This window comes from Rhynchophorus ferrugineus, unplaced genomic scaffold (genome assembly GCF_030347505.1).
Source record: "Rhynchophorus ferrugineus isolate W39M unplaced genomic scaffold, kcgeb_rfMv2 rfM8, whole genome shotgun sequence".
In the NCBI taxonomy this organism is placed as follows: Eukaryota; Metazoa; Arthropoda; class Insecta; order Coleoptera; family Curculionidae; genus Rhynchophorus; species Rhynchophorus ferrugineus.
The window spans coordinates 22,758,294-22,902,472 of NW_027472587.1; positions in this window are offsets into that span (position 1 = coordinate 22,758,294).

Genomic DNA, 144,179 nt, shown 5'->3' on the forward strand with positions numbered 1-144,179 from the left:
TGGCTCTGCTTCTAACTTGGGCCAGAATTGTAAAATGGTCTTATGAATTAGCGATTTCGCTCCAATTCACATTCCAAGTAATATTCGGCATGCTAATTACGTTGCCGATTGCCGAATTGCATTATCTCTTATAGTTTCCGAGATATAGACTATCGACATCTTACAATATTGTCTCCGCTTCTAATTTGGGCCAGAATTGTAAAATGGTCTTATGAATTAGCGATTTCGCTCCAATTCACATTCCAAGTAATATTCGGCATGCTAATTACGTTGCCGATTGCCAAATTGCATTATCTCTTATAGCTTCCGAGATATGGACTATCGACATCTTACAATATTGGCTCTGCTTCTAACTTGGGCCAGAATTGTAAAATGGTCTTATGAATTAGCGATTTCGCTCCAATTCACATTCCGAGCAATATTCGCCATGCTAATTACGTTGCCGATTGCCAAATTGCATTATCTCTTATAGTTTCCGAGATATGGACTATCGACATCTGACAATATTGGCTCTGCTTCTAACTTGGGCCAGAATTGTAAAATGGTCTTATGAATTAGCGATTTCGCTCCAATTCACATTCCAAGCAATATTCGGCATGCTAATTACGTTGCCGATTGCCAAATTGCATTATCTCTTATAGTTTCCGAGATATGGACTATCGACATCTGACAATATTGGCTCTGCTTCTAACTTGGGCCAGAATTGTAAAATGGTCTTATGAATTAGCGATTTCGCTCCAATTCACATTCCAAGCAATATTCGGCATGCTAATTACGTTGCCGATTGCCAAATTGCATTATCTCTTATAGTTTCCGAGATATGGACTATCGACATCTGACAATATTGGCTCTGCTTCTAACTTGGGCCAGAATTGTAAAATGGTCTTATGAATTAGCGATTTCGCTCCAATTCACATTCCAAGTAATATTCGGCATGCTAATCACGTTGCCGATTGCCAAATTGCATTATCTCTTATTTTTTCCGAGACATGGGCAATCGAAATTTTACACCTTAGGGTCTGTTTCTAACTGGGGTCGAAATTGTAAAATGGTCTTATGAATTAGCGATTTCGCTAAAATTCACATTCCAAGTAATATTCGGCATGCTAATCACGTTGCCGATTGCCAAATTGCATTATCTCTTATTTTTTCCGAGATATGGGCAATCGAAATTTTACACCTTAGAGTCTGTTTCTAACTGGGGTCGAAATTGTAAAATGGTCTTATGAATTAGCGATTTCGCTCCAATTCACATTCCAAGTAATATTCGGCATGCTAATTACGTTGCCGATTGCCAAATTGCATTATCTCTTATAGTTTCCGAGATATGGACTATCGACATCTTACAATATTGGCTCTGCTTCTAACTTGGGCCAGAATTGTAAAATGGTCTTATGAATTAGCGATTTCGCTCCAATTCACATTCCAAGTAATATTCGGCATGCTAATTACGTTGCCGATTGCCAAATTGCGTTATCTCTTATAGTTTCCGAGATATGGACTATCGACATCTTACATTATTGGCTCTGCTTCTAACTTGTGCCAGAATTGTAAAATGGTCTTATGAATTAGCGATTTCGCTCCAATTCACATTCCAAGTAATATTCGGCATGCTAATCACGTTGCCGATTGCCAAATTGCATTATCTCTTATTTTTTCCGAGATATGGGCAATCGAAATTTTACACCTTAGAGTCTGTTTCTAACTGGGGTCGAAATTGTAAAATGGTCTTATGAATTAGCGATTTCGCTCCAATTCACATTCCAAGTAATATTCGGCATGCTAATTACGTTGCCGATTGCCAAATTGCATTATCTCTTATAGTTTCCGAGATATGGACTATCGACATCTTACAATATTGGCTCTGCTTCTAACTTGGGCCAGAATTGTAAAATGGTCTTATGAATTAGCGATTTCGCTCCAATTCTCATTCCAAGTAATATTCGGCATGCTAATTACGTTGCCGATTGCCAAATTGCATTATCTCTTATAGTTTCCGAGATATGGACTATCGACATCTTACAATATTGGCTCTGCTTCTAACTTGGGCCAGAATTGTAAAATGGTCTTATGAATTAGCGATTTCGCTCCAATTCTCATTCCAAGTAATATTCGGCATGCTAATTACGTTGCCGGTTGCCAAATTGCATTATCTCTTATAGTTTCCGAGAGATGGGCAATCGAAATTTTACACCTTAGAGTCTGTTTCTAACTGGGGTCAAAATTGTAAAATGGTCCTATGAATTAGCGATTTCGCTCCAATTTACATTCCAAGTAATATTCGGCATGCTAATTACGTTGCCGATTGCCAAATTGCATTATCTCTTATAGTTTCCGAGATATGGACTATCGACATCTTACAATATTGTCTCCGCTTCTAATTTGGGCCAGAATTGTAAAATGGTCTTATGAATTATCGATTTCGCTCCAATTCACATTCCAAGTAATATTCGGCATGCTAATTACGTTGCCGATTGCCAAATCACATTATCTCTTATAGCTTCCGAGATATGGACTATCGACATCTTACAATATTGGCTCTGCTTCTAACTTGGGCCAGAATTGTAAAATGGTCTTATGAATTAGCGATTTCGCTCCAATTCACATTCCAAGCAATATTCGGCATGCTAATTACGTTGCCGATTGCCAAATTGCATTATCTCTTATAGTTTCCGAGATATGGACTATCGACATCTGACAATATTGGCTCTGCTTCTAACTTGGGCCAGAATTGTAAAATGGTCTTATGAATTAGCGATTTCGCTCCAATTCACATTCCAAGTAATATTCGGCATGCTAATTACGTTGCCGATTGCCGAATTGCATTATCTCTTATAGTTTCCGAGATATGGACTATCGACATCTTACAATATTGTCTCCGCTTCTAATTTGGGCCAGAATTGTAAAATGGTCTTATGAATTAGCGATTTCGCTCCAATTCACATTCCAAGTAATATTCGGCATGCTTATTACGTTGCCGATTGCCAAATTGCATTATCTCTTATAGCTTCCGAGATATGGACTATCGACATCTTACAATATTGGCTCTGCTTCTAACTTGGGCCAGAATTGTAAAATGGTCTTATGAATTAGCGATTTCGCTCCAATTCACATTCCAAGCAATATTCGGCATGCTAATTACGTTGCCGATTGCCAAATTGCATTATCTCTTATAGTTTCCGAGATATGGACTATCGACATCTGACAATATTGGCTCTGCTTCTAACTTGGGCCAGAATTGTAAAATGGTCTTATGAATGAGCGATTTCGCTCCAATTCACATTCCAAGCAATATTCGGCATGCTAATTACGTTGCCGATTGCCAAATTGCATTATCTCTTATTTTTTCCGAGATATGGGCAATCGAAATTTTACACCTTAGAGTCTGTTTCTAACTGGGGTCGAAATTGTAAAATGGTCTTATGAATTAGCGATTTCGCTCCAATTCACATTCCAAGTAATATTCGGCATGCTAATTACGTTGCCGATTGCCAAATTGCAATATCTCTTATAGTTTCCGAGATATGGACTATCGACATCTTACAATATTGGCTCTGCTTCTAATTTGGGCCAGAATTGTAAAATGGTCTTAGGAATTAGCGATTTCGCTCCAATTCACATTCCAAGTAATATTCGGCATGCTAATTACGTTGCCGATTGCCAAATTGCGTTATCTCTTATAGTTTCCGAGATATGGACTATCGACATCTTACATTATTGGCTCTGCTTCTAACTTGTGCCAGAATTGTAAAATGGTCTTATGAATTAGCGATTTCGCTCCAATTCACATTCCAAGTAATATTCGGCATGCTAATCACGTTGCCGATTGCCAAATTGCATTATCTCTTATTTTTTCCGAGATATGGGCAATCGAAATTTTACACCTTAGAGTCTGTTTCTAACTGGGGTCGAAATTGTAAAATGGTCTTATGAATTAGCGATTTCGCTTCAATTCACATTCCAAGTAATATTCGGCATGCTAATTACGTTGCCGATTGCCAAATTGCATTATCTCTTATAGTTTCCGAGATATGGACTATCGACATCTTACAATATTGGCTCTGCTTCTAACTTGGGCCAGAATTGTAAAATGGTCTTATGAATTAGCGATTTCGCTCCAATTCTCATTCCAAGTAATATTCGGCATGCTAATTACGTTGCCGATTGCCAAATTGCATTATCTCTTATAGTTTCCGAGATATGGACTATCGACATCTTACAATATTGGCTCTGCTTCTAACTTGGGCCAGAATTGTAAAATGGTCTTATGAATTAGCGATTTCGCTCCAATTCTCATTCCAAGTAATATTCGGCATGCTAATTACGTTGCCGGTTGCCAAATTGCATTATCTCTTATAGTTTCCGAGAGATGGGCAATCGAAATTTTACACCTTAGAGTCTGTTTCTAACTGGGGTCAAAATTGTAAAATGGTCTTATGAATTAGCGATTTCGCTCCAATTCACATTCCAAGTAATATTCGGCATGCTAATTACGTTGCCGATTGCCAAATTGCATTATCTCTTATAGTTTCCGAGATATGGACTATCGACATCTTACAATATTGTCTCCGCTTCTAATTTGGGCCAGAATTGTAAAATGGTCTTATGAATTATCGATTTCGCTCCAATTCACATTCCAAGTAATATTCGGCATGCTAATTACGTTGCGATTGCCAAATTACATTATCTCTTATAGCTTCCGAGATATGGACTATCGACATCTTACAATATTGGCTCTGCTTCTAACTTGGGCCAGAATTGTAAAATGGTCTTATGAATTAGCGATTTCGCTCCAATTCACATTCCAAGCAATATTCGGCATGCTAATTACGTTGCCGATTGCCAAATTGCATTATCTCTTATAGTTTCCGAGATATGGACTATCGACATCTGACAATATTGGCTCTGCTTCTAACTTGGGCCAGAATTGTAAAATGGTCTTATGAATTAGCGATTTCGCTCCAATTCACATTCCAAGTAATATTCGGCATGCTAATTACGTTGCCGATTGCCGAATTGCATTATCTCTTATAGTTTCCGAGATATGGACTATCGACATCTTACAATATTGTCTCCGCTTCTAATTTGGGCCAGAATTGTAAAATGGTCTTATGAATTAGCGATTTCGCTCCAATTCACATTCCAAGTAATATTCGGCATGCTTATTACGTTGCCGATTGCCAAATTGCATTATCTCTTATAGCTTCCGAGATATGGACTATCGACATCTTACAATATTGGCTCTGATTCTAACTTGGGCCAGAATTGTAAAATGGTCTTATGAATTAGCGATTTCGCTCCAATTCACATTCCAAGCAATATTCGGCATGCTAATTACGTTGCCGATTGCCAAATTGCATTATCTCTTATAGTTTCCGAGATATGGACTATCGACATATGACAATATTGGCTCTGCTTCTAACTTGGGCCAGAATTGTAAAATGGTCTTATGAATGAGCGATTTCGCTCCAATTCACATTCCAAGCAATATTCGGCATGCTAATTACGTTGCCGATTGCCAAATTGCATTATCTCTTATTTTTTCCGAGATATGGGCAATCGAAATTTTACACCTTAGAGTCTGTTTCTAACTGGGGTCGAAATTGTAAAATGGTCTTATGAATTAGCGATTTCGCTCCAATTCACATTCCAAGTAATATTCGGCATGCTAATTACGTTGCCGATTGCCAAATTGCATTATCTCTTATAGTTTCCGAGATATGGACTATCGACATCTTACAATATTGGCTCTGCTTCTAATTTGGGCCAGAATTGTAAAATGGTCTTAGGAATTAGCGATTTCGCTCCAATTCACATTCCAAGTAATATTCGGCATGCTAATCACGTTGCCGGTTGCCAAATTGCATTATCTCTTATAGTTTCCGAGAGATGGGCAATCGAAATTTTACACCTTAGAGTCTGTTTCTAACTGGGGTCAAAATTGTAAAATGGTCTTATGAATTAGCGATTTCGCTCCATTTCACATTCCAAGTAATATTCGGCATGCTAATTACGTTGCCGATTGCCAAATTGCATTATCTCTTATAGTTTCCGAGATATGGACTATCGACATCTTACAATATTGGCTCTGCTTCTAACTTGTGCCAGAATTGTAAAATGGTCTTATGAATTAGCGATTTCGCTCCAATTCACATTCCAAGTAATATTCGGCATGCTAATCACGTTGCCGGTTGCCAAATTGCATTATCTCTTATAGTTTCCGAGAGATGGGCAATCGAAATTTTACACCTTAGAGTCTGTTTCTAACTGGGGTCAAAATTGTAAAATGGTCTTATGAATTAGCGATTTCGCTCCATTTCACATTCCAAGTAATATTCGGCATGCTAATTACGTTGCCGATTGCCAAATTGCATTATCTCTTATAGTTTCCGAGATATGGACTATCGACATCTTACAATATTGTCTCCGCTTCTAATTTGGGCCAGAATTGTAAAATGGTCTTATGAATTAGCGATTTCGCTCCAATTCACATTCCAAGTAATATTCGGCATGCTAATTACGTTGCCGATTGCCAAATTGCATTATCTCTTATAGCTTCCGAGATATGGACTATCGACATCTTACAATATTGGCTCTGCTTCTAACTTGGGCCAGAATTGTAAAATGGTCTTATGAATTAGCGATTTCGCTCCAATTCACATTCCAAGCAATATTCGGCATGCTAATTACGTTGCCGATTGCCAAATTGCATTATCTCTTATAGTTTCCGAGATATGGACTATCGACATCTGACAATATTGGCTCTGCTTCTAACTTGGGCCAGAATTGTAAAATGGTCTTATGAATTAGCGATTTCGCTCCAATTCACATTCCAAGTAATATTCGGCATGCTAATTACGTTGCCGATTGCCGAATTGCATTATCTCTTATAGTTTCCGAGATATGGACTATCGACATCTTACAATATTGTCTCCGCTTCTAATTTGGGCCAGAATTGTAAAATGGTCTTATGAATTAGCGATTTCGCTCCAATTCACATTCCAAGCAATATTCGGCATGCTAATTACGTTGCCGATTGCCAAATTGCATTATCTCTTATAGTTTCCGAGATATGGACTATCGACATCTGACAATATTGGCTCTGCTTCTAACTTGGGCCAGAATTGTAAAATGGTCTTATGAATTAGCGATTTCGCTCCAATTCACATTCCAAGTAATATTCGGCATGCTAATTACGTTGCCGATTGCCGAATTGCATTATCTCTTATAGTTTCCGAGATATAGACTATCGACATCTTACAATATTGTCTCCGCTTCTAATTTGGGCCAGAATTGTAAAATGGTCTTATGAATTAGCGATTTCGCTCCAATTCACATTCCAAGTAATATTCGGCATGCTAATTACGTTGCCGATTGCCAAATTGCATTATCTCTTATAGCTTCCGAGATATGGACTATCAACATCTTACAATATTGGCTCTGCTTCTAACTTGGGCCAGAATTGTAAAATGGTCTTATGAATTAGCGATTTCGCTCCAATTCACATTTCGAGCAATATTCGCCATGCTAATTACGTTGCCGATTGCCAAATTGCATTATCTCTTATAGTTTCCGAGATATGGACTATCGACATCTGACAATATTGGCTCTGCTTCTAACTTGGGCCAGAATTGTAAAATGGTCTTATGAATTAGCGATTTCGCTCCAATTCACATTCCAAGCAATATTCGGCATGCTAATTACGTTGCCGATTGCCAAATTGCATTATCTCTTATAGTTTCCGAGATATGGACTATCGACATCTGACAATATTGGCTCTGCTTCTAACTTGGGCCAGAATTGTAAAATGGTCTTATGAATTAGCGATTTCGCTCCAATTCACATTCCAAGCAATATTCGGCATGCTAATTACGTTGCCGATTGCCAAATTGCATTATCTCTTATAGTTTCCGAGATATGGACTATCGACATCTGACAATATTGGCTCTGCTTCTAACTTGGGCCAGAATTGTAAAATGGTCTTATGAATTAGCGATTTCGCTCCAATTCACATTCCAAGTAATATTCGGCATGCTAATCACGTTGCCGATTGCCAAATTGCATTATCTCTTATTTTTTCCGAGACATGGGCAATCGAAATTTTACACCTTAGGGTCTGTTTCTAACTGGGGTCGAAATTGTAAAATGGTCTTATGAATTAGCGATTTCGCTAAAATTCACATTCCAAGTAATATTCGGCATGCTAATCACGTTGCCGATTGCCAAATTGCATTATCTCTTATTTTTTCCGAGATATGGGCAATCGAAATTTTACACCTTAGAGTCTGTTTCTAACTGGGGTCGAAATTGTAAAATGGTCTTATGAATTAGCGATTTCGCTCCAATTCACATTCCAAGTAATATTCGGCATGCTAATTACGTTGCCGATTGCCAAATTGCATTATCTCTTATAGTTTCCGAGATATGGACTATCGACATCTTACAATATTGGCTCTGCTTCTAACTTGGGCCAGAATTGTAAAATGGTCTTATGAATTAGCGATTTCGCTCCAATTCACATTCCAAGTAATATTCGGCATGCTAATTACGTTGCCGATTGCCAAATTGCGTTATCTCTTATAGTTTCCGAGATATGGACTATCGACATCTTACATTATTGGCTCTGCTTCTAACTTGTGCCAGAATTGTAAAATGGTCTTATGAATTAGCGATTTCGCTCCAATTCACATTCCAAGTAATATTCGGCATGCTAATCACGTTGCCGATTGCCAAATTGCATTATCTCTTATTTTTTCCGAGATATGGGCAATCGAAATTTTACACCTTAGAGTCTGTTTCTAACTGGGGTCGAAATTGTAAAATGGTCTTATGAATTAGCGATTTCGCTCCAATTCACATTCCAAGTAATATTCGGCATGCTAATTACGTTGCCGATTGCCAAATTGCATTATCTCTTATAGTTTCCGAGATATGGACTATCGACATCTTACAATATTGGCTCTGCTTCTAACTTGGGCCAGAATTGTAAAATGGTCTTATGAATTAGCGATTTCGCTCCAATTCTCATTCCAAGTAATATTCGGCATGCTAATTACGTTGCCGATTGCCAAATTGCATTATCTCTTATAGTTTCCGAGATATGGACTATCGACATCTTACAATATTGGCTCTGCTTCTAACTTGGGCCAGAATTGTAAAATGGTCTTATGAATTAGCGATTTCGCTCCAATTCTCATTCCAAGTAATATTCGGCATGCTAATTACGTTGCCGGTTGCCAAATTGCATTATCTCTTATAGTTTCCGAGAGATGGGCAATCGAAATTTTACACCTTAGAGTCTGTTTCTAACTGGGGTCAAAATTGTAAAATGGTCCTATGAATTAGCGATTTCGCTCCAATTTACATTCCAAGTAATATTCGGCATGCTAATTACGTTGCCGATTGCCAAATTGCATTATCTCTTATAGTTTCCGAGATATGGACTATCGACATCTTACAATATTGTCTCCGCTTCTAATTTGGGCCAGAATTGTAAAATGGTCTTATGAATTATCGATTTCGCTCCAATTCACATTCCAAGTAATATTCGGCATGCTAATTACGTTGCCGATTGCCAAATCACATTATCTCTTATAGCTTCCGAGATATGGACTATCGACATCTTACAATATTGGCTCTGCTTCTAACTTGGGCCAGAATTGTAAAATGGTCTTATGAATTAGCGATTTCGCTCCAATTCACATTCCAAGCAATATTCGGCATGCTAATTACGTTGCCGATTGCCAAATTGCATTATCTCTTATAGTTTCCGAGATATGGACTATCGACATCTGACAATATTGGCTCTGCTTCTAACTTGGGCCAGAATTGTAAAATGGTCTTATGAATTAGCGATTTCGCTCCAATTCACATTCCAAGTAATATTCGGCATGCTAATTACGTTGCCGATTGCCGAATTGCATTATCTCTTATAGTTTCCGAGATATGGACTATCGACATCTTACAATATTGTCTCCGCTTCTAATTTGGGCCAGAATTGTAAAATGGTCTTATGAATTAGCGATTTCGCTCCAATTCACATTCCAAGTAATATTCGGCATGCTTATTACGTTGCCGATTGCCAAATTGCATTATCTCTTATAGCTTCCGAGATATGGACTATCGACATCTTACAATATTGGCTCTGCTTCTAACTTGGGCCAGAATTGTAAAATGGTCTTATGAATTAGCGATTTCGCTCCAATTCACATTCCAAGCAATATTCGGCATGCTAATTACGTTGCCGATTGCCAAATTGCATTATCTCTTATAGTTTCCGAGATATGGACTATCGACATCTTACAATATTGGCTCTGCTTCTAACTTGGGCCAGAATTGTAAAATGGTCTTATGAATGAGCGATTTCGCTCCAATTCACATTCCAAGCAATATTCGGCATGCTAATTACGTTGCCGATTGCCAAATTGCATTATCTCTTATTTTTTCCGAGATATGGGCAATCGAAATTTTACACCTTAGAGTCTGTTTCTAACTGGGGTCGAAATTGTAAAATGGTCTTATGAATTAGCGATTTCGCTCCAATTCACATTCCAAGTAATATTCGGCATGCTAATTACGTTGCCGATTGCCAAATTGCATTATCTCTTATAGTTTCCGAGATATGGACTATCGACATCTTACAATATTGGCTCTGCTTCTAATTTGGGCCAGAATTGTAAAATGGTCTTAGGAATTAGCGATTTCGCTCCAATTCACATTCCAAGTAATATTCGGCATGCTAATTACGTTGCCGATTGCCAAATTGCATTATCTCTTATAGTTTCCGAGATATGGACTATCGACATCTTACATTATTGGCTCTGCTTCTAACTTGTGCCAGAATTGTAAAATGGTCTTATGAATTAGCGATTTCGCTCCAATTCACATTCCAAGTAATATTCGGCATGCTAATCACGTTGCCGATTGCCAAATTGCATTATCTCTTATTTTTTCCGAGATATGGGCAATCGAAATTTTACACCTTAGAGTCTGTTTCTAACTGGGGTCGAAATTGTAAAATGGTCTTATGAATTAGCGATTTCGCTTCAATTCACATTCCAAGTAATATTCGGCATGCTAATTACATTGCCGGTTGCCAAATTGCATTATCTCTTATAGTTTCCGAGATATGGACTATCGACATCTTACAATATTGGCTCTGCTTCTAACTTGGGCCAGAATTGTAAAATGGTCTTATGAATTAGCGATTTCGCTCCAATTCTCATTCCAAGTAATATTCGGCATGCTAATTACGTTGCCGATTGCCAAATTGCATTATCTCTTATAGTTTCCGAGATATGGACTATCGACATCTTACAATATTGGCTCTGCTTCTAACTTGGGCCAGAATTGTAAAATGGTCTTATGAATTAGCGATTTCGCTCCAATTCTCATTCCAAGTAATATTCGGCATGCTAATTACGTTGCCGGTTGCCAAATTGCATTATCTCTTATAGTTTCCGAGAGATGGGCAATCGAAATTTTACACCTTAGAGTCTGTTTCTAACTGGGGTCAAAATTGTAAAATGGTCTTATGAATTAGCGATTTCGCTCCAATTCACATTCCAAGTAATATTCGGCATGCTAATTACGTTGCCGATTGCCAAATTGCATTATCTCTTATAGTTTCCGAGATATGGACTATCGACATCTTACAATATTGTCTCCGCTTCTAATTTGGGCCAGAATTGTAAAATGGTCTTATGAATTAGCGATTTCGCTCCAATTCACATTCCAAGTAATATTCGGCATGCTAATTACGTTGCCGATTGCCAAATTGCATTATCTCTTATAGCTTCCGAGATATGGACTATCGACATCTTACAATATTGGCTCTGCTTCTAACTTGGGCCAGAATTGTAAAATGGTCTTATGAATTAGCGATTTCGCTCCAATTCACATTCCAAGCAATATTCGGCATGCTAATTACGTTGCCGATTGCCAAATTGCATTATCTCTTATAGTTTCCGAGATATGGACTATCGACATCTGACAATATTGGCTCTGCTTCTAACTTGGGCCAGAATTGTAAAATGGTCTTATGAATTAGCGATTTCGCTCCAATTCACATTCCAAGTAATATTCGGCATGCTAATTACGTTGCCGATTGCCGAATTGCATTATCTCTTATTGTTTCCGAGATATGGACTATCGACATCTTACAATATTGTCTCCGCTTCTAATTTGGGCCAGAATTGTAAAATGGTCTTATGAATTAGCGATTTCGCTCCAATTCACATTCCAAGTAATATTCGGCATGCTTATTACGTTGCCGATTGCCAAATTGCATTATCTCTTATAGCTTCCGAGATATGGACTATCGACATCTTACAATATTGGCTCTGCTTCTAATTTGGGCCAGAATTGTAAAATGGTCTTATGAATTAGCGATTTCGCTCCAATTCACATTCCAAGCAATATTCGGCATGCTAATTACGTTGCCGATTGCCAAATTGCATTATCTCTTATAGTTTCCGAGATATGGACTATCGACATCTGACAATATTGGCTCTGCTTCTAACTTGGGCCAGAATTGTAAAATGGTCTTATGAATGAGCGATTTCGCTCCAATTCACATTCCAAGCAATATTCGGCATGCTAATTACGTTGCCGATTGCCAAATTGCATTATCTCTTATAGTTTCCGAGATACGGACTATCGACATCTGACAATATTGGCTCTGCTTCTAACTTGGGCCAGAATTGTAAAATGGTCTTATGAATTAGCGATTTCGCTCCAATTCACATTCCAAGTAATATTCGGCATGCTAATCACGTTGCCGATTGCCAAATTGCATTATCTCTTATTTTTTCCGAGATATGGGCAATCGAAATTTTACACCTTAAAGTCTGTTTCTAACTGGGGTCGAAATTGTAAAATGGTCTTATGAATTAGCGATTTCGCTCCAATTCACATTCCATGTAATATTTGGCATGCTAATCACGTTGCCGATTGCCAAATTGCATTATCTCTTATTTTTTTCCGAGATATGGACAATCGAAATTTTACACCTTAGAGTCTGTTTCTAACTGGGGTCGAAATTGTAAAATGGTCTTATGAATTAGCGATTTCGCTCCAATTCACATTCCAAGTAATATTCGGCATGCTAATTACGTTGCCGATTGCCAAATTGCATTATCTCTTATAGTTTCCGAGATATGGACTATCGACATCTTACAATATTGGCTCTGCTTCTAACTTGGGCCAGAATTGTAAAATGGTCTTATGAATTAGCGATTTCGCTCCAATTCTCATTCCAAGTAATATTCGGCATGCTAATCACGTTGCCGATTGCCAAATTGCATTATCTCTTATTTTTTCCGAGATATGGGCAATCGAAATTTTACACCTTAGAGTCTGTTTCTAACTGGGGTCGAAATTGTAAAATGGTCTTATGAATTAGCGATTTCGCTCCAATTCACATTCCAAGTAATATTCGGCATGCTAATTACGTTGCCGATTGCCAAATTGCATTATCTCTTATAGTTTCCGAGATATGGACTATCGACATCTTACAATATTGTCTCCGCTTCTAATTTGGGCCAGAATTGTAAAATGGTCTTATGAATTAGCGATTTCGCTCCAATTCACATTCCAAGTAATATTCGGCATGCTGATTACGTTGCCGATTGCCAAATTGCATTATCTCTTATAGCTTCCGAGATATGGACTATCGACATCTTACAATATTGGCTCTGCTTCTAACTTGGGCCAGAATTGTAAAATGGTCTTATGAATTAGCGATTTCGCTCCAATTCACATTCCAAGCAATATTCGGCATGCTAATTACGTTGCCGATTGCCAAATTGCATTATCTCTTATAGTTTCCGAGATATGGACTACCGACATCTGACAATATTGGCTCTGCTTCTTACTTGGGCCAGAATTGTAAAATGGTCTTATGAATTAGCGATTTCGCTCCAATTCACATTCCAAGTAATATTCGGCATGCTAATTACGTTGCCGATTGCCGAATTGCATTATCTCTTATAGTTTCCGAGATATGGACTATCGACATCTTACAATATTGTCTCCGCTTCTAATTTGGGCCAGAATTGTAAAATGGTCTTATGAATTAGCGATTTCGCTCCAATTCACATTCCAAGTAATATTCGGCATGCTTATTACGTTGCCGATTGCCAAATTGCATTATCTCTTATAGCTTCCGAGATATGGACTATCGACATCTTACAATATTGGCTCTGCTTCTAATTTGGGCCAGAATTGTAAAATGGTCTTATGAATTAGCGATTTCGCTCCAATTCACATTCCAAGCAATATTCGGCATGCTAATTACGTTGCCGATTGCCAAATTGCATTATCTCTTATAGTTTCCGAGATATGGACTATCGACATCTGACAATATTGGCTCTGCTTCTAACTTGGGCCAGAATTGTAAAATGGTCTTATGAATGAGCGATTTCGCTCCAATTCACATTCCAAGCAATATTCGGCATGCTAATTACGTTGCCGATTGCCAAATTGCATTATCTCTTATAGTTTCCGAGATATGGACTATCGACATCTGACAATATTGGCTCTGCTTCTAACTTGGGCCAGAATTGTAAAATGGTCTTATGAATTAGCGATTTCGCTCCAATTCACATTCCAAGTAATATTCGGCATGCTAATCACGTTGCCTTTTGCCAAATTGCATTATCTCTTATTTTTTCCGAGATATGGGCAATCGAAATTTTACACCTTAAAGTCTGTTTCTAACTGGGGTCGAAATTGTAAAATGGTCTTATGAATTAGCGATTTCGCTCCAATTCACATTCCATGTAATATTCGGCATGCTAATCACGTTGCCGATTGCCAAATTGCATTATCTCTTATTTTTTTCCGAGATATGGGCAATCGAAATTTTACACCTTAGAGTCTGTTTCTAACTGGGGTCGAAATTGTAAAATGGTCTTATGAATTAGCGATTTCGCTCCAATTCACATTCCAAGTAATATTCGGCATGCTAATTACGTTGCCGATTGCAAAATTGCATTATCTCTTATAGTTTCCGAGATATGGACTATCGACATCTTACAATATTGGCTCTGCTTCTAACTTGGGCCAGAATTGTAAAATGGTCTTATGAATTAGCGATTTCGCTCCAATTCTCATTCCAAGTAATATTCGGCATGCTAATCACGTTGCCGATTGCCAAATTGCATTATCTCTTATTTTTTCCGAGATATGGGCAATCGAAATTTTACACCTTAGAGTCTGTTTCTAACTGGGGTCGAAATTGTAAAATGGTCTTATGAATTAGCGATTTCGCTCCAATTCACATTCCAAGTAATATTCGGCATGCTAATTACGTTGCCGATTGCCAAATTGCATTATCTCTTATAGTTTCCGAGATATGGACTATCGACATCTTACAATATTGGCTCTGCTTCTAACTTGGGCCAGAATTGTAAAATGGTCTTATGAATTAGCGATTTCGCTTCAATTCACATTCCAAGTAATATTCGGCATGCTAATTACGTTGCCGATTGCCAAAATGCATTATCTCTTATAGTTTCTGAGATATGGACTATCGACATTTTACAATATTGGCTCTGCTTTTAGCTTGGGCCAGAATTGTAAAATGGTCTTATGAATTAGCGATTTCGTTAAAATTCACATTCCAAGCAATATTCGGCATGCTAATTACATTGCCGGTTGCTAAATAGCATTATCTCTTATAGTTTCCGAGATATGGGCAATCGAAATTTTACACCTTAGAGTCTGTTTCTAACTGGGGTCAAAATTGTAAGATGGTCTTATGAATTAGCGATTTCGCTCCAATTCACATTCCAAGTAATATTCGGCATGTTAATCACGTTGCCGATTGCCAAATTGCATTATCTCTTATAGTTTCCGAGAGATGGGCAATCGAAATTTTACACCTTAGAGTCTGTTTCTAACTGGGGTCAAAATTGTAAAATGGTCTTATGAATTAGCGATTTCGCTCCAATTTACATTCCAAGTAATATTCGGCATGCTAATTACGTTGCCGATTGCCAAATTGCATTATCTCTTATAGCTTCCGAGATATGGACTATCGACATCTTACAATATTGGCTCTGCTTCTAACTTGGGCCAGAATTGTAAAATGGTCTTATGAATTAGCGATTTCGCTCCAATTCACATTCCAAGCAATATTCGGCATGCTAATTACGTTGCCGATTGCCAAATTGCATTATCTCTTATAGTTTCCGAGATATGGACTATCGACATCTGACAATATTGGCTCTGCTTCTAACTTGGGCCAGAATTGTAAAATGGTCTTATGAATTAGCGATTTCGCTCCAATTCACATTCCAAGCAATATTCGGCATGCTAATTACGTTGCCGATTGCCAAATTGCATTATCTCTTATAGTTTCCGAGATATGGACTATCGACATCTGACATTATTGGCTCTGCTTCTAACTTGTGCCAGAATTGTAAAATGGTCTTATGAATTAGCGATTTCGCTCCAATTCACATTCCAAGTAATATTCGGCATGCTAATCACGTTGCCGATTGCCAAATTGCATTATCTCTTATAGTTTCCGAGATATGGGCAATCGAAATTTTACACCTTAGAGTCTGTTTCTAACTAGGGTCAAAATTGTAAAATGGTCTTATGAATTAGCGATTTCGCTCCAATTCACATTCCAAGTAATATTCGGCATGCTAATTACGTTGCCGATTGCCAAATTGCGTTATCTCTTATAGTTTCCGAGATATGGACTATTGACATCTTACATTATTGGCTCTGCTTCTAACTTGTGCCAGAATTGTAAAATGGTCTTATGAATTAGCGATTTCGCTCCAATTCACATTCCAAGTAATATTCGGCATGCTAATCACGTTGCCGATTGCCAAATTGCATTATCTCTTATTTTTTCCGAGATATGGGCAATCGAAATTTTACACCTTAGAGTCTGTTTCTAACTGGGGTCGAAATTGTAAAATGGTCTTATGAATTAGCGATTTCGCTCCAATTCACATTCCAAGTAATATTCGGCATGCTAATCACGTTGCCGATTGCCAAATTGCATTATCTCTTATAGTTTCCGAGATATGGGCAATCGAAATTTTACACCTTAGAGTCTGTTTCTAACTAGGGTCAAAATTGTAAAATGGTCTTATGAATTAGCGATTTCCCTCCAATTCACATTCCAAGTAATATTCGGCATGCTAATTACGTTGCCGATTGCCAAATTGCATTATCTCTTATAGTTTCCGAGATATGGACTATCGACATCTTACAATATTGGCTCTGCTTCTAACTTGGGCCAGAATTGTAAAATGGTCTTATGAATTAGCGATTTCGCTCCAATTCTCATTCCAAGTAATATTCGGCATGCTAATTACGTTGCCGGTTGCCAAATTGCATTATCTCTTATAGTTTCCGAGAGATGGGCAATCGAAATTTTACACCTTAGTCTGTTTCTAACTGGGGTCAAAATTGTAAAATGGTCTTATGAATTAGCGATTTCGCTCCAATTCACATTCCAAGTAATATTCGGCATGCTAATTACGTTGCCGATTGCCAAATTGCATTATCTCTTATAGTTTCCGAGATATGGACTATCGACATCTGACAATATTGGCTCTGCTTCTAACTTGGGCCAGAATTGTAAAATGGTCTTATGAATTAGCGATTTCGCTCCAATTCACATTCCAAGTAATATTCGGCATGCTAATTACGTTGCCGATTGCCGAATTGCATTATCTCTTATAGTTTCCGAGATATGGACTATCGACATCTTACAATATTGTCTCCGCTTCTAATTTGGGCCAGAATTGTAAAATGGTCTTATGAATTAGCGATTTCGCTCCAATTCACATTCCAAGTAATATTCGGCATGCTAATTACGTTGCCGATTGCCAAATTGCATTATCTCTTATAGCTTCCGAGATATGGACTATCGACATCTTACAATATTGGCTCTGCTTCTAACTTGGGCCAGAATTGTAAAATGGTCTTATGAATTAGCGATTTCGCTCCAATTCACATTCCAAGCAATATTCGGCATGCTAATTACGTTGCCGATTGCCAAATTGCATTATCTCTTATAGTTTCCGAGATATGGACTATCGACATCTGACAATATTGGCTCTGCTTCTAACTTGGGCCAGAATTGTAAAATGGTCTTATGAATTAGCGATTTCGCTCCAATTCACATTCCAAGTAATATTCGGCATGCTAATTACGTTGCCGATTGCCGAATTGCATTATCTCTTATAGTTTCCGAGATATGGACTATCGACATCTTACAATATTGTCTCCGCTTCTAATTTGGGCCAGAATTGTAAAATGGTCTTATGAATTAGCGATTTCGCTCCAATTCACATTCCAAGTAATATTCGGCATGCTAATTACGTTGCCGATTGCCAAATTGCATTATCTCTTATAGCTTCCGAGATATGGACTATCGACATCTTACAATATTGGCTCTGCTTCTAACTTGGGCCAGAATTGTAAAATGGTCTTATGAATTAGCGATTTCGCTCCAATTCACATTCCAAGCAATATTCGGCATGCTAATTACGTTGCCGATTGCCAAATTGCATTATCTCTTATAGTTTCCGAGATATGGACTATCGACATCTGACAATATTGGCTCTGCTTCTAACTTGGGCCAGATTTGTAAAATGGTCTTATGAATTAGCGATTTCGCTCCAATTCACATTCCAAGCAATATTCGGCATGCTAATTACGTTGCCGATTGCCAAATTGCATTATCTCTTATAGTTTCCGAGATATGGACTATCGACATCTGACAATATTGGCTCTGCTTCTAACTTGGGCCAGAATTGTATAATGGTCTTATGAATTAGCGATTTCGTTCCAATTCACATTCCAAGCTATATTCGCCATGCTAATTACGTTGCCGATTGCCAAATTGCATTATCTCTTATAGTTTCCGAGATATGGGCAATCGAAATTTTACACCTTAGAGTCTGTTTCTAACTGGGGTCAAAATTGTAAAATGGTCTTATGAATTAGCGATTTCGCTCCAATTCACATTCCAAGTAATATTCGGCATGCTAATTACGTTGCCGATTGCCAAATTGCGTTATCTCTTATAGTTTCCGAGATATGGACTATCGACATCTTACATTATTGGCTCTGCTTCTAACTTGTGCCAGAATTGTAAAATGGTCTTATGAATTAGCGATTTCGCTCCAATTCACATTCCAAGTAATATTCGGCATGCTAATCACGTTGCCGATTGCCAAATTGCATTATCTCTTATTTTTTCCGAGATATGGGCAATCGAAATTTTACACCTTAGAGTCTGTTTCTAACTGGGGTCGAAATTGTAAAATGGTCTTATGAATTAGCGATTTCGCTCCAATTCACATTCCAAGTAATATTCGGCATGCTAATTACGTTGCCGATTGCCAAATTGCATTATCTCTTATAGTTTCCGAGATATGGACTATCGACATCTGACAATATTGGCTCTGCTTCTAACTTGGGCCAGAATTGTAAAATGGTCTTATGAATTAGCGATTTCGCTCCAATTCTCATTCCAAGTAATATTCGGCATGCTAATTACGTTGCCGATTGCCAACTTGCATTATCTCTTATAGTTTCCGAGATATGGACTATCGACATCTGACAATATTGGCTCTGCTTCTAACTTGGGCCAGAATTGTAAAATGGTCTTATGAATTAGCGATTTCGTTCCAATTCACATTCCAACATTCCAAGCTATATTCGCCATGCTAATTACGTTGCCGGTTGCCAAATTGCATTATCTCTTATAGTTTCCGAGATATGGGCAATCGAAATTTTACACCTTAGAGTCTGTTTCTAACTGGGGTCAAAATTGTAAAATGGTCTTATGAATTAGCGATTTCGCTCCAATTCACATTCCAAGTAATATTCGGCATGCTAATCACGTTGCCGATTGCCAAATTGCATTATCTCTTATTGTTTCCGAGATATGGGCAATCGAAATTTTACACCTTAGAGTCTGTTTCTAACTGGGGTCGAAATTGTAAAATGGTCTTATGAATTAGCGATTTCGCTCCAATTCACATTCCAAGTAATATTCGGCATGCTAATTACGTTGCCGATTGCCAAATTGCATTATCTCTTATAGTTTCCGAGATATGGACTATCGACATCTTACAATATTGGCTCTGCTTCTAACTTGGGCCAGAACTGTAAAATGGTCTTATGAATTAGCGATTTCGCTCCAATTCTCATTCCAAGTAATATTCGGCATGCTAATTACGTTGCCGATTGCCAAATTGCGTTATCTCTTATAGTTTCCGAGATATGGACTATCGACATCTTACAATATTGGCTCTGCTTCTAACTTGGGCCAGAATTGTAAAATGGTCTTATGAATTAGCGATTTCGCTCCAATTCACATTCTAAGCAATATTCGGCATGCTAATTACGTTGCCGATTGCCAAATTGCATTATCTCTTATAGTTTCCGACATATGGACAATCGACATCTGACAATATTGGCTCTGCTTCTAACTTGGGCCAGAATAGTAAAATGGTCTTATGAATTAGCGATTTCGCTCCAATTCACATTCCAAGCAATATTCGGCATGATAATTACGTTGCCGATTGCCAAAATGCATTATCTCTTATAGTTTCCGAGATATGGACTATCGACATCTGACAATATTGGCTCTGCTTCTAACTTGGGCCAGAATTGTAAAATGGTGTTATGAATTAGCGATTTCGATCCAATTCACATTCCAAGTAATATTCGGCATGCTAATTACGTTGCCGATTGCCAAATTGCATTATCTCTTATAGTTTCCGAGATATGGGCAATCGAAATTTTACACCTTAGAGTCTGTTTCTAACTGGGGTCAAAATTGTAAAATGGTCTTATGAATTAGCGATTTCGCTCCAATTCACATTCCAAGTAATATTCGGCATGCTAATTACGTTGCCGATTGCCAAATTGCGTTATCTCTTATAGTTTCCGAGATATGGACTATCGACATCTTACATTATTGGCTTTGCTTCTAACTTGTGCCAGAATTGTAAAATGGTCTTATGAATTAGCGATTTCGCTCCAATTCACATTCCAAGTAATATTCGGCATGCTAATCACGTTGCTGATTGCCAAATTGCATTATCTCTTATTGTTTCCGAGATATGGGCAATCGAAATTTTACACCTTAGAGTCTGTTTCTAACTGGGGTCGATATTGTAAAATGGTCTTATGAATTAGCGATTTCGCTCCAATTCACATTCCAAGTAATATTCGGCATGCTAATTACGTTGCCGATTGGCAAATTGCATTATCTCTTATAGTTTCCGAGATATGGACTATCGACATCTTACAATATTGGCTCTGCTTCTAACTTGGGCCAGAATTGTAAAATGGTCTTATGAATTAGCGATGTCGCTCCAATTCTCATTCCAAGTAATATTCGACATGCTAATTACGTTGCCGATTGCCAAATTGCGTTATCTCTTATAGTTTCCGAGATATGGACTATCGACATCTTACAATATTGGCTCTGCTTCCAACTTGGGCCAGAATTGTAAAATGGTCTTATGAATTAGCGATTTCGCTCCAATTCACATTCCAAGTAATATTCGGCATGCTAATCACGTTGCCGATTGCCAAATTACATTATCTCTTATAGTTTCCGAGATATGGGCAATCGAAATTTTACACCTTAGAGTCTGTTTCTAACTGGGGTCAAAATTGTAAAATGGTCTTATGAATTAGTGATTTCGCTCCAATTCACATTCCAAGTAATATTCGGCATGCTAATTACGTTGCCGATTGCCAAATTGCATTATCTCTTATGGTTTCTGAGATATGGACTATCGACATCTTACAATATTGGCTCTGCTTCTAACTTGGGCCAGAATTGTAAAATGGTCTTATGAATTAGCGATTTCGCTCCAATTCACATTCCAAGTAATATTCGGCATGCTAATCACGTTGCCGATTGCCAAATTCCATTATCTCTTATAGTTTCCGAGATATGGACTATCGACATCTGTCAATATTGGCTCTTCTAACTTGGGCCAGAATTGTAAAATGGTCTTATGAATTATCGATTTCGTTCCAATTCACATTCCAAGTAATATTCGGCATGCTAATTACGTTGCCGATTGCCAAATTGCATTAACTCTTATAGTTTCCGAGATATGGACTATCGACATCTTACAATATTGGCTCTGCTTCTAACTTGGGCCAGAATTGTAAAATGGTCTTATGAATTAGCGATTTCGCTCCAATTCACATTCCAAGTAATATTCGGCATGCTAATTACGTTCCCGATTGCCAAATTGCATTATCTCTTACAGTTTCCGAGATATGGGCAATAGAAATTTTACACCTTAGAGTCTGTTTCTAACTGGGGTCAAAATTGTAAAATGGTCTTATGAATTAGCGATTTCGTTACAATTCACATTACAAGTAATATTCGGCATGCTAATTACGTTGCCGATTGCCAAATTGCATTATCTCTTATAGTTTCCGAGATATGGGCAATCGAAATTTTACACCTTAGAGTATGTTTCTAACTGGGGTCAAAATTGTAAAATGGTCTTATGAATTAGCGATTTCGTTACAATTCACATTCCAAGTAATATTCGGCATGCTAATTATGTTGCCGATTGCCAAATTGCATTATCTCTTATAGTTTCCGAGATATGGACTATCGACATCTTACAATATTGGCTCTGCTTCTAACTTGGGCCAGAAATGTAAAATGGTCTTATGAATTAGCAATTTCGATCCAATTCACATTCCAAGTAATATTCGTAATGCTAATTACGTTCCCGATTGCGAAATTGCATTATCTCTTACAGTTTCCGAAATATGGGCAATCGAAATTTTACACCTTAGAGTCTGTTTCTAACTGGGGTCAAAATTGTAAAATGGTCTTATGAATTAGCGATTTCGTTACAATTCACATTCCAAGTAATATTCGGCATGCTAATTACGTTGCCGATTGCCAAATTACATTATCTCTTATAGTTTCCGAGATATGGACTATCGACATCTGACAATATTGGCTCTGCTTCTAACTTGGGCCAGAATTGTAAAATGGTCTTATGAATTAGCGATTTCGCTCCAATTCACATTCCAAGTAATATTCGGCATGCTAATTACGTTCCCGATTGCCAAATTGCATTATCTCTTACACTTTCCGAGATATGGGCAATCGAAATTTTACACCTTAGAGTCTGTTTCTAACTGGGGTCAAAATTGTAAAATGGTCTTATGAATTAGCGATTTCGTTACAATTCACATTCCAAGTAATATTCGGCATGCTAATTACGTTGCCGATTGCCAAATTACATTATCTCTTATAGTTTCAGAGATATGGACTATCGACATCTGACAATATTGGCTCTGCTTCTAACTTGGGCCAGAATTGTAAAATGGTCTTATGAATTAGTGATTTCGCTCCAATTCACATTCCAAGTAATATTCGGCATACTAATCACGTTGCCGATTGCCAAATTGCATTATCTCTTATAGTTTCCGAGATATGGGCAATCGAAATTTTACACCTTAGGGTCTGTTTCTAACTGGGGTCAAAATTGTAAAATGGTCTTATGAATTAGCGATTTCGCTCCAATTCACATTCCAAGTAATATTCGGCATGCTAATTACGTTGCCGATTGCCAAATTGCGTTATCTCTTATAGTTTCCGAGATATGGACTATCGACATCTTACATTATTGGCTCTGCTTCTAACTTGTGCCAGAATTGTAAAATGGTCTTATGAATTAGCGATTTCGCTCCAATTCACATTCCAAGTAATATTCGGCATGCTAATTACGTTGCCGATTGCCAAATTGCATTATCTCTTATAGTTTCCGAGATATGGACTATCGACATCTTACAATATTGGCTCTGCTTCTAACTTGGGCCAGAATTGTAAAATGGTCTTATGAATTAGCGATTTCGCTCCAATTCTCATTCCAAGTAATATTAGGCATGCTAATCACGTTGCCGATTGCCAAATTGCATTATCTCTTATTTTTTCCGAGATATGGGCAATCGAAATTTTACACCTTAGAGTCTGTTTCTAACTGGGGTCGAAAGTGTAAAATGGTCTTATGAATTAGCGATTTCGCTCCAATTCACATTCCAAGTAATATTCGGTGTGCTAATTACGTTGCCAATTGCCAAATTGCATTATCTCTTATAGTTTCCGAGATATGGACTATCGACATCTGACAATATTGGCTCTGCTTCTAACTTGGGCCAAAATTTTAAAACGGTCTTATGAATTAGCGATTTCGTTCCAATTCACATTCCAAGTAATATTCGGCATGCTAATTACGTTGCCGATTGGCAAATTGTAGTATCTATTATAGTTTCCAAGATATGGACCATCGACATCTTACAATATTGGCTCTGCTTCTACTTGATCCAGAATTTTAAAATGGTCTTAAGAATTAGCGATTTCGTTCCAAATCACATTCCAAGTAATATTGGGTATGCTAATTACGTTGCCGGTTGCCAAATTGCATTATCTCTTATAGTTTCCGAGATATGGAGTATCGACATCTTACAATATTTGCTCTGCTTCTACTTGTGCCAAAATTGTAAAATGGCCTTATGAATTAGCGATTTCGTTCCAATTCACATTCCAAGTAATATTCGGCATGCTAATTATGCCGCCTATTGCCAAATTGCATTATCTCTTATAGTTTCCGAGATATGGACTATCGACATCTTACAATATTGGCTCTGCTTCTACTTGGGCCGAAATTGTAAAATGGTCTTATGAATTAGCGATTTCGTTCCAATTCACATTCCAAGTAATATTCGGCATGCTAATTACGTTGCCGATTGCCAAATTGCATTATCTATTGTAGTTTCCGAGATATGGACTATCGACATCTTACAATATTGGCTCTGCTTCTACTTGTGCCAAAATTGTAAAATGGCCTTATGAATTAGCGATTTCGTTCCAATTCACATTCCAAGTAATATTCGGCATGCTAATTACATTGCCGGTTGCCAAATTGCATTATCTCTTATAGTTTCCGAGATATGGACTATCGACATCTTACAATATTGGCTCTGCTTCTACTTGGGCCAATATTGTAAAATGATCTTATGAATTAGCGGTTTCGTTCCGATTCACATTCCCAGTAATTGTCGACATGCTAATTACGTTGCCAATTGCCAAATTGCCTTATCTCTTATAGTTTCCGAGATATGGACTATCGACATCTTACAATGTTGGCTCTGCTTCTAACTTGGGTCAAAATTGTAAACTGGGTTTATGAATTAGCGATTTCGTTCCAATTCACTTTCCAAGTAATATTCGGCATGCTAATTACGTTGCCGATTGCCAAATTGCATTATCTCTTGTAGTTTCCGAGATATGGACTATCGACTTCTTACAATATTGGCTCTGCTTCTACTTGGGCCAAAATTGTAAAATGGTCTTATGAATTAGCGATTTCGTTCCAATTCACTTTCCAAGTATTATTCGGTATGTTAATTACGTTGCCAATTGCCAAATTGCATTATCTCTTTTAGTTTCCGAGATATGGACTATCGACATCTTACAATATTGGCTCTGCTTCGAACTTGTAAAATGGTAAAATGGTCTTATGAATTAGCGATTTCGTTCCGATTCACATTCCAAGTAATTGTCCAGATGCTAATTACTTTGCCAATTGCAAATTGCATTATCTCTTATTGTTTCCGAGATATCGACTATCGACATCTTACAATATTGGCTCTGCTTCTAACTTGGGTCAAAATTGTAAAATGGTCTTATGAATTAGCGATTTCGTTCCAATTCACTTTCCAAGTAATATTCGGCATGCTAATTACGTTGCCGATTGCCAAATTGCATTATCTCTTGTAGTTTCCGAGATATGGACTATCGACTTCTTACAATATTGGCTCTGCTTCTACTTGGGCCAAAATTGTAAAATGGTCTTATGAATTAGCGATTTCGTTCCAATTCACTTTCCAAGTATTATTCGGTATGTTAATTACGTTGCCAATTGCCAAATTGCATTATCTCTTTTAGTTTCCGAGATATGGACTATCGACATCTTACAATATTGGCTTTGCTTCGAACTTCTGCCAAAATTGTAAAATGGTCTTATGAATTAGCGATTTCGTTCCGATTCACATTCCAACTAATTGTCGACATGCTAATTATTTTGCCAATGGCAAATTGCATTATCTCTTATTGTTTCCGAGATATGGACTATCTACATCTTACAATATTAGCTCTGCTTCTACTTGGGCCAAAATTGTAAAATGGTCTTATGAATTAGCGAGTTCGTACCAATTCACTTTCCAACTAATGGTCGGCATGCTAATTACATTGCCGATTTCCAAATTGCATTATCCCTTATAGTTTCCGAGATATGGACTATCGACATCTTACAATATTGGCTCTGCTTCCAACTTCTGCCAAAATTGTAAAATGGCCTTATGCATTAGCGATTTCGTTCGGAATCACATTCCAAGTAATTGTCGACATAATAATTACATTGCCGATTGCCAAATTGCATTATCTCTTATAGTTTCTCTTATACTATCTCTTATAGTAGAGATATGGACTATCGACATCTTAGAATATTGGCTCTGCTTCTAACTTGGGCCCAAATTGTAAAATGGTCTTATGAATTAGCGATTTCGTTCCAATTCACATTCCAAGTAATATTCGGTATGCTAATTAAGTTGCCAAATGCCAAATTGCATTATCTCTTATAGTTCCCGAGATATAGACTATCGACATCTTACAATATTGGCTCTGCTTCTAACTTGGATCAAAATTGTAAAATGGTCTAATGAATTTGCTATTTCGTTCCAATTCACTTTCCAAGTAATATTCGGCATGCTAATTACATTGCCGATTGTCAAATTGCATTATCTCTTATAGTTTCCGAGATATGGACTATCGAGAAAATGGTCTTACGAATTAGCGTTTTCGTTCCAATTCACATTCCAAGCAATATTCGGCATGCTAATTACATTGCCGATTGCCAAATTGCATTATCTTTTATAGTTTCCGAGATATGGGCAATCGAAATTTTACACCTTAGTCTGTAACTTGGGCCAAAATTGTAAATGGTAAATGGTCTTATGAAGTAGCGGTTTCGTTCTAAATCACATTCCAAGTAATACTCGGCATGCTAATTACGTCGCCCATTGCCAAATTGCGCTATCCCTTATATTTTCCGAGATATAGGCTATCGAAATTTCAAACTTTTGTCTGTGTTTTTAACTTAGGCCAAAATTGTAAAATGGTCATATGAATTATGGATTTTGAAACAATTCTCATTTCAAAAATTACACGGCATGCTAATTACGTTCTTGATTGCCAAATTGCATTATCCCTTATAGTTTCCGATATATGGTTTAATGAAATTTTACACTTTAGGCTCTGTTTATAACATAAGCCAAAATTGTAAAATGGTCTTATGAACTAGGGATTTCGTTCCAAATCACATTCCAAGTAATATTCGGCATGCTAATTACGTTGCCGATTGTCAAATTGCATTATCTCTTATAGTTTCCGAGATATGGTCTATCGACATCTTACAATATTGGCTCTGCTTCTACTTGGTCCAAAATTGTAAAATGGTTTTTTGAATTAGAGATTTCGTTCCAATTCACTTTCCAAGTGCTATTCGGCATGCTAATTACGTTGCCGATTGCCAAATTGCATTATCCCTTATAGTTTCCGAGATATGGACTATCGACTTCTTAAAATATTGGCTCTGCATCTAATAAGGCCAAAATTGTAAAATGGTCTTATGAATTAGCGAATTCGTTCCTATTCACATTCCAAGTAATATTCGGTCTGCTAATTACGTTGCCGATTGCCAAATTGCATTATCCCTTATATTTTCCGATATATGGTTTAATGAAACTTTACACTTTAGGCTCTGTTTATAACATAAGCCAAAATTGTAAAATGGTCTTATGAACTAGGGATTTCGTTCCAAATCACATTCCAAGTAATATTCGGCATGCTAATTACGTTGCCGATTGCCAAATTGCATTATCTCTTATAGTTTCCGAGATATGCACTATCGACATCTTACAATATTGACTCTGCTTCTACTTGGGCCAAAATTGTAAAATGGTCTTATCAATTAGCGATTTCGTTCCAATTCACATTCCAAGTAATATTCGGCGTGCTAATTACGTTGCCGATTGCCAAATTGCGTTATCCCTTATATTTTCCGATATATGGTTTAATGAAACTTTACACTTTAGGCTCTGTTTATAGCATAAGCCAAAATTGTAAAATGGTCTTATGAATTAGCGATTTCGTTCCAATTCACATTCCAAGTAATATTCGGCATGCTAATTACGTTGCCGATTGCCAAATTGCATTATTTATTGTAGTTTCCGAGATATGGACTATCGACATCTTACAATATTGGCTCTGCTTCTACTTGGGCCAAAATTGTAAAATGGTCTTATGAATTAGCGATTTCGTTCCAATTCACATTCCAAGTAATATTCGGCATGCTAATTACGTTGCCGATTGCCAAATTGCATTATTTATTGTAGTTTCCGAGATATGGACTATCGACATCTTACAATATTGGCTCTGCTTCTACTTGGTCCAAAATTGTAAAATGGTCTTTTGAATTAGAGATTTCGTTCCAATTCACTTTCCAAGTGGTATTCGGTATGCTAATTACGTTGCCGATTGCCAAATTGCATTATCCCTTATAGTTTCCGAGATATGGACTATCGACATCTTACAATATTGGCTCTGCTTCTACATGGACCAAAATTGTAAAATAGCCTTACGAATTAGCGATTTCGTTCCATTCACATCCCAAGAAATATTCGGCATTCTAATTACGTTGCTGATTGCCAAATTGCATTATCTATTATAGTTTCCGAGATATGGACTATCGACTTCTTACAATATTGGCTCTGCATCTACTAGGGCCGAAATTGAAAAATGATCTTATGAATTAGCGATTTCGTTCCAATTCACCTTCCAAGTAATATTTGGCGTGCTAATTACGTTGCCGATTGCCAAATTGCATTATCTCTTATAGTTTCCGAGATATGGACTATCGACATCTTACAATATTGGCTCTGCTTCTACTTGTGCCAAAATTGTTAAATGGCCTTATGAATTAGCGATTTCGTGCCAATTCACATTCCAAGTAATATTCGGCATGCTAATTACGTTGCCGATTGCCAAATTGCATTATTTATTGTAGTTTCCGAGATATGGACTATCGACATCTTACAATATTGGCTCTGCTTCTACTTGGGCCAAAATTGTAAAATGGTCTTATCAATTAGCGATTTAGTTCCAATTCACATTCCAAGTAATATTCGGCATGCTAATTACGTTGCCGATTGCCAAATTGCATTATTTATTGTAGTTTCCGAGATATGGACTATCGACATCTTACAATATTGGCTCTGCTTCTACTTGGGCCAAAATTGTAAAATGGTCTTATCAATTAGCGATTTAGTTCCAATTCACATTCCAAGTAATAGTCGGCATGCTAATTACGCCGCCGATTGCTAAATTGCAGTATCTATTATATTTTCCGAGATATGGACTATCGACATCTTACAATATTGGCTCTGCTTCTACTTGGGCCAATATTGTAAAATAGCCTTACGAATTAGCGATTTCGTTCCATTCACATCCCAAGAAATATTCGGCATTCTAATTACGTTGCCGATTGCCAAATTGCATTATCTATTATAGTTTCCGAGATATGGACTATCGACTTCTTACAATATTGGCTCTGCATCTACTAGGGCCGAAATTGAAAAATGATCTTATGAATTAGCGATTTCGTTCCAATTCACCTTCCAAGTAATATTTGGCGTGCTAATTACGTTGCCGATTGCCAAATTGCATTATCTATTATAGTTTCCGAGATATGGACTATCGACATCTTACAATATTGGCTCTGCTTCTACTTGGTCCAAAATTGTAAAATGGTCTTTTGAATTAGAGATTTCGTTCCAATTCACTTTCCAAGTAGTATTCGGTATGCTAATTACGTTGCCGATTGCCAAATTGCATTATCCCTTATAGTTTCCGAGATATGGACTATCGACATCTTACAATATTGGCTCTGCTTCTACATGGACCAAAATTGTAAAATGGCCTTATGAATTAGCGATTTCGTTCCAATTCACATTCCAAGTAATATTCGGCATGCTAATTACGTTGCCGATTGCCAAATTGCATTATCCATTATAGTTTCCGAGATATGGACTATCGACATCTTACAATATTAGCTCTGCTTCTACTTGGGCCAATATTGTAAAATGGTCTTATGAATTAGCGATTTCGCTCCAATTCACATTCCAAGTCATATTCGGCATGCTAATTACGTTGCCGATTGCTAAATTGCATTATCTATTATAGTTTCCGATATGTGGACTATCGACATCTTACAATATTGGCTCTGCTTCTACTTGGGCCAAAATTGTAAAATGGTCTTATGAATTAGCGATTTCATTCCAATTCACATTCCAAGTAATATTCGACATCTTACAATATTGGCTCTGCTTCTACTTGGGCCAAAATTGTAAAATGGTCTTATGAATTAGCGATTTCGTTCCAATTCACATTCCAAGTAATATTCGGCATGCTAATTACGTTGCCGATTGCCAAATTGCATTATCTATTGTAGTTTCCGAGATATGGACTATCGACATCTTACAATATTGGCTCTGCTTCTACTTGGGCCGAAATTGTAAAATGGTCTTATCAATTAGCGATTTAGTTCCAATTCACATTCCAAGTAATATTCGGCATGCTAATTACGTTGCCGATTGCCAAATTGCATTATTTATTGTAGTTTCCGAGATATGGACTATCGACATCTTACAATATTGGCTCTGCTTCTACTTGGGCCAAAATTGTAAAATGGTCTTATCAATTAGCGATTTAGTTCCAATTCACATTCCAAGTAATAGTCGGCATGCTAATTACGCCGCCGATTGCCAAATTGCAGTATCTATTATATTTTCCGAGATATGGACTATCGACATCTTACAATATTGGCTCTGCTTCTACTTGGGCCAATATTGTAAAATAGCCTTACGAATTAGCGATTTCGTTCCATTCACATCCCAAGAAATATTTGGCGTGCTAATTACGTTGCCGATTTCCAAATTGCATTATCTCTTATAGTTTCCGAGATATGGACTATCGACATCTTACAATATTGGCTCTGCTTCTAACTTGGGCCAGAATTGTAAAACGGTCTTATGAATTAGCGATTTCGCTCCAATTCACATTCCAAGTAATATTCGGCATGCTAATTACGTTCCCGATTGCCAAATTGCATTATCTCTTATGGTTTTCGAGATATGGACTATCGACATCTTACAATATTGGCTCTGCTTCTACTTGGGCCAAAATAGTAAAATGGTCTTATGAATTAGCGATTTCGTTCCAATTCACTTTCCAAGTGATATTCGGCATGCTAATTACGTTGCCGATTGCCAAATTGCATTCTTTCTTATAGTTTCCGAGATATGGACTATCGACATCTTACAATATTAGCTCTGATTCTACTTGGGCCAATATTCTAAAATGGTCTTATGAATTAGCGATTTCGTTCCAATTCACATTCCAAGTAATATTCGGCATGTTAATTACGTTGCCTATTGCCAAATTGCGTTATCTCTTATAGTTTCCGAGATATGGACTATCGACATCTTACAATATTGGCTCTGCTTCTAACTTGGGCCAGAATTGTAAAATGGTCTTATGAATTAGCGATTTCGCTCCAATTCACATTCCAAGTAATATTCGGCATGCTAATCACGTTGCCGATTGCCAAATTGCATTATCTCTTATAGTTTCCGAGATATGGGCAATCGAAATTTTACACCTTAGGGTCTGTTTCTAACTGGGGTCAAAATTGTAAAATGGTCTTATGAATTAGCGATTTCGCTCCAATTCACATTCCAAGTAATATTCGGCATGCTAATTACGTTGCCGATTGCCAAATTGCGTTATCTCTTATAGTTTCCGAGATATGGACTATCGACATCTTACATTATTGGCTCTGCTTCTAACTTGTGCCAGAATTGTAAAATGGTCTTATGAATTAGCGATTTCGCTCCAATTCACATTCCAAGTAATATTCGGCATGCTAATTACGTTGCCGATTGCCAAATTGCATTATCTCTTATAGTTTCCGAGATATGGACTATCGACATCTTACAATATTGGCTCTGCTTCTAACTTGGGCCAGAATTGTAAAATGGTCTTATGAATTAGCGATTTCGCTCCAATTCTCATTCCAAGTAATATTCGGCATGCTAATCACGTTGCCGATTGCCAAATTGCATTATCTCTTATTTTTTCCGAGATATGGGCAATCGAAATTTTACACCTTAGAGTCTGTTTCTAACTGGGGTCGAAAGTGTAAAATGGTCTTATGAATTAGCGATTTCGCTCCAATTCACATTCCAAGTAATATTCGGTGTGCTAATTACGTTGCCGATTGCCAAATTGCATTATCTCTTATAGTTTCCGAGATATGGACTATCGACATCTGACAATATTGGCTCTGCTTCTAACTTGGGCCAAAATTTTAAAACGGTCTTATGAATTAGCGATTTCGTTCCAATTCACATTCCAAGTAATATTCGGCATGTTAATTACGTTGCCGATTGGCAAATTGTAGTATCTATTATAGTTTCCGAGATATGGACCATCGACATCTTACAATATTGGCTCTGCTTCTACTTGATCCAGAATTTTAAAATGGTCTTAAGAATTAGCGATTTCGATATAAATCACATTCCAAGTAATATTGGGTATGCTAATTACGTTGCCGGTTGCCAAATTGCATTATCTCTTATAGTTTCCGAGATATGGAGTATCGACATCTTACAATATTTGCTCTGCTTCTACTTGTGCCAAAATTTTAAAATGGCCTTATGAATTAGCGATTTCGTTCCAATTCACTTTCCAAGTAATATTCGGCATGCTAATTACGCCGCCTATTGCCAAATTGCATTATCTCTTATAGTTTCCGAGATATGGACTATCGACATCTTACAATATTGGCTCTGCTTCTACTTGGGCCAAAATTGTAAAATGGCCTTATGAATTAGCGATTTCATTCCAATTCACATTCCAAGTAATATTCGGCATGCTAATTACGTTGCCGATTGCCAAATTGCATTATCTCTTATAGTTTCCGAGATATGGACTATCAACATCTTACAATATTGGCTCTGCTTCTACTTGGGCCAAAATTGTAAAATGGCCTTATGAATTAGCGATTTCATTCCAATTCACATTCCAAGTAATATTCGGCATGCTAATCACGTTGCCGATTGCCAAATTGCATTATCTCTTATTTTTTCCGAGATATGGGCAATCGAAATTTTACACCTTAGAGTCTGTTTCTAACTGGGGTCGAAAGTGTAAAATGGTCTTATGAATTAGCGATTTCGCTCCAATTCACATTCCAAGTAATATTCGGTGTGCTAATTACGTTGCCGATTGCCAAATTGCATTATCTCTTATAGTTTCCGAGATATGGACTATCGACATCTGACAATATTGGCTCTGCTTCTAACTTGGGCCAAAATTTTAAAACGGTCTTATGAATTAGCGATTTCGTTCCAATTCACATTCCAAGTAATATTCGGCATGCTAATTACGTTGCCGATTGGCAAATTGTAGTATCTATTATAGTTTCCGAGATATGGACCATCGACATCTTACAATATTGGCTCTGCTTCTACTTGATCCAGAATTTTAAAATGGTCTTAAGAATTAGCGATTTCGTTCCAAATCACATTCCAAGTAATATTGGGTATGCTAATTACGTTGCCGGTTGCCAAATTGCATTATCTCTTATAGTTTCCGAGATATGGAGTATCGACATCTTACAATATTTGCTCTGCTTCTACTTGTGCCAAAATTGTAAAATGGCCTTATGAATTAGCGATTTCGTTCCAATTCACATTCCAAGTAATATTCGGCATGCTAATTACGTTGCCGATTGCCAAATTGCATTATCTCTTATAGTTTCCGAGATATGGACTATCGACATCTTACAATATTGGCTCTGCTTCTACTTGGGCCAATATTGTAAAATGATCTTATGAATTAGCGGTTTCGTTCCGATTCACATTCCCAGTAATTGTCGACATGCTAATTACGTTGCCAATTGCCAAATTGCATTATCTCTTATAGTTTCCGAGATATGGACTATCGACATCTTACAATGTTGGCTCTGCTTCTAACTTGGGTCAAAATTGTAAACTGGGTTTATGAATTAGCGATTTCGTTCCAATTCACTTTCCAAGTAATATTCGGCATGCTAATTACGTTGCCGATTGCCAAATTGCATTATCTCTTGTAGTTTCCGAGATATGGACTATCGACTTCTTACAATATTGGCTCTGCTTCTACTTGGGCCAATATTGTAAAATGGTCTTATGAATTAGCGATTTCGTTCCAATTCACTTTCCAAGTATTATTCGGTATGTTAATTACGTTGCCAATTGCCAAATTGCATTATCTCTTTTAGTTTCCGAGATATGGACTATCGACATCTTACAATATTGGCTCTGCTTCGAACTTGTAAAATGGTAAAATGGTCTTATGAATTAGCGATTTCGTTCCGATTCACATTCCAAGTAATTGTCCAGATGCTAATTACTTTGCCAATTGCAAATTGCATTATCTCTTATTGTTTCCGAGATATCGACTATCGACATCTTACAATATTGGCTCTGCTTCTAACTTGGGTCAAAATTGTAAAATGGTCTTATGAATTAGCGATTTCGTTCCAATTCACTTTCCAAGTAATATTCGGCATGCTAATTACGTTGCCGATTGCCAAATTGCATTATCTCTTGTAGTTTCCGAGATATGGACTATCGACTTCTTACAATATTGGCTCTGCTTCTACTTGGGCCAAAATTGTAAAATGGTCTTATGAATTAGCGATTTCGTTCCAATTCACTTTCCAAGTATTATTCGGTATGTTAATTACGTTGCCAATTGCCAAATTGCATTATCTCTTTTAGTTTCCGAGATATGGACTATCGACATCTTACAATATTGGCTCTGCTTCCAACTTGGGCCAGAATTGTAAAATGGTCTTATGAATTAGCGATTTCGCTCCAATTCACATTCCAAGTAATATTCGGCATGCTAATCACGTTGCCGATTGCCAAATTACATTATCTCTTATAGTTTCCGAGATATGGGCAATCGAAATTTTACACCTTAGAGTCTGTTTCTAACTGGGGTCAAAATTGTAAAATGGTCTTATGAATTAGTGATTTCGCTCCAATTCACATTCCAAGTAATATTCGGCATGCTAATTACGTTGCCGATTGCCAAATTGCATTATCTCTTATGGTTTCTGAGATATGGACTATCGACATCTTACAATATTGGCTCTGCTTCTAACTTGGGCCAGAATTGTAAAATGGTCTTATGAATTAGCGATTTCGCTCCAATTCACATTCCAAGTAATATTCGGCATGCTAATCACGTTGCCGATTGCCAAATTCCATTATCTCTTATAGTTTCCGAGATATGGACTATCGACATCTGTCAATATTGGCTCTTCTAACTTGGGCCGGAATTGTAAAATGGTCTTATGAATTAGCGATTTCGTTCCAATTAACATTCCAAGTAATATTCGGCATGCTAATTACGTTGCCGATTGCCAAATTGCATTAACTCTTATAGTTTCCGAGATATGGACTATCGACCTCTGACAATATTGGCTCTGCTTCTAACTTGGGCCAGAATTGTAAAATGGTCTTATGAATTATCGATTTCGTTCCAATTCACATTCCAAGTAATATTCGGCATGCTAATTACGTTGCCGATTGCCAAATTGCATTAACTCTTATAGTTTCCGAGATATGGACTATCGACATCTTACAATATTGGCTCTGCTTCTAACTTGGGCCAGAATTGTAAAATGGTCTTATGAATTAGCGATTTCGCTCCAATTCACATTCCAAGTAATATTCGGCATGCTAATTACGTTCCCGATTGCCAAATTGCATTATCTCTTACAGTTTCCGAGATATGGGCAATCGAAATTTTACACCTTAGAGTCTGTTTCTAACTGGGGTCAAAATTGTAAAATGGTCTTATGAATTAGCGATTTCGTTACAATTCACATTACAAGTAATATTCGGCATGCTAATTACGTTGCCGATTGCCAAATTGCATTATCTCTTATAGTTTCCGAGATATGGGCAATCGAAATTTTACACCTTAGAGTCTGTTTCTAACTGGGGTCAAAATTGTAAAATGGTCTTATGAATTAGCGATTTCGTTACAATTCACATTCCAAGTAATATTCGGCATGCTAATTATGTTGCCGATTGCCAAATTGCATTATCTCTTATAGTTTCCGAGATATGGACTATCGACATCTTACAATATTGGCTCTGCTTCTAACTTGGGCCAGAAATGTAAAATGGTCTTATGAATTAGCAATTTCGATCCAATTCACATTCCAAGTAATATTCGTAATGCTAATTAGGTTCCCGATTGCGAAATTGCATTATCTCTTACAGTTTCCGAAATATGGGCAATCGAAATTTTACACCTTAGAGTCTGTTTCTAACTGGGGTCAAAATTGTAAAATGGTCTTATGAATTAGCGATTTCGTTACAATTCACATTCCAAGTAATATTCGGCATGCTAATTACGTTGCCGATTGCCAAATTACATTATCTCTTATAGTTTCCGAGATATGGACTATCGACATCTGACAATATTGGCTCTGCTTCTAACTTGGGCCAGAATTGTAAAATGGTCTTATGAATTAGCGATTTCGCTCCAATTCACATTCCAAGTAATATTCGGCATGCTAATTACGTTCCCGATTGCCAAATTGCATTATCTCTTACACTTTCCGAGATATGGGCAATCGAAATTTTACACCTTAGAGTCTGTTTCTAACTGGGGTCAAAATTGTAAAATGGTCTTATGAATTAGCGATTTCGTTACAATTCACATTCCAAGTAATATTCGGCATGCTAATTACGTTGCCGATTGCTAAATTACATTATCTCTTATAGTTTCAGAGATATGGACTATCGACATCTGACAATATTGGCTCTGCTTCTAACTTGGGCCAGAATTGTAAAATGGTCTTATGAATTAGCGATTTCGCTCCAATTCACATTCCAAGTAATATTCGGCATGCTAATTACGTTCCCGATTGCCAAATTGCATATTATCTCTTATAGTTTCCGAGAATTGGACTATCGACATCTGACAATATTGGCTCTGCTTCTAACTTGGGCCAGAATTGTAAAATGGTCTTATGAATTAGCGATTTCGTTCCAATTCCATTCCAAGTAATATTCGGCATGTTAATTACGTTGCCTATTGCCAAATTGCGTTATCTCTTATAGTTTCCGAGATATGGACTATCGACATCTTACAATATTGGCTCTGCTTCTAACTTGGGCCAGAATTGTAAAATGGTCTTATGAATTAGCGATTTCGCTCCAATTCACATTCCAAGTAATATTCGGCATGCTAATCACGTTGCCGATTGCCAAATTGCATTATCTCTTATAGTTTCCGAGATATGGGCAATCGAAATTTTACACCTTAGGGTCTGTTTCTAACTGGGGTCAAAATTGTAAAATGGTCTTATGAATTAGCGATTTCGCTCCAATTCACATTCCAAGTAATATTCGGCATGCTAATTACGTTGCCGATTGCCAAATTGCGTTATCTCTTATAGTTTCCGAGATATGGACTATCGACATCTTACATTATTGGCTCTGCTTCTAACTTGTGCCAGAATTGTAAAATGGTCTTATGAATTAGCGATTTCGCTCCAATTCACATTCCAAGTAATATTCGGCATGCTAATTACGTTGCCGATTGCCAAATTGCATTATCTCTTATAGTTTCCGAGATATGGACTATCGACATCTTACAATATTGGCTCTGCTTCTAACTTGGGCCAGAATTGTAAAATGGTCTTATGAATTAGCGATTTCGCTCCAATTCTCATTCCAAGTAATATTAGGCATGCTAATCACGTTGCCGATTGCCAAATTGCATTATCTCTTATTTTTTCCGAGATATGGGCAATCGAAATTTTACACCTTAGAGTCTGTTTCTAACTGGGGTCGAAAGTGTAAAATGGTCTTATGAATTAGCGATTTCGCTCCAATTCACATTCCAAGTAATATTCGGTGTGCTAATTACGTTGCCAATTGCCAAATTGCATTATCTCTTATAGTTTCCGAGATATGGACTATCGACATCTGACAATATTGGCTCTGCTTCTAACTTGGGCCAAAATTTTAAAACGGTCTTATGAATTAGCGATTTCGTTCCAATTCACATTCCAAGTAATATTCGGCATGCTAATTACGTTGCCGATTGGCAAATTGTAGTATCTATTATAGTTTCCAAGATATGGACCATCGACATCTTACAATATTGGCTCTGCTTCTACTTGATCCAGAATTTTAAAATGGTCTTAAGAATTAGCGATTTCGTTCCAAATCACATTCCAAGTAATATTGGGTATGCTAATTACGTTGCCGGTTGCCAAATTGCATTATCTCTTATAGTTTCCGAGATATGGAGTATCGACATCTTACAATATTTGCTCTGCTTCTACTTGTGCCAAAATTGTAAAATGGCCTTATGAATTAGCGATTTCGTTCCAATTCACATTCCAAGTAATATTGGGCATGCTAATTATGCCGCCTATTGCCAAATTGCATTATCTCTTATAGTTTCCGAGATATGGACTATCGACATCTTACAATATTGGCTCTGCTTCTACTTGGGCCGAAATTGTAAAATGGTCTTATGAATTAGCGATTTCGTTCCAATTCACATTCCAAGTAATATTCGGCATGCTAATTACGTTGCCGATTGTCAAATTGCATTATCTATTGTAGTTTCCGAGATATGGACTATCGACATCTTACAATATTTGCTCTGCTTCTACTTTTGCTAAAATTGTAAAATGGAATTATGAATTAGCGATTTCGTTCCAATTCACATTCCAAGTAATATTCGGCATGCTAATTACGTTGCCGATTGCCAAATTGCATTATCTCTTATAGTTTCCGAGATATGGACTATCGACATCTTACAATATTGGCTCTGCTTCTACTTGGGCCAATATTGTAAAATGATCTTATGAATTAGCGGTTTCGTTCCGATTCACATTCCCAGTAATTGTCGACATGCTAATTACGTTGCCAATTGCCAAATTGCCTTATCTCTTATAGTTTCCGAGATATGGACTATCGACATCTTACAATGTTGGCTCTGCTTCTAACTTGGGTCAAAATTGTAAACTGGGTTTATGAATTAGCGATTTCGTTCCAATTCACTTTCCAAGTAATATTCGGCATGCTAATTACGTTGCCGATTGCCAAATTGCATTATCTCTTGTAGTTTCCGAGATATGGACTATCGACTTCTTACAATATTGGCTCTGCTTCTACTTGGGCCAAAATTGTAAAATGGTCTTATGAATTAGCGATTTCGTTCCAATTCACTTTCCAAGTATTATTCGGTATGTTAATTACGTTGCCAATTGCCAAATTGCATTATCTCTTTTAGTTTCCGAGATATGGACTATCGACATCTTACAATATTGGCTCTGCTTCGAACTTGTAAAATGGTAAAATGGTCTTATGAATTAGCGATTTCGTTCCGATTCACATTCCAAGTAATTGTCCAGATGCTAATTACTTTGCCAATTGCAAATTGCATTATCTCTTATTGTTTCCGAGATATCGACTATCGACATCTTACAATATTGGCTCTGCTTCTAACTTGGGTCAAAATTGTAAAATGGTCTTATGAATTAGCGATTTCGTTCCAATTCACTTTCCAAGTAATATTCGGCATGCTAATTACGTTGCCGATTGCCAAATTGCATTATCTCTTGTAGTTTCCGAGATATGGACTATCGACTTCTTACAATATTGGCTCTGCTTCTACTTGGGCCAAAATTGTAAAATGGTCTTATGAATTAGCGATTTCGTTCCAATTCACTCTCCAAGTATTATTCGGTATGTTAATTACGTTGCCAATTGCCAAATTGCATTATCTCTTTTAGTTTCCGAGATATGGACTATCGACATCTTACAATATTGGCTTTGCTTCGAACTTCTGCCAAAATTGTAAAATGGTCTTATGAATTAGCGATTTCGTTCCGATTCACATTCCAACTAATTGTCGACATGCTAATTATTTTGCCAATGGCAAATTGCATTATCTCTTATTGTTTCCGAGATATGGACTATCTACATCTTACAATATTAGCTCTGCTTCTACTTGGGCCAAAATTGTAAAATGGTCTTATGAATTAGCGAGTTCGTACCAATTCACTTTCCAACTAATGGTCGGCATGCTAATTACATTGCCGATTTCCAAATTGCATTATCCCTTATAGTTTCCGAGATATGGACTATCGACATCTTACAATATTGGCTCTGCTTCCAACTTCTGCCAAAATTGTAAAATGGCCTTATGCATTAGCGATTTCGTTCGGAATCACATTCCAAGTAATTGTCGACATAATAATTACATTGCCGATTGCCAAATTGCATTATCTCTTATAGTTTCTCTTATACTATCTCTTATAGTAGAGATATGGACTATCGACATCTTAGAATATTGGCTCTGCTTCTAACTTGGGCCAAAATTGTAAAATGGTCTTATGAATTAGCGATTTCGTTCCAATTCACATTCCAAGTAATATTCGGTATGCTAATTAAGTTGCCAAATGCCAAATTGCATTATCTCTTATAGTTTCCGAGATATAGACTATCGACATCTTACAATATTGGCTCTGCTTCTAACTTGGATCAAAATTGTAAAATGGTCTAATGAATTTGCTATTTCGTTCCAATTCACTTTCCAAGTAATATTCGGCATGCTAATTACATTGCCGATTGTCAAATTGCATTATCTCTTATAGTTTCCGAGATATGGACTATCGAGAAAATGGTCTTACGAATTAGCGTTTTCGTTCCAATTCACATTCCAAGCAATATTCGGCATGCTAATTACATTGCCGATTGCCAAATTGCATTATCTTTTATAGTTTCCGAGATATGGGCAATCGAAATTTTACACCTTAGTCTGTAACTTGGGCCAAAATTGTAAATGGTAAATGGTCTTATGAAGTAGCGGTTTCGTTCTAAATCACATTCCAAGTAATACTCGGCATGCTAATTACGTCGCCCATTGCCAAATTGCGCTATCCCTTATATTTTCCGAGATATAGGCTATCGAGTAAAATGGTCATATGAATTATGGATTTTGAAACAATTCTCATTTCAAAAATTACACGGCATGCTAATTACGTTCTTGATTGCCAAATTGCATTATCCCTTATAGTTGCCGATATATGGTTTAATGAAATTTTACACTTTAGGCTCTGTTTATAACATAAGCCAAAATTGTAAAATGGTCTTATGAACTAGGGATTTCGTTCCAAATCACATTCCAAGTAATATTCGGCATGCTAATTACGTTGCCGATTGTCAAATTGCATTATCTCTTATAGTTTCCGAGATATGGTCTATCGACATCTTACAATATTGGCTCTGCTTCTACTTGGTCCAAAATTGTAAAATGGTTTTTTGAATTAGAGATTTCGTTCCAATTCACTTTCCAAGTGCTATTCGGCATGCTAATTACGTTGCCGATTGCCAAATTGCATTATCCCTTATAGTTTCCGAGATATGGACTATCGACTTCTTAAAATATTGGCTCTGCATCTAATAAGGCCAAAATTGTAAAATGGTCTTATGAATTAGCGAATTCGTTCCTATTCACATTCCAAGTAATATTCGGTCTGCTAACTACGTTGCCGATTGCCAAATTGCATTATCCCTTATATTTTCCGATATATGGTTTAATGAAACTTTACACTTTAGGCTCTGTTTATAACATAAGCCAAAATTGTAAAATGGTCTTATGAACTAGGGATTTCGTTCCAAATCACATTCCAAGTAATATTCGGCATGCTAATTACGTTGCCGATTGCCAAATTGCATTATCTCTTATAGTTTCCGAGATATGCACTATCGACATCTTACAATATTGACTCTGCTTCTACTTGGGCCAAAATTGTAAAATGGTCTTATCAATTAGCGATTTCGTTCCAATTCACATTCCAAGTAATATTCGGCGTGCTAATTACGTTGCCGATTGCCAAATTGCGTTATCCCTTATATTTTCCGATATATGGTTTAATGAAACTTTACACTTTAGGCTCTGTTTATAGCATAAGCCAAAATTGTAAAATGGTCTTATGAATTAGCGATTTCGTTCCAATTCACATTCCAAGTAATATTCGGCATGCTAATTACGTTGCCGATTGCCAAATTGCATTATCTCTTATAGTTTCCGAGATATGGACTATCGACATCTTACAATATTGGCTCTGCTTCTACTTGGTCCAAAATTGTAAAATGGTCTTTTGAATTAGAGATTTCGTTCCAATTCACTTTCCAAGTGGTATTCGGTATGCTAATTACGTTGCCGATTGCCAAATTGCATTATCCCTTATAGTTTCCGAGATATGGACTATCGACATCTTACAATATTGGCTCTGCTTCTACATGGACCAAAATTGTAAAATAGCCTTACGAATTAGCGATTTCGTTCCATTCACATCCCAAGAAATATTCGGCATTCTAATTACGTTGCTGATTGCCAAATTGCATTATCTATTATAGTTTCCGAGATATGGACTATCGACTTCTTACAATATTGGCTCTGCATCTACTAGGGCCGAAATTGAAAAATGATCTTATGAATTAGCGATTTCGTTCCAATTCACCTTCCAAGTAATATTTGGCGTGCTAATTACGTTGCCGATTGCCAAATTGCATTATCTCTTATAGTTTCCGAGATATGGACTATCGACATCTTACAATATTGGCTCTGCTTCTACTTGTGCCAAAATTGTTAAATGGCCTTATGAATTAGCGATTTCGTGCCAATTCACATTCCAAGTAATATTCGGCATGCTAATTACGTTGCCGATTGCCAAATTGCATTATTTATTGTAGTTTCCGAGATATGGACTATCGACATCTTACAATATTGGCTCTGCTTCTACTTGGGCCAAAATTGTAAAATGGTCTTATCAATTAGCGATTTAGTTCCAATTCACATTCCAAGTAATATTCGGCATGCTAATTACGTTGCCGATTGCCAAATTGCATTATTTATTGTAGTTTCCGAGATATGGACTATCGACATCTTACAATATTGGCTCTGCTTCTACTTGGGCCAAAATTGTAAAATGGTCTTATCAATTAGCGATTTAGTTCCAATTCACATTCCAAGTAATAGTCGGCATGCTAATTACGCCGCCGATTGCTAAATTGCAGTATCTATTATATTTTCCGAGATATGGACTATCGACATCTTACAATATTGGCTCTGCTTCTACTTGGGCCAATATTGTAAAATAGCCTTACGAATTAGCGATTTCGTTCCATTCACATCCCAAGAAATATTCGGCATTCTAATTACGTTGCCGATTGCCAAATTGCATTATCTATTATAGTTTCCGAGATATGGACTATCGACTTCTTACAATATTGGCTCTGCATCTACTAGGGCCGAAATTGAAAAATGATCTTATGAATTAGCGATTTCGTTCCAATTCACCTTCCAAGTAATATTTGGCGTGCTAATTACGTTGCCGATTGCCAAATTGCATTATCTATTATAGTTTCCGAGATATGGACTATCGACATCTTACAATATTGGCTCTGCTTCTACTTGGTCCAAAATTGTAAAATGGTCTTTTGAATTAGAGATTTCGTTCCAATTCACTTTCCAAGTAGTATTCGGTATGCTAATTACGTTGCCGATTGCCAAATTGCATTATCCCTTATAGTTTCCGAGATATGGACTATCGACATCTTACAATATTGGCTCTGCTTCTACATGGACCAAAATTGTAAAATGGCCTTATGAATTAGCGATTTCGTTCCAATTCACATTCCAAGTAATATTCGGCATGCTAATTACGTTGCCGATTGCCAAATTGCATTATCCATTATAGTTTCCGAGATATGGACTATCGACATCTTACAATATTAGCTCTGCTTCTACTTGGGCCAATATTGTAAAATGGTCTTATGAATTAGCGATTTCGCTCCAATTCACATTCCAAGTCATATTCGGCATGCTAATTACGTTGCCGATTGCTAAATTGCATTATCTATTATAGTTTCCGATATGTGGACTATCGACATCTTACAATATTGGCTCTGCTTCTACTTGGGCCAAAATTGTAAAATGGTCTTATGAATTAGCGATTTCATTCCAATTCACATTCCAAGTAATATTCGACATCTTACAATATTGGCTCTGCTTCTACTTGGGCCAAAATTGTAAAATGGTCTTATGAATTAGCGATTTCGTTCCAATTCACATTCCAAGTAATATTCGGCATGCTAATTACGTTGCCGATTGCCAAATTGCATTATCTATTGTAGTTTCCGAGATATGGACTATCGACATCTTACAATATTGGCTCTGCTTCTACTTGGGCCGAAATTGTAAAATGGTCTTATCAATTAGCGATTTAGTTCCAATTCACATTCCAAGTAATATTCGGCATGCTAATTACGTTGCCGATTGCCAAATTGCATTATTTATTGTAGTTTCCGAGATATGGACTATCGACATCTTACAATATTGGCTCTGCTTCTACTTGGGCCAAAATTGTAAAATGGTCTTATCAATTAGCGATTTAGTTCCAATTCACATTCCAAGTAATAGTCGGCATGCTAATTACGCCGCCGATTGCCAAATTGCAGTATCTATTATATTTTCCGAGATATGGACTATCGACATCTTACAATATTGGCTCTGCTTCTACTTGGGCCAATATTGTAAAATAGCCTTACGAATTAGCGATTTCGTTCCATTCACATCCCAAGAAATATTTGGCGTGCTAATTACGTTGCCGATTTCCAAATTGCATTATCTCTTATAGTTTCCGAGATATGGACTATCGACATCTTACAATATTGGCTCTGCTTCTACTTGTGCCAAAATTGTTAAATGGCCTTATGAATTAGCGATTTCGTGCCAATTCACATTCCAAGTAATATTCGGCATGCTAATTACGCTGCCGAATGCCAAATTGCATTATCTCTTATGGTTTTCGAGATATGGACTATCGACATCTTACAATATTGGCTCTGCTTCTACTTGGGCCAAAATAGTAAAATGGTCTTATGAATTAGCGATTTCGTTCCAATTCACTTTCCAAGTGATATTCGGCATGCTAATTACGTTGCCGATTGCCAAATTGCATTCTTTATTATAGTTTCCGAGATATGGACTATCGACATCTTACAATATTAGCTCTGATTCTACTTGGGCCAATATTCTAAAATGGTCTTATGAATTAGCGATTTCGTTCCAATTCACATTCCAAGTAATATTCGGCATGTTAATTACGTTGCCTATTGCCAAATTGCGTTATCTCTTATAGTTTCCGAGATATGGACTATCGACATCTTACAATATTGGCTCTGCTTCTAACTTGGGCCAGAATTGTAAAATGGTCTTATGAATTAGCGATTTCGCTCCAATTCACATTCCAAGTGATATTCGGCATGCTAATTACGTTGCCGATTGCCAAATTGCATTCTTTATTATAGTTTCCGAGATATGGACTATCGACATCTTACAATATTAGCTCTGATTCTACTTGGGCCAATATTCTAAAATGGTCTTATGAATTAGCGATTTCGTTCCAATTCACATTCCAAGTAATATTCGGCATGTTAATTACGTTGCCTATTGCCAAATTGCGTTATCTCTTATAGTTTCCGAGATATGGACTATCGACATCTTACAATATTGGCTCTGCTTCTACTTGGTCCAAAATTGTAAAATGGTCTTTTGAATTAGAGATTTCGTTCCAATTCACTTTCCAAGTGGTATTCGGTATGCTAATTACGTTGCCGATTGCCAAATTGCATTATCCCTTATAGTTTCCGAGATATGGACTATCGACATCTTACAATATTGGCTCTGCTTCTACATGGACCAAAATTGGGCCAATATTGGCTCTGCATCTACTAGGGCCGAAATTGAAAAATGATCTTATGAATTAGCGATTTCGTTCCAATTCACCTTCCAAGTAATATTTGGCGTGCTAATTACGTTGCCGATTGCCAAATTGCATTATCTCTTATAGTTTCCGAGATATGGACTATCGACATCTTACAATATTGGCTCTGCTTCTAACTTGGGCCAGAATTGTAAAATGGTCTTATGAATTAGCGATTTAGTTCCAATTCACATTCCAAGTAATATTCGGCATGCTAATTACGTTGCCGATTGCCAAATTGCATTATTTATTGTAGTTTCCGAGATATGGACTATCGACATCTTACAATATTGGCTCTGCTTCTACTTGGGCCAAAATTGTAAAATGGTCTTATCAATTAGCGATTTAGTTCCAATTCACATTCCAAGTAATAGTCGGCATGCTAATTACGCCGCCGATTGCTAAATTGCAGTATCTATTATATTTTCCGAGATATGGACTATCGACATCTTACAATATTGGCTCTGCTTCTACTTGGGCCAATATTGTAAAATAGCCTTACGAATTAGCGATTTCGTTCCATTCACATCCCAAGAAATATTCGGCATTCTAATTACGTTGCCGATTGCCAAATTGCATTATCTATTATAGTTTCCGAGATATGGACTATCGACTTCTTACAATATTGGCTCTGCATCTACTAGGGCCGAAATTGAAAAATGATCTTATGAATTAGCGATTTCGTTCCAATTCACCTTCCAAGTAATATTTGGCGTGCTAATTACGTTGCCGATTGCCAAATTGCATTATCTATTATAGTTTCCGAGATATGGACTATCGACATCTTACAATATTGGCTCTGCTTCTACTTGGTCCAAAATTGTAAAATGGTCTTTTGAATTAGAGATTTCGTTCCAATTCACTTTCCAAGTAGTATTCGGTATGCTAATTACGTTGCCGATTGCCAAATTGCATTATCCCTTATAGTTTCCGAGATATGGACTATCGACATCTTACAATATTGGCTCTGCTTCTACATGGACCAAAATTGTAAAATGGCCTTATGAATTAGCGATTTCGTTCCAATTTACATTCCAAGTAATATTCGGCATGCTAATTACGTTGCCGATTGCCAAATTGCATTATCCATTATAGTTTCCGAGATATGGACTATCGACATCTTACAATATTAGCTCTGCTTCTACTTGGGCCAATATTGTAAAATGGTCTTATGAATTAGCGATTTCGCTCCAATTCACATTCCAAGTCATATTCGGCATGCTAATTACGTTGCCGATTGCTAAATTGCATTATCTATTATAGTTTCCGATATGTGGACTATCGACATCTTACAATATTGGCTCTGCTTCTACTTGGGCCAAAATTGTAAAATGGTCTTATGAATTAGCGATTTCATTCCAATTCACATTCCAAGTAATATTCGACATCTTACAATATTGGCTCTGCTTCTACTGGGGCCAAAATTGTAAAATGGTCTTATGAATTAGCGATTTCGTTCCAATTCACATTCCAAGTAATATTCGGCATGCTAATTACGTTGCCGATTGCCAAATTGCATTATCTATTGTAGTTTCCGAGATATGGACTATCGACATCTTACAATATTGGCTCTGCTTCTACTTGGGCCGAAATTGTAAAATGGTCTTATCAATTAGCGATTTAGTTCCAATTCACATTCCAAGTAATATTCGGCATGCTAATTACGTTGCCGATTGCCAAATTGCATTATTTATTGTAGTTTCCGAGATATGGACTATCGACATCTTACAATATTGGCTCTGCTTCTACTTGGGCCAAAATTGTAAAATGGTCTTATCAATTAGCGATTTAGTTCCAATTCACATTCCAAGTAATAGTCGGCATGCTAATTACGCCACCGATTGCCAAATTGCAGTATCTATTATATTTTCCGAGATATGGACTATCGACATCTTACAATATTGGCTCTGCTTCTACTTGGGCCAATATTGTAAAATAGCCTTACGAATTAGCGATTTCGTTCCATTCACATCCCAAGAAATATTTGGCGTGCTAATTACGTTGCCGATTTCCAAATTGCATTATCTCTTATAGTTTCCGAGATATGGACTATCGACATCTTACAATATTGGCTCTGCTTCTACTTGTGTCAAAATTGTTAAATGGCCTTATGAATTAGCGATTTCGTGCCAATTCACATTCCAAGTAATATTCGGCATGCTAATTACGCTGCCGAATGCCAAATTGCATTATCTCTTATGGTTTTCGAGATATGGACTATCGACATCTTACAATATTGGCTCTGCTTCTACTTGGGCCAAAATAGTAAAATGGTCTTATGAATTAGCGATTTCGTTCCAATTCACTTTCCAAGTGATATTCGGCATGCTAATTACGTTGCCGATTGCCAAATTGCATTCTTTATTATAGTTTCCGAGATATGGACTATCGACATCTTACAATATTAGCTCTGATTCTACTTGGGCCAATATTCTAAAATGGTCTTATGAATTAGCGATTTCGTTCCAATTCACATTCCAAGTAATATTCGGCATGTTAATTACGTTGCCTATTGCCAAATTGCGTTATCTCTTATAGTTTCCGAGATATGGACTATCGACATCTTACAATATTGGCTCTGCTTCTAACTTGGGCCAGAATTGTAAAATGGTCTTATGAATTAGCGATTTCGCTCCAATTCACATTCCAAGTAATATTCGGCATGCCAATCACGTTGCCGATTGCCAAATTGCATTATCTCTTATAGTTTCCGAGATATGGGCAATCGAAATTTTACACCTTAGGGTCTGTTTCTAACTGGGGTCAAAATTGTAAAATGGTCTTATGAATTAGCGATTTCGCTCCAATTCACATTCCAAGTAATATTCGGCATGCTAATTACGTTGCCGATTGCCAAATTGCGTTATCTCTTATAGTTTCCGAGATATGGACTATCGACATCTTACATTATTGGCTCTGCTTCTAACTTGTGCCAGAATTGTAAAATGGTCTTATGAATTAGCGATTTCGCTCCAATTCACATTCCAAGTAATATTCGGCATGCTAATTACGTTGCCGATTGCCAAATTGCATTATCTCTTATAGTTTCCGAGATATGGACTATCGACATCTTACAATATTGGCTCTGCTTCTAACTTGGGCCAGAATTGTAAAATGGTCTTATGAATTAGCGATTTCGCTCCAATTCTCATTCCAAGTAATATTCGGCATGCTAATCACGTTGCCGATTGCCAAATTGCATTATCTCTTATTTTTTCCGAGATATGGGCAATCGAAATTTTACACCTTAGAGTCTGTTTCTAACTGGGGTCGAAAGTGTAAAATGGTCTTATGAATTAGCGATTTCGCTCCAATTCACATTCCAAGTAATATTCGGTGTGCTAATTACGTTGCCGATTGCCAAATTGCATTATCTCTTATAGTTTCCGAGATATGGACTATCGACATCTGACAATATTGGCTCTGCTTCTAACTTGGGCCAAAATTTTAAAACGGTCTTATGAATTAGCGATTTCGTTCCAATTCACATTCCAAGTAATATTCGGCATGTTAATTACGTTGCCGATTGGCAAATTTTAGTATCTATTATAGTTTCCGAGATATGGACCATCGACATCTTACAATATTGGCTCTGCTTCTACTTGATCCAGAATTTTAAAATGGTCTTAAGAATTAGCGATTTCGTTCCAAATCACATTCCAAGTAATATTGGGTATGCTAATTACGTTGCCGGTTGCCAAATTGCATTATCTCTTATAGTTTCCGAGATATGGAGTATCGACATCTTACAATATTTGCTCTGCTTCTACTTGTGCCAAAATTGTAAAATGGCCTTATGAATTAGCGATTTCGTTCCAATTCACATTCCAAGTAATATTCGGCATGCTAATTACGCCGCCTATTGCCAAATTGCATTATCTCTTATAGTTTCCGAGATATGGACTATCGACATCTTACAATATTGGCTCTGCTTCTACTTGGGCCAAAATTGTAAAATGGCCTTATGAATTAGCGATTTCATTCCAATTCACATTCCAAGTAATATTCGGCATGCTAATTACGTTGCCGATTGCCAAATTGCATTATCTCTTATAGTTTCCGAGATATGGACTATCGACATCTTACAATATTGGCTCTGCTTCTACTTGGGCCAAAATTGTAAAATGGCCTTATGAATTAGCGATTTCATTCCAATTCACATTCCAAGTAATATTCGGCATGCTAATCACGTTGCCGATTGCCAAATTGCATTATCTCTTATTTTTTCCGAGATATGGGCAATCGAAATTTTACACCTTAGAGTCTGTTTCTAACTGGGGTCGAAAGTGTAAAATGGTCTTATGAATTAGCGATTTCGCTCCAATTCACATTCCAAGTAATATTCGGTGTGCTAATTACGTTGCCGATTGCCAAATTGCATTATCTCTTATAGTTTCCGAGATATGGACTATCGACATCTGACAATATTGGCTCTGCTTCTAACTTGGGCCAAAATTTTAAAACGGTCTTATGAATTAGCGATTTCGTTCCAATTCACATTCCAAGTAATATTCGGCATGCTAATTACGTTGCCGATTGGCAAATTGTAGTATCTATTATAGTTTCCGAGATATGGACCATCGACATCTTACAATATTGGCTCTGCTTCTACTTGATCCAGAATTTTAAAATGGTCTTAAGAATTAGCGATTTCGTTCCAAATCACATTCCAAGTAATATTGGGTATGCTAATTACGTTGCCGGTTGCCAAATTGCATTATCTCTTATAGTTTCCGAGATATGGAGTATCGACATCTTACAATATTTGCTCTGCTTCTACTTGTGCCAAAATTGTAAAATGGCCTTATGAATTAGCGATTTCGTTCCAATTCACATTCCAAGTAATATTCGGCATGCTAATTACGTTGCCGATTGCCAAATTGCATTATCTCTTATAGTTTCCGAGATATGGACTATCGACATCTTACAATATTGGCTCTGCTTCTACTTGGGCCAATATTGTAAAATGATCTTATGAATTAGCGGTTTCGTTCCGATTCACATTCCCAGTAATTGTCGACATGCTAATTACGTTGCCAATTGCCAAATTGCATTATCTCTTATAGTTTCCGAGATATGGACTATCGACATCTTACAATGTTGGCTCTGCTTCTAACTTGGGTCAAAATTGTAAACTGGGTTTATGAATTAGCGATTTCGTTCCAATTCACTTTCCAAGTAATATTCGGCATGCTAATTACGTTGCCGATTGCCAAATTGCATTATCTCTTGTAGTTTCCGAGATATAGACTATCGACTTCTTACAATATTGGCTCTGCTTCTACTTGGGCCAATATTGTAAAATGGTCTTATGAATTAGCGATTTCGTTCCAATTCACTTTCCAAGTATTATTCGGTATGTTAATTACGTTGCCAATTGCCAAATTGCATTATCTCTTTTAGTTTCCGAGATATGGACTATCGACATCTTACAATATTGGCTCTGCTTCGAACTTGTAAAATGGTAAAATGGTCTTATGAATTAGCGATTTCGTTCCGATTCACATTCCAAGTAATTGTCCAGATGCTAATTACTTTGCCAATTGCAAATTGCATTATCTCTTATTGTTTCCGAGATATCGACTATCGACATCTTACAATATTGGCTCTGCTTCTAACTTGGGTCAAAATTGTAAAATGGTCTTATGAATTAGCGATTTCGTTCCAATTCACTTTCCAAGTAATATTCGGCATGCTAATTACGTTGCCGATTGCCAAATTGCATTATCTCTTGTAGTTTCCGAGATATGGACTATCGACTTCTTACAATATTGGCTCTGCTTCTACTTGGGCCAAAATTGTAAAATGGTCTTATGAATTAGCGATTTCGTTCCAATTCACTTTCCAAGTATTATTCGGTATGTTAATTACGTTGCCAATTGCCAAATTGCATTATCTCTTTTAGTTTCCGAGATATGGACTATCGACATCTTACAATATTGGCTTTGCTTCGAACTTCTGCCAAAATTGTAAAATGGTCTTATGAATTAGCGATTTCGTTCCGATTCACATTCCAACTAATTGTCGACATGCTAATTATTTTGCCAATGGCAAATTGCATTATCTCTTATTGTTTCCGAGATATCGACTATCGACATCTTACAATATTAGCTCTGCTTCTACTTGGGCCAAAATTGTAAAATGGTCTTATGAATTAGCGAGTTCGTACCAATTCACTTTCCAAGTAATGGTCGGCATGCTAATTACATTGCCGATTTCCAAATTGCATTATCCCTTATAGTTTCCGAGATATGGACTATCGACATCTTACAATATTGGCTCTGCTTCCAACTTCTGCCAAAATTGTAAAATGGCCTTATGCATTAGCGATTTCGTTCGGAATCACATTCCAAGTAATTGTCGACATAATAATTACATTGCCGATTGCCAAATTGCATTATCTCTTATAGTTTCTCTTATACTATCTCTTATAGTAGAGATATGGACTATCGACATCTTAGAATATTGGCTCTGCTTCTAACTTGGGCCAAAATTGTAAAATGGTCTTATGAATTAGCGATTTCGTTCCAATTCACATTCCAAGTAATATTCGGTATGCTAATTAAGTTGCCAAATGCCAAATTGCATTATCTCTTATAGTTCCCGAGATATAGACTATCGACATCTTACAATATTGGCTCTGCTTCTAACTTGGATCAAAATTGTAAAATGGTCTAATGAATTTGCGATTTCGTTCCAATTCACTTTCCAAGTAATATTCGGCATGCTAATTACATTGCCGATTGTCAAATTGCATTATCTCTTATAGTTTCCGAGATATGGACTATCGACATCTTACAATATTGGCTCTGCTTCTACTTGGGCCAAAATTGAAAATGGTCTTACGAATTAGCGTTTTCGTTCCAATTCACATTCCAAGCAATATTCGGCATGCTAATTACATTGCCGATTGCCAAAATGCATTATCTTTTATAGTTTCCGAGATATGGGCAATCGAAATTTTACACCTTAGTCTGTAACTTGGGCCAAAATTGTAAATGGTAAATGGTCTTATGAAGTAGCGGTTTCGTTCTAAATCACATTCCAAGTAATACTCGGCATGCTAATTACGTCGTCCATTGCCAAATTGCGCTATCCCTTATATTTTCCGAGATATAGGCTATCGAAATTTCAAACTTTTGTCTGTGTTTTTAACTTAGGCCAAAATTGTAAAATGGTCATATGAATTATGGATTTTGAAACAATTCTCATTTCAAAAATTACACGGCATGCTAATTACGTTCTTGATTGCCAAATTGCATTATCCCTTATAGTTTCCGATATATGGTTTAATGAAATTTTACACTTTAGGCTCTGTTTATAACATAAGCCAAAATTGTAAAATGGTCTTATGAACTAGGGATTTCGTTCCAAATCACATTCCAAGTAATATTCGGCATGCTAATTACGTTGCCGATTGTCAAATTGCATTATCTCTTATAGTTTCCGAGATATGGTCTATCGACATCTTACAATATTGGCTCTGCTTCTACTTGGTCCAAAATTGTAAAATGGTTTTTTGAATTAGAGATTTCGTTCCAATTCACTTTCCAAGTGCTATTCGGCATGCTAATTACGTTGCCGATTGCCAAATTGCATTATCCCTTATAGTTTCCGAGATATGGACTATCGACTTCTTAAAATATTGGCTCTGCATCTAATAAGGCCAAAATTGTAAAATGGTCTTATGAATTAGCGAATTCGTTCCTATTCACATTCCAAGTAATATTCGGTGTGCTAACTACGTTGCCGATTGCCAAATTGCATTATCCCTTATATTTTCCGATATATGGTTTAATGAAACTTTACACTTTAGGCTCTGTTTATAACATATGCCAAAATTGTAAAATGGTCTTATGAACTAGGGATTTCGTTCCAAATCACATTCCAAGTAATATTCGGCATGCTAATTACGTTGCCGATTGCCAAATTGCATTATCTCTTATAGTTTCCGAGATATGCACTATCGACATCTTACAATATTGACTCTGCTTCTACTTGGGCCAAAATTGTAAAATGGTCTTATGAATTAGCGATTTCGTTCCAATTCACATTCCAAGTAATATTCGGCGTGCTAATTACGTTGCCGATTGCCAAATTGCGTTATCCCTTATATTTTCCGATATATGGTTTAATGAAACTTTACACTTTAGGCTCTGTTTATAACATAAGCCAAAATTGTAAAATGGTCTTATGAATTAGCGATTTCGTTCCAATTCACATTCCAAGTAATATTCGGCATGCTAATTACGTTGCCGATTGCCAAATTGCATTATCTCTTATAGTTTCCGAGATATGGACTATCGACATCTTACAATATTGGCTCTGCTTCTACTTGGTCCAAAATTGTAAAATGGTCTTTTGAATTAGAGATTTCGTTCCAATTCACTATCCAAGTGGTATTCGGTATGCTAATTACGTTGCCGATTGCCAAATTGCATTATCCCTTATAGTTTCCGAGATATGGACTATCGACATCTTACAATATTGGCTCTGTTTCTACATGGACCAAAATTGTAAAATGGCCTTATGAATTAGCGATTTCGTTCCAATTCACATTCCAAGTAATATTCGGCATGCTAATTACGTTGCCGATTGCCAAATTGCATTATCCATTATAGTTTCCGAGATATGGACTATCGACATCTTACAATATTAGCTCTGCTTCTACTTGGGCCAATATTGTAAAATGGTCTTATGAATTAGCGATTTCGCTCCAATTCACATTCCAAGTCATATTCGGCATGCTAATTACGTTGCCGATTGCTAAATTGCATTATCTATTATAGTTTCCGATATGTGGACTATCGACATCTTACAATATTGGCTCTGCTTCTACTTGGGCCAAAATTGTAAAATGGTCTTATGATTTAGCGATTTCATTCCAATTCACATTCCAAGTGGTATTCGGTATGCTAATTACGTTGCCGATTGCCAAATTGCATTATCCCTTATAGTTTCCGAATATTCGACATCTTACAATATTGGCTCTGCTTCTACTGGGGCCAAAATTGTAAAATGGTCTTATGAATTAGCGATTTCGTTCCAATTCACATTCCAAGTAATATTCGGCATGCTAATTACGTTGCCGATTGCCAAATTGCATTATCTATTGTAGTTTCCGAGATATGGACTATCGACATCTTACAATATTGGCTCTGCTTCTACTTGGGCCAAAATTGTAAAATGGTCTTATCAATTAGCGATTTAGTTCCAATTCATATTCCAAGTAATATTCGGCATGCTAATTACGTTGCCGATTGCCAAATTGCATTATTTATTGTAGTTTCCGAGATATGGACTATCGACATCTTACAATATTGGCTCTGCTTCTACTTGGGCCAAAATTGTAAAATGGTCTTATCAATTAGCGATTTAGTTCCAATTCACATTCCAAGTAATAGTCGGCATGCTAATTACGCCGCCGATTGCCAAATTGCAGTATCTATTATATTTTCCGAGATATGGACTATCGACATCTTACAATATTGGCTCTGCTTCTACTTGGGCCAATATTGTAAAATAGCCTTACGAATTAGCGATTTCGTTCCATTCACATCCCAAGAAATATTCGGCATTCTAATTACGTTGCCGATTGCCAAATTGCATTATCTATTATAGTTTCCGAGATATGGACTATCGACTTCTTACAATATTGGCTCTGCATCTACTAGGGCCGAAATTGAAAAATGATCTTATGAATTAGCGATTTCGTTCCAATTCACCTTCCAAGTAATATTTGGCGTGCTAATTACGTTGCCGATTGCCAAATTGCATTATCTCTTATAGTTTCCGAGATATGGTCTATCGACATCTTACAATATTGGCTCTGCTTCTACTTGTGCCAAAATTGTTAAATGGCCTTATGAATTAGCGATTTCGTGCCAATTCACATTCCAAGTAATATTCGGCATGCTAATTACGTTGCCGATTGCCAAATTGCATTATTTATTGTAGTTTCCGAGATATGGACTATCGACATCTTACAATATTGGCTCTGCTTCTACTTGGGCCAAAATTGTAAAATGGTCTTATCAATTAGCGATTTAGTTCCAATTCACATTCCAAGTAATATTCGGCATGCTAATTACGTTGCCGATTGCCAAATTGCATTATTTATTGTAGTTTCCGAGATATGGACTATCGACATCTTACAATATTGGCTCTGCTTCTACTTGGGCCAAAATTGTAAAATGGTCTTATCAATTAGCGATTTAGTTCCAATTCACATTCCAAGTAATAGTCGGCATGCTAATTACGCCGCCGATTGCCAAATTGCAGTATCTATTATATTTTCCGAGATATGGACTATCGACATTTTACAATATTGGCTCTGCTTCTACTTGGGCCAATATTGTAAAATAGCCTTACGAATTAGCGATTTCGTTCCATTCACATCCCAAGAAATATTCGGCATTCTAATTACGTTGCCGATTGCCAAATTGCATTATCTATTATAGTTTCCGAGATATGGACTATCGACTTCTTACAATATTGGCTCTGCATCTACTAGGGCCGAAATTGAAAAATGATCTTATGAATTAGCGATTTCGTTCCAATTCACCTTCCAAGTAATATTTGGCGTGCTAATTACGTTGCCGATTGCCAAATTGCATTATCTATTATAGTTTCCGAGATATGGACTATCGACATCTTACAATATTGGCTCTGCTTCTACTTGGTCCAAAATTGTAAAATGGTCTTTTGAATTAGAGATTTCGTTCCAATTCACTTTCCAAGTGGTATTCGGTATGCTAATTACGTTGCCGATTGCCAAATTGCATTATCCCTTATAGTTTCCGAGATATGGACTATCGACATCTTACAATATTGGCTCTGCTTCTACATGGACCAAAATTGTAAAATGGCCTTATGAATTAGCGATTTCGTTCCAATTCACATTCCAAGTAATATTCGGCATGCTAATTACGTTGCCGATTGCCAAATTGCATTATCCATTATAGTTTCCGAGATATGGACTATCGACATCTTACAATATTAGCTCTGCTTCTACTTGGGCCAATATTGTAAAATGGTCTTATGAATTAGCGATTTCGCTCCAATTCACATTCCAAGTCATATTCGGCATGCTAATTACGTTGCCGATTGCTAAATTGCATTATCTATTATAGTTTCCGATATGTGGACTATCGACATCTTACAATATTGGCTCTGCTTCTACTTGGGCCAAAATTGTAAAATGGACTTGGGCCAAAATTGTAAAATGGTCTTATGAATTAGCGATTTCGTTCCAATTCACATTTCAAGTAATATTCGGCATGCTAATTACGTTGCCGATTGCCAAATTGCATTATCTATTGTAGTTTCCGAGATATGGACTATCGACATCTTACAATATTGGCTCTGCTTCTACTTGGGCCAAAATTGTAAAATGGTCTTATCAATTAGCGATTTAGTTCCAATTCACATTCCAAGTAATATTCGGCATGCTAATTACGTTGCCGATTGCCAAATTGCATTATTTATTGTAGTTTCCGAGATATGGACTATCGACATCATACAATATTGGCTCTGCTTCTACTTGGGCCAAAATTGTAAAATGGTCTTATCAATTAGCGATTTAGTTCCAATTCACATTCCAAGTAATAGTCGGCATGCTAATTACGCCGCCGATTGCCAAATTGCAGTATCTATTATATTTTCCGAGATATGGACTATCGACATCTTACAATATTGGCTCTGCTTCTACTTGGGCCAATATTGTAAAATAGCCTTACGAATTAGCGATTTCGTTCCATTCACATCCCAAGAAATATTTGGCGTGCTAATTACGTTGCCGATCGCCAAATTGCATTATCTCTTATAGTTTCCGAGATATGGACTATCGACATCTTACAATATTTGCTCTGCTTCTACTTGTGCCAAAATTTTTAAATGGCCTTATGAATTAGCGATTTCGTGCCAATTCACATTACAAGTAATATTCGGCATGCTAATTACGCTGCCGAATGCCAAATTGCATTATCTCTTATGGTTTTCGAGATATGGACTATCGACATCTTACAATATTGGCTCTGCTTCTACTTGGGCCAAAATAGTAAAATGGTCTTATGAATTAGCGATTTCGTTCCAATTCACTTTCCAAGTGATATTCGGCCTGCTAATTACGTTGCCGATTGCCAAATTGCATTCTTTATTATAGTTTCCGAGATATGGACTATCGACATCTTACAATATTAGCTCTGCTTCTACTTGGGCCAATATTCTAAAATGGTCTTATGAATTAGCGATTTCGTTCCAATTCACATTCCAAGTAATATTCGGCGTGCTAATTACGTTGCCGATTGCCAAATTGCATTATCCCTTATATTTTCCGATATATGGTTTAATGAAACTTTACACTTTAGGCTCTGTTTATAACATAAGCCAAAATTGTAAAATGGTCTTATGAACTAGGGATTTCGTTCCAAATCACATTCCAAGTAATATTCGGCATGCTAATTACGTTGCCGATTGCCAAATTGCATTATCTCTTATAGTTTCCGAGATATGGACTATCGACATCTTACAATATTGGCTCTGCTTCTACTTGGTCCAAAATTGTAAAATGGTCTTTTGAATTAGAGATTTCGTTCCAATTCACTTTCCAAGTGGTATTCGGTATGCTAATTACGTTGCCGATTGCCAAATTGCATTATCCCTTATAGTTTCCGAGATATGGACTATCGACATCTTACAATATTGGCTCTGCTTCTACATGGACCAAAATTGTAAAATGGCCTTATGAATTAGCGATTTCGTTCCAATTCACATTCCAAGTAATATTCGGCATGCTAATTACGTTGCCGATTGCCAAATTGCATTATCCATTATAGTTTCCAAGATATGGACTATCGACATCTTACAATATTAGCTCTGCTTCTACTTTGGCCAATATTGTAAAATGGTCTTATGAATTAGCGATTTCGCTCCAATTCACATTCCAAGTCATATTCGGCATGCTAATTACGTTGCCGATTGCTAAATTGCATTATCTATTATAGTTTCCGATATGTGGACTATCGACATCTTACAATATTGGCTCTGCTTCTACTTGGGCCAAAATTGTAAAATGGTCTTATGAATTAGCGATTTCGTTCCAATTCACATTCCAAGTAATATTCGGCATGCTAATTACGTTGCCGATTGCCAAATTGCATTATCTATTGTAGTTTCCGAGATATGGACTATCGACATCTTACAATATTGGCTCTGCTTCTACTTGGGCCAAAATTGTAAAATGGCCTCATCAGTTAGCGATTTAGTTCCAATTCACATTCCAAGTAATATTCGGCATGCTAATTACGTTGCCGATTGCCAAATTGCATTATTTATTGTAGTTTCCGAGATATGGACTATCGACATCTTACAATATTGGCTCTGCTTCTACTTGGGCCAAAATTGTAAAATGGTCTTATCAATTAGCGATTTAGTTCCAATTCACATTCCAAGTAATAGTCGGCATGCTAATTACGCCGCCGATTGCCAAATTGCAGTATCTATTATATTTTCCGAGATATGGACTATCGACATCTTACAATATTGGCTCGGCTTCTACTTGGGCCAATATTGTAAAATAGCCTTACGAATTAGCGATTTCGTTCCATTCACATCATTAGAAATATTCGGCATGCTAATTACGTTGCCGATTGCCAAATTGCATTATCTATTATAGTTTCCGAGATATGGACTATCGACATCTTACAATATTGGCTCTGCTTCTACTTGGGCCAAAATTGTAAAATGGTCTTTTGAATTAGAGATTTCGTTCCAATTCACTTTCCAAGTGGTATTCGGTATGCTAATTACGTTGCCGATTGCCAAATTGCATTATCCCTTATAGTTTCCGAGATATGGACTATCGACATCTTACAATATTGGCTCTGCTTCTACATGGACCAAAATTGTAAAATGGCCTTATGAATTAGCGATTTCGTTCCAATTCACATTCCAAGTAATATTCGGCATGCTAATTACGTTGCCGATTGCCAAATTGCATTATCCATTATAGTTTCCGAGATATGGACTATCGACATCTTACAATATTAGCTCTGCTTCTACTTGGGCCAATATTCTAAAATGGTCTTATGAATTAGCGATTTCGTTCCAATTCACATTCCAAGTAATATTCGGCGTGCTAATTACGTTGCCGATTGCCAAATTGCATTATCCCTTATATTTTCCGATATATGGTTTAATGAAACTTTACACTTTAGGCTCTGTTTATAACATAAGCCAAAATTGTAAAATGGTCTTATGAACTAGGGATTTCGTTCCAAATCACATTCCAAGTAATATTCGGCATGCTAATTACGTTGCCGATTGCCAAATTGCATTATCTCTTATAGTTTCCGAGATATGGACTATCGACATCTTACAATATTGGCTCTGCTTCTACTTGGTCCAAAATTGTAAAATGGTCTTTTGAATTAGAGATTTCGTTCCAATTCACTTTCCAAGTGGTATTCGGTATGCTAATTACGTTGCCGATTGCCAAATTGCATTATCCCTTATATTTTCCGAGATATGGACTATCGACATCTTACAATATTGGCTCTGCTTCTACTTGGGCCAATATTGTAAAATAGCCTTACGAATTAGCGATTTCGTTCCATTCACATCCCTAGAAATATTCGGCATGCTAATTACGTTGCCGATTGCCAAATTGCATTATCTATTATAGTTTCCGAGATATGGACTATCGACATCTTACAATATTGGCTCTGCTTCTACTTGGGCCAAAATTGTAAAATGGTCTTATGAATTAGCGATTTCGTTCCAATTCACATTCCAAGTAATATTCGGCATGCTAATTACGTTGCCGATTGCCAAATTGCATTATCTATTGTAGTTTCCGAGATATGGACTATCGACATCTTACAATATTGGCTCTGCTTCTACTTGGGCCAAAATTGTAAAATGGTCTTATCAATTAGCGATTTAGTTCCAATTCACATTCCAAGTAATATTCGGCATGCTATTTACGTTGCCGATTGCCAAATTGCATTATTTATTGTAGTTTTCGAGATATGGACTATCGACATCTTACAATATTGGCTCTGCTTCTACTTGGGCCAAAATTGTAAAATGGTCTTATCAATTAGCGATTTAGTTCCAATTCACATTCCAAGTAATAGTCGGCATGCTAATTACGCCGCCGATTGCCAAATTGCAGTATCTATTATATTTTCCGAGATATGGACTATCGACATCTTACAATATTGGCTCTGCTTCTACTTGGGCCAATATTGTAAAATAGCCTTACGAATTAGCGATTTCGTTCCATTCACATCCCTAGAAATATTCGGCATTCTAATTACGTTGCCGATTGCCAAATTGCATTATCTATTATAGTTTCCGAGATATGGACTATCGACTTCTTACAATATTGGCTCTGCATCTACTAGGGCCGAAATTGAAAAATGATCTTATGAATTAGCGATTTCGTTCCAATTCACATTCCAAGTAATATTCGGCGTGCTAATTACGTTGCCGATTGCCAAATTGCATTATCCCTTATATTTTCCGATATATGGTTTAATGAAACTTTACACTTTAGGCTCTGTTTATAACATAAGCCAAAATTGTAAAATGGTCTTATGAACTAGGGATTTCGTTCCAAATCACATTCCAAGTAATATTCGGCATGCTAATTACGTTGCCGATTGCCAAATTGCATTATCTCTTATAGTTTCCGAGATATGGACTATCGACATCTTACAATATTGGCTCTGCTTCTACTTGGTCCAAAATTGTAAAATGGTCTTTTGAATTAGAGATTTCGTTCCAATTCACTTTCCAAGTGGTATTCGGTATGCTAATTACGTTGCCGATTGCCAAATTGCATTATCCCTTATAGTTTCCGAGATATGGACTATCGACATCTTACAATATTGGCTCTGCTTCTACATGGACCAAAATTGTAAAATGGCCTTATGAATTAGCGATTTCGTTCCAATTCACATTCCAAGTAATATTCGGCATGCTAATTACGTTGCCGATTGCCAAATTGCATTATCCATTATAGTTTCCGAGATATGGACTATCGACATCTTACAATATTAGCTCTGCTTCTACTTGGGCCAATATTCTAAAATGGTCTTATGAATTAGCGATTTCGTTCCAATTCACATTCCAAGTAATATTCGGCGTGCTAATTACGTTGCCGATTGCCAAATTGCATTATCCCTTATATTTTCCGATATATGGTTTAATGAAACTTTACACTTTAGGCTCTGTTTATAACATAAGCCAAAATTGTAAAATGGTCTTATGAACTAGGGATTTCGTTCCAAATCACATTCCAAGTAATATTCGGCATGCTAATTACGTTGCCGATTGCCAAATTGCATTATCTCTTATAGTTTCCGAGATATGGACTATCGACATCTTACAATATTGGCTCTGCTTCTACTTGGTCCAAAATTGTAAAATGGCCTTATGAATTAGCGATTTCGTTCCAATTCACATTCCAAGTAATATTCGGCATGCTAATTACGTTGCCGATTGCCAAATTGCATTATCCATTATAGTTTCCGAGATATGGACTATCGACATCTTACAATATTAGCTCTGCTTCTACTTTGGCCAATATTGTAAAATGGTCTTATGAATTAGCGATTTCGCTCCAATTCACATTCCAAGCCATATTCGGCATGCTAATTACGTTGCCGATTGCTAAATTGCATTATCTATTATAGTTTCCGATATGTGGACTATCGACATCTTACAATATTGGCTCTGCTTCTACTTGGGCCAAAATTGTAAAATGGTCTTATGAATTAGCGATTTCGTTCCAATTCACATTCCAAGTAATATTCGGCATGCTAATTACGTTGCCGATTGCCAAATTGCATTATCTATTGTAGTTTCCGAGATATGGACTATCGACATCTTACAATATTGGCTCTGCTTCTACTTGGGCCAAAATTGTAAAATGGTCTTATCAATTAGCGATTTAGTTCCAATTCACATTCCATGTAATATTCGGCATGCTAATTACGTTGCCGATTGCCAAATTGCATTATTTATTGTAGTTTCCGAGATATGGACTATCGACATCTTACAATATTGGCTCTGCTTCTACTTGGGCCAAAATTGTAAAATGGTCTTGTGAATTAGCGATTTAGTTCCAATTCACATTCCAAGTAATAGTCTTCATGCTAATTACGCCGCCGATTGCCAAATTGCAGTATCTATTATATTTTCCGAGATATGGACTATCGACATCTTACAATATTGGCTCTGCTTCTACTTGGGCCAATATTGTAAAATAGCCTTACGAATTAGCGATTTCGTTCCATTCACATCCCTAGAAATATTCGGCATGCTAATTACGTTGCCGATTGCCAAATTGCATTATCTATTATAGTTTCCGAGATATGGACTATCGACATCTTACAATATTGGCTCTGCTTCTACTTGGGCCAAAATTGTAAAATGGTCTTATGAATTAGCGATTTCGTTCCAATTCACATTCCAAGTAATATTCGGCATGCTAATTACGTTGCCGATTGCCAAATTGCATTATCTATTGTAGTTTTCGAGATATGGACTATCGACATCTTACAATATTGGCTCTGCTTCTACTTGGGCCAAAATTGTAAAATGGTCTTATCAATTAGCGATTTAGTTCCAATTCACATTCCAGGTAATATTCGGCATGCTATTTACGTTGCCGATTGCCAAATTGCATTATTTATTGTAGTTTTCGAGATATGGACTATCGACATCTTACAATATTGGCTCTGCTTCTACTTGGGCCAAAATTGTAAAATGGTCTTATCAATTAGCGATTTAGTTCCAATTCACATTCCAAGTAATAGTCGGCATGCTAATTACGCCGCCGATTGCCAAATTGCAGTATCTATTATATTTTCCGAGATATGGACTATCGACATCTTACAATATTGGCTCTGCTTCTACTTGGGCCAATATTGTAAAATAGCCTTACGAATTAGCGATTTCGTTCCATTCACATCCCTAGAAATATTCGGCATTCTAATTACGTTGCCGATTGCCAAATTGCATTATCTATTATAGTTTCCGAGATATGGACTATCGACTTCTTACAATATTGGCTCTGCATCTACTAGTGCCGAAATTGAAAAATGTTTTTATGAATTAGCGATTTCGTTCCAATTCACCTTCCAAGTAATATTTGGCGTGCTAATTACGTTGCCGATTGCCAAATTGCATTATCTCTTATAGTTTCCGAGATATGGACTATCGACATCTTACAATATTGGCTCTGCTTCTACTTGTGCCAAAATTGTTAAATGGCCTTATGAATTAGCGATTTCGTGCCAATTCACATTCCAAGTAATATTCGGCATGCTAATTACGCTGCCGAATGCCAAATTGCATTATCTCTTATGGTTTTCGAGATATGGACTATCGACTACTTGCAATATTGGCTCTGCTTCTACTTGGGCCAAAATAGTAAAATGGTCTTATGAATTAGCGATTTCGTTCCAATTCACATTCCAAGTAATATTCGGCATGCTAATTACGCCGCCGATTGCCAAATTGCAGTATCTATTATATTTTCCGAGATATGGACTATCGACATCTTACAATATTGGCTCTGCTTCTACTTGTGCCAAAATTGTAAAATGGTCTTATCAATTAGCGATTTAGTTCCAATTCACATTCCAAGTAATATTCGGCTTGCTAATTACGCCGCCGATTGCCAAATTGCAGTATCTATTATATTTTCCGAGATATGGACTATCGACATCTTACAATATTGGCTCTGCTTCTACTTGGGCCAAAATTGTAAAATTGTCTTATGAATTAGCGATTTCGTTCCATTCACATTCCTAGTAATATTCGGCATGCTAATTACGTTGCCGATTGATAAATTGCATTATCTCTTATAGTTTCCGAGATATGGACTATCGACATCTTACAATATTGGCTCTGCTTCTAGTTGGGCCAATATTGTAAAATAGCCTTACGAATTAGCGATTTCGTTCCAATTCACCTTCCAAGTAATATTTGACGTGCTAATTACGTTGCCGATTGCCAAATTGCATTATCTCTTATAGTTTCCGAGATATGGACTATCGACATCTTACAATATTTGCTCTGCTTCTACTTGGGCCAAAATTGTAAAATGGTCTTATGAATTAGCGATTTCGTTCCAATTCACATTCCAAGTAATATTCGGCATGCTAATTACGTTGCCGATTGCCAAATTGCATTATCTCTTATAGTTTCCGAGATATGGTCTATCGACATCTTACAATATTGGCTCTGCTTCTACTTGATCCAGAATTTTAAAATGGTCTTAAGAATTAGCGATTTAGTTCCAATTCACATTCCAAGTAATATTCGGCATGCTAATTACGTTGCCGATTGCCAAATTGCATTATTTATTGTAGTTTCCGAGATATGAACTATCGACATCCTACAATATTGGCTCTGCTTCTACTTGGGCCAAAATAGTAAAATGGTCTTATGAATTAGCGATTTCGTTCCAATTCACTTTCCAAGTGATATTCGGCATGCTAATTACGTTGCCGATTGCCAAATTGCATTCTTTATTATAGTTTCCGAGATATGGACTATCGACATCTTACAATATTAGCTCTGCTTCTACTTGGGCAAATATTCTAAAATGGTCTTATGAATTAGCGATTTCGTTCCAATTCACATTCCAAGTAATATTCGGCATGCTAATTACGTTGCCGATTGCCAAATTGCATTATCTATTATAGTTTCCGAGATGTGGACTATCGACATCTTACAATATTGGCTCTGCTTCTACTTTTGCCAAAATTGTAAAATGGTCTTATGAATTAGCGATTTCGTTCCAATTCACATTCCAAGTAATATTCGGCATGCTAATTACGCTGCTGATTGCCAAATTGCATTATCTCTTATAGTTTCCGAGATATGGACTATCGACTTCTTACAATATTTTCTCTGCATCTACTAGGGCCAATATTGTAAAATAGCCTTATGAATTAGCGATTTCGTTCCATTCACATTTCAAGTAATATTCGGCATTCGGCTTCTACTTGATCCAGAATTTTAAAATGGTCTTATGAATTAGCGATTTCGTTCCAAATCACATTCCAAGTAATATTGGGTATGCTAATTACGTTGCCGGTTGTCAAATTGCATTATCTCTTATAGTTTCCGAGATATGGACTATCGACATCTTACAATATTTGCTCTGCTTCTACTTGGGCCAAAATTGTAAAATGGTCTTATGAATTAGCGATTTCGTTCCAATTCACATTCCAAGTAATATTCGGCATGCTAATTACGTTGCCGATTGCCAAATTGCAGTACCTATTACAGTTTCTGAGATATGGACTATCGACATCTTACAATATTGGCACTGCTTCTACTTGATCCAGAATTTTAAAATGGTCTTATGAATTAGCGATTTCGTTCCAATTCACCTTCCAAGTAATATTTGACGTGCTAATTACGTTTCCGATTGCCAAATTGCATTATCTCTTATAGCTTCCGAGATATGGACTATCGACATCTTACAATATTTGCTCTGCTTCTACTTGGGCCAAAATTGTAAAATGGTCTTATGAATTAGCGATTTCGTTCCAATTCACATTCCAAGTAATATTCGGCATGCTAATTACGTTGCCGATTGCCAAATTGCAGTACCTATTACAGTTTCTGAGATATGGACTATCGACATCTTACAATATTGGCACTGCTTCTACTTGATCCAGAATTTTAAAATGGTCTTATGAATTAGCGATTTAGTTCCAATTCACATTCCAAGTAATATTCGGCATGCTAATTACGTTGCCGATTGCCAAATTGCATTATTTATTGTAGTTTCCGAGATATGGACTATCGACATCCTACAATATTGGCTCTGCTTCTACTTGGGCCAAAATTGTAAAATGGTCTTATCAATTAGCGATTTAGTTCCAATTCACATTCCAAGTAATATTCGGCATGCTAATTACGCCGCCGATTGCCAAATTGCAGTATCTATTATATTTTCCGAGATATGGACTATCGACATCTTACAATATTGGCTCTGCTTCTACTTGGGCCAAAATTGTAAAATTGTCTTATGAATTAGCGATTTCGTTCCATTCACATTTCAAGTAATATTCGGCATTCGGCTTCTACTTGATCCAGAATTTTAAAATGGTCTTATGAATTAGCGATTTCGTTCCAAATCACATTCCAAGTAATATTGGGTATGCTAATTACGTTGCCGGTTGCCAAATTGCATTATCTCTTATAGTTTCCGAGATATGGACTATCGACATCTTACAATATTTGCTCTGCTTCTACTTGGGCCAAAATTGTAAAATGGTCTTATGAATTAGCGATTTCGTTCCATTCACATTCCTAGTAATATTCGGCATGCTAATTACGTTGCCGATTGATAAATTGCATTATCTCTTATAGTTTCCGAGATATGGACTATCGACATCTTACAATATTGGCTCTGCTTCTAGTTGGGCCAATATTGTAAAATAGCCTTACGAATTAGCGATTTCGTTCCAATTCACCTTCCAAGTAATATTTGACGTGCTAATTACGTTGCCGATTGCCAAATTGCATTATCTCTTATAGTTTCCAAGATATGGACTATCGACATCTTACAATATTTGCTCTGCTTCTACTTGGGCCAAAATTGTAAAATGGTCTTATGAATTAGCGATTTCGTTCCAATTCACATTCCAAGTAATATTCGGCATGCTAATTACGTTGCCGATTGCCAAATTGCAGTACCTATTATAGTTTCTGAGATATGGACTATCGACATCTTACAATATTGGCACTGCTTCTACTTGATCCAGAATTTTAAAATGGTCTTATGAATTAGCGATTTAGTTCCAATTCACATTCCAAGTAATATTCGGCATGCTAATTACGTTGCCGATTGCCAAATTGCATTATATCTTATAGTTTCCGAGATATGGTCTATCGACATCTTACAATATTGGCTCTGCTTCTACTTGATCCAGAATTTTAAAATGGTCTTAAGAATTAGCGATTTAGTTCCAATTCACATTCCAAGTAATATTCGGCATGCTAATTACGTTGCCGATTGCCAAATTGCATTATTTATTGTAGTTTCCGAGATATGGACTATCGACATCCTACAATATTGGCTCTGCTTCTACTTGGGCCAAAATTGTAAAATGGTCTTATCAATTAGCGATTTAGTTCCAATTCACATTCCAAGTAATATTCGGCATTCGACATCCTACAATATTGGCTCTGCTTCTACTTGGGCCAAAATTGTAAAATGGTCTTATCAATTAGCGATTTAGTTCCAATTCACATTCCAAGTAATATTCGGCATGCTAATTACGCCGCCGATTGCCAAATTGCAGTATCTATTATATTTTCCGAGATATGGACTATCGACATCTTACAATATTGGCTCTGCTTCTACTTGGGCCAAAATTGTAAAATTGTCTTATGAATTAGCGATTTCGTTCCATTCACATTCCTAGTAATATTCGGCATGCTAATTACGTTGCCGATTGATAAATTGCATTATCTCTTATGGTTTCCGAGATATGGACTATCGACATCTTACAATATTGGCTCTGCTTCTAGTTGGGCCAATATTGTAAAATAGCCTTACGAATTAGCGATTTCGTTCCAATTCACCTTCCAAGTAATATTTGACGTGCTAATTACGTTGCCGATTGCCAAATTGCATTATCTCTTATAGTTTCCGAGATATGGACTATCGACATCTTACAATATTTGCTCTGCTTCTACTTGGGCCAAAATTGTAAAATGGTCTTATGAATTAGCGATTTCGTTCCAATTCACATTCCAAGTAATATTCGGCATGCTAATTACGTTGCCGATTGCCAAATTGCAGTACCTATTACAGTTTCTGAGATATGGACTATCGACATCTTACAATATTGGCACTGCTTCTACTTGATCCAGAATTTTAAAATGGTCTTATGAATTAGCGATTTAGTTCCAATTCACATTCCAAGTAATATTCGGCATGCTAATTACGTTGCCGATTGCCAAATTGCATTATTTATTGTAGTTTACGAGATATGGACTATCGACATCCTACAATATTGGCTCTGCTTCTACTTGGGCCAAAATTGTAAAATGGTCTTATCAATTAGCGATTTAGTTCCAATTCACATTCCAAGTAATATTCGGCATGCTAATTACGCCGCCGATTGCCAAATTGCAGTATCTATTATATTTTCCGAGATATGGACTATCGACATCTTACAATATTGGCTCTGCTTCTACTTGGGCCAAAATTGTAAAATTGTCTTATGAATTAGCGATTTCGTTCCATTCACATTCCTAGTAATATTCGGCATTCGGCTCTGCTTCTACTTGGGCCAAAATAGTAAAATGGTTTTATGAATTAGCGATTTCGTTCCAATTCATTTTCCAAGTGATATTCGGCATGCTAATTACGTTGCCGATTGCCAAATTGCATTATCTCTTATAGTTTCCGAGATATGGACTATCGACTTCTTACAATATTGACTCTGCATCTACTAAGGCCGAAATTGTAAAATGGTCTTATGAATTAGCGATTTCGTTCCAGTTCACATTCCAAGTAATATTCGGCATGCTAATTACGTTGCCGATTGCCAAATTGCAGTATCTATTATAGTTTCCGAGATATGGTCTATCGACATCTTACAATATTGGCTCTGCTTCTACTTGGGCCAGAATTTTAAAATGGTCTTATGAATTAGCAATTTCGTTCCAAATCACATTCCAAGTAATATTCGGTATGCTAATTACGTTGCCGATTACCAAATTGCATTATCTCTTATAGTTTCCGAGATGTGGACTATCGACATCTTACAAAATTGGCTCTGCTTCTACTTGTTCCAAAATTGTAAAATGGTCTTATGAATTAGCGATTTAGTTCCAGTTCACATTCCAAGTAATATTCGGCATGCTAATTACGCCGCCGATTGCCAAATTGCAGTATCTATTATATTTTCCGAGATATGGACTATCGATATCTTACAATATTGGCTCTGCTTCTACTTGGGCCAAAATTGTAAAATGGTCTTGTCAATTAGCGATTTAGTTCCAATTCACATTCCAAGTAATATTCGGCATGCTAATTACGCCGCCGAATGCCAAATTGCAGTATCTATTATATTTTCCGAGATATGGACTATCGACATCTTACAATATTGGCTCTGCTTCTACTTGGGCCAAAATTGTAAAATTGTCTTATGAATTAGCGATTTCGTTCCATTCACATTCCTAGTAATATTCGGCATGCTAATTACGTTGCCGATTGATAAATTGCATTATCTCTTATAGTTTCCGAGATATGGACTATCGAAATCATACAATATTGGCTCTGCTTCTAGTTGGGCCAATATTGTAAAATAGCCTTACGAATTAGCGATTTCGTTCCAATTCACCTTCCAAGTAATATTTGGCGTGCTAATTACGTTGCCGATTGCCAAATTGCATTATCTCTTATAGTTTCCGAGATATGGACTATCGACATCTTACAATATTTGCTCTGCTTCTACTTGTGCCAAAATTGTTAAATGTCCTTATGAATTAGCGATTTCGTGCCAATTCACATTCCAAGTAATATTCGGCATGCTAATTACGCTGCCGAATGCCAAATTGCATTATCTCTTATGGTTTTCGAGATATGGACTATCGACATCTTACAATATCGGCTCTGCTTCTACTTGGGCCAAAATAGTAAAATGGTCTTATGAATTAGCGATTTCGTTCCAATTCATTTTCCAAGTGATATTCGGCATGCTAATTACGTTGCCGATTGCCAAATTGCATTCTTCATTATAGTTTCCGAGATATGGACTATCGACATCTTACAATATTAGCTCTGCTTCTACTTGGGCCAATATTGTAAAATGGTCTTATGAATTAGCGATTTCGTTCCAGTTCACATTCCAAGTAATATTCGGCATGCTAATTACGTTGCCGATTGCCAAATTGCAGTATCTATTATAGTTTCCGAGATATGATCTATCGACATCTTACAATATTGGCTCTGCTTCTACTTGGGCCAGAATTTTAAAATGGTCTTATGAATTAGCAATTTCGTTCCAAATCACATTCCAAGTAATATTCGGTGTGCTAATTACGTTGCCGATTGCCAAATTGCATTATCTCTTATAGTTTCCGAGATATGGACTATCGACATCTTACAATATTGACTCTGCTTCTACTTGGGCCAAAATTGTGAAATGGTCTTATGAATTAGCGATTTAGTTCCAATTCACATTCCAAGTAATATTCGGCATGCTAATTACGCCGCCGATTGCCAAATTGCAGTATCTATTATATTTTCCGAGATATGGACTATCGACATCTTACAATATTGGCTCTGCTTCTACTTGGGCCAAAATTGTAAAATTGTCTTATGAATTAGCGATTTCGTTCCATTCACATTCCTAGTAATATTCGGCATGCTAATTACGTTGCCGCTTGCCAAATTGCATTACCTCTTATAGTTTCCGAGATATGGACTATCGGCATCTTACAATATTGGCTCTGCTTCTAGTTGGGCCAATATTGTAAAATAGCCTTACGAATTAGCGATTTCGTTCCAATTCACATTCCAAGTTATATTTGGCGTGCTAATTACGTTGCCGATTGCCAAATTGCATTATCTCTTATGGTTTTCGAGAAATGGACTATCGACATCTTACAATATTGGCTCTGCTTCTACTTGTGCCAAAATTGTTAAATGGCCTTATGAATTAGCGATTTCGTGCTAATTCACATTCCAAGTAATATTCGGCATGCTAATTACGCTGCCGAATGCCAAATTGCATTATCTCTTATGGTTTTCGAGAAATGGACTATCGACATCTTTCAATATTGGCTCTGCTTCTACTTGGGCCAAAATAGTAAAATGGTCTTATGAATTAGCGATTTCGTTCCAATTCACATTCCAAGTAATATTCGGCGTGCTAATTACGTTGCCGATTGCCAAATTGCATTATCCCTTATATTTTCCGATATATGGTTTAATGAAACTTTACACTTTAGGCTCTATTTATAACATAAGCCAAAATTGTAAAATGATCTTATGAACTAGGGATTTCGTTCCAAATCACATTCCAAGTAATATTCGGCATGCTAATTACGTTGCCGATTGCCAAATTGCATTATCCCTTATAGTTTCCGAGATATGGACTATCGACATCTTACAATATTGGCTCTGCTTCTACATGGACCAAAATTGTAAAATGGCCTTATGAATTAGCGATTTCGTTCCAATTCACATTCCAAGTAATATTCGGCATGCTAATTACGTTGCCGATTGCCAAATTGCATTATCCATTATAGTTTCCGAGATATGGACTACCGACATCTTACAATATTAGCTCTGCTTCTACTTGGGCCAATATTGTAAAATGGTCTTATGAATTAGCGATTTCGCCCCAATTCACATTCCAAGTCATATTCGGCATGCTAATTACGTTGCCGATTGCTAAATTGCATTATCTATTATAGTTTCCGATATGTGGACTATCGACATCTTACAATATTGACTCTGCTTCTACTTGGGCCAAAATTGTAAAATGGTCTTATGAATTAGCGATTTCGTTCCAAATCACATTCCAAGTAATATTGGATATGCTAATTACGTTGCAGTTTGCCAAATTGCATTATCTCTTATAGTTTCCGAGATATGGACTATCGACATCTTACAATATTTGCTCTGCTTCTAATTGTGCTAAAATTGTAAAATGGAATTATGAATTAGCGATTTCGTTCCAATTCACATTCCAAGTAATATTCGGCATGCTAATTACGCCGCCTATTGCCAAATTGCATTGTCTCTTATAGTTTCGGAGATATGGACTATCGACATCTTACAATATTGGCTCTGCTTCTACTTGGGCCAAAATTGTAAAATGGTCTTATGAATTAGCGATTTCGTTCCAATTCACATTCCAAGTAATATTCGGCATGCTAATTACGTTGCCAATTGCCAAATTGCATTATCTATTGTAGTTTCCGAGATATGGACTATCGACATCTTACAATATTGGCTCTGCTTCTACTTGGGCCAAAATTGTAAAATGGTCTTATCAATTAGCGATTTAGTTCCAATTCACATTCCAAGTAATATTCGGCATGCTAATTACGTTGCCGATTGCCAAATTGCATTATTTATTGTAGTTTCCGAGATATGGACTATCGACATCTTACAATATTGGCTCTGCTTCTACTTGGGCCAAAATTGTAAAATGGTCTTATCAATTAGCGATTTAGTTCCAATTCACATTCCAAGTAATAGTCGGCATTCTAATTACGCCGCCGATTGCCAAATTGCAGTATCTATTATATTTTCCGAGATATGGACTATCGACATCTTACAATATTGGCTCTGCTTCTACTTGGGCCAATATTGTAAAATAGCCTTACGAATTAGCGATTTCGTTCCATTCATATCCCAAGAAATATTCGGCATTCTAATTACGTTGCCGATTGCCAAATTGCATTATCTATTATAGTTTCCGAGATATGGACTATCGACTTCTTACAATATTGGCTCTGCATCTACTAGGGCCGAAATTGAAAAATGATCTTATGAATTAGCGATTTCGTTCCAATTCACCTTCCAAGTAATATTTGGCGTGCTAATTACGTTGCCGATTGCCAAATTGCATTATCTCTTATAGTTTCCGAGATATGGACTATCGACATCTTACAATATTGGCTCTGCTTCTACTTGTGCCAAAATTGTTAAATGGCCTTATGAATTAGCGATTTCGTGCCAATTCACATTCCAAGTAATATTCGGCATGCTAATTACGCTGCCGAATGCCAAATTGCATTATCTCTTATGGTTTTCGAGATATGGACTATCGACATCTTACAATATTGGCTCTGCTTCTACTTGGGCCAAAATAGTAAAATGGTCTTATGAATTAGCGATTTCGTTCCAATTCACTCTCCAAGTGATATTCGGCATGCTAATTACGTTGCCGATTGCCAAATTGCATTCTTTATTATAGTTTCCGAGATATGGACTATCGACATCTTACAATATTAGCTCTGCTTCTACTTGGGCCAATATTCTAAAATGGTCTTATGAATTAGCGATTTCGTTCCAATTCACATTCCAAGTAATATTCGGCATGCTAATTACGTTGCCGATTGCCAAATTGCATTATCTATTATAGTTTCCGAGATGTGGACTATCGACATCTTACAATATTGGCTCTGCTTCTACTTTTGCCAAAATTGTAAAATGGTCTTATGAATTAGCGATTTCGTTCCAATTCACATTCCAAGTAATATTCGGCATGCTAATTACGCTGCCGATTGCCAAATTGCAGTACCTATTATAGTTTCTGAGATATGGACTATCGATACCTTACATTATTGGCACTGCTTCTACTTGATCCAGAATTTTAAAATGGTCTTATGAATTAGCGATTTAGTTCCAATTCACATTCCAAGTAATATTCGGCATGCTAATTACGTTGCCGATTGCCAAATTGCATTATCTCTTATAGTTTCCGAGATATGGTCTATCGACATCTTACAATATTGGCTCTGCTTCTACTTGATCCAGAATTTTAAAATGGTCTTAAGAATTAGCGATTTAGTTCCAATTCACATTCCAAGTAATATTCGGCATGCTAATTACGTTGCCGATTGCCAAATTGCATTATTTATTGTAGTTTCCGAGATATGGACTATCGACATCCTACAATATTGGCTCTGCTTCTACTTGGGCCAAAATTGTAAAATGGTCTTATCAATTAGCGATTTAGTTCCAATTCACATTCCAAGTAATATTCGGCATGCTAATTACGCCGCCGATTTCCAAATTGCAGTATCTATTATATTTTCCGAGATATGGACTATCGACATCTTACAATATTGGCTCTGCTTCTACTTGGGCCAAAATTGTAAAATTGTCTTATGAATTAGCGATTTCGTTCCATTCACATTCCTAGTAATATTCGGCATGCTAATTACGTTGCCGATTGATAAATTGCATTATCTCTTATAGTTTACGAGATATGGACTATCGACATCTTACAATATTGGCTCTGCTTCTAGTTGGGCCAATATTGTAAAATAGCCTTACGAATTAGCGATTTCGTTCCAATTCACCTTCCAAGTAATATTTGGCGTGCTAATTATGTTGCCGATTGCCAAATTGCATTATCTCTTATAGTTTCCGAGATATGGACTATCGACATCTTACAATATTGGCTCTGCTTCTACTTGTGCCAAAATTGTTAAATGGCCTTATGAATTAGCGATTTCGTGCCAATTTGGCTCTGCTTATACTTGGGCCAAAATTGTAAAATGGTCTTATCAATTAGCGATTTAGTTCCAATTCACATTCCAAGTAATATTCGGCATGCTAATTACGTTGCCGATTGCTAAATTGCATTATTTATTGTAGTTTCCGAGATATGGACTATCGACATCTTACAATATTGGCTCTGCTTCTACTTGGGCCAAAATTGTAAAATGGTCTTTTCAATTAGCGATTTAGTTCCAATTCACATTCCAAGTAATAGTCGGCATGCTAATTACGCCGCCGATTGCCAAATTGCAGTATCTATTATATTTTCCGAGAGATGGACTATCGACATCTTACAATATTGGCTCTGCTTCTACTTGGGCCAAAATTGTAAAATTGTCTTATGAATTAGCGATTTCGTTCCATTCACATTCCTAGTAATATTCGGCATGCTAATTACGTTGCCGATTGCCAAATTGCATTATATCTTACAGTTTCCGAGATATGGACTATCGACATCTTACAATATTGGCTCTGCTTCTAGTTGGGCCAATATTGAAAAATAGCCTTACGAATTAGCGATTTCGTTCTATTCACATCCCAAGAAATATTCGGCATTCTAATTACATTGCCGATTGCCAAATTGCATTATCTATTATAGTTTCCGAGATATGGACTATCGACTTCTTACAATATAGGCTCTGCATCTACTAGGGCCGAAATTGAAAAATGATCTTATGAATTAGCGATTTCGTTCCAATTCAATTTCCAAGTAATATTTGGCGTGCTAATTACGTTGCCGATTGCCAAATTGCATTATCTCTTATGGTTTTCGAGATATGGACTATCGGCATCTTACAATATCGGCTCTGCTTCTACTTGGGCCAAAATAGTAAAATGGTCTTATGAAATAGCGATTTCGTTCCAATTCATTTTCCAAGTGATATTCGGCATGCTAATTACGTTGCCGATTGCCAAATTGCATTATCTCTTATAGTTTCCGAGATATGGACTATCGACTTCTTACAATATTGACTCTGCATCTACTAGGGCCGAAATTGTAAAATGGTCTTATGAATTAGCGATTTCGTTCCAGTTCACATTCCAAGTAATATTCGGCATGCTAATTACGTTGCCGATTGCCAAATTGCATTATCTCTTATAGTTTCCGAGATGTGGACTATCGACATCTTACAAAATTGGCTCTGCTTCTACTTGGGCCAAAATTGTAAAATGGTCTTATGAATTAGCGATTTAGTTCCAGTTCACATTCCAAGTAATATTCGGCATGCTAATTACCCCGCCGATTGCCAAATTGCAGTATCTATTATAGTTTCCGAGATATGGTCTATCGACATCTTACAATATTGGCTCTGCTTCTACTTGGGCCAGAATTTTAAAATGGTCTTATGAATTAGCAATTTCGTTCCAAATCACATTCCAAGTAATATTCGGTATGCTAATTACGTTGCCGATTGCCAAATTGCATTATCTCTTATAGTTTCCGAGATGTGGACTATCGACATCTTACAAAATTGGCTCTGCTTCTACTTGGGCCAAAATTGTAAAATGGTCTTATGAATTAGCGATTTAGTTCCAGTTCACATTCCAAGTAATATTCGGCATGCTAATTACCCCGCCGATTGCCAAATTGCAGTATCTATTATATTTTCCGAGATATGGACTATCGACATCTTACAATATTGGCTCGGCTTCTACTTGGGCCAAAATTGTAAAATTGTCTTATGAATTAGCGATTTCGTTCCATTCACATTCCTAGTAATATTCGGCATGCTAATTACGTTGCCGATTGCCAAATTGCATTACCTCTTATAGTTTCCGAGATATGGACTATCGGCATCTTACAATATTGGCTCTGCTTCTAGTTGGGCCAATATTGTAAAATAGCCTTACGAATTAGCGATTTCGTTCCAATTCACATTCCAAGTAATATTTGGCGTGCTAATTACGTTGCCGATTGCCAAATTGCATTATCTCTTATAGTTTCCGAGATATGGACTATCGACATCTTACAATATTGGCTCTGTTTCTACTTGTGCCAAAATTGTTAAATGGCCTTATGAATTAGCGATTTCGTGCCAATTCACATTCCAAGTAATATTCGGCATGCTAATTACGCTGCCGAATGCCAAATTGCATTATCTCTTATGGTTTTCGAGATATGGACTATCGACATCTTACAATATTGGCTCTGCTTCTACTTGTGCCAAAATTGTTAAATGGCCTTATGAATTAGCGATTTCGTTCCAATTCATTTTCCAAGCGATATTCGGCATGGTAATTACGTTGCCGATTGCCAAATTGCATTCTTCATTATAGTTTCCGAGATATGGACTATCGACATCTTACAATATTAGCTCTGCTTCTACTTGGGCCAATATTGTAAAATGGTCTTATGAATTAGCGATTTCGTTCCAGTTCACATTCCAAGTAATATTCGGTGTGCTAATTACGTTGCCGATTGCCAAATTGCATTATCTCTTATAGTTTCTGAGATATGGACTATCGACATCTTACAATATTGACTCTGCTTCTACTTGGGCCAAAATTGTAAAATGGTCTTATGAATTAGCGATTTCGTTCCAATTCACATTCCAAGTAATATTCGGCGTGCTAATTACGTTGCCGATTGCCAAATTGCATTATCCCTTATATTTTCCGATATATGGTTTAATGAAACTTTACACTTTAGGCTCTATTTATAACATAAGCCAAAATTGTAAAATGGTCTTATGAACTAGGGATTTCGTTCCAAATCACATTCCAAGTAATATTCGGCATGCTAATTACGTTGCCGATTGCCAAATTGCATTATCTCTTATAGTTTCCGAGATATGGACTATCGACATCTTACAATATTGGCTCTGCTTCTACTTGGTCCAAAATTGTAAAATGGTCTTTTGAATTAGAGATTTCGTTCCAATTCACTTTCCAAGTGATATTCGGCATGCTAATTACGTTGCCGATTGCCAAATTGCATTATCCCTTATAGTTTCCGAGATATGGACTATCGACATCTTACAATATTTGCTCTGCTTCTACTTGTACCAAAATTGTAAAATGGCCTTATGAATTAGCGATTTCGTTCCAATTCACTTTCCAAGTGATATTCGGCATGCTAATTACGTTGCCGATTGCCAAATTGCATTATCCATTATAGTTTCCGAGATATGGACTATCGACATCTTACAATATTAGCTCTGCTCCTACTTGGGCAAATATTGTAAAATGGTCTTATGAATTAGCGATTTCGTTCCAAATCACATTCCAAGTAATATTGGATATGCTAATTACGTTGCCGTTTGCCAAATTGCATTATCTCTTATAGTTTCCGAGATATGGACTATCGACATCTTACAATATTTGCTCTGCTTCTACTTGTGCTAAAATTGTAAAATGGAATTATGAATTAGCGATTTCGTTCCAATTCACATTACAAGTAATATTCGGCATGCTAATTACGCCGCCTATTGCCAAATTACATTGTCTCTTATAGTTTCCGAGATATGGACTATCGACATCTTACAATATTGGCTTTGCTTCTACTTGGGACAAAATTGTAAAATGGTCTTATGAATTAGCGATTTCGTTCCAATTCACATTCCAAGTAATATTCGGCATGCTAATTACGTTGCCGATTGCCAAATTGCATTATCTATTGTAGTTTCCGAGATATGGACTATCGACATCTTACAATATTGGCTCTGCTTCTACTTGGGCCAAAATTGTAAAATGGTCTTATCAATTAGCGATTTAGTTCCAATTCACATTACAAGTAATATTCGGCATGCTAATTACGTTGCCGATTGCCAAATTGCATTATTTATTGTAGTTTCCGAGATATGGACTATCGACATCTTACAATATTGGCTCTGCTTCTACTTGGGCCAAAATTGTAAAATTGTCTTATCAATTAGCGATTTAGTTCCAATTCACATTCCAAGTAATAGTCGGCATGCTAATTACGCCGCCGATTGCCAAATTGCAGTATCTATTATATTTTCCGAGAGATGGACTATCGACATCTTACAATATTGGCTCTGCTTCTACTTGGGCCAAAATTGTAAAATTGTCTTATGAATTAGCGATTTCGTTCCATTCACATTCCTAGTAATATTCGGCATGCTAATTACGTTGCCGATTGCCAAATTGCATTATCTCTTATAGTTTCCGAGATATGGACTATCGACATCTTACAATAATAGCTCTGCTTCTACTTGGGCCAATATTGTAAAATAGCCTTACGAATTAGCGATTTCGTTCCATTCACATCCCAAGAAATATTCGGCATTCTAATTACGTTGCCGATTGCCAAATTGCATTATCTATTATAGTTTCCGAGATATGGACTATCGACTTCTTACAATATTGGCTCTGCATCTACTAGGGCCGAAATTGAAAAATGATCTTATGAATTAGCGATTTCGTTCCAATTCACCTTCCAAGTAATATTTGGCGTGCTAATTACGTTGCCGATTGCCAAATTGCATTATCTCTTATAGTTTCCGAGATATGGACTATCGACATCTTACAATATTGGCTCTGCTTCTACTTGTGCCAAAATTGTTAAATGGCCTTATGAATTAGCGATTTCGTGCCAATTCACATTCCAAGTAATATTCCGCATGCTAATTACGCTGCCGAATGCCAAATTGCATTATCTCTTATGGTTTTCGAGATATGGACTATCGACATCTTACAATATTGGCTCTGCTTCTACTTGGGCCAAAATAGTAAAATGGTCTTATGAATTAGCGATTTCGTTCCAATTCACTCTCCAAGTGATATTCGGCATGCTAATTACGTTGCCGATTGCCAAATTGCATTCTTTATTATAGTTTCCGAGATATGGACTATCGACATCTTACAATATTAGCTCTGCTTCTACTTGGGCCAATATTCTAAAATGGTCTTATGAATTAGCGATTTCGTTCCAATTCACATTCCAAGTAATATTCGGCATGCTAATTACGTTGCCGATTGCCAAATTGCATTATCTATTGTAGTTTCCGAGATATGGACTATCGACATCTTACAATATTGGCTCTGCTTCTACTTGGGCCAAAATTGTAAAATGGTCTTATCAATTAGCGATTTAGTTCCAATTCACATTACAAGTAATATTCGGCATGCTAATTACGTTGCCGATTGCCAAATTGCATTATTTATTGTAGTTTCCGAGATATGGACTATCGACATCTTACAATATTGACTCTGCTTCTACTTGGGCCAAAATTGTAAAATGGTCTTATGAATTAGCGATTTCGTTCCAATTCACATTCCAAGTAATATTCGGCGTGCTAATTACGTTGCCGATTGCCAAATTGCATTATTTATTGTAGTTTCCGAGATATGGACTATCGACATCTTACAATATTGACTCTGCTTCTACTTGGGCCAAAATTGTTAAATGGCCTTATGAATTAGCGATTTCGTGCCAATTCACATTCCAAGTAATATTCCGCATGCTAATTACGCTGCCGAATGCCAAATTGCATTATCTCTTATGGTTTTCGAGATATGGACTATCGACATCTTACAATATTGGCTCTGCTTCTACTTGGGCCAAAATAGTAAAATGGTCTTATGAATTAGCGATTTCGTTCCAATTCACTCTCCAAGTGATATTCGGCATGCTAATTACGTTGCCGATTGCCAAATTGCATTCTTTATTATAGTTTCCGAGATATGGACTATCGACATCTTACAATATTAGCTCTGCTTCTACTTGGGCCAATATTCTAAAATGGTCTTATGAATTAGCGATTTCGTTCCAATTCACATTCCAAGTAATATTCGGCGTGCTAATTACGTTGCCGATTGCCAAATTGCATTATCTATTGTAGTTTCCGAGATATGGACTATCGACATCTTACAATATTGGCTCTGCTTCTACTTGGGCCAAAATTGTAAAATGGTCTTATCAATTAGCGATTTAGTTCCAATTCACATTACAAGTAATATTCGGCATGCTAATTACGTTGCCGATTGCCAAATTGCATTATTTATTGTAGTTTCCGAGATATGGACTATCGACATCTTACAATATTGACTCTGCTTCTACTTGGGCCAAAATTGTAAAATGGTCTTATGAATTAGCGATTTCGTTCCAATTCACATTCCAAGTAATATTCGGCGTGCTAATTACGTTGCCGATTGCCAAATTGCATTATTTATTGTAGTTTCCGAGATATGGACTATCGACATCTTACAATATTGGCTCTGCTTCTACTTGGGCCAAAATTGTAAAATGGTCTTATCAATTAGCGATTTAGTTCCAATTCACATTACAAGTAATATTCGGCATGCTAATTACGTTGCCGATTGCCAAATTGCATTATTTATTGTAGTTTCCGAGATATGGACTATCGACATCTTACAATATTAGCTCTGCTTCTACTTGGGCCAATATTCTAAAATGGTCTTATGAATTAGCGATTTCGTTCCAATTCACATTCCAAGTAATATTCGGCATGCTAATTACGTTGCCGATTGCCAAATTGCATTATCTATTGTAGTTTCCGAGATATGGACTATCGACATCTTACAATATTGGCTCTGCTTCTACTTGGGCCAAAATTGTAAAATGGTCTTATCAATTAGCGATTTAGTTCCAATTCACATTACAAGTAATATTCGGCATGCTAATTACGCTGCCGAATGCCAAATTGCATTATCTCTTATGGTTTTCGAGATATGGACTATCGACATCTTACAATATTGGCTCTGCTTCTACTTGTGCCAAAATTGTTAAATGGCCTTATGAATTAGCGATTTCGTTCCAATTCATTTTCCAAGCGATATTCGGCATGGTAATTACGTTGCCGATTGCCAAATTGCATTCTTCATTATAGTTTCCGAGATATGGACTATCGACATCTTACAATATTAGCTCTGCTTCTACTTGGGCCAATATTGTAAAATGGTCTTATGAATTAGCGATTTCGTTCCAGTTCACATTCCAAGTAATATTCGGTGTGCTAATTACGTTGCCGATTGCCAAATTGCATTATCTCTTATAGTTTCTGAGATATGGACTATCGACATCTTACAATATTGACTCTGCTTCTACTTGGGCCAAAATTGTAAAATGGTCTTATGAATTAGCGATTTCGTTCCAATTCACATTCCAAGTAAGATTCGGCGTGCTAATTACGTTGCCGATTGCCAAATTGCATTATCCCTTATATTTTCCGATATATGGTTTAATGAAACTTTACACTTTAGGCTCTATTTATAACATAAGCCAAAATTGTAAAATGGTCTTATGAACTAGGGATTTCGTTCCAAATCACATTCCAAGTAATATTCGGCATGCTAATTACGTTGCCGATTGCCAAATTGCATTATCTCTTATAGTTTCCGAGATATGGACTATCGACATCTTACAATATTGGCTCTGCTTCTACTTGGTCCAAAATTGTAAAATGGTCTTTTGAATTAGAGATTTCGTTCCAATTCACTTTCCAAGTGATATTCGGCATGCTAATTACGTTGCCGATTGCCAAATTGCATTATCCCTTATAGTTTCCGAGATATGGACTATCGACATCTTACAATATTGGCTCTGCTTCTACATGGACCAAAATTGTAAAATGGCCTTATGAATTAGCGATTTCGTTCCAATTCACATTCCAAGTAATATTCGGCATGCTAATTAGGTTGCCGATTGCCAAATTGCATTATCCATTATAGTTTCCGAGATATGGACTATCGACATCTTACAATATTAGCTCTGCTCCTACTTGGGCAAATATTGTAAAATGGTCTTATGAATTAGCGATTTCGTTCCAAATCACATTCCAAGTAATATTGGATATGCTAATTACGTTGCCGTTTGCCAAATTGCATTATCTCTTATAGTTTCCGAGATATGGACTATCGACATCTTACAATATTTGCTCTGCTTCTACTTGTGCTAAAATTGTAAAATGGAATTATGAATTAGCGATTTCGTTCCAATTCACATTACAAGTAATATTCGGCATGCTAATTACGCCGCCTTTTGCCAAATTACATTGTCTCTTATAGTTTCCGAGATATGGACTATCGACATCTTACAATATTGGCTTTGCTTCTACTTGGGACAAAATTGTAAAATGGTCTTATGAATTAGCGATTTCGTTCCAATTCACATTCCAAGTAATATTCGGCATGCTAATTACGTTGCCGATTGCCAAATTGCATTATCTATTGTAGTTTCCGAGATATGGACTATCGACATCTTACAATATTGGCTCTGCTTCTACTTGGGCCAAAATTGTAAAATGGTCTTATCAATTAGCGATTTAGTTCCAATTCACATTACAAGTAATATTCGGCATGCTAATTACGTTGCCGATTGCCAAATTGCATTATTTATTGTAGTTTCCGAGATATGGACTATCGACATCTTACAATATTGGCTCTGCTTCTACTTGGGCCAAAATTGTAAAATTGTCTTATCAATTAGCGATTTAGTTCCAATTCACATTCCAAGTAATAGTCGGCATGCTAATTACGCCGCCGATTGCCAAATTGCAGTATCTATTATATTTTCCGAGAGATGGACTATCGACATCTTACAATATTGGCTCTGCTTCTACTTGGGCCAAAATTGTAAAATTGTCTTATGAATTAGCGATTTCGTTCCATTCACATTCCTAGTAATATTCGGCATGCTAATTACGTTGCCGATTGCCAAATTGCATTATCTCTTATAGTTTCCGAGATATGGACTATCGACATCTTACAATAATAGCTCTGCTTCTACTTGGGCCAATATTGTAAAATAGCCTTACGAATTAGCGATTTCGTTCCATTCACATCCCAAGAAATATTCGGCATTCTAATTACGTTGCCGATTGCCAAATTGCATTATCTATTATAGTTTCCGAGATATGGACTATCGACTTCTTACAATATTGGCTCTGCATCTACTAGGGCCGAAATTGAAAAATGATCTTATGAATTAGCGATTTCGTTCCAATTCACCTTCCAAGTAATATTTGGCGTGCTAATTACGTTGCCGATTGCCAAATTGCATTATCTCTTATAGTTTCCGAGATATGGACTATCGACATCTTACAATATTGGCTCTGCTTCTACTTGTGCCAAAATTGTTAAATGGCCTTATGAATTAGCGATTTCGTGCCAATTCACATTCCAAGTAATATTCCGCATGCTAATTACGCTGCCGAATGCCAAATTGCATTATCTCTTATGGTTTTCGAGATATGGACTATCGACATCTTACAATATTGGCTCTGCTTCTACTTGGGCCAAAATAGTAAAATGGTCTTATGAATTAGCGATTTCGTTCCAATTCACTCTCCAAGTGATATTCGGCATGCTAATTACGTTGCCGATTGCCAAATTGCATTCTTTATTATAGTTTCCGAGATATGGACTATCGACATCTTACAATATTAGCTCTGCTTCTACTTGGGCCAATATTCTAAAATGGTCTTATGAATTAGCGATTTCGTTCCAATTCACATTCCAAGTAATATTCGGCGTGCTAATTACGTTGCCGATTGCCAAATTGCATTATCTATTGTAGTTTCCGAGATATGGACTATCGACATCTTACAATATTGGCTCTGCTTCTACTTGGGCCAAAATTGTAAAATGGTCTTATCAATTAGCGATTTCGTTCCAATTCACATTCCAAGTAATATTCGGCATGCTAATTACGTTGCCGATTGCCAAATTGCATTATTTATTGTAGTTTCCGAGATATGGACTATCGACATCTTACAATATTGGCTCTGCTTCTACTTGGGCCAAAATTGTAAAATGGTCTTATCAATTAGCGATTTAGTTCCAATTCACATTCCAAGTAATAGTCGGCATGCTAATTACGCCGCCGATTGCCAAATTGCAGTATCTATTATATTTTCCGAGAGATGGACTATCGACATCTTACAATATTGGCTCTGCTTCTACTTGGGCCAAAATTGTAAAATTGTCTTATGAATTAGCGATTTCGTTCCATTCACATTCCTAGTAATATTCGGCATGCTAATTACGTTGCCGATTGCCAAATTGCATTATCTCTTATAGTTTCCGAGATATGGACTATCGACATCTTACAATAATAGCTCTGCTTCTACTTGGGCCAATATTGTAAAATAGCCTTACGAATTAGCGATTTCGTTCCATTCACATCCCAAGAAATATTCGGCATTCTAATTACGTTGCCGATTGCCAAATTGCATTATCTATTATAGTTTCCGAGATATGGACTATCGACTTCTTACAATATTGGCTCTGCATCTACTAGGGCCGAAATTGAAAAATGATCTTATGAATTAGCGATTTCGTTCCAATTCACCTTCCAAGTAATATTTGGCGTGCTAATTACGTTGCCGATTGCCAAATTGCATTATCTCTTATAGTTTCCGAGATATGGACTATCGACATCTTACAATATTGGCTCTGCTTCTACTTGTGCCAAAATTGTTAAATGGCCTTATGAATTAGCGATTTCGTGCCAATTCACATTCCAAGTAATATTCCGCATGCTAATTACGCTGCCGAATGCCAAATTGCATTATCTCTTATGGTTTTCGAGATATGGACTATCGACATCTTACAATATTGGCTCTGCTTCTACTTGGGCCAAAATAGTAAAATGGTCTTATGAATTAGCGATTTCGTTCCAATTCACTCTCCAAGTGATATTCGGCATGCTAATTACGTTGCCGATTGCCAAATTGCATTCTTTATTATAGTTTCCGAGATATGGACTATCGACATCTTACAATATTAGCTCTGCTTCTACTTGGGCCAATATTCTAAAATGGTCTTATGAATTAGCGATTTCGTTCCAATTCACATTCCAAGTAATATTCGGCATGCTAATTACGTTGCCGATTGCCAAATTGCATTATCTATTATAGTTTCCGAGATGTGGACTATCGACATCTTACAATATTGGCTCTGCTTCTACTTTTGCCAAAATTGTAAAATGGTCTTATGAATTAGCGATTTCGTTCCAATTCACATTCCAAGTAATATTCGGCATGCTAATTACGCTGCCGATTGCCAAATTGCATTATCTCTTATATTTTCCGAGATATGGACTATCGACATCTTACAATATTTGCTCTGCTTCTACTTGGGCCAAAATTGTAAAATGGTCTTATGAATTAGCGATTTCGTTCCAATTCACATTCCAAGTTATATTCGGCATGCTAATTACGTTGCCGATTGCCAAATTGCAGTACCTATTATAGTTTCTGAGATATGGACTATCGATACCTTACATTATTGGCACTGCTTCTACTTGATCCAGAATTTTAAAATGGTCTTATGAATTAGCGATTTAGTTCCAATTCACATTCCAAGTAATATTCGGCATGCTAATTACGTTGCCGATTGCCAAATTGCATTATCTCTTATAGTTTCCGAGATATGGTCTATCGACATCTTACAATATTGGCTCTGCTTCTACTTGATCCAGAATTTTAAAATGGTCTTAAGAATTAGCGATTTAGTTCCAATTCACATTCCAAGTAATATTCGGCATGCTAATTACGTTGCCGATTGCCAAATTGCATTATTTATTGTAGTTTCCGAGATATGGACTATCGACATCCTACAATATTGGCTCTGCTTCTACTTGGGCCAAAATTGTAAAATGGTCTTATCAATTAGCGATTTAGTTCCAATTCACATTCCAAGTAATATTCGGCATGCTAATTACGCCGCCGATTTCCAAATTGCAGTATCTATTATATTTTCCGAGATATGGACTATCGACATCTTACAATATTGGCTCTGCTTCTACTTGGGCCAAAATTGTAAAATTGTCTTATGAATTAGCGATTTCGTTCCATTCACATTCCTAGTAATATTCGGCATGCTAATTACGTTGCCGATTGATAAATTGCATTATCTCTTATAGTTTACGAGATATGGACTATCGACATCTTACAATATTGGCTCTGCTTCTAGTTGGGCCAATATTGTAAAATAGCCTTACGAATTAGCGATTTCGTTCCAATTCACCTTCCAAGTAATATTTGGCGTGCTAATTATGTTGCCGATTGCCAAATTGCATTATCTCTTATAGTTTCCGAGATATGGACTATCGACATCTTACAATATTGGCTCTGCTTCTACTTGTGCCAAAATTGTTAAATGGCCTTATGAATTAGCGATTTCGTGCCAATTCACATTCCAAGTAATATTCGGCATGCTAATTACGCTGCCGAATGCCAAATTGCATTATCTCTTATGGTTTTCGAGATATGGACTATCGACATCTTACAATATCGGCTCTGCTTCTACTTGGGCCAAAATAGTAAAATGGTCTTATGAATTAGCGATTTCGTTCCAATTCATTTTCCAAGTGATATTCGGCATGCTAATTACGTTGCCGATTGCCAAATTGCATTATCTCTTATAGTTTCCGAGATATGGACTATCGACATCTTACAATATTGGCTCTGCTTCTACTTGGTCCAAAATTGTAAAATGGTCTTTTGAATTAGAGATTTCGTTCCAATTCACTCTCCAAGTGATATTCGGCATGCTAATTACGTTGCCGTTTGCCAAATTGCATTATCCCTTATAGTTTCCGAGATATGGACTATCGACATCTTACAATATTGGCTCTGCTTCTACATGGACCAAAATTGTAAAATGGCCTTATGAATTAGCGATTTCGTTCCAATTCACATTCCAAGTAATATTCGGCATGCTAATTACGTTGCCGATTGCCAAATTGCATTATCCATTATAGTTTCCGAGATATGGACTATCGACATCTTACAATATTAGCTCTGCTTCTACTTGGGCCAATATTGTAAAATGGTCTTATGAATTAGCGATTTCGCTCCAATTCACATTCCAGGTCATATTCGGCATGCTAATTACGTTGCCGATTGCTAAATTGCATTATCTATTATAGTTTCCGAGATATGGACTATCGACATCTTACAATATTGGCTCTGCTTCTACTTGGTCCAAAATTGTAAAATGGTCTTTTGAATTAGAGATTTCGTTCCAATTAACTTTCCAAGTGATATTCGGCATGCTAATTACGTTGCCGTTTGCCAAATTGCATTATCCCTTATAGTTTCCGAGATATGGACTATCGACATCTTACAATATTGGCTCTGCTTCTACTTGGTCCAAAATTGTAAAATGGTCTTTTGAATTAGGTTCGTCCATCGATCGATGGACGAACCTAGAGATTTCGTTCCAATTCACTTTCCAAGTGATATTCGGCATGCTAATTACGTTGCCGTTTGCCAAATTGCATTATCCCTTATAGTTTCCGAGATATGGACTATCGACATCTTACAATATTGGCTCTGCTTCTACATGGACCAAAATTGTAAAATGGTCTTATGAATTAGCGATTTCGTTCCAAATCACATTCCAAGTAATATTGGATATGCTAATTACGTTGCCGTTTGCCAAATTGCATTATCTCTTATAGTTTCCGAGATATGGACTATCGACATCTTACAATATTTGCTCTGCTTCTACTTGTGCTAAAATTGTAAAATGGAATTATGAATTAGCGATTTCGTTCCAATTCACATTCCAAGTAATATTCGGCATGCTAATTACGCCGCCTATTGCCAAATTGCATTGTCTCTTATAGTTTCCGAGATATGGACTATCGACATCTTACAATATTGGCTCTGCTTCTACTTGGGCCAAAATTGTAAAATGGTCTTATGAATTAGCGATTTCGTTCCAATTCACATTCCAAGTAATATTCGGCATGCTAATTACGTTGCCGATTGCCAAATTGCATTATCTATTGTAGTTTCCGAGATATGGACTATCGACATCTTACAATATTGGCTCTGCTTATACTTGGGCCAAAATTGTAAAATGGTCTTATCAATTAGCGATTTAGTTCCAATTCACATTCCAAGTAATATTCGGCATGCTAATTACGTTGCCGATTGCTAAATTGCATTATTTATTGTAGTTTCCGAGATATGGACTATCGACATCTTACAATATTGGCTCTGCTTCTACTTGGGCCAAAATTGTAAAATGGTCTTTTCAATTAGCGATTTAGTTCCAATTCACATTCCAAGTAATAGTCGGCATGCTAATTACGCCGCCGATTGCCAAATTGCAGTATCTATTATATTTTCCGAGAGATGGACTATCGACATCTTACAATATTGGCTCTGCTTCTACTTGGGCCAAAATTGTAAAACTGTCTTATGAATTAGCGATTTCGTTCCATTCACATTCCTAGTAATATTCGGCATGCTAATTACGTTGCCGATTGCCAAATTGCATTATATCTTATAGTTTCCGAGATATGGACTATCGACATCTTACAATATTGGCTCTGCTTCTAGTTGGGCCAATATTGTAAAATAGCCTTACGAATTAGCGATTTCGTTCTATTCACATCCCAAGAAATATTCGGCATTCTAATTACATTGCCGATTGCCAAATTGCATTATCTATTATAGTTTCCGAGATATGGACTATCGACTTCTTACAATATAGGCTCTGCATCTACTAGGGCCGAAATTGAAAAATGATCTTATGAATTAGCGATTTCGTTCCAATTCAATTTCCAAGTAATATTTGGCGTGCTAATTACGTTGCCGATTGCCAAATTGCATTATCTCTTATAGTTTCCGAGATATGGACTATCGACATCTTACAATATTGGCTCTGCTTCTACTTGGGCCAAAATTGTAAAATTGTCTTATGAATTAGCGATTTCGTTCCAATTCACCTTCCAAGTAATATTTGGCGTGCTAATTACGTTGCCGATTGCCATATTGCATTATCTCTTATAGTTTCCGAGATATGGACTATCGACATCTTACAATATTGGCTCTGCTTCTAGTTGGGCCAATATTGTAAAATTGTCTTATGAATTAGCGATTTCGTTCCAATTCACCTTCCAAGTAATATTTGGCGTGCTAATTACGTTGCCGATTACCAAATTGCATTATCTCTTATAGTTTCCGAGATATGGACTATCGACTTCTTACAATATAGGCTCTGCATCTACTAGGGCCGAAATTGAAAAATGATCTTATGAATTAGCGATTTCGTTCCAATTCAATTTCCAAGTAATATTTGGCGTGCTAATTACGTTGCCGATTGCCAAATTGCATTATCTATTATAGTTTCCGAGATATGGACTATCGACTTCTTACAATATAGGCTCTGCATCTACTAGGGCCGAAATTGAAAAATGATCTTATGAATTAGCGATTTCGTTCCAATTCAATTTCCAAGTAATATTTGGCGTGCTAATTACGTTGCCGATTGCCAAATTGCATTATCTCTTATAGTTTCCGAGATATGGACTATTGACATCTTACAATATTGGCTCTGCTTCTACTTGGGCCAAAATTGTAAAATTGTCTTATGAATTAGCGATTTCGTTCCAATTCACCTTCCAAGTAATATTTGGCGTGCTAATTACGTTGCCGATTGCCATATTGCATTATCTCTTATAGTTTCCGAGATATGGACTATCGACATCTTACAATATTGGCTCTGCTTCTACTTGGGCCAAAATTGTAAAATTGTCTTATGAATTAGCGATTTCGTTCCAATTCACCTTCCAAGTAATATTTGGCGTGCTAATTACGTTGCCGATTGCCATATTGCATTATCTCTTATAGTTTCCGAGATATGGACTATCGACATCTTACAATATTGGCTCTGCTTCTACTTTTGCCAAAATTGTAAAATTGTCTTATGAATTAGCGATTTCGTTCCAATTCACCTTCCAAGTAATATTTGGCGTGCTAATTACGTTGCCGATTGCCAAATTGCATTATCTCTTATAGTTTCCGAGATATGGACTATCTACATCTTACAATATTGGCTCTGCTTCTACTTGTGCCAAAATTGTTAAATGGCCTTATGAATTAGCGATTTCGTGCCAATTCACATTCCAAGTAATATTCGGCATGCTAGTTACGCTGCCGAATGCCAAATTGCATTATCTCTTATGGTTTTCGAGATATGGACTATCGACAACTTACAATATCGCCTCTGCTTCTACTTGGGCCAAAATAGTAAAATGGTCTTATGAAATAGCGATTTCGTTCCAATTCATTTTCCAAGTGATATTCGGCATGCTAATTACGTTGCCGATTGCCAAATTGCATTATCTCTTATAGTTTCCGAGATATGGACTATCGACTTCTTACAATATTGACTCTGCATCTACTAGGGCCGAAATTGTAAAATGGTCTTATGAATTAGCGATTTCGTTCCAGTTCACATTCCAAGTAATATTCGGCATGCTAATTACGTTGCCGATTGCCAAATTGCAGTATCTATTATAGTTTCCGAGATATGGTCTATCGACATCTTACAATATTGGCTCTGCTTCTACTTGGGCCAGAATTTTAAAATTTTCTTATGAATTAGCAATTTCGTTCCAAATCACATTCCAAGTAATATTCGGTATGCTAATTACGTTGCCGATTGCCAAATTGCATTATCTCTTATAGTTTCCGAGATGTGGACTATCGACATCTTACAAAATTGGCTCTGCTTCTACTTGGGCCAAAATTGTAAAATGGTCTTATGAATTAGCGATTTAGTTCCAGTTCACATTCCAAGTAATATTCGGCATGCTAATTACCCCGCCGATTGCCAAATTGCAGTATCTATTATATTTTCCGAGATATGGACTATCGACATCTTACAATATTGGCTCGGCTTCTACTTGGGCCAAAATTGTAAAATTGTCTTATGAATTAGCGATTTCGTTCCATTCACATTCCTAGTAATATTCGGCATGCTAATTACGTTGCCGATTGCCAAATTGCATTACCTCTTATAGTTTCCGAGATATGGACTATCGGCATCTTACAATATTGGCTCTGCTTCTAGTTGGGCCAATATTGTAAAATAGCCTTACGAATTAGCGATTTCGTTCCAATTCACATTCCAAGTAATATTTGGCGTGCTAATTACGTTGCCGATTGCCAAATTGCATTATCTCTTATAGTTTCCGAGATATGGACTATCGACATCTTACAATATTGGCTCTGTTTCTACTTGTGCCAAAATTGTTAAATGGCCTTATGAATTAGCGATTTCGTGCCAATTCACATTCCAAGTAATATTCGGCATGCTAATTACGCTGCCGAATGCCAAATTGCATTATCTCTTATGGTTTTCGAGATATGGACTATCGACATCTTACAATATTGGCTCTGCTTCTACTTGTGCCAAAATTGTTAAATGGCCTTATGAATTAGCGATTTCGTTCCAATTCATTTTCCAAGTGATATTCGGCATGGTAATTACGTTGCCGATTGCCAAATTGCATTCTTCATTATAGTTTCCGAGATATGGACTATCGACATCTTACAATATTGGCTCTGCTTCTACTTGTGCCAAAATTGTTAAATGGCCTTATGAATTAGCGATTTCGTGCCAATTCACATTCCAAGTAATATTCCGCATGCTAATTACGCTGCCGAATGCCAAATTGCATTATCTCTTATGGTTTTCGAGATATGGACTATCGACATCTTACAATATTGGCTCTGCTTCTACTTGGGCCAAAATAGTAAAATGGTCTTATGAATTAGCGATTTCGTTCCAATTCACTCTCCAAGTGATATTCGGCATGCTAATTACGTTGCCGATTGCCAAATTGCATTCTTTATTATAGTTTCCGAGATATGGACTATCGACATCTTACAATATTAGCTCTGCTTCTACTTGGGCCAATATTCTAAAATGGTCTTATGAATTAGCGATTTCGTTCCAATTCACATTCCAAGTAATATTCGGCATGCTAATTACGTTGCCGATTGCCAAATTGCATTATCTATTATAGTTTCCGAGATGTGGACTATCGACATCTTACAATATTGGCTCTGCTTCTACTTTTGCCAAAATTGTAAAATGGTCTTATGAATTAGCGATTTCGTTCCAATTCACATTCCAAGTAATATTCGGCATGCTAATTACGCTGCCGATTGCCAAATTGCATTATCTCTTATATTTTCCGAGATATGGACTATCGACATCTTACAATATTTGCTCTGCTTCTACTTGGGCCAAAATTGTAAAATGGTCTTATGAATTAGCGATTTCGTTCCAATTCACATTCCAAGTTATATTCGGCATGCTAATTACGTTGCCGATTGCCAAATTGCAGTACCTATTATAGTTTCTGAGATATGGACTATCGATACCTTACATTATTGGCACTGCTTCTACTTGATCCAGAATTTTAAAATGGTCTTATGAATTAGCGATTTAGTTCCAATTCACATTCCAAGTAATATTCGGCATGCTAATTACGCTGCCGATTGCCAAATTGCATTATCTCTTATAGTTTCCGAGATATGGTCTATCGACATCTTACAATATTGGCTCTGCTTCTACTTGATCCAGAATTTTAAAATGGTCTTAAGAATTAGCGATTTAGTTCCAATTCACATTCCAAGTAATATTCGGCATGCTAATTACGTTGCCGATTGCCAAATTGCATTATTTATTGTAGTTTCCGAGATATGGACTATCGACATCCTACAATATTGGCTCTGCTTCTACTTGGGCCAAAATTGTAAAATGGTCTTATCAATTAGCGATTTAGTTCCAATTCACATTCCAAGTAATATTCGGCATGCTAATTACGCCGCCGATTTCCAAATTGCAGTATCTATTATATTTTCCGAGATATGGACTATCGACATCTTACAATATTGGCTCTGCTTCTACTTGGGCCAAAATTGTAAAATTGTCTTATGAATTAGCGATTTCGTTCCATTCACATTCCTAGTAATATTCGGCATGCTAATTACGTTGCCGATTGATAAATTGCATTATCTCTTATAGTTTACGAGATATGGACTATCGACATCTTACAATATTGGCTCTGCTTCTAGTTGGGCCAATATTGTAAAATAGCCTTACGAATTAGCGATTTCGTTCCAATTCACCTTCCAAGTAATATTTGGCGTGCTAATTATGTTGCCGATTGCCAAATTGCATTATCTCTTATAGTTTCCGAGATATGGACTATCGACATCTTACAATATTGGCTCTGCTTCTACTTGTGCCAAAATTGTTAAAGGGCCTTATGAATTAGCGATTTCGTGCCAATTCACATTCCAAGTAATATTCGGCATGCTAATTACGCTGCCGAATGCCAAATTGCATTATCTCTTATGGTTTTCGAGATATGGACTATCGACATCTTACAATATCGGCTCTGCTTCTACTTGGGCCAAAATAGTAAAATGGTCTTATGAATTAGCGATTTCGTTCCAATTCATTTTCCAAGTGATATTCGGCATGCTAATTACGTTGCCGATTGCCAAATTGCATTATCTCTTATAGTTTCCGAGATATGGACTATCGACATCTTACAAAATTGGCTCTGCTTCTACTTGGGCCAAAATTGTAAAATGGTCTTTTGAATTAGAGATTTCGTTCCAATTCACTCTCCAAGTGATATTCGGCATGCTAATTACGTTGCCGTTTGCCAAATTGCATTATCCCTTATAGTTTCCGAGATATGGACTATCGACATCTTACAATATTGGCTCTGCTTCTACATGGACCAAAATTGTAAAATGGCCTTATGAATTAGCGATTTCGTTCCAATTCACATTCCAAGTAATATTCGGCATGCTAATTACGTTGCCGATTGCCAAATTGCATTATCCATTATAGTTTCCGAGATATGGACTATCGACATCTTACAATATTAGCTCTGCTTCTACTTGGGCCAATATTGTAAAATGGTCTTATGAATTAGCGATTTCGCTCCAATTCACATTCCAGGTCATATTCGGCATGCTAATTACGTTGCCGATTGCTAAATTGCATTATCTATTATAGTTTCCGAGATATGGACTATCGACATCTTACAATATTGGCTCTGCTTCTACTTGGTCCAAAATTGTAAAATGGTCTTTTGAATTAGAGATTTCGTTCCAATTAACTTTCCAAGTGATATTCGGCATGCTAATTACGTTGCCGTTTGCCAAATTGCATTATCCCTTATAGTTTCCGAGATATGGACTATCGACATCTTACAATATTGGCTCTGCTTCTACTTGGTCCAAAATTGTAAAATGGTCTTTTGAATTAGAGATTTCGTTCCAATTCACTTTCCAAGTGATATTCGGCATGCTAATTACGTAGCCGTTTGCCAAATTGCATTATCCCTTATAGTTTCCGAGATATGGACTATCGACATCTTACAATATTGGCTCTGCTTCTACATGGACCAAAATTGTAAAATGGTCTTATGAATTAGCGATTTCGTTCCAAATCACATTCCAAGTAATATTGGATATGCTAATTACGTTGCCGTTTGCCAAATTGCATTATCTCTTATAGTTTCCGAGATATGGACTATCGACATCTTACAATATTTGCTCTGCTTCTACTTGTGCTAAAATTGTAAAATGGAATTATGAATTAGCGATTTCGTTCCAATTCACATTCCAAGTAATATTCGGCATGCTAATTACGCCGCCTATTGCCAAATTGCATTGTCTCTTATAGTTTCCGAGATATGGACTATCGACATCTTACAATATTGGCTCTGCTTCTACTTGGGCCAAAATTGTAAAATGGTCTTATGAATTAGCGATTTCGTTCCAATTCACATTCCAAGTAATATTCGGCATGCTAATTACGTTGCCGATTGCCAAATTGCATTATCTATTGTAGTTTCCGAGATATGGACTATCGACATCTTACAATATTGGCTCTGCTTATACTTGGGCCAAAATTGTAAAATGGTCTTATCAATTAGCGATTTAGTTCCCATTCACATTCCAAGTAATATTCGGCATGCTAATTACGTTGCCGATTGCTAAATTGCATTATTTATTGTAGTTTCCGAGATATGGACTATCGACATCTTACAATATTGGCTCTGCTTCTACTTGGGCCAAAATTGTAAAATGGTCTTTTCAATTAGCGATTTAGTTCCAATTCACATTCCAAGTAATAGTCGGCATGCTAATTACGCCGCCGATTGCCAAATTGCAGTATCTATTATATTTTCCGAGAGATGGACTATCGACATCTTACAATATTGGCTCTGCTTCTACTTGGGCCAAAATTGTAAAATTGTCTTATGAATTAGCGATTTCGTTCCATTCACATTCCTAGTAATATTCGGCATGCTAATTACGTTGCCGATTGCCAAATTGCATTATATCTTATAGTTTCCGAGATATGGACTATCGACATCTTACAATATTGGCTCTGCTTCTAGTTGGGCCAATATTGTAAAATAGCCTTACGAATTAGCGATTTCGTTCTATTCACATCCCAAGAAATATTCGGCATTCTAATTACATTGCCGATTGCCAAATTGCATTATCTATTATAGTTTCCGAGATATGGACTATCGACTTCTTACAATATAGGCTCTGCATCTACTAGGGCCGAAATTGAAAAATGATCTTATGAATTAGCGATTTCGTTCCAATTCAATTTCCAAGTAATATTTGGCGTGCTAATTACGTTGCCGATTGCCAAATTGCATTATCTCTTATAGTTTCCGAGATATGGACTATCGACATCTTACAATATTGGCTCTGCTTCTACTTGGGCCAAAATTGTAAAATTGTCTTATGAATTAGCGATTTCGTTCCAATTCACCTTCCAAGTAATATTTGGCGTGCTAATTACGTTGCCGATTGCCATATTGCATTATCTCTTATAGTTTCCGAGATATGGACTATCGACATCTTACAATATTGGCTCTGCTTCTAGTTGGGCCAATATTGTAAAATTGTCTTATGAATTAGCGATTTCGTTCCAATTCACCTTCCAAGTAATATTTGGCGTGCTAATTACGTTGCCGATTGCCAAATTGCATTATCTCTTATAGTTTCCGAGATATGGACTATCGACTTCTTACAATATAGGCTCTGCATCTACTAGGGCCGAAATTGAAAAATGATCTTATGAATTAGCGATTTCGTTCCAATTCAATTTCCAAGTAATATTTGGCGTGCTAATTACGTTGCCGATTGCCAAATTGCATTATCTATTATAGTTTCCGAGATATGGACTATCGACTTCTTACAATATAGGCTCTGCATCTACTAGGGCCGAAATTGAAAAATGATCTTATGAATTAGCGATTTCGTTCCAATTCAATTTCCAAGTAATATTTGGCGTGCTAATTACGTTGCCGATTGCCAAATTGCATTATCTCTTATAGTTTCCGAGATATGGACTATCGACATCTTACAATATTGGCTCTGCTTCTACTTGGGCCAAAATTGTAAAATTGTCTTATGAATTAGCGATTTCGTTCCAATTCACCTTCCAAGTAATATTTGGCGTGCTAATTACGTTGCCGATTGCCATATTGCATTATCTCTTATAGTTTCCGAGATATGGACTATCGACATCTTACAATATTGGCTCTGCTTCTACTTGGGCCAAAATTGTAAAATTGTCTTATGAATTAGCGATTTCGTTCCAATTCACCTTCCAAGTAATATTTGGCGTGCTAATTACGTTGCCGATTGCCATATTGCATTATCTCTTATAGTTTCCGAGATATGGACTATCGACATCTTACAATATTGGCTCTGCTTCTACTTGGGCCAAAATTGTAAAATTGTCTTATGAATTAGCGATTTCGTTCCAATTCACCTTCCAAGTAATATTTGGCGTGCTAATTACGTTGCCGATTGCCAAATTGCATTATATCTTATAGTTTCCGAGATATGGACTATCTACATCTTACAATATTGGCTCTGCTTCTACTTGTGCCAAAATTGTTAAATGGCCTTATGAATTAGCGATTTCGTGCCAATTCACATTCCAAGTAATATTCGGCATGCTAATTACGCTGCCGAATGCCAAATTGCATTATCTCTTATGGTTTTCGAGATATGGACTATCGACATCTTACAATATCGGCTCTGCTTCTACTTGGGCCAAAATAGTAAAATGGTCTTATGAAATAGCGATTTCGTTCCAATTCATTTTCCAAGTGATATTCGGCATGCTAATTACGTTGCCGATTGCCAAATTGCATTATCTCTTATAGTTTCCGAGATATGGACTATCGACTTCTTACAATATTGACTCTGCATCTACTAGGGCCGAAATTGTAAAATGGTCTTATGAATTAGCGATTTCGTTCCAGTTCACATTCCAAGTAATATTCGGCATGCTAATTACGTTGCCGATTTCCAAATTGCAGTATCTATTATAGTTTCCGAGATATGGTCTATCGACATCTTACAATATTGGCTCTGCTTCTACTTGGGCCAGAATTTTAAAATGGTCTTATGAATTAGCAATTTCGTTCCAAATCACATTCCAAGTAATATTCGGTATGCTAATTACGTTGCCGATTGCCAAATTGCATTATCTCTTATAGTTTCCGAGATGTGGACTATCGACATCTTACAAAATTGGCTCTGCTTCTACTTGGGCCAAAATTGTAAAATGGTCTTATGAATTAGCGATTTAGTTCCAGTTCACATTCCAAGTAATATTCGGCATGCTAATTACCCCGCCAATTGCCAAATTGCAGTATCTATTATATTTTCCGAGATATGGACTATCGACATCTTACAATATTGGCTCGGCTTCTACTTGGGCCAAAATTGTAAAATTGTCTTATGAATTAGCGATTTCGTTCCATTCACATTCCTAGTAATATTCGGCATGCTAATTACGTTGCCGATTGCCAAATTGCATTACCTCTTATAGTTTCCGAGATATGGACTATCGGCATCTTACAATATTGGCTCTGCTTCTAGTTGGGCCAATATTGTAAAATAGCCTTACGAATTAGCGATTTCGTTCCAATTCACATTCCAAGTAATATTTGGCGTGCTAATTACGTTGCCGATTGCCAAATTGCATTATCTCTTATAGTTTCCGAGATATGGACTATCGACATCTTACAATATTGGCTCTGTTTCTACTTGTGCCAAAATTGTTAAATGGCCTTATGAATTAGCGATTTCGTGCCAATTCACATTCCAAGTAATATTCGGCATGCTAATTACGCTGCCGAATGCCAAATTGCATTATCTCTTATGGTTTTCGAGATATGGACTATCGACATCTTACAATATTGGCTCTGCTTCTACTTGTGCCAAAATTGTTAAATGGCCTTATGAATTAGCGATTTCGTTCCAATTCATTTTCCAAGTGATATTCGGCATGGTAATTACGTTGCCGATTGCCAAATTGCATTCTTCATTATAGTTTCCGAGATATGGACTATCGACATCTTACAATATTAGCTCTGCTTCTACTTGGGCCAATATTGTAAAATGGTCTTATGAATTAGCGATTTCGTTCCAGTTCACATTCCAAGTAATATTCGGTGTGCTAATTACGTTGCCGATTGCCAAATTGCATTATCTCTTATAGTTTCCGAGATATGGACTATCGACATCTTACAATATTGACTCTGCTTCTACTTGGGCCAAAATTGTAAAATGGTCTTATGAATTAGCGATTTCGTTCCAATTCACATTCCAAGTAATATTCGGCGTGCTAATTACGTTGCCGATTGCCAAATTGCATTATCCCTTATATTTTCCGATATATGGTTTAATGAAACTTTACACTTTAGGCTCTATTTATAACATAAGCCAAAATTGTAAAATGGTCTTATGAACTAGGGATTTCGTTCCAAATCACATTCCAAGTAATATTCGGCATGCTAATTACGTTGCCGATTGCCAAATTGCATTATCTCTTATAGTTTCCGAGATATGGACTATCGACATCTTACAATATTGGCTCTGCTTCTACTTGGTCCAAAATTGTAAAATGGTCTTTTGAATTAGAGATTTCGTTCCAATTCACTTTCCAAGTGATATTCGGCATGCTAATTACGTTGCCGATTGCCAAATTGCATTATCCCTTATAGTTTCCGAGATATGGACTATCGACATCTTACAATATTGGCTCTGCTTCTACATGGACCAAAATTGTAAAATGGCCTTATGAATTAGCGATTTCGTTCCAATTCACATTCCAAGTAATATTCGGCATGCTAATTAGGTTGCCGATTGCCAAATTGCATTATCCATTATAGTTTCCGAGATATGGACTATCGACATCTTACAATATTAGCTCTGCTCCTACTTGGGCCAATATTGTAAAATGGTCTTATGAATTAGCGATTTCGTTCCAAATCACATTCCAAGTAATATTGGATATGCTAATTACGTTGCCGTTTGCCAAATTGCATTATCTCTTATAGTTTCCGAGATATGGACTATCGACATCTTACAATATTTGCTCTGCTTCTACTTGTGCTAAAATTGTAAAATGGAATTATGAATTAGCGATTTCGTTCCAATTCACATTCCAAGTAATATTCGGCATGCTAATTACGCCGCCTATTGCCAAATTACATTGTCTCTTATAGTTTCCGAGATATGGACTATCGACATCTTACAATATTGGCTCTGCTTCTACTTGGGACAAAATTGTAAAATGGTCTTATGAATTAGCGATTTCGTTCCAATTCACATTCCAAGTAATATTCGGCATGCTAATTACGTTGCCGATTGCCAAATTGCATTATCTATTGTAGTTTCCGAGATATGGACTATCGACATCTTACAATATTGGCTCTGCTTCTACTTGGGCCAAAATTGTAAAATGGTCTTATCAATTAGCGATTTAGTTCCAATTCACATTACAAGTAATATTCGGCATGCTAATTACGTTGCCGATTGCCAAATTGCATTATTTATTGTAGTTTCCGAGATATGGACTATCGACATCTTACAATATTGGCTCTGCTTCTACTTGGGCCAAAATTGTAAAATTGTCTTATCAATTAGCGATTTAGTTCCAATTCACATTCCAAGTAATAGTCGGCATGCTAATTACGCCGCCGATTGCCAAATTGCAGTATCTATTATATTTTCCGAGAGATGGACTATCGACATCTTACAATATTGGCTCTGCTTCTACTTGGGCCAAAATTGTAAAATTGTCTTATGAATTAGCGATTTCGTTCCATTCACATTCCTAGTAATATTCGGCATGCTAATTACGTTGCCGATTGCCAAATTGCATTATCTCTTATAGTTTCCGAGATATGGACTATCGACATCTTACAATAATAGCTCTGCTTCTACTTGGGCCAATATTGTAAAATAGCCTTACGAATTAGCGATTTCGTTCCATTCACATCCCAAGAAATATTCGGCATTCTAATTACGTTGCCGATTGCCAAATTGCATTATCTATTATAGTTTCCGAGATATGGACTATCGACTTCTTACAATATTGGCTCTGCATCTACTAGGGCCGAAATTGAAAAATGATCTTATGAATTAGCGATTTCGTTCCAATTCACCTTCCAAGTAATATTTGGCGTGCTAATTACGTTGCCGATTGCCAAATTGCATTATCTCTTATAGTTTCCGAGATATGGACTATCGACATCTTACTATATTGGCTCTGCTTCTACTTGTGCCAAAATTGTTAAATGGCCTTATGAATTAGCGATTTCGTGCCAATTCACATTCCAAGTAATATTCGGCATGCTAATTACGCTGCCGAATGCCAAATTGCATTATCTCTTATGGTTTTCGAGATATGGACTATCGACATCTTACAATATTGGCTCTGCTTCTACTTGGGCCAAAATAGTAAAATGGTCTTATGAATTAGCGATTTCGTTCCAATTCACTTTCCAAGTGATATTCGGCATGCTAATTACGTTGCCGAATGCCAAATTGCATTCTTTATTATAGTTTCCGAGATATGGACTATCGGCATCTTACAATATTGGCTCTGCTTCTACTTTTGCCAAAATTGTGAAATGGTCTTATGAATTAGCGATTTCGTTCCAATTCACATTCCAAGTAATATTCGGCATGCTAATTACGCTGCCGATTGCCAAATTGCATTATCTCTTATAGTTTCCGAGATATGGACTATCGACTTCTTACAATATTTTCTCTGCATCTACTAGGACCAATATTATAAAATAGCCTTATGAATTAGCGATTTCGTTCCATTCACATTTCAAGTAATATTCGGCATGCTAATTACGTTGCCGATTGCCAAATTGCAGTACCTATTATAGTTTCTGAGATATGGACTATCGACATCTTACAATATTGGCACTGCTTCTACTTGATCCAGAATTTTAAAATGGTCTTATGAATTAGCGATTTAGTTCCAATTCACATTCCAAGTAATATTCGGCATGCTAATTACGCCGCCTATTGCCAAATAGCATTGTCTCTTATAGTTTCCGAGATAAGGACTATCGACATCTTACAATATTGGCTCTGCTTCTACTTGGGCCAATATTGTAAAATAGCCTTACGAATTAGCGATTTCGTTCCATTCACATCCCAAGAAATATTCGGCATTCTAATTACGTTGCCGATTGCCAAATTGCATTATCTATTATAGTTTCCGAGATATGGACTATCGACTTCTTACAATATTGGCTCTGCATCTACTAGGGCCGAAATTGAAAAATGATCTTATGAATTAGCGATTTCGTTCCAATTCACCTTCCAAGTAATATTTGGCGTGCTAATTACGTTGCCGATTGCCAAATTGCACTATCTCTTATAGTTTCCGAGATATGGACTATCGACATCTTACAATATTGGCTCTGCTTCTACTTGTGCCAAAATTGTTAAATGGCCTTATGAATTAGCGATTTCGTGCCAATTCACATTCCAAGTAATATTGGGTATGCTAATTACGTTGCCTGTTGCCAAATTGCATTATCTCTTATAGTTTCCGAGATATGGACTATCGACATCTTACAATATTTGCTCTGCTTCTACTTGTACCAAAATTGTAAAATGGCCTTATGAATTAGCGATTTCGTTCCAATTCACATTCCAAGTAATATTCGGCATGCTAATTACGCCGCCTATTGCCAAATTGCATTATCTCTTATGGTTTTCGGGATATGGACTATCGACATCTTACAATATTGGCTCTGCTTCTACTTGGGCCAAAATTGTAAAATGGTCTTATGAATTAGCGATTTCGTTCCAATTCACATTCCAAGTAATATTCGGCATGCTAATTACGTTGCCGATTGCCAAATTGCAGTACCTATTATAGTTTCTGAGATATGGACTATCGACATCTTACAATATTGGCACTGCTTCTACTTGATCCAGAATTTTAAAATGGTCTTATGAATTAGCGATTTAGTTCCAATTCACATTCCAAGTAATATTCGGCATGCTAATTACGTTGCCGATTGCCAAATTGCATTATCTCTTATAGTTTCCGAGATATGGTCTATCGACATCTTACAATATTGGCTCTGCTTCTACTTGATCCAGAATTTTAAAATGGTCTTAAGAATTAGCGATTTCGTTCCAAATCACATTCCAAGTAATATTGGGTATGCTAATTACGTTGCCGGTTGCCAAATTACATTATCTCTTATAGTTTCCGAGATATGGACTATCGATATCTTACAATATTTGCTCTGCTTCTACTTGTGCTAAAATTGTAAAATGGAATTATGAATTAGCGATTTCGTTCCAATTCACATTCCAAGTAATATTCGGCATGCTAATTACGCCGCCTATTGCCAAATTGCATTGTCTCTTATAGTTTACGAGATATGGACTATCGACATCTTACAATATTGGCTCTGCTTCTACTTGGGCCAAAATTGTAAAATGGTCTTATGAATTAGCGATTTCGTTCCAATTCATATTCCAAGTAATATTCGGCATGCTAATTACGTTGCCGATTGCCAAATTGCATTATCTATTGTAGTTTCCGAGATATGGACTATCGACATCTTACAATATTGGCTCTGCTTCTACTTGGGCCAAAATTGTAAAATGGTCTTATCAATTAGCGATTTAGTTCCAATTCACATTCCAAGTAATATTCGGCATGCTAATTACGTTGCCAATTGCCAAATTGCATTATTTATTGTAGTTTCCGAGATATGGACTATCGACATCTTACAATATTGGCTCTGCTTCTACTTGGGCCAAAATTGTAAAATTGTCTTATGAATTAGCGATTTCGTTCCATTCACATTCCTAGTAATATTCGGCATGCTAATTACGTTGCCGATTGCCAAATTGCATTATCTCTTATAGTTTCCGAGATATGGACTATCGACATCTTACAATAATAGCTCTGCTTCTACTTGGGCCAATATTGTAAAATAGCCTTACGAATTAGCGATTTCGTTCCATTCACATCCCAAGAAATATTCGGCATTCTAATTACGTTGCCGATTGCCAAATTGCATTATCTATTATAGTTTCCGAGATATGGACTATCGACTTCTTACAATATTGGCTCTGCATCTACTAGGGCCGAAATTGAAAAATGATCTTATGAATTAGCGATTTCGTTCCAATTCACCTTCCAAGTAATATTTGGCGTGCTAATTACGTTGCCGATTGCCAAATTGCACTATCTCTTATAGTTTCCGAGATATGGACTATCGACATCTTACAATATTGGCTCTGCTTCTACTTGTGCCAAAATTGTTAAATGGCCTTATGAATTAGCGATTTCGTGCCAATTCACATTCCAAGTAATATTCGGCATGCTAATTACGCTGCCGAATGCCAAATTGCATTATCTCTTATGGTTTTCGAGATATGGACTATCGACATCTTACAATATTGGCTCTGCTTCTACTTGGGCCAAAATAGTAAAATGGTCTTATGAATTAGCGATTTCGTTCCAATTCACTTTCCAAGTGATATTCGGCATGCTAATTACGTTGCCGAATGCCAAATTGCATTCTTTATTATAGTTTCCGAGATATGGACTATCGGCATCTTACAATATTGGCTCTGCTTCTACTTTTGCCAAAATTGTGAAATGGTCTTATGAATTAGCGATTTCGTTCCAATTCACATTCCAAGTAATATTCGGCATGCTAATTACGCTGCCGATTGCCAAATTGCATTATCTCTTATAGTTTCCGAGATATGGACTATCGACTTCTTACAATATTTTCTCTGCATCTACTAGGACCAATATTATAAAATAGCCTTATGAATTAGCGATTTCGTTCCATTCACATTTCAAGTAATATTCGGCATGCTAATTACGTTGCCGATTGCCAAATTGCATTATCTCTTATAGTTTCCGAGATATGGACTATCGACTTCTTACAATATTGACTCTGCATCTACTAGGGCCGAAATTGTAAAATGGTCTTATGAATTAGCGATTTCGTTCCAGTTCACATTCCAAGTAATATTCGGCATGCTAATTACATTGCCGATTGCCAAATTGCAGTATCTATTATAGTTTCCGAGATATGGTCTATCGACATCTTACAATATTGGCTCTGCTTCTACTTGGGCCAGAATTTTAAAATGGTCTTATGAATTAGCAATTTCGTTCCAAATCACATTCCAAGTAATATTCGGTATGCTAATTACGTTGCCGATTGCCAAATTGTATTATCTCCTATAGTTTCCGAGATGTGGACTATCGACATCTTACAATATTGACTCTGCTTCTACTTGGGCCAAAATTGTAAAATGGTCATACGAATTAGCGATTTCGTTCCAGTTCACATTCCAAGTAATATTCGGCATGCTAATTACGCCGCCGATTGCCAAATTGCATTATCTATTATAGTTTCCGAGATGTGGACTATCGACATATTACAATATTGGCTCTGCATCTACTAGGGCCGAAATTGTAAAATGGACTTATGAATTAGCGATTTCGTTCCAATTCACATTCCAAGTAATATTCGGCATGCTAATTACGTTGCTGATTGCCAAATTGCAGTACCTATTATAGTTTCTGAGATATGGACTATCGACATCTTACAATATTGGCTCTGCTTCTACTTGATCCAGAATTTTAAAATGGTTTTATGAATTAGCGATTTCGTTCCAAATCACATTCCAAGTAATATTGGGTATGCTAATTACGTTGCCTGTTGCCAAATTGCATTATCTCTTATAGTTTCCGAGATATGGACTATCGACATCTTACAATATTTGCTCTGCTTCTACTTGTACCAAAATTGTAAAATGGCCTTATGAATTAGCGATTTCGTTCCAATTCACATTCCAAGTAATATTCGGCATGCTAATTACGTTGCTGATTGCCAAATTGCAGTACCTATTATAGTTTCTGAGATATGGACTATCGACATCTTACAATATTGGCTCTGCTTCTACTTGATCCAGAATTTTAAAATGGTTTTATGAATTAGCGATTTCGTTCCAAATCACATTCCAAGTAATATTGGGTATGCTAATTACGTTGCCTGTTGCCAAATTGCATTATCTCTTATAGTTTCCGAGATATGGACTATCGACATCTTACAATATTGGCTCTGCTTCTACTTGGGCCAAAATTGTAAAATGGTCTTATGAATTAGCGATTTCGTTCCAATTCACATTCCAAGTAATATTCGGCATGCTAATTACGTTGCCGATTGCCAAATTGCAGTACCTATTATAGTTTCTGAGATATGGACTATCGACATCTTACAATATTGGCACTGCTTCTACTTGATCCAGAATTTTAAAATGGTCTTATGAATTAGCGATTTAGTTCCAATTCACATTCCAAGTAATATTCGGCATGCTAATTACGTTGCCGATTGCCAAATTGCATTATCTCTTATAGTTTCCGAGATATGGTCTATCGACATCTTACAATATTGGCTCTGCTTCTACTTGATCCAGAATTTTAAAATGGTCTTAAGAATTAGCGATTTCGTTCCAAATCACATTCCAAGTAATATTGGGTATGCTAATTACGTTGCCGGTTGCCAAATTACATTATCTCTTATAGTTTCCGAGATATGGACTATCGATATCTTACAATATTTGCTCTGCTTCTACTTGTGCTAAAATTGTAAAATGGAATTATGAATTAGCGATTTCGTTCCAATTCACATTCCAAGTAATATTCGGCATGCTAATTACGTTGCCGATTGCCAAATTGCATTATCTATTGTAGTTTCCGAGATATGGACTATCGACATCTTACAATATTGGCTCTGCTTCTACTTGGGCCAAAATTGTAAAATGGTCTTATCAATTAGCGATTTAGTTCCAATTCACATTCCAAGTAATATTCGGCATGCTAATTACGTTGCCAATTGCCAAATTGCATTATTTATTGTAGTTTCCGAGATATGGACTATCGACATCTTACAATATTGGCTCTGCTTCTACTTGGGCCAAAATTGTAAAATTGTCTTATGAATTAGCGATTTCGTTCCATTCACATTCCTAGTAATATTCGGCATGCTAATTACGTTGCCGATTGCCAAATTGCATTATCTATTGTAGTTTCCGAGATATGGACTATCGACATCTTACAACATTGGCTCTGCTTCTAGTTGGGCCAATATTGTAAAATAGCCTTACGAATTAGCGATTTCGTTCCATTCACATCCCAAGAAATATTTGGCATTCTAATTACGTTGCCGATTGCCAAATTGCATTATCTCTTATAGTTTCCGAGATATGGACTATCGAGTTCTTACAATATTGGCTCTGCATCTAGTAGGGCCGAAATTGTAAAATGATCTTATGAATTAGCGATTTCGTTCCAATTCACCTTCCAAGTAATATTTGGCGTGCTAATTACGTTGCCGATTGCCAAATTGCATTATCTCTTATAGTTTCCGAGATATGGACTATCGACATCTTACAATATTGGCTCTGCTTCTACTTGTGCCAAAATGGTTAAATGGCCTTATGAATTAGCGATTTCGTGCCAATTCACATTCCAAGTAATATTCGGCATGCTAATTACGCTGCCGAATGCCAAATTGCATTATCTCTTATGGTTTTCGAGATATGGACTATCGACATCTTACAATATTGGCTCTGCTTCTAACTTGGGCCAGAATTGTAAAATTTTCTTATGAATTAGCGATTTCATTCCAATTCACATTCCAAGAAATATTTGGCGTGCTAATTACGTTGCCGATTGCCAAATTGCATTATCTCTTATAGTTTCCGAGATATGGACTATCGACATCTTACAATATTGTCTCTGCTTCTACTTGTGCCAAAATTGTTAAATGGCCTTATGAATTAGCGATTTCGTGCCAATTCACATTCCAAGTAATATTCGGCATGCTAATTACGCTGCCGAATGCCAAATTGCATTATCTCTTATGGTTTTCGAGATATGGACTATCGACATCTTACAATATTGGCCCTGCTTCTACTTGGGCCAAAATAGTAAAATGGTCTTATGAATTAGCGATTTCGTTCCAATTCACTTTCCAAGTGATATTCGGCATTCTAATTACGTTGCCGATTGCCAAATTGCATTCTTCATTACAGTTTCCGAGATGTGGACTATCGACATCTTACAATATTGACTCTGCTTCTACTTGGGCCAAAATTGTAAAATGGTCTTATGAATTAGCGATTTCGTTCCAATTCACATTCCAAGTAATATTCGGCATGCTAATTACGCTGCCGATTGCCAAATTGCATTATCTCTTATAGTTTCCGAGATATGGACTATCGACTTCTTACAATATTGGCTCTGCATCTACTAGGGCCGAAATTGTAAAATGGACTTATGAATTAGCGATTTCGTTCCAATTCACATTCCAAGTAATATTCGGCATGCTAATTACGTTGCCGATTGCCAAATTGCAGTACCTATTATAGTTTCTGAGATATGGACTATCGACATCTTACAATATTGGCTCTGCTTCTACTTGATCCAGAATTTTAAAATGGTCTTATGAATTAGCGATTTCGTTCCAAATCACATTCCAAGTAATATTGGGTATGATAATTACGTTGCCGGTTGCCAAATTGCATTATCTCTTATAGTTTCCGAGAGATGGACTATCGACATCTTACAATATTTGCTCTGCTTCTACTTGTACCAAAATTGTAAAATGGCCTTATGAATTAGCGATTTCGTTCCAATTCACATTCCAAGTAATATTCGGCATGCTAATTACGCCGCCTATTGCCAAAGTGCATTATCTCATATGGTTTTCGAGATATGGACTATCGACATCTTACAATATTGGCTCTGCTTCTACTTGGGCCAAAATTGTAAAATGGTCTTATGAATTAGCGATTTCATTCCAATTCACATTCCAAGAAATATTTGGCGTGCTAATTACGTTGCCGATTGCCAAATTGCATTATCTCTTATAGTTTCCCAGATATAGGCTATTGAAATTTTACAGTTTAGACTAATTTTTTAGTATAGGCCAAAATTGTAAAATGGTCTTATGAACTAGGAATTTTGTTCCAAATCACATTCCAAGTAATACTCGGCATGCTAATTATGATGTCCATTGCCAAATTGCGTTATCCCTTATATTTTCCGAGATTTAGGCTATAGAAATTTTACACTTTTGTCTGTGTTTTTAACTTAGGCCAAATTGTAAAATGGTCTTACGAATTATGGATTTTAATCCAATTCACATTTCAAGAATTACAGGGCATGCTAATTACGTTGTTGATTGCCAAATTTCATTATCCCTTATAGTTTCCGATATAAGGTTTATTGAAATTTTACACTTTAGGCTCTGTTTATGATATAGGCCAAAATTGTAAAATGGTCTCATGAACTAGGGATTTCGTTTCAAGTTACATTCCAATTTATATTCGGTATGATAATTACTTTGCCGTTTGCCAAATTGCATTATCTCTTACAGTTTCGAAGATATGGAGTTATGAAATTTTACACTTTAGACTATGTTTCTAACTTAGACCAAAATTGTAAAATGGTCATATGAATTAGGGATTTCGTTCCAAATCACGTTCCAAGCAATATTCCACGTTGTTGGCAGCCAAATTGCATTATCTCTTATAGTTTCCGAGATATGGTCTATTGAAGTTTTACATTTTAGACTATGTTTCTAACTTAGGCCAAAATTGTAAAATGGCCTTATGATTACGCACTTCGTTCCAAATCAAGTATTATTCGGTATGATAATTACGTTGCCGATTGCCAAATTTAATTATCTCTTATACTTTCTGAGATATATACTATCGAAATTTTATAATTTAGATTAATTTTTTAATTAAATCCAAAATTGTAAAAGGGTCATACGAATTAGGGGTTTCCTTCCAAATCATATTCCAAGTCATATTCGGCATGCTAATTACGTTGCCGTTTTCCAAATTGAATTATCTCTTATAGTTTCGGAGATATAGGCTATGGAAATTTCATAATTTGGATTAATTTTTTAATATACGCCAAAGTTGTAAAATGGTCTTTTGAACTAGGGATTTCGTTCCAAATCACATTCCAAGTTATATTTGTGTGATAATTACGTTGCCGTTTGCCAAACTGCACTACCTCTTGTAGATTCCGATGTATGGATTATCGGAAATTTACACCTTATACTCTGTTTCTAATTTGAGGCAAAATTGTAAAATGGTCATATGAGCTAGCGATTTCGTTCCAAATCACATTCCAAGCAATACTCGGATGCTAATTACGCTGTCGATTGCCAAATTTTATTTTCTCTTATAATATCCGAGATATAGCCTATCGAATTTATTCACTTTTAGGCCCTTCTTTAATATAGGAAAAAATTGTTTCGTTCCAAATCACATTCCAAGCAATACTCGGCATGATAATTATGCTGTCGATTGCCAAATTTTATTATCTCTTATAGTATCCGAGATATAGCCTATCGAAATTATACACTTTTAGGCTCTTTTTTTAATATAGGCCAAAATTGTAAAATGGGCATATGAATTAGGGATTTCGTTCCGAATCACATTCCGAGCAATATTCGGTGAGCTAATTACGTTACTGTTTTACCAAATTGAATTATCTTTTTAGTTTCCGAGATATAGGCTAACGAAATTTTACAATTTAGACTCATTTTTTAATAAAGGCCGAAATTGTAAAATGGTCTTATGAACTAGAGATTTCGTTCCAAATCACATTCCGGGTAATATTCAGCATGCTAATTACGTTGCCGTTTGCCAAACTGAATTATCTCTTATAGTTTCCGAGATATGGGCTATTGAAATTTTACACTTTAGACTCTTGGTTTAATAAAGGCCAAAATTGTAAAATGGTTATATGAATTAGGGGTTTCGTTCCAAATCACATAACAAGTAATATACGGCATGCTAATTACGTTGCCGTTTTTCAAATGGAATTATCTCTTATAGTTTCCGAGATATAGGATATGGAAATCTTATAATTTAGACTCATTTTTTAATATAGGCCAAAATAGTAAAATGGTCTTATGAACTAGGGATTTCGTTCCAAATCACATTCCAAGTTATATTTTGTGTGATAATTACGTTTCTGTTTGCCAAACTGCGCTACCTCTTATAGATTCCGAGGTATGGACTATCGGAATTTTACACATTGGGCTCTGTTTCTAACTTAGGGCAAAATTGAAAATGGCCATATGAGTTAGCAATTTCGTTCCAAATCACATTCTAGGCAATATTTGGCATGCTAATTATGTTGTTGATTGCCAATTTGCATTACCTCTTGTAGTTTCCGAGATATGGGCAATCGAAATTTTACACTTTAGGCTCTGTTTCCAACTTGGGCCAAAATTGTAAAATGGTCTTACGAATTAGCAATTTCGTTCCAAATCACACTACAAGTATTATTCGGTATGATAATTACGTTGCCGATTGCCAAATTGAATTATCTCTTATATTTCCCGAGATATAGGCTATCGAAATTTTTCACTTTTGTCTGTATTTTTAACTTAGGCCAAAATTGTAATATGATCTTATGAGTTATGGATTTTGTTCCAATTCACATTTCAAGAATTACACGGCATGCTAATTACGCTGCCGATTGCCAAATTGCATTATCTCTTTTAGTTTCCGAGGTATGGACTATCGGAATTTTACACATTGGGCTCTGTTTCTAACTTAGGGCAAAATTGAAAATGGCCATATGAGTTAGCAATTTCGTTCCAAATCACATTCCAGGCAATACTCGGCATGCTAATTATGTTGTTGATTGCCGAATTGCATAATCTCTTATAGTTGCCGATATATGGGCTATCAAATTTTATTCAGATATAGCCGAGATATGGGCTATCAAAATTAAGTCATATTCGGTATGCTAATTACGTTGCTGTTCGCCAAATTGAATTATCTCTTATATTTTCCGAGATATAGGCTATCGAAATTTTACACTTTTGTCTGTATTTTTAACTTAGGCCAAAATTGTAATATGATCTTATGAGTTATGGATTTTGTTCCAATTCATATTTCAAGAATTACACGGCATGCTAATTACGTTGTCGATTGCCAAATTGCATTATCCCTAATAGTTTCCGATATACGGTCTATTGAAATTTTACACTTTAAGCTCTGTTTATAGTATAGACCAGAATCGTAAAATGGTCTTATGAGTTACGGATTTCATTCCAAATCACACTACCAGTAATACTCGGCATACTAATTAGGTTGTCGATTGCCAAATTGCATTATCCCTTATAGTTTCCGAGATATGGACTATCGACATCTTACAATATTGGCTCTGCTTCTACATGGACCAAAATTGTAAAATGGCCTTATGAATTAGCGATTTCGTTCCAATTCACATTCCAAGTAATATTCGGCATGCTAATTACGTTGCCGATTGCCAAATTGCATTATCCATTATAGTTTCCGAGATATGGACTATCGACATCTTACAATATTAGCTCTGCTTCTACTTGGGCCAATATTGTAAAATGGTCTTATGAATTAGCGATTTCGCTCCAATTCACATTCCAAGTCATATTCGGCATGCTAATTACGTTGCCGATTGCTAAATTGCATTATCTATTATAGTTTCCGATATGTGGACTATCGACATCTTACAATATTGACTCTGCTTCTACTTGGGCCAAAATTGTAAAATGGTCTTATGAATTAGCGATTTCGTTCCAAATCACATTCCAAGTAATATTGGATATGCTAATTACGTTGCCGGTTGCCAAATTGCATTATCTCTTATAGTTTCCGAGATATGGACTATCGACATCTTACAATATTTGCTCTGCTTCTACTTGTGCTAAAATTGTAAAATGGAATTATGAATTAGCGATTTCGTTCCAATTCACATTCCAAGTAATATTCGGCATGCTAATTACGCCGCCTATTGCCAAATAGCATTGTCTCTTATAGTTTCCGAGATATGGACTATCGACATCTTACAATATTGGCTCTGCTTCTACTTGGGCCAAAATTGTAAAATGGTCTTATCAATTAGCGATTTAGTTCCAATTCACATTCCAAGTAATATTCGGCATGCTAATTACGTTGCCGATTGCCAAATTGCATTATTTATTGTAGTTTCCGACATATGGACTATCGATATATTACAATATTAGCTCTGCTTCTACTTGGGCCAAAATTGTAAAATGGTCTTATCAATTAGCGATTTAGTTCCAATTCACATTCCAAGTAATATTCGGCATGCTAATTACGCCGCCGATTGCCAAATTGCAGTATCTATTATATTTTCCGAGATATGGACTATCGTCATCTTACAATATTGGCTCTGCATCTACTAGGGCCGAAATTGTAAAATGATCTTATGAATTAGCGATTTCGTTCCAATTCACCTTCCAAGTAATATTTGGCGTGCTAATTACGTTGCCGATTGCCAAATTGCATTATCTCTTATAGTTTCCGAGATATGGACTATCGACGTCTTACAATATTGGCTCTGCTTCTACTTGGGCCAAAATTGTAAAATGGTCTTATGAATTAGCGATTTCGTTCCAATTCACATTCCAAGTAATATTCGGCATGCTAATTACGTTGCCGATTGCCAAATTGCATTATCTATTGTAGTTTCCGAGATATGGACTATCGATATCTTACAATATTGGCTCTGCTTCTACTTGGGCCAAAATTGTAAAATGGTCTTATCAATTAGCGATTTCGTTCCAATTTGCATTCCAAGTAATATTCGGCATGCCAATTACGCTGCCGATTGCCAAATTGCATTATCTCTTATAGTTTCCGAGATATGGACTATCGACTTCTTACAATATTTTCTCTGCATCTACTAGGGCCAATATTGTAAAATAGCCTTATGAATTAGCGATTTCGTTCCATTCACATTTCAAGTAATATTCGGCATGCTAATTACGTTGCCGATTGCCAAATTGCATTATTTATTGTAGTTTCCGAGATATGGACTATCGACATCTTACAATATTGGCTCTGCTTATACTTTTGCCAAAATTGTAAAATGGTCTTATGAATTAGCGATTTCGTTCCAATTTGCATTCCAAGTAATATTCGGCATACTAATTACGCTGCCGATTGCCAAATTGCATTATCTCTTATAGTTTCCGAGATATGGACTATCGACTTCTTACAATATTTTCTCTGCATCTACTAGGGCCAATATTGTAAAATAGTCTTATGAATTAGCGATTTCGTTCCATTCACATTTCAAGTAATATTCGGCATGCTAATTACGTTGCCGATTGCCAAATTGCATTATCTCTTATAGTTTCCGAGATATGGACTATCGACTTCTTACAATATTGACTCTGCATCTACTAGGGCCGAAATTGTAAAATGGTCTTATGAATTAGCGATTTCGTTCCAGTTCACATTCCAAGTAATATTCGGCATGCTAATTACGTTGCCGATTGCCAAATTGCAGTATCTATTATAGTTTCCGAGATATGGTCTATCGACATCTTACAATATTGGCTCTGCTTCTACTTGGGCCAGAATTTTAAAATGGTCTTATGAATTAGCAATTTCGTTCCAAATCACATTCCAAGTAATATTCGGTGTGCTAATTACGTTGCCGATTGCCAAATTGCATTATCTCTTATAGTTTCCGAGATATGGACTATCGACATCTTACAATATTGGCTCTGCATCTACTAGGGCCGAAATTGTAAAATGGTCTTATGAATTAGCGATTTCGTTCCAGTTCACATTCCAAGTAATATTCGGCATGCTAATTACGTTGCCGATTGCCAAATTGCAGTATCTATTATAGTTTCCGAGATATGGTCTATCGACATCTTATAATATTGGCTCTGCTTCTACTTGGGCCAGAATTTTAAAATGGTCTTATGAATTAGCAATTTCGTTCCAAATCACATTCCAAGTAATATTCGGTATGCTAATTACGTTGCCGATTGCCAAATTGCATTATCTCTTATAGTTTCCGAGATGTGGACTATCGACATCTTACAAAATTGGCTCTGCTTCTACTTGTGCCAAAATTGTAAAATGGCCTTATGAATAAGCGATTTCGTTCCAGTTCACATTCCAAGTAATATTCGGCATACCAATTACGCCGCCGATTGCCAAATTGCATTATCTATTATAGTTTCCGAGATGTGGACTATCGACATCTTACAATATTGACTCTGCTTCTACTTGGGCCAAAATTGTAAAATGGTCTTATGAATTAGCGATTTCGTTCCAATTCACATTCCAAGTAATATTCGGCATGCTAATTACGCTGCCGATTGCCAAATTGCATTATTTATTGTAGTTTCCGAGATATGGACTATCGACATCTTACAATATTGGCTCTGCTTCTACTTGGGCCAATATTGTAAAATAGCCTTATGAATTAGCGATTTCGTTCCATTCACATTTCAAGTAATATTCGGCATGCTAATTACGTTGCCGATTGCCAAATTGCATTATTTATTGTAGTTTCCGAGATATGGACTATCGACATCTTACAATATTGGCTCTGCTTATACTTTTGCCAAAATTGTAAAATGGTCTTATGAATTAGCGATTTCGTTCCAATTTGCATTCCAAGTAATATTCGGCATGCTAATTACGCTGCCGATTGCCAAATTGCATTATCTCTTATAGTTTCCGAGATATGGACTATCGACTTCTTACAATATTTTCTCTGCATCTAGTAGGGCCAATATTGTAAAATAGCCTTATGAATTAGCGATTTCGTTCCATTCACATTTCAAGTAATATTCGGCATGCTAATTACGTTGCCGATTGCTAAATTGCATTATCTCTTATAGTTTCCGAGATATGGACTATCGACTTCTTACAATATTGGCTCTGCTTCTACTTGGGCCAGAATTTTAAAATGGTCTTATGAATTAGCAATTTCGTTCCAAATCACATTCCAAGTAATATTCGGTGTGCTAATTACGTTGCCGATTGCCAAATTGCATTATCTCTTATAGTTTCCGAGATATGGACTATCGACTTCTTACAATATTGGCTCTGCATCTACTAGGGCCGAAATTGTAAAATGGTCTTATGAATTAGCGATTTCGTTCCAGTTCACATTCCAAGTAATATTCGGCATGCTAATTACGTTGCCGATTGCCAAATTGCAGTATCTATTATAGTTTCCGAGATATGGTCTATCGACATCTTATAATATTGGCTCTGCTTCTACTTGGGCCAGAATTTTAAAATGGTCTTATGAATTAGCAATTTCGTTCCAAATCACATTCCAAGTAATATTCGGTATGCTAATTACGTTGCCGATTGCCAAATTGCATTATCTCTTATAGTTTCCGAAATGTGGACTATCGACATCTTACAAAATTGGCTCTGCTTCTACTTGTGCCAAAATTATAAAATGGCCTTATGAATAAGCGATTTCGTTCCAGTTCACATTCCAAGTAATATTCAGCATGCTAATTACGCCGCCGATTGCCAAATTGCATTATCTATTATAGTTTCCGAGATGTGGACTATCGACATCTTACAATATTGACTCTGCTTCTACTTGGGCCAAAATTGTAAAATGGTCTTATGAATTGGCGATTTCGTTCCAATTCACATTCCAAGTAATATTCGGCATGCTAATTACGCTGCCGATTGCCAAATTGCATTATCTCTTATAGTTTCCGAGATATGGACTATCGACTTCTTACAATATTGGCTCTGCATCTACTAGGGCCGAAATTGTAAAATGGACTTATGAATTAGCGATTTCGTTCCAATTCACATTCCAAGTAATATTCGGCATGCTAATTACGTTGCCGATTGCCAAATTGCAGTACCTATTATAGTTTCTGAGATATGGACTATCGACATCTTACAATATTGGCTCTGCTTCTACTTGATCCAGAATTTTAAAATGGTCTTATGAATTAGCGATTTCGTTCCAAATCACATTCCAAGTAATATTGGGTATGCTAATTACGTTGCCGGTTGCCAAATTGCATTATCTCTTATAGTTTCCGAGATATGGTCTATCGACATCTTATAATATTGGCTCTGCTTCTACTTGGGCCAGAATTTTAAAATGGTCTTATGAATTAGCGATTTCGTTCCAAATCACATTCCAAGTAATATTGGGTATGCTAATTACGTTGCCGGTTGCCAAATTGCATTATCTCTTATAGTTTCCGAGAGATGGACTATCGACATCTTACAATATTTGCTCTGCTTCTACTTGTACCAAAATTGTAAAATGGTCTTATAAATTAGCGATTTCGTTCCAGTTCACATTCCAAGTAATATTCGGCATGCTAATTACGTTGCCGATTGCCAAATTGCAGTATCTATTATAGTTTCCGAGATATGGACTATCGACATCTTACAATATTGGCTCTGCATCTACTAGGGCCGAAATTGTAAAATGGTCTTATAAATTAGCGATTTCGTTCCAGTTCACATTCCAAGTAATATTCGGCATGCTAATTACGTTGCCGATTGCCAAATTGCAGTATCTATTATAGTTTCCGAGATATGGTCTATCGACATCTTATAATATTGGCTCTGCTTCTACTTGGGCCAGAATTTTAAAATGGTCTTATGAATTAGCAATTTCGTTCCAAATCACATTCCAAGTAATATTCGGTATGCTAATTACGTTTCCGATTGCCAAATTGCATTATCTCTTATAGTTTCCGAGATGTGGACTATCGACATCTTACAAAATTGGCTCTGCTTCTACTTGTGCCAAAATTGTAAAATGGCCTTATGAATAAGCGATTTCGTTCCAGTTCACATTCCAAGTAATATTCGGCATGCTAATTACGCCGCCGATTGCCAAATTGCATTATCTATTATAGTTTCCGAGATGTGGACTATCGACATCTTACAATATTGACTCTGCTTCTACTTGGGCCAAAATTGTAAAATGGTCTTATGAATTAGCGATTTCGTTCCAATTCACATTCCAAGTAATATTCGGCATGCTAATTACGCTGCCCATTGCCAAATTGCATTATCTCTTATAGTTTCCGAGATATGGACTATCGACTTCTTACAATATTGGCTCTGCTTCTACTTGATCCAGAATTTTAAAATGGTCTTATGAATTAGCGATTTCGTTCCAAATCACATTCCAAGTAATATTGGGTATGCTAATTACGTTGCCGGTTGCCAAATTGCATTATCTCTTATAGTTTCCGAGAGATGGACTATCGACATCTTACAATATTTGCTCTGCTTCTACTTGTACCAAAATTGTAAAATGGCCTTATGAATTAGCGATTTCGTTCCAATTCACATTCCAAGTAATATTCGGCATGCTAATTACGCCGCCTATTGCCAAATTGCATTATCTCTTATGGTTTTCGAGATATGGACCATCGACATCTTACAATATTGGCTCTGCTTCTACTTGGGCCAAAATTGTAAAATGGTCTTATGAATTAGCGATTTCGTTCCAATTCACATTCCAAGTAATACTCGGCATGCTAATTACGTTGCCGATTGCCAAATTGCATTATCTATTGTAGTTTCCGAGATATGGACTATCGACATCTTACAATATTGGCTCTGCTTCTACTTGGGCCAGAATTTTAAAATGGTCTTATGAATTAGCAATTTCGTTCCAAATCACATTCCAAGTAATATTCGGTATGCTAATTACGTTGCCGATTGCCAAATTGCATTATCTCTTATAGTTTCCGAGATATGGACTATCGACTTCTTACAATATTTTCTCTGCATCTACTAGGGCCAATATTGTAAAATAGTCTTATGAATTAGCGATTTCGTTCCATTCACATTTCAAGTAATATTCGGCATGCTAATTACGTTGCCGATTGCCAAATTGCATTATCTCTTATAGTTTCCGAGATATGGACTATCGACTTCTTACAATATTGACTCTGCATCTACTAGGGCCGAAATTGTAAAATGGTCTTATGAATTAGCGATTTCGTTCCAGTTCACATTCCAAGTAATATTCGGCATGCTAATTACGTTGCCGATTGCCAAATTGCAGTATCTATTATAGTTTCCGAGATATGGTCTATCGACATCTTACAATATTGGCTCTGCTTCTACTTGGGCCAGAATTTTAAAATGGTCTTATGAATTAGCAATTTCGTTCCAAATCACATTCCAAGTAATATTCGGTGTGCTAATTACGTTGCCGATTGCCAAATTGCATTATCTCTTATAGTTTCCGAGATATGGACTATCGACATCTTACAATATTGGCTCTGCATCTACTAGGGCCGAAATTGTAAAATGGTCTTATGAATTAGCGATTTCGTTCCAGTTCACATTCCAAGTAATATTCGGCATGCTAATTACGTTGCCGATTGCCAAATTGCAGTATCTATTATAGTTTCCGAGATATGGTCTATCGACATCTTATAATATTGGCTCTGCTTCTACTTGGGCCAGAATTTTAAAATGGTCTTATGAATTAGCAATTTCGTTCCAAATCACATTCCAAGTAATATTCGGTATGCTAATTACGTTGCCGATTGCCAAATTGCATTATCTCTTATAGTTTCCGAGATGTGGACTATCGACATCTTACAAAATTGGCTCTGCTTCTACTTGTGCCAAAATTGTAAAATGGCCTTATGAATAAGCGATTTCGTTCCAGTTCACATTCCAAGTAATATTCGGCATACCAATTACGCCGCCGATTGCCAAATTGCATTATCTATTATAGTTTCCGAGATGTGGACTATCGACATCTTACAATATTGACTCTGCTTCTACTTGGGCCAAAATTGTAAAATGGTCTTATGAATTAGCGATTTCGTTCCAATTCACATTCCAAGTAATATTCGGCATGCTAATTACGCTGCCGATTGCCAAATTGCATTATTTATTGTAGTTTCCGAGATATGGACTATCGACATCTTACAATATTGGCTCTGCTTCTACTTGGGCCAATATTGTAAAATAGCCTTATGAATTAGCGATTTCGTTCCATTCACATTTCAAGTAATATTCGGCATGCTAATTACGTTGCCGATTGCCAAATTGCATTATTTATTGTAGTTTCCGAGATATGGACTATCGACATCTTACAATATTGGCTCTGCTTATACTTTTGCCAAAATTGTAAAATGGTCTTATGAATTAGCGATTTCGTTCCAATTTGCATTCCAAGTAATATTCGGCATGCTAATTACGCTGCCGATTGCCAAATTGCATTATCTCTTATAGTTTCCGAGATATGGACTATCGACTTCTTACAATATTTTCTCTGCATCTAGTAGGGCCAATATTGTAAAATAGCCTTATGAATTAGCGATTTCGTTCCATTCACATTTCAAGTAATATTCGGCATGCTAATTACGTTGCCGATTGCTAAATTGCATTATCTCTTATAGTTTCCGAGATATGGACTATCGACTTCTTACAATATTGGCTCTGCTTCTACTTGGGCCAGAATTTTAAAATGGTCTTATGAATTAGCAATTTCGTTCCAAATCACATTCCAAGTAATATTCGGTGTGCTAATTACGTTGCCGATTGCCAAATTGCATTATCTCTTATAGTTTCCGAGATATGGACTATCGACATCTTACAATATTGGCTCTGCATCTACTAGGGCCGAAATTGTAAAATGGTCTTATGAATTAGCGATTTCGTTCCAGTTCACATTCCAAGTAATATTCGGCATGCTAATTACGTTGCCGATTGCCAAATTGCAGTATCTATTATAGTTTCCGAGATATGGTCTATCGACATCTTATAATATTGGCTCTGCTTCTACTTGGGCCAGAATTTTAAAATGGTCTTATGAATTAGCAATTTCGTTCCAAATCACATTCCAAGTAATATTCGGTATGCTAATTACGTTGCCGATTGCCAAATTGCATTATCTCTTATAGTTTCCGAGATGTGGACTATCGACATCTTACAAAATTGGCTCTGCTTCTACTTGTGCCAAAATTGTAAAATGGCCTTATGAATAAGCGATTTCGTTCCAGTTCACATTCCAAGTAATATTCGGCATACCAATTACGCCGCCGATTGCCAAATTGCATTATCTATTATAGTTTCCGAGATGTGGACTATCGACATCTTACAATATTGACTCTGCTTCTACTTGGGCCAAAATTGTAAAATGGTCTTATGAATTAGCGATTTCGTTCCAATTCACATTCCAAGTAATATTCGGCATGCTAATTACGCTGCCGATTGCCAAATTGCATTATTTATTGTAGTTTCCGAGATATGGACTATCGACATCTTACAATATTGGCTCTGCTTCTACTTGGGCCAATATTGTAAAATAGCCTTATGAATTAGCGATTTCGTTCCATTCACATTTCAAGTAATATTCGGCATGCTAATTACGTTGCCGATTGCCAAATTGCATTATTTATTGTAGTTTCCGAGATATGGACTATCGACATCTTACAATATTGGCTCTGCTTATACTTTTGCCAAAATTGTAAAATGGTCTTATGAATTAGCGATTTCGTTCCAATTTGCATTCCAAGTAATATTCGGCATGCTAATTACGCTGCCGATTGCCAAATTGCATTATCTCTTATAGTTTCCGAGATATGGACTATCGACTTCTTACAATATTTTCTCTGCATCTAGTAGGGCCAATATTGTAAAATAGCCTTATGAATTAGCGATTTCGTTCCATTCACATTTCAAGTAATATTCGGCATGCTAATTACGTTGCCGATTGCTAAATTGCATTATCTCTTATAGTTTCCGAGATATGGACTATCGACTTCTTACAATATTGGCTCTGCTTCTACTTGGGCCAGAATTTTAAAATGGTCTTATGAATTAGCAATTTCGTTCCAAATCACATTCAAAGTAATATTCGGTGTGCTAATTACGTTGCCGATTGCCAAATTGCATTATCTCTTATAGTTTCCGAGATATGGACTATCGACTTCTTACAATATTGGCTCTGCATCTACTAGGGCCGAAATTGTAAAATGGTCTTATGAATTAGCGATTTCGTTCCAGTTCACATTCCAAGTAATATTCGGCATGCTAATTACGTTGCCGATTGCCAAATTGCAGTATCTATTATAGTTTCCGAGATATGGTCTATCGACATCTTATAATATTGGCTCTGCTTCTACTTGGGCCAGAATTTTAAAATGGTCTTATGAATTAGCAATTTCGTTCCAAATCACATTCCAAGTAATATTCGGTATGCTAATTACGTTGCCGATTGCCAAATTGCATTATCTCTTATAGTTTCCGAAATGTGGACTATCGACATCTTACAAAATTGGCTCTGCTTCTACTTGTGCCAAAATTATAAAATGGCCTTATGAATAAGCGATTTCGTTCCAGTTCACATTCCAAGTAATATTCAGCATGCTAATTACGCCGCCGATTGCCAAATTGCATTATCTATTATAGTTTCCGAGATGTGGACTATCGACATCTTACAATATTGACTCTGCTTCTACTTGGGCCAAAATTGTAAAATGGTCTTATGAATTGGCGATTTCGTTCCAATTCACATTCCAAGTAATATTCGGCATGCTAATTACGCTGCCGATTGCCAAATTGCATTATCTCTTATAGTTTCCGAGATATGGACTATCGACTTCTTACAATATTGGCTCTGCATCTACTAGGGCCGAAATTGTAAAATGGACTTATGAATTAGCGATTTCGTTCCAATTCACATTCCAAGTAATATTCGGCATGCTAATTACGTTGCCGATTGCCAAATTGCAGTACCTATTATAGTTTCTGAGATATGGACTATCGACATCTTACAATATTGGCTCTGCTTCTACTTGATCCAGAATTTTAAAATGGTCTTATGAATTAGCGATTTCGTTCCAAATCACATTCCAAGTAATATTGGGTATGCTAATTACGTTGCCGGTTGCCAAATTGCATTATCTCTTATAGTTTCCGAGAGATGGACTATCGACATCTTACAATATTTGCTCTGCTTCTACTTGTACCAAAATTGTAAAATGGTCTTATGAATTAGCGATTTCGTTCCAGTTCACATTCCAAGTAATATTCGGCATGCTAATTACGTTGCCGATTGCCAAATTGCAGTATCTATTATAGTTTCCGAGATATGGTCTATCGACATCTTACAATATTGGCTCTGCTTCTACTTGGGCCAGAATTTTAAAATGGTCTTATGAATTAGCAATTTCGTTCCAAATCACATTCCAAGTAATATTCGGTGTGCTAATTACGTTGCCGATTGCCAAATTGCATTATCTCTTATAGTTTCCGAGATATGGACTATCGACATCTTACAATATTGGCTCTGCATCTACTAGGGCCGAAATTGTAAAATGGTCTTATAAATTAGCGATTTCGTTCCAGTTCACATTCCAAGTAATATTCGGCATGCTAATTACGTTGCCGATTGCCAAATTGCAGTATCTATTATAGTTTCCGAGATATGGTCTATCGACATCTTATAATATTGGCTCTGCTTCTACTTGGGCCAGAATTTTAAAATGGTCTTATGAATTAGCAATTTCGTTCCAAATCACATTCCAAGTAATATTCGGTATGCTAATTACGTTTCCGATTGCCAAATTGCATTATCTCTTATAGTTTCCGAGATGTGGACTATCGACATCTTACAAAATTGGCTCTGCTTCTACTTGTGCCAAAATTGTAAAATGGCCTTATGAATAAGCGATTTCGTTCCAGTTCACATTCCAAGTAATATTCGGCATGCTAATTACGCCGCCGATTGCCAAATTGCATTATCTATTATAGTTTCCGAGATGTGGACTATCGACATCTTACAATATTGACTCTGCTTCTACTTGGGCCAAAATTGTAAAATGGTCTTATGAATTAGCGATTTCGTTCCAATTCACATTCCAAGTAATATTCGGCATGCTAATTACGCTGCCCATTGCCAAATTGCATTATCTCTTATAGTTTCCGAGATATGGACTATCGACTTCTTACAATATTGGCTCTGCATCTACTAGGGCCGAAATTGTAAAATGGACTTATGAATTAGCGATTTCGTTCCAATTCACATTCCAAGTAATATTCGGCATGCTAATTACGTTGCCGATTGCCAAATTGCAGTACCTATTATAGTTTCTGAGATATGGACTATCGACATCTTACAATATTGGCTCTGCTTCTACTTGATCCAGAATTTTAAAATGGTCTTATGAATTAGCGATTTCGTTCCAAATCACATTCCAAGTAATATTGGGTATGCTAATTACGTTGCCGGTTGCCAAATTGCATTATCTCTTATAGTTTCCGAGAGATGGACTATCGACATCTTACAATATTTGCTCTGCTTCTACTTGTACCAAAATTGTAAAATGGCCTTATGAATTAGCGATTTCGTTCCAATTCACATTCCAAGTAATATTCGGCATGCTAATTACGCCGCCTATTGCCAAATTGCATTATCTCTTATGGTTTTCGAGATATGGACCATCGACATCTTACAATATTGGCTCTGCTTCTACTTGGGCCAAAATTGTAAAATGGTCTTATGAATTAGCGATTTCGTTCCAACTCACATTCCAAGTAATACTCGGCATGCTAATTACGTTGCCGATTGCCAAATTGCATTATCTATTGTAGTTTCCGAGATATGGACTATCGACATCTTACAATATTGGCTCTGCTTCTACTTGGGCCAGAATTTTAAAATGGTCTTATGAATTAGCAATTTCGTTCCAAATCACATTCCAAGTAATATTCGGTATGCTAATTACGTTGCCGATTGCCAAATTGCATTATCTCTTATAGTTTCCGAGATATGGACTATCGACTTCTTACAATATTTTCTCTGCATCTACTAGGGCCAATATTGTAAAATAGTCTTATGAATTAGCGATTTCGTTCCATTCACATTTCAAGTAATATTCGGCATGCTAATTACGTTGCCGATTGCCAAATTGCATTATCTCTTATAGTTTCCGAGATATGGACTATCGACTTCTTACAATATTGACTCTGCATCTACTAGGGCCGAAATTGTAAAATGGTCTTATGAATTAGCGATTTCGTTCCAGTTCACATTCCAAGTAATATTCGGCATGCTAATTACGTTGCCGATTGCCAAATTGCAGTATCTATTATAGTTTCCGAGATATGGTCTATCGACATCTTACAATATTGGCTCTGCTTCTACTTGGGCCAGAATTTTAAAATGGTCTTATGAATTAGCAATTTCGTTCCAAATCACATTCCAAGTAATATTCGGTGTGCTAATTACGTTGCCGATTGCCAAATTGCATTATCTCTTATAGTTTCCGAGATATGGACTATCGACATCTTACAATATTGGCTCTGCATCTACTAGGGCCGAAATTGTAAAATGGTCTTATGAATTAGCGATTTCGTTCCAGTTCACATTCCAAGTAATATTCGGCATGCTAATTACGTTGCCGATTGCCAAATTGCAGTATCTATTATAGTTTCCGAGATATGGTCTATCGACATCTTATAATATTGGCTCTGCTTCTACTTGGGCCAGAATTTTAAAATGGTCTTATGAATTAGCAATTTCGTTCCAAATCACATTCCAAGTAATATTCGGTATGCTAATTACGTTGCCGATTGCCAAATTGCATTATCTCTTATAGTTTCCGAGATGTGGACTATCGACATCTTACAAAATTGGCTCTGCTTCTACTTGTGCCAAAATTGTAAAATGGCCTTATGAATAAGCGATTTCGTTCCAGTTCACATTCCAAGTAATATTCGGCATACCAATTACGCCGCCGATTGCCAAATTGCATTATCTATTATAGTTTCCGAGATGTGGACTATCGACATCTTACAATATTGACTCTGCTTCTACTTGGGCCAAAATTGTAAAATGGTCTTATGAATTAGCGATTTCGTTCCAATTCACATTCCAAGTAATATTCGGCATGCTAATTACGCTGCCGATTGCCAAATTGCATTATTTATTGTAGTTTCCGAGATATGGACTATCGACATCTTACAATATTGGCTCTGCTTCTACTTGGGCCAATATTGTAAAATAGCCTTATGAATTAGCGATTTCGTTCCATTCACATTTCAAGTAATATTCGGCATGCTAATTACGTTGCCGATTGCCAAATTGCATTATTTATTGTAGTTTCCGAGATATGGACTATCGACATCTTACAATATTGGCTCTGCTTATACTTTTGCCAAAATTGTAAAATGGTCTTATGAATTAGCGATTTCGTTCCAATTTGCATTCCAAGTAATATTCGGCATGCTAATTACGCTGCCGATTGCCAAATTGCATTATCTCTTATAGTTTCCGAGATATGGACTATCGACTTCTTACAATATTTTCTCTGCATCTAGTAGGGCCAATATTGTAAAATAGCCTTATGAATTAGCGATTTCGTTCCATTCACATTTCAAGTAATATTCGGCATGCTAATTACGTTGCCGATTGCTAAATTGCATTATCTCTTATAGTTTCCGAGATATGGACTATCGACTTCTTACAATATTGGCTCTGCTTCTACTTGGGCCAGAATTTTAAAATGGTCTTATGAATTAGCAATTTCGTTCCAAATCACATTCCAAGTAATATTCGGTGTGCTAATTACGTTGCCGATTGCCAAATTGCATTATCTCTTATAGTTTCCGAGATATGGACTATCGACATCTTACAATATTGGCTCTGCATCTACTAGGGCCGAAATTGTAAAATGGTCTTATGAATTAGCGATTTCGTTCCAGTTCACATTCCAAGTAATATTCGGCATGCTAATTACGTTGCCGATTGCCAAATTGCAGTATCTATTATAGTTTCCGAGATATGGTCTATCGACATCTTATAATATTGGCTCTGCTTCTACTTGGGCCAGAATTTTAAAATGGTCTTATGAATTAGCAATTTCGTTCCAAATCACATTCCAAGTAATATTCGGTATGCTAATTACGTTGCCGATTGCCAAATTGCATTATCTCTTATAGTTTCCGAGATGTGGACTATCGACATCTTACAAAATTGGCTCTGCTTCTACTTGTGCCAAAATTATAAAATGGCCTTATGAATAAGCGATTTCGTTCCAGTTCACATTCCAAGTAATATTCAGCATGCTAATTACGCCGCCGATTGCCAAATTGCATTATCTATTATAGTTTCCGAGATGTGGACTATCGACATCTTACAATATTGACTCTGCTTCTACTTGGGCCAAAATTGTAAAATGGTCTTATGAATTGGCGATTTCGTTCCAATTCACATTCCAAGTAATATTCGGCATGCTAATTACGCTGCCGATTGCCAAATTGCATTATCTCTTATAGTTTCCGAGATATGGACTATCGACTTCTTACAATATTGGCTCTGCATCTACTAGGGCCGAAATTGTAAAATGGACTTATGAATTAGCGATTTCGTTCCAATTCACATTCCAAGTAATATTCGGCATGCTAATTACGTTGCCGATTGCCAAATTGCAGTACCTATTATAGTTTCTGAGATATGGACTATCGACATCTTACAATATTGGCTCTGCTTCTACTTGATCCAGAATTTTAAAATGGTCTTATGAATTAGCGATTTCGTTCCAAATCACATTCCAAGTAATATTGGGTATGCTAATTACGTTGCCGGTTGCCAAATTGCATTATCTCTTATAGTTTCCGAGAGATGGACTATCGACATCTTACAATATTTGCTCTGCTTCTACTTGTACCAAAATTGTAAAATGGTCTTATGAATTAGCGATTTCGTTCCAGTTCACATTCCAAGTAATATTCGGCATGCTAATTACGTTGCCGATTGCCAAATTGCAGTATCTATTATAGTTTCCGAGATATGGTCTATCGACATCTTACAATATTGGCCTGCTTCTACTTGGGCCAGAATTTTAAAATGGTCTTATGAATTAGCAATTTCGTTCCAAATCACATTCCAAGTAATATTCGGTGTGCTAATTACGTTGCCGATTGCCAAATTGCATTATCTCTTATAGTTTCCGAGATATGGACTATCGACATCTTACAATATTGGCTCTGCATCTACTAGGGCCGAAATTGTAAAATGGTCTTATAAATTAGCGATTTCGTTCCAGTTCACATTCCAAGTAATATTCGGCATGCTAATTACGTTGCCGATTGCCAAATTGCAGTATCTATTATAGTTTCCGAGATATGGTCTATCGACATCTTATAATATTGGCTCTGCTTCTACTTGGGCCAGAATTTTAAAATGGTCTTATGAATTAGCAATTTCGTTCCAAATCACATTCCAAGTAATATTCGGTATGCTAATTACGTTTCCGATTGCCAAATTGCATTATCTCTTATAGTTTCCGAGATGTGGACTATCGACATCTTACAAAATTGGCTCTGCTTCTACTTGTGCCAAAATTGTAAAATGGCCTTATGAATAAGCGATTTCGTTCCAGTTCACATTCCAAGTAATATTCGGCATGCTAATTACGCCGCCGATTGCCAAATTGCATTATCTATTATAGTTTCCGAGATGTGGACTATCGACATCTTACAATATTGACTCTGCTTCTACTTGGGCCAAAATTGTAAAATGGTCTTATGAATTAGCGATTTCGTTCCAATTCACATTCCAAGTAATATTCGGCATGCTAATTACGCTGCCCATTGCCAAATTGCATTATCTCTTATAGTTTCCGAGATATGGACTATCGACTTCTTACAATATTGGCTCTGCATCTACTAGGGCCGAAATTGTAAAATGGACTTATGAATTAGCGATTTCGTTCCAATTCACATTCCAAGTAATATTCGGCATGCTAATTACGTTGCCGATTGCCAAATTGCAGTACCTATTATAGTTTCTGAGATATGGACTATCGACATCTTACAATATTGGCTCTGCTTCTACTTGATCCAGAATTTTAAAATGGTCTTATGAATTAGCGATTTCGTTCCAAATCACATTCCAAGTAATATTGGGTATGCTAATTACGTTGCCGGTTGCCAAATTGCATTATCTCTTATAGTTTCCGAGATATGGACTATCGACTCCTTACAATATTGGCTCTGCATCTACTAGGGCCGAAATTGTAAAATGGACTTATGAATTAGCGATTTCGTTCCAATTCACATTCCAAGTAATATTCGGCATGCTAATTACGTTGATGATTGCCAAATTGCAGTACCTATTATAGTTTCTGAGATATGGACTATCGACATCTTACAATATTGGCTCTGCTTCTACTTGATCCAGAATTTTAAAATGGTCTTATGAATTAGCGATTTCGTTCCAAATCACATTCCAAGTAATATTGGGTATGCTAATTACGTTGCCGGTTGCCAAATTGCATTATCTCTTATAGTTTCCGAGAGATGGACTATCGACATCTTACAATATTTGCTCTGCTTCTACTTGTACCAAAATTGTAAAATGGCCTTATGAATTAGCGATTTCGTTCCAATTCACATTCCAAGTAATATTCGGCATGCTAATTACGCCGCCTATTGCCAAATTGCATTATCTCTTATGGTTTTCGAGATATGGACCATCGACATCTTACAATATTGGCTCTGCTTCTACTTGGGCCAAAATTGTAAAATGGTCTTATGAATTAGCGATTTCGTTCCAATTCACATTCCAAGTAATATTCGGCATGCTAATTACGTTGCCGATTGCCAAATTGCATTATCTATTGTAGTTTCCGAGATATGGACTATCGACATCTTACAATATTGGCTCTGCTTCTACTTGGGCCAGAATTTTAAAATGGTCTTATGAATTAGCAATTTCGTTCCAAATCACATTCCAAGTAATATTCGGTATGCTAATTACGTTGCCGATTGCCAAATTGCATTATCTCTTATAGTTTCCGAGATGTGGACTATCGACATCTTACAAAATTGGCTCTGCTTCTACTTGTGCCAAAATTGTAAAATGGCCTTATGAATAAGCGATTTCGTTCCAGTTCACATTCCAAGTAATATTCGGCATGCTAATTACGCCGCCGATTGCCAAATTGCATTATCTCTTATAGTTTCCGAGATATGGACTATCGACTTCTTACAATATTGGCTCTGCATCTACTAGGGCCGAAATTGTAAAATGGACTTATGAATTAGCGATTTCGTTCCAATTCACATTCCAAGTAATATTCTGCATGCTAATTACGTTGCCGATTGCCAAATTGCAGTACCTATTATAGTTTCTGAGATATGGACTATCGACATCTTACAATATTGGCTCTGCTTCTACTTGATCCAGAATTTAAAATGGTCTTATGAATTAGCGATTTCGTTCCAAATCACATTCCAAGTAATATTGGGTATGCTAATTACGTTGCCGGTTGCCAAATTGCATTATCTCTTATAGTTTCCGAGAGATGGACTATCAACATCTTACAATATTTGCTCTGCTTCTACTTGTACCAAAATTGTAAAATGGCCTTATGAATTAGCGATTTCGTTCCAATTCACATTCCAAGTAATATTCGGCATGCTAATTACGTTGCCGATTGCCAAATTGCGTTATCTCTTATAGTTTCCGAGATATGGACTATCGACATCTTACAATATTGGCTCTGCTTCTACTTGAGCCAAAATTGTAAAATGGTCTTATCAATTAGCGATTTAGTTCCAATTTACATTCCAAGTAATATTTGGCATGCTAATTACGTTGCCGATTGCCAAATTGCATTATCTATTGTAGTTTCCGCGATATGGACTATCGACATCTTACAATATTGGCTCTGCTTCTACTTGGGCCAAAATTGTAAAATGGTCTTATCAATTAGCGATTTAGTTCCAATTCACATTCCAAGTAATATTCGGTATGATAATTACGTTGCCGTTTACCAAATTTCATTATCTCTTATAGTTTGTGATATATAGCCTATCGAAATTTTACGCTTTAGGTTCTTTTTTTTTTAAATAAGCCAAAATTGTAAAATGGTCATATGAATTAGAGATTTCGTTCCTAATCAAATTGCATATAGTATTCTGCATGCTAATTACGTGGTCGATTGCCAAATTGCATTATCTCTTATAGTTTCCCAGATATAGGCTATTGAAATTTTACAGTTTAGACTAATTTTTTAGTATAGGCCAAAATTGTAAAATGGTCTTATGAACTAGGAATTTTGTTCCAAATCACATTCCAAGTAATACTCGGCATGCTAATTATGATGTCCATTGCCAAATTGCGTTATCCCTTATATTTTCCGAGATTTAGGCTATAGAAATTTTACACTTTTGTCTGTGTTTTTAATTTAGGCCAAATTGTAAAATGGTCTTACGAATTATGGATTTTAATCCAATTCACATTTCAAGAAATACACGGCATGCTAATTACGTTGTTGATTGCCAAATTTCATTATCCCTTATAGTTTCCGATATAAGGTTTATTGAAATTTTACACTTTAGGCTCTGTTTATGATATAGGCCAAAATTGTAAAATGGTCTCATGAACTAGGGATTTCGTTTCAAGTTACATTCCAATTTATATTCGGTATGATAATTACTTTGCCGTTTGCCAAATTGCATTATCTCTTACAGTTTCGAAGATATGGGCTTATGAAATTTTACACTTTAGACTATGTTTCTAACTTAGACCAAAATTGTAAAATGGTCATATGAATTAGGGATTTCATTCCAAATCACGTTCCAAGCAATACTCCACGTTGTTGGCAGCCAAATTGCATTATCTCTTATAGTTTCCGAGATATGGTCTATTGAAGTTTTACATTTTAGACTATGTTTCTAACTTAGGCCAAAATTGTAAAATGGTCTTATGATTACGCACTTCGTTCCAAATCAAGTATTATTCGGTATGATAATTACGTTGCCGATTGCCAAATTTAATTATCTCTTATACTTTCTGAGATATATACTATCGAAATTTTATAATTTAGATTAATTTTTTAATTAAATCCTAAATTGTAAAAGGGTCATACGAATTAGGGGTTTCCTTCCAAATCATATTCCAAGTCATATTCGGCATGCTAATTACGTTGCCGATTGCCAAATTGCGTTATCTCTTATAGTTTCCGAGATATGGACTATCGACTTCTTACAATATTGGCTCTGCTTCTACTTGGGCCAAAATTTTAAAATGGTCTTATCAATTAGCGATTTCGTTCCAATTTGCATTCCAAGTAATATTCGGCATGCTAATTACGCTGCCGATTGCCAAATTGCATTATCTCTTATAGTTTCCGAGATATGGACTATCGACTTCTTACAATATTTTCTCTGCATCTACTAGGGCCAATATTGTAAAATAGCCTTATGAATTAGCGATTTCGTTCCATTCACATTTCAAGTAATATTCGGCATGCTAATTACGTTGCCGATTGCCAAATTGCATTATTTATTGTAGTTTCCGAGATATGGACTATCGACATCTTACAATATTGGCTCTGCTTATACTTTTGCCAAAATTGTGAAATGGTCTTATCAATTAGCGATTTCGTTCCAATTTGCATTCCAAGTAATATTCGGCATGCTAATTACGCTGCCGATTGCCAAATTGCATTATCTCTTATAGTTTCCGAGATATTTACTATCGACTTCTTACAATATTTTCTCTGCATCTACTAGGGCCAATATTGTAAAATAGCCTTATGAATTAGCGATTTCGTTCCATTCACATTTCAAGTAATATTCGGCATGCTAATTACGTCGCCGATTGCCAAATTGCATTATCTCTTATAGTTTCCGAGATATGGACTATCGACTTCTTACAATATTGACTCTGCATCTACTAGGGCCGAAATTGTAAAATGGTCTTATGAATTAGCAATTTCGTTCCAGTTCACATTCCAAGTAATATTCGGCATGCTAATTACGTTGCCGATTGCCAAATTGCAGTATCTATTATAGTTTCCGAGATATGGTCTATCGACATCTTACAATATTGGCTCTGCTTCTAGTTGGGCCAGAATTTTAAAATGGTCTTATGAATTAGCAATTTCGTTCCAAATCACATTCCAAGTAATATTCGGTGTGCTAATTACGTTGCCGATTGCCAAATTGCATTATCTCTTATAGTTTCCGAGATATGGACTATCGACATCTTACAATATTGACTCTGCTTCTACTTGGGCCAAAATTGTAAAATGGTCTTATGAATTAGCGATTTCGTTCCAATTCACATTCCAAGTAATATTCGGCGTGCTAATTACGTTGCCGATTGCCAAATTGCATTATCCCTTATATTTTCCGATATATGGTTTAATGAAACTTTACACTTTAGGCTCTGTTTATAACATAAGCCAAAATTGTAAAATGGTCTTATGAACTAGGGATTTCGTTCCAAATCACATTCCAAGTAATATTCGGCATGCTAATTACGTTGCCGATTGCCAAATTGCATTATCTCTTATAGTTTCCGAGATATGGACTATCGACATCTTACAATATTGGCTCTGCTTCTACTTGGTCCAAAATTGTAAAATGGTCTTTTGAATTAGAGATTTCCTTCCAATTCACTTTCCAAGTGATATTCGGCATGCTAATTACGTTGCGGATTGCCAAATTGCATTATCCCTTATAGTTTCCGAGATATGGACTATCGACATCTTACAATATTGGCTCTGCTTCTGCATGGACCAAAATTGTAAAATGGCCTTATGAATTAGCGATTTCGTTCCAATTCACATTCCAAGTAATATTCGGCATGCTAATTACGTTGCCGATTGCAAAATTGCATTATCCATTATAGTTTCCGAGATATGGACTATCGACATCTTACAATATTAGCTCTGCTTCTACTTGGGCCAATATTGTAAAATGGTCTTATGAATTAGCGATTTCGCTCCAATTCACATTCCAAGTCATATTCGGCATGCTAATTACGTTGCCGATTGCTAAATTGCATTATCTATTATAGTTTCCGATATGTGGACTACCGACATCTTACAATATTGACTCTGCTTCTACTTGGGCCAAAATTGTAAAATGGTCTTATGAATTAGCGATTTCGTTCCAAATCACATTCCAAGTAATATTGGATATGCTAATTACGTTGCCGGTTGCCAAATTGCATTATCTCTTATAGTTTCCGAGATATGGACTATCGACATCTTACAATATTTGCTCTGCTTCTACTTGTGCTAAAATTGTAAAATGGAATTATGAATTAGCGATTTCGTTCCAATTCACATTCCAAGTAATATTCGGCATGCTAATTACGCCGCCTATTGCCAAATTGCATTGTCTCTTATAGTTTCCGAGATATGGACTATCGACATCTTACAATATTGGCTCTGCTTCTACTTGGGCCAAAATTGTAAAATGGTCTTATGAATTAGCGATTTCGTTCCAATTCACATTCCAAGTAATATTCGGCATGCTAATTACGTTGCCGATTGCCAAATTGCATTATCTATTGTAGTTTCCGAGATATGGACTATCGACGTCTTACAATATTGGCTCTGCTTCTACTTGGGCCAAAATTGTAAAATGGTCTTATCAATTAGCGATTTAGTTCCAATTCACATTCCAAGTAATATTCGGCATGCTAATTACATTGCCGGTTGCCAAATTGCATTATTTATTGTAGTTTCCGAGATATGGACTATCGACATCTTACAATAATGGCTCTGCTTCTACTTGGGCCAAAATTGTAAAATGGTCTTATCAATTAGCGATTTAGTTCCAATTCATATTCCAAGTAATATTCGGCATGCTAATTACGTTGCCGATTGCCAAATTTAATTATCTCTTATACTTTCTGAGATATATACTATCGAAATTTTATAATTTAGATTAATTTTTTAATTAAATCCAAAATTGTAAAAGGGTCATACGAATTAGGGGTTTCCTTCCAAATCATATTCCAAGTCATATTCGGCATGCTAATTACGTTGCCGTTTTCCAAATTGAATTATCTCTTATAGTTTCGGAGATATAGGCTATGGAAATTTCATAATTTGGATTAATTTTTTAATATACGCCAAAATTGTAAAATGGTCTTTTGAACTAGGGATTTCGTTCCAAATCACATTCCCAGTTATATTTGGTGTGATAATTACGTTGCCGTTTGCCAAACTGCACTACCTCTTGTAGATGCCGATGTATGGATTATCGGATATTTACACCTTATACTCTGTTTCTAATTTGAGGCAAAATTGTAAAATGGTCATATGAGCTAGCGATTTCGTTCCAAATCACATTCCAAGCAATACTCGGATGCTAATTACGCTGTCGATTGCCAAATTTTATTTTCTCTTATAATATCCGAGATATAGCCTATCGAATTTATACACTTTTAGGCCCTTTTTTAATATAGGAAAAAATTGTTTCGTTCCAAATCACATTCCAAGCAATACTCGGCATGCTAATTATGCTGTCGATTGCCAAATTTTATTATCTCTTATAGTATCCGAGATATAGCCTATCGAAATTATACACTTTTAGGCTCTTTTTTTAATATAGGCCAAAATTGTAAAATGGGCATATGAATTAGGGATTTCGTTCCGAATCACAATCCGAGCAATATTCGGTGAGCTAATTACGTTACCGTTTTACCAAATTGAATTATCTTTTTAGTTTCCGAGATATAGGCTAACGAAATTTTACAATTTAGACTCATTTTTTAATAAAGGCCGAAATTGTAAAATGGTCTTATGAACTAGAGATTTCGTTCCAAATTACATTCCGGGTAATATTCAGCATGCTAATTACGTTGCCGTTTGCCAAACTGAATTATCTCTTATAGTTTCCGAGATATGGGCTATTGAAATTTTACACTTTAGACTCTTGGTTAAATAAAGGCCAAAATTGTAAAATGGTTATATGAATTAGGGGTTTCGTTCCAAATCACATAACAAGTAATATACGGCATGCTAATTACGTTGCCGTTTTTCAAATTGAATTATCTCTTATAGTTTCCGAGATATAGGATATGGAAATCTTATAATTTAGACTCATTTTTTAATATAGGCCAAAATAGTAAAATGGTCTTATGAACTAGGGATTTCGTTCCAAATCACATTCCAAGTTATATTTTGTGTGATAATTACGTTTCTGTTTGCCAAACTGCGCTACCTCTTATAGATTCCGAGGTATGGACTATCGGAATTTTACACATTAGGCTCTGTTTCTAACTTAGGGCAAAATTGAAAATGGCCATATGAGTTAGCAATTTCGTTCCAAATCATATTCTAGGCAATATTTGGCATGCTAATTATGTTGTTGATTGCCAATTTGCATTACCTCTTGTAGTTTCCGAGATAAGGGCAATCGAAATTTTACACTTTAGGCTCTGTTTCCAACTTGGGCCAAAATTGTAAAATGGTCTTACGAATTAGCAATTTCGTTCCAAATCACACTACAAGTATTATTCGGTATGATAATTACGTTGCCGATTGCCAAATTGAATTATCTCTTATATTTTCCGAGATATAGGCTATCGAAATTTTTCACTTTTGTCTGTATTTTTAACTTAGGCCAAAATTGTAATACGATCTTATGAGTTATGGATTTTGTTCCAATTCACATTTCAAGAATTACACGGCATGCTAATTACGTTGCCGATTGCCAAATTGCATTATCTCTTTTAGTTTCCGAGGTATGGACTATCGGAATTTTACACATTGGGCTCTGTTTCTAACTTAGGGCAAAATTGAAAATGGCCATATGAGTTAGCAATTTCGTTCCAAATCACATTCCAGGCAATACTCGGCATGCTAATTATGTTGTTGATTGCCGAATTGCATAATCTCTTATAGTTGCCGATATATGGGCTATCAAATTTTATTCAGATATAGCCGAGATATGGGCTATCAAAATTATGTCATATTCGGTATGCTAATTACGTTGCTGTTCGCCAAATTGAATTATCTCTTATATTTTCCGAGATATAGGCTATCGAAATTTTACACTTTTGTCTGTATTTTTAACTTAGGCCAAAATTGTAATATGATCTTATGAGTTATGGATATTGTTCCAATTCATATTTCAAGAATTACACGGCATGCTAATTACGTTGTCGATTGCCAAATTGCATTATCCCTAATAGTTTCCGATATACGGTCTATTGAAATTTTACACTTTAAGCTCTGTTTATAGTATAGACCAGAATCGTAAAATGGTCTTATGAGTTACGGATTTCATTCCAAATCACACTACCAGTAATACTCGGCATACTAATTAGGTTGTCGATTGCCAAATTGCATTATCCCTTATAGTTTCCGAGATATGGACTATCGACATCTTACAATATTGGCTCTGCTTCTACATGGACCAAAATTGTAAAATGGCCTTATGAATTAGCGATTTCGTTCCAATTCACATTCCAAGTAATATTCGGCATGCTAATTACGTTGCCGATTGCCAAATTGCATTATCCATTATAGTTTCCGAGATATGGACTATCGACATCTTACAATATTAGCTCTGCTTCTACTTGGGCCAATATTGTAAAATGGTCTTATGAATTAGCGATTTCGCTCCAATTCACATTCCAAGTCATATTCGGCATGCTAATTACGTTGCCGATTGCTAAATTGCATTATCTATTATAGTTTCCGATATGTGGACTATCGACATCTTACAATATTGACTCTGCTTCTACTTGGGCCAAAATTGTAAAATGGTCTTATGAATTAGCGATTTCGTTCCAAATCACATTCCAAGTAATATTGGATATGCTAATTACGTTGCCGGTTGCCAAATTGCATTATCTCTTATAGTTTCCGAGATATGGACTATCGACATCTTACAATATTTGCTCTGCTTCTACTTGTGCTAAAATTGTAAAATGGAATTATGAATTAGCGATTTCGTTCCAATTCACATTCCAAGTAATATTCGGCATGCTAATTACGCCGCCTATTGCCAAATAGCATTGTCTCTTATAGTTTCCTAGATATGGACTATCGACATCTTACAATATTGGCTCTGCTTCTACTTGGGCCAAAATTGTAAAATGGTCTTATCAATTAGCGATTTAGTTCCAATTCACATTCCAAGTAATATTCGGCATGCTAATTACGTTGCCGATTGCCAAATTGCATTATTTATTGTAGTTTCCGAAATATGGACTATCGATATATTACAATATTAGCTCTGCTTCTACTTAGGCCAAAATTGTAAAATGGTATTATCAATTAGCGATTTAGTTCCAATTCACATTCCAAGTAATATTCGGCATGCTAATTACGCCGCCGATTGCCAAATTGCAGTATCTATTATATTTTCCGAGATATGGACTATCGACATCTTACAATATTGGCTCTGCTTCTACTTGGGCCAAAATTGTAAAATTGTCTTATGAATTAGCGATTTCGTTCCATTCACATTCCTAGTAATATTCGGCATGCTAATTACGTTGCCGATTGCCAAATTGCATTATCTCGTATAGTTTCCGAGATATGGACTATCGACATCTTACAATATTGGCTCTGCTTCTAGTTGGGCCAATATTGTAAAATAGCCTTATGAATTAGCGATTTCGTTCCATTCACATCCCAAGAAATATTCGGCATTCTAATTACGTTGCCGATTGCCAAATTGCATTATCTCTTATAGTTTCCGAGATATGGACTATCGACTTCTTACAATATTGGCTCTGCATCTACTAGGGCCGAAATTGTAAAATGATCTTATGAATTAGCGATTTCGTTCCAATTCACCTTCCAAGTAATATTTGGCGTGCTAATTACGTTGCCGATTGCCAAATTGCATTATCTCTTATAGTTTCCGAGATATGGACTATCGACATCTTACAATATTGGCTCTGCTTCTACTTGGGCCAAAATTGTAAAATGGTCTTATGAATTAGCGATTTCGTTCCAATTCACATTCCAAGTAATATTCGGCATGCTAATTACGTTGCCGATTGTCAAATTGCATTATCTATTGTAGTTTCCGAGATATGGACTATCGACATCTTACAATATTGGCTCTGCTTCTACTTGGGCCAAAATTGTAAAATGGTCTTATCAATTAGCGATTTAGTTCCAATTCACATTCCAAGTAATATTCGGCATGCTAATTACGTTGCCGATTGCCAAATTGCATTATTTATTGTAGTTTCCGAGATATGGACTATCGACATCTTACAATATTGGCTCTGCTTCTACTTGGGCCAAAATTGTAAAATGGTCTTATCAATTAGCGATTTCGTTCCAATTTGCATTCCAAGTAATATTCGGCATGCTAATTACGCTGCCGATTGCCAAATTGCATTATCTCTTATAGTTTCCGAGATATGGACTATCGACTTCTTACAATATTTTCTCTGCATCTACTAGGGCCAATATTGTAAAATAGCCTTATGAATTAGCGATTTCGTTCCATTCACATTTCAAGTAATATTCGGCATGCTAATTACGTTGCCGATTGCCAAATTGCATTATTTATTGTAGTTTCCGAGATATGGACTATCGACATCTTACAATATTGGCTCTGCTTATACTTTTGCCAAAATTGTAAAATGGTCTTATGAATTAGCGATTTCGTTCCAATATGCATTCCAAGTAATATTCGGCATGCTAATTACGCTGCCGATTGCCAAATTGCATTATCTCTTATAGTTTCCGAGATATGGACTATCGACTTCTTACAATATTTTCTCTGCATCTACTAGGGCCAATATTGTAAAATAGCCTTATGAATTAGCGATTTCGTTCCATTCACATTTCAAGTAATATTCGGCATGCTAATTACGTTGCCGATTGCCAAATTGCATTATCTCTTATAGTTTCCGAGATATGGACTATCGACTTCTTACAATATTGACTCTGCATCTACTAGGGCCGAAATTGTAAAATGGTCTTATGAATTAGCGATTTCGTTCCAGTTAACATTCCAAGTAATATTCGGCATGCTAATTACGTTGCCGATTGCCAAATTGCAGTATCTATTATAGTTTCCGAGATATGGTCTATCGACATCTTACAATATTGGCTCTGCTTCTACTTGGGCCAGAATTTTAAAATGGTCTTATGAATTAGCAATTTCGTTCCAAATAACATTCCAAGTAATATTCGGTGTGCTAATTACGTTGCCGATTGCCAAATTGCATTATCTCTTATAGTTTCCGAGATATGGACTATCGACATCTTACAATATTGACTCTGCTTCTACCTGGGCCAAAATTGTAAAATGGTCTTATGAATTAGCGATTTCGTTCCAATTCACATTCCAAGTAATATTCGGCGTGCTAATTACGTTGCCGATTGCCAAACTGCATTATCCCTTATATTTTCCGATATATGGTTTAATGAAACTTTACACTTTAGGCTCTGTTTATAACATAAGCCAAAATTGTAAAATGGTCTTATGAACTAGGGATTTCGTTTCAAATCACATTCCAAGTAATATTCGGCATGCTAATTACGTTGCCGATTGCCAAATTGCATTATCTCTTATAGTTTCCGAGATATGGACTATCGACATCTTACAATATTGGCTCTGCTTCTACTTGGTCCAAAATTGTAAAATGGTCTTTTGAATTAGAGATTTCGTTCCAATTCACTTTCCAAGTGATATTCGGCATGCTAATTACGTTGCGGATTGCCAAATTGCATTATCCCTTATAGTTTCCGAGATATGGACTATCGACATCTTACAATATTGGCTCTGCTTCTGCATGGACCAAAATTGTAAAATGGCCTTATGAATTAGCGATTTCGTTCCAATTCACATTCCAAGTAATATTCGGCATGCTAATTACGTTGCCGATTGCAAAATTGCATTATCCATTATAGTTTCCGAGATATGGACTATCGACATCTTACAATATTAGCTCTGCTTCTACTTGGGCCAATATTGTAAAATGGTCTTATGAATTAGCGATTTCGCTCCAATTCACATTCCAAGTCATATTCGGCATGCTAATTACGTTGCCGATTTCTAAATTGCATTATCTATTATAGTTTCCGATATGTGGACTATCGACATCTTACAATATTGACTCTGCTTCTACTTGGGCCAAAATTGTAAAATGGTCTTATGAATTAGCGATTTCGTTCCAAATCACATTCCAAGTAATATTGGATATGCTAATTACGTTGCCGGTTGCCAAATTGCATTATCTCTTATAGTTTCCGAGATATGGACTATCGACATCTTACAATATTTGCTCTGCTTCTACTTGTGCTAAAATTGTAAAATGGAATTATGAATTAGCGATTTCGTTCCAATTCACATTCCAAGTAATATTCGGCATGCTAATTACGCCGCCTATTGCCAAATTGCATTGTCTCTTATAGTTTCCGAGATATGGACTATCGACATCTTACAATATTGGCTCTGCTTCTACTTGGGCCAAAATTGTAAAATGGTCTTATGAATTAGCGATTTCGTTCCAATTCACATTCCAAGTAATATTCGGCATGCTAATTACGTTGCCGATTGCCAAATTGCATTATCTATTGTAGTTTCCGAGATATGGACTATCGACGTCTTACAATATTGGCTCTGCTTCTACTTGGGCCAAAATTGTAAAATGGTCTTATCAATTAGCGATTTAGTTCCAATTCACATTCCAAGTAATATTCGGCATGCTAATTACATTGCCGATTGCCAAATTGCATTATTTATTGTAGTTTCCGAGATATGGACTATCGACATCTTACAATAATGGCTCTGCTTCTACTTGGGCCAAAATTGTAAAATGGTCTTATCAATTAGCGATTTAGTTCCAATTCATATTCCAAGTAATATTCGGCATGCTAATTACGTTGCCGATTGCCAAATTTAATTATCTCTTATACTTTCTGAGATATATACTATCGAAATTTTATAATTTAGATTAATTTTTTAATTAAATCCAAAATTGTAAAAGGGTCATACGAATTAGGGGTTTCCTTCCAAATCATATTCCAAGTCATATTCGGCATGCTAATTACGTTGCCGTTTTCCAAATTGAATTATCTCTTATAGTTTCGGAGATATAGGCTATGGAAATTTCATAATTTGGATTAATTTTTTAATATACGCCAAAATTGTAAAATGGTCTTTTGAACTAGGGATTTCGTTCCAAATCACATTCCCAGTTATATTTGGTGTGATAATTACGTTGCCGTTTGCCAAACTGCACTACCTCTTGTAGATGCCGATGTATGGATTATCGGAAATTTACACCTTATACTCTGTTTCTAATTTGAGGCAAAATTGTAAAATGGTCATATGAGCTAGCGATTTCGTTCCAAATCACATTCCAAGCAATACTCGGATGCTAATTACGCTGTCGATTGCCAAATTTTATTTTCTCTTATAATATCCGAGATATAGCCTATCGAATTTATACACTTTTAGGCCCTTTTTTAATATAGGAAAAAATTGTTTCGTTCCAAATCACATTCCAAGCAATACTCGGCATGCTAATTATGCTGTCGATTGCCAAATTTTATTATCTCTTATAGTATCCGAGATATAGCCTATCGAAATTATACACTTTTAGGCTCTTTTTTTAATATAGGCCAAAATTGTAAAATGGGCATATGAATTAGGGATTTCGTTCCGAATCACAATCCGAGCAATATTCGGTGAGCTAATTACGTTACCGTTTTACCAAATTGAATTATCTTTTTAGTTTCCGAGATATAGGCTAACGAAATTTTACAATTTAGACTCATTTTTTAATAAAGGCCGAAATTGTAAAATGGTCTTATGAACTAGAGATTTCGTTCCAAATCACATTCCGGGTAATATTCAGCATGCTAATTACGTTGCCGTTTGCCAAACTGAATTATCTCTTATAGTTTCCGAGATATGGGCTATTGAAATTTTACACTTTAGACTCTTGGTTAAATAAAGGCCAAAATTGTAAAATGGTTATATGAATTAGGGGTTTCGTTCCAAATCACATAACAAGTAATATACGGCATGCTAATTACGTTGCCGTTTTTCAAATTGAATTATCTCTTATAGTTTCCGAGATATAGGATATGGAAATCTTATAATTTAGACTCATTTTTTAATATAGGCCAAAATAGTAAAATGGTCTTATGAACTAGGGATTTCGTTCCAAATCACATTCCAAGTTATATTTTGTGTGATAATTACGTTTCTGTTTGCCAAACTGCGCTACCTCTTATAGATTCCGAGGTATGGACTATCGGAATTTTACACATTAGGCTCTGTTTCTAACTTAGGGCAAAATTGAAAATGGCCATATGAGTTAGCAATTTCGTTCCAAATCATATTCTAGGCAATATTTGGCATGCTAATTATGTTGTTGATTGCCAATTTGCATTACCTCTTGTAGTTTCCGAGATAAGGGCAATCGAAATTTTACACTTTAGGCTCTGTTTCCAACTTGGGCCAAAATTGTAAAATGGTCTTACGAATTAGCAATTTCGTTCCAAATCACACTACAAGTATTATTCGGTATGATAATTACGTTGCCGATTGCCAAATTGAATTATCTCTTATATTTTCCGAGATATAGGCTATCGAAATTTTTCACTTTTGTCTGTATTTTTAACTTAGGCCAAAATTGTAATACGATCTTATGAGTTATGGATTTTGTTCCAATTCACATTTCAAGAATTACACGGCATGCTAATTACGTTGCCGATTGCCAAATTGCATTATCTCTTTTAGTTTCCGAGGTATGGACTATCGGAATTTTACACATTGGGCTCTGTTTCTAACTTAGGGCAAAATTGAAAATGGCCATATGAGTTAGCAATTTCGTTCCAAATCACATTCCAGGCAATACTCGGCATGCTAATTATGTTGTTGATTGCCGAATTGCATAATCTCTTATAGTTGCCGATATATGGGCTATCAAATTTTATTCAGATATAGCCGAGATATGGGCTATCAAAATTATGTCATATTCGGTATGCTAATTACGTTGCTGTTCGCCAAATTGAATTATCTCTTATATTTTCCGAGATATAGGCTATCGAAATTTTACACTTTTGTCTGTATTTT